The 144,179-nt window shown below is 45.5% G+C and overlaps 6 protein-coding genes and 1 non-coding gene across 13 annotated transcripts in view; 3 read left to right on the plus strand and 4 right to left on the minus strand.

The window, feature by feature from the left end:
• The first annotated feature begins 6,500 nt into the window (after positions 1–6,500).
• On the plus strand, positions 6,501–35,153 carry KHDC4 (KH domain containing 4, pre-mRNA splicing factor). Of its 4 annotated transcripts, none has more exons than XR_008848801.1 (14): positions 6,501–6,658; positions 16,048–16,300; positions 17,694–17,822; positions 17,911–17,990; positions 20,675–20,727; positions 20,838–21,001; positions 23,105–23,316; positions 24,839–24,899; positions 26,835–26,892; positions 28,571–28,830; positions 30,874–31,023; positions 32,533–32,617; positions 33,976–34,064; positions 34,612–34,658. XR_008848801.1 is itself a non-coding variant. In XM_056546044.1 (14 exons), the coding sequence occupies exons 1-14, from the start codon at positions 6,630–6,632 to the stop codon at positions 34,806–34,808; spliced, it is 1,848 nt and encodes a 615-aa protein (XP_056402019.1). In that variant the 5' UTR covers positions 6,501–6,629; the 3' UTR covers positions 34,809–35,153. The 4 variants fall into 4 exon arrangements, 3 of the variants coding, with proteins under 3 accessions (XP_056402019.1, XP_056402018.1, XP_056402020.1); XM_056546044.1 differs by having other exon boundaries at positions 32,505–32,617; positions 34,612–35,153; XM_056546043.1 differs by having other exon boundaries at positions 32,505–32,617; positions 33,976–34,754.
• Positions 23,296–68,019, minus strand: LOC130295366 (uncharacterized). Of its 2 annotated transcripts, none has more exons than XM_056546047.1 (2): positions 66,909–68,019; positions 23,296–23,354 (listed from the first exon to the last, which is right to left on the minus strand). In XM_056546047.1, the coding sequence occupies exons 1-2, from the start codon at positions 67,939–67,941 to the stop codon at positions 23,341–23,343; spliced, it is 1,047 nt and encodes a 348-aa protein (XP_056402022.1). In that variant the 5' UTR covers positions 67,942–68,019; the 3' UTR covers positions 23,296–23,340. The 2 variants fall into 2 exon arrangements, with proteins under 2 accessions (XP_056402022.1, XP_056402021.1); XM_056546046.1 differs by lacking the exon at positions 23,296–23,354 and having other exon boundaries at positions 66,050–67,490; positions 67,587–68,019.
• On the plus strand, positions 25,189–25,318 carry LOC130296126 (small Cajal body-specific RNA 4). The gene has a single exon (XR_008849126.1). It is a non-coding gene; the product is annotated as a small Cajal body-specific RNA 4 (non-coding RNA).
• On the plus strand, positions 44,776–63,483 carry NOP9 (NOP9 nucleolar protein). Of its 2 annotated transcripts, none has more exons than XM_056546041.1 (11): positions 44,776–44,985; positions 46,511–46,790; positions 48,113–48,562; positions 50,272–50,352; positions 50,432–50,573; positions 50,968–51,160; positions 51,435–51,575; positions 52,514–52,633; positions 58,782–59,012; positions 59,231–59,336; positions 60,648–63,483. In XM_056546041.1, exons 2-11 carry the CDS (start codon positions 46,523–46,525, stop codon positions 60,803–60,805), a joined length of 1,890 nt encoding a protein of 629 aa, XP_056402016.1. In that variant the 5' UTR covers positions 44,776–44,985; positions 46,511–46,522; the 3' UTR covers positions 60,806–63,483. The 2 variants fall into 2 exon arrangements, with proteins under 2 accessions (XP_056402016.1, XP_056402017.1); XM_056546042.1 differs by lacking the exon at positions 44,776–44,985 and adding an exon at positions 45,606–45,760.
• On the minus strand, positions 67,974–95,097 carry LOC130294974 (uncharacterized). The gene is made up of 9 exons (XM_056545131.1): positions 94,942–95,097; positions 91,196–91,435; positions 86,255–86,353; positions 78,351–78,689; positions 76,373–76,480; positions 73,658–73,750; positions 69,366–69,446; positions 68,017–68,349; positions 67,974–67,985 (listed from the first exon to the last, which is right to left on the minus strand). Exons 1-9 carry the CDS (start codon positions 95,095–95,097, stop codon positions 67,974–67,976), a joined length of 1,461 nt encoding a protein of 486 aa, XP_056401106.1.
• An 8,374-nt stretch (positions 95,098–103,471) lies between these two features.
• Positions 103,472–132,194, minus strand: LOC130295368 (uncharacterized). Its single transcript, XM_056546048.1, has 9 exons — positions 132,102–132,194; positions 131,992–132,020; positions 124,291–124,458; positions 122,015–122,107; positions 120,365–120,442; positions 111,561–111,668; positions 107,375–107,467; positions 105,282–105,362; positions 103,472–104,119 (listed from the first exon to the last, which is right to left on the minus strand). The coding sequence occupies exons 3-9, from the start codon at positions 124,456–124,458 to the stop codon at positions 103,487–103,489; spliced, it is 1,254 nt and encodes a 417-aa protein (XP_056402023.1). The 5' UTR covers positions 131,992–132,020; positions 132,102–132,194; the 3' UTR covers positions 103,472–103,486.
• A 3,828-nt stretch (positions 132,195–136,022) lies between these two features.
• Positions 136,023–144,179, minus strand: part of COPA (COPI coat complex subunit alpha) — a 60,664-nt gene continuing 52,507 nt past the window's right edge. For both annotated transcript variants that reach the window (XM_056544899.1, XM_056544900.1), the window contains 5 exons: positions 142,688–142,874; positions 142,501–142,611; positions 141,339–141,500; positions 138,284–138,478; positions 136,023–136,303 (listed from right to left, as the gene is read on the minus strand). In XM_056544899.1, coding sequence (XP_056400874.1) covers positions 136,244–136,303; positions 138,284–138,478; positions 141,339–141,500; positions 142,501–142,611; positions 142,688–142,874 — 715 coding nt within the window. In that variant the 3' untranslated portion in view covers positions 136,023–136,243. The remainder of the gene's footprint in view (positions 136,304–138,283; positions 138,479–141,338; positions 141,501–142,500; positions 142,612–142,687; positions 142,875–144,179) is intronic.

Genomic DNA, 144,179 nt, shown 5'->3' on the forward strand with positions numbered 1-144,179 from the left:
GCCCCAAGTAGGGTCGCCACCTTTCTTGCAAAAAAAAAAAAACCCGCCAGTGGTAATTTGCATAATTAATTATACATGCGTGACATAATAGGAAGCTCCGCCCAAGCCCATACACATCGCGTCATGTAATGGCACAGGGGGATCAGAAAGGGATTAAATTGGCACGGGGGTGGGGTGGGTTTTGGATAAGAGGGGGGGCAATTGAAATGCCACTGTGGGATCAGAGGGGGGGGGGATTGAAATGGCACAGGGGGATCAGAGGGGGGGGGGTAACTGAAATGGCACAGGGGGATCATAGGGGGGCAATTGAAATGGCACAGGGGGATCAGAGGGGGGAAATTGAAAGGGCACAGGGGGATCAGAGGGGGTAACTGAGATGGCACAGGGGGATCAGACGGTGGGAAATGAAATGGCACAGTGGGATCAGAGGGGGTAATTGAAAGGGCACAGGGGGATGAGAGGGGGTAATTGAAAGGGCACAGGGGGATCAGAGGGGGGTAATTGAAAGGGCACAGGGGGTTTAGAGGAGGCAATTGAAAGGGCACAGGGGGATCAGAGTAGGGCACTTGAAAGGGCACAGGGGATCAGAGTAGGGCACTTGAAAGGGCACAGGGGATCAGAGGGGGTAATTGAAAGGGCACAGGGGGATCAGAGGGGGGCAATTGAAACAGCACAGGGGGTTTAGAGGGGGGCAATTGAAACGGCACCGGGGGATCAGAGGGGGGCAATTGAAACGGCACAGGGGGATCAGAGGGGGGGGGGTAATTGAAATGGATGTAGGAGATACAAAGGCCTTCAGTCCCGATGTCATCAGCAATAGTCACCAGGGACTGTCTGTGTAATGTGGTCGGCTCCTTTAGGACCATATGTTTCACCTATATGCCTGAATACACACGACCGGTGAATAGATGTGAGAATAAGATGGCAAAGCAAAGCAGAACGGACAAGATTTACATCCTCTACTGAGTGGTGGCGCCGCCTTATGGCAGATAGTGGTCACTGCAGATGGTAGGAAAACAACAACAACAAAAAAGAAAATCTGAGCCTTATAGGGGTGTTTTCCAACCGGGGTGCCTTCAGCTGTTTCAAAACTACAACTCCCAGCATGCCCGGACAGCCTTTGGCTGTCCGGGCATGCTGAGAGTTGTAGTTTTACAACAGCTGGAAGCACCCTGGTTGGGAAATGACGTCAGGTCTATGGCTTGCAATCAGCCTACAAAAAATGGATACTTTTAAAGGGGTACTCCACTGGAAAACATTTTTTTTTTTTTATCAACTGATGTCAGAAAGTTAAACAGATCTGTAAATTACTTTTATTAAAAAAAATCTTAATCCTTCCAGTACTTATCAAGTGCTGTATAATCCACAGGAAGTTCTTTTCTTTTTGAATTTCCTTTCTGTCTCACCACAGTGCTCTCTGCTGACACCTCTGTTCATTTTAGGAACTGTCCAGAGCAGGAGAGGTTTGCTATTGGGATTTTCTCCTGCTCTGGACAGTTCCTGACATGGACAGAGGTGTCAGCAGAGAGCACTGTGGTCAGACAGAAAGGAAATTCAAAAAGAAAAGAACTTCCTGTGGATCATACAGCAGCTGATAAGTACTGGAAGGACTAAGATTTTTTTTTTTTGTATAACTGTTTATTTTAGAAGAATTTTAACAATTTTACAATAACAGCAGAATAGAACACATATCTTGAAGTATGCGAACATCATAGGAAAATATATAAATAAAGTATAAAAACCATAGATAAATAAAAATAAAGGTAGAAAAATCGGTGGAACAGGTTTAGATTTTTTAATAGAAGTAATTTACAAAACTGTTTAACTTTCTGGCACCAGTTGATTTAAAAAAATAAATAAATAAAAATATTTTCCAGCTGAGTACCCCTTTATAGGTGCCAATGTATGTATCAAACTTTATTGACTGTACAGACAACGTGTATCATCCGAAGGGGTGCAAATGGCTGCCAGAATCCTCCCATCGCCCAGAGCCTTCTATAGTTGGAAGAAGTTCTGATTATGGCCCAGAATCAGCCTAAAGAAAATGGATGTTTTAATAGGCGCTAATCGACGATGTACTAAATGTTATTTACTGTAAAGTCAACGTGTTTTGGGGGTCATATCCCTTCTTCATCAGGTCAGGAACAAAAAGGGGATTTGCCCCTTGAAACGCGTTGTCTGTACAGTCAATTTGATGGAACGTCGTTTGGTGCTTTTGAAAGTATCCATTTTTGTTGGGCTGATTCAGGGCCATAGACCGGACTTCTTCCTACGATAAATTCATAAATAAAATACATTTGGCACCAGTCCACCAAAATGTACACAATCAACACATCATCCGCCTGAAGAGAATGGATACTTTATAAAGTTACCAATTGGCGATGTAACAAACTTTGATTACTACACAGACGACGTGTTTCGGGAGGGGCATATCCCCTTCTTGTTCCTGACCTGATGAAGAAGGGATCTGACCCCCAAAACATGTTGTCTGTACAGTAAATAAAGTTTGGTACATCAACAATTAGCGTCTTTGAAAATATCCATTCTGATTCTGGGCCATAATCAGAACTTCTTCCTACGAAAGAAGGCTCTGGGTGATGGGAGGATACTGGCAGCCATTTGCACCCCTTCGGATGATCACTGGCACCCCCTAGATGTCCATACTGTTCCTTTCTTATCTTCACAAATTTATTTGGCGCATGGCATGTGGTAAATTCAGCACAGAATAAACACCATCCAATAATTGCTCTGCACAGGCACTTTTCTATGTGTGGGTTGGAGGGTTGTTTGCGAAAAAATAATAAGCTTTTTTTTTTTTTTTTTTTTTTAAGTCGCACATAGTAAATTCATGGCAACTGCACAAACCAATCCAAAAGGTGCAAACCTTTGACAAAAAAAAAATAGACAAAAAGAACTCTCCAAAAATAATCATAAATTCCTCCATAAAGAATACCAGATAAATAAATATATATATAAATATATATATATATATATATATTTTTTTTTTTGTACAATGGGCATAACCAGCCGGCTCGTGCCGCCATCTTCTCCTCCCTCTCCCGGTCATGGATGGTTTTGCTCGGCATGACTAGGGTCACAGGACCCCCTTTCTCCCTAATAGGAGACGCATTCTCAGGACAGTCGACTACTCTTCATAAATAACTTCGGAGATCTCCTGTGCACGCTGCGCAATATTTTTTTTGCCGTAATCGGCGAAAAGGGCCTTTTTCAGATTACAGATTATAATGCTCTCGTAAAATAAAATACGTCAAAAAAATTTGCGCAGTGTGAATTTAGCCGCAAGGTGCTTCTAATTCTACTAATTGATTTGAACTATTGTGTAACAGCTGCAGCCCATAAAGTGACAACTCACTGCATTGCTGTGGACTGCAGCTGTAGTTTAAACCCTTAAAGGGGTACTCCGCCCCTAGACATCTTATCCTTATCCAAAGGATAGGGGAAAAGATGTCTGATCGTGGGGATCCCGCCGCTGGGGACCCCTGCGATCTCGGCTGTGGCACCCAGACATCCTGTGCAAGGAGCGAACTTCTCTCCGTGCCGGATGACTGGTGATGTGGGGCAGAGGCTTGTGATGTCACGTCACACCCTGCTTGTGACATCACGGCCATGCCCCCTCAATGCAAGTCTATGGGAGGGGGCTTGACGCCCCCTCCCACAGACTTGCATTGAGGGGGCATAGCTGTGACATCACGAGTGGGGCACGGCCGGGATGTCACGAGCCTCCGGCGCTGCACCTGACGCTCTAAACTAACGCCAGGTGCAGCAAGAAGATCGCAAGGGTCTCCAGCAGTGAGACCCCCCCCCCCCAATCAGACACCTTATCCTCTATTCTTTGTATAGGAGATAAGATGTCTAGAGGCGGAGTACCCCTTTAAAGAGTAGGTCAAGACTTGGCCCGACACAATGCCATCACGAGTCGAAATGCCATAGACTTTGGATGGGACTTACAGAATTGTGACTCCTGATGAAGTCAAATGTACTTTATAATGACACTTTTCATTTTACCATAATATGTACAGCGCAACCAATAAAATTATTAATATTGGGGGGGGGGGGGGGTGTAAACAAAAAAAATATATTTATTTTTTTAACTATTGGGGAGGGTATAATTTATAAAGCTTTTGTTATATGGTACTACTTGAAAAATTAACAATAAATATGCCTAAATTCGCTCTATTCAGACCCCTATAACTAACATTTTTCTGTATACAGGGCTGTATGAGGGATCAAATTTTTTTTTGCGCCATGATATGACGTTTTTTTTTATTGGTACCATTTTAATTTAGATGAGAGATTTTGTGTTTTTTAAACAATATGAAAAAAATGCCTATTGCATCGATAAAATTAAAGGTATCTGCAATAGGCAGGCCGTTCTAACTGCTCACCAACTGAATGGACCGACACAATAGGCAGGCTGTACTAACGGATTACCGACTGAATGGACCAACACAATAGGCAGGCTGTACTAACGGATTACCGACTGAATGGACCAACACAATAGGCAGGCTGTACTAACGGATTACCGACTGAATGGACCAACACAATAGGCAGGCTGTACTAACGGATTACCGACTGAATGGACCAACACAATAGGCAGGCTGTACTAACGGATTACCGACTGAATGGACCAACACAATAGGCAGGCTGTACTAACGGATTACCGACTGAATGGACCAACACAATAGGAAGGCTGTACTAACGGATTACCGACTGAATGGACCAACACAATAGGCAGGCTGTACTAACGGATTACCGACTGAATGGACCAACACAAGAGGCAGGCTGTACTAATGGATTACCGACTGAATGAACCAACACAATAGGCAGGCTGTACTAACGGATTACCGACTGAATGGATCAACACAATAGGCAGGCTGTACTAACGGATTACCGACTGAATGGACCAACACAATAGGTAGGCTGTACTAACGGATTACCGACTGAATAGATCAACACAATAGAAAGGCTGTACTAAAGGATTACCGACTGAATGGACCAACACAATAGGCAGGCTGTACTAATGGATTACCGACTGAATGGACCAACACAATAGGCAGGCTGTACTAACGGATTACCGACTGAATGGACCAACACAATAGGCAGGCTGTACTAACGGATTACCGACTGAATGGACCAACACAATAGGCAGGCTGTACTAACGGATTACCGACTGAATGGACCAACACAAGAGGCAGGCTGTACTAACGGATTACCGACTGAATGGATCAACTCAATAGGAAGGCTGTACTAACGGATTACCGACTGAATGGACCAACACAAGAGGCAGGCTGTACTAACGGATTACCGACTGAATGGACCAACACAAGAGGCAGGCTGTACTAACGGATTACCGACTGAATGGATCAACTCAATAGGAAGGCTGTACTAACGGATTACCGACTGAATGGACCAACACAATAGGCAGGCTCTGCTAACGGATTACAGACTGAATGGATCAACACAATAGGGAGGCTGTACTAACAGATTACTAATTGAATTGATCAAGATCACCAATTAAATGGATCACCATATTAGGCAGGCTGTACTAACAGATTACCTGTGCAATGGATTAATGCATTAGGCAGGCTGTACTAACAGATTACCGACCGAATGGATCAACATCACAAATTGAATGGACCAACACAATAGGCAGGCTGTACTAACGGATTACCGACTGAATGGATCAACATCACAAACTGAATGGACCGACACAATAGGCAGGCTGTACTAACGGATTACCGACTGAATGGACCAACACAATAGGCAGGCTGTACTAACGGATTACCGACTGAATGGACCAACACAAGAGGCAGGCTGTACTAACGGATTACTGACTGAATGGACCAACACAAGAGGCAGGCTCTACTAACGGATTACCGACTGAATGGATCAACACAATAGGCAGGCTGTACTAATGGATTACCGACTGAATGGACCAACACAAGAGGCAGGCTCTACTAACGGATTACCGACTGAATGGATCAACACAATAGGCAGGCTGTACTAACAGATTACTAATTGAATTGATCAAGATCACCAATTAAATGGATCACCATATTAGGCAGGCTGTACTAACAGATTACCTGTGCAATGGATTAATGCATTAGGCAGGCTGTACTAACAGATTACCCCCTGAATGGACCAATGCAATAGGCAAACTGTACTAATGGATTACCGATTGAATGGATCAAAACAATACACAGGCTGTACTCACAGATCACCAGCTGAATGGAATAATGCAAACTTTGTCAATAAGAGTAATAATTACAATAACGTTTTGAAAGGAAAAAAAAAGAATAACTTTCCTTCGCAACCGCCAATCAGAATCCGCCTTACATTTCCTGGGCACGCTCTAGAACGTACAATCTGAATTCTGATTGGTTGCTATGGGATGCCGTTTCCCTCCTGCTTAGTAACCAGTCACACGCAGCGCAGACATAGCAACTGACAGGCAGGGCGCGCCCACACGACGTCACCATACTGACGCCGCTCACGTGACTCGAAGGGCGTGACCATTGGCCTGTCAGAGGGCGTGGTCTACCAACTGACGTCCGTGCGTGTTGACGTAGCTGGAAGACGACAAGAAGGCGGAGGATTGTGCGGTCGCCATGTCAGCGATGAGCGCACAGACCGGCGGGTGAGCCTGGCTGGATACTATTCGGGGCAGTAGGGTGCGGGGGTGTCTCGGGGTATTGACAGGCGGCAGTGCGGTGTTACTGCGGGGGAGGCGGGCGGAGCTCTGACCAAGCCTCTGGAGCCGGTACAAGGCCCGAGTGCACGGAGCAGGCCGCCACCCGGAAGTCCGGTGTAATGTAGAGCCGGGGAGGTAATGTAAGCGGAAGGATAGTCAGGGGGGGGGGGGGGGGAACCCTGTATTGGGGGACAGGATAGTGGGGAGCACAGCCCTGTATTGGGGGGGGACAGGATAGTGGGGAGCACAGCCCTGTATTGGGGGGGGGCAGGATAGTGGGGGGCACAGCCCTGTATTGGGGGGGGGGGACAGGATAGTGGGGGGCACAGCCCTGTATTGGGGGGGGCAGGATAGTGGGGGGCACAGCCCTGTATTGGGGGGGGCAGGATAGTGGGGGGCACAGCCCTGTATTGGGGGGGGGGACAGGATAGTGGGGGGCACAGCCCTGTATTGGGGGACAGGATAGTGGGGGGCACAGCCCTGTATTGGGGGACAGGATAGTGGGGGGCACAGCCCTGTATTGGGGGGACAGGATAGTGGGGGTCACAGCCCTGTATTGGGGGACAGGATAGTGGGGGGCACAGCCCTGTATTGGGGGGACAGGATAGTGGGGGGCACAGCCCTGTATTGGGGGGACAGGATAGTGGGGGGGCACAGCCCTGTATTGGGGGGACAGGATAGTGGGGGGGCACAGCCCTGTATTGGGGGGACAGGATAGTGGGGGGCACAGCCCTGTATTGGGGGACAGGATAGTGGGGAGCACAGCCCTGTATTGGGGGGGGCAGGATAGTGGGGGGCACAGCCCTGTATTGGGGGGGGGGACAGGATAGTGGGGGGCACAGCCCTGTATTGGGGGACAGGATAGTGGGGGGCACAGCCCTGTATTGGGGGACAGGATAGTGGGGGGCACAGCCCTGTATTGGGGGGACAGGATAGTGGGGGTCACAGCCCTGTATTGGGGGACAGGATAGTGGGGGGCACAGCCCTGTATTGGGGGGACAGGATAGTGGGGGGCACAGCCCTGTATTGGGGGGACAGGATAGTGGGGGGGCACAGCCCTGTATTGGGGGGACAGGATAGTGGGGGGGCACAGCCCTGTATTGGGGGGACAGGATAGTGGGGGGGCACAGCCCTGTATTGGGGGGACAGGATAGTGGGGGGCACAGCCCTGTATTGGGGGGACAGGATAGTGGGGGGCACAGCCCTGTATTGGGGGACAGGATAGTGGGGGGCACAGCCCTGTATTGGGGGGGCAGGATAGTGGGGGGCACAGCCCTGTATTGGGGGGACAGGATAGTGGGGGGCACAGCCCTGTATTGGGGGGACAGGATAGTGGGGGGCACAGCCCTGTATTGGGGGGACAGGATAGTGGGGGGCACAGCCCTGTATTGGGGGGACAGGATAGTGGGGGGGGGTACAGCCCTGTATTGGGGGGACAGGATAGTGGGGGGGGTACAGCCCTGTATTGGGGGGACAGGATAGTGGGGGGCACAGCCCTGTATTGGGGGGACAGGATAGTGGGGGGGGGGTACAGCCCTGTATTGGGGGGACAGGATAGGGGGGGGGTACAGCCCTGTATTGGGGGGACAGGATAGTGGGGGGGGGGTACAGCCCTGTATTGGGGGGACAGGATAGTGGGGGGGGGGTACAGCCCTGTATTGGGGGGACAGGATAGTGGGGGGGGGGGGTACAGCCCTGTATTGGGGGGACAGGATAGTGGGGGGGGGGTACAGCCCTGTATTGGGGGGACAGGATAGTGGGGGGGGGGTACAGCCCTGTATTGGGGGGACAGGATAGTGGGGGGGGGGGTACAGCCCTGTATTGGGGGGACAGGATAGTGGGGGGGGGGGTACAGCCCTGTATTGGGGGGACAGGATAGTGGGGGGGGTACAGCCCTGTATTGGGGGGACAGGATAGTGGGGGGGGCACAGCCCTGTATTGGGGGGACAGGATAGTGGGGGGGGGGGCACAGCCCTGTATTGGGGGGACAGGATAGTGGGGAGGGGGCACAGCCCTGTATTGGGGGACAGGATAGTGGAGGGGGGGGGCACAGCCCTGTATTGGGGGGACAGGATAGTGGGGGGGGGGGCACAGCCCTGTATTGGGGGGACAGGATAGTGGGGGGGGGGGCACAGCCCTGTATTGGGGGGGACAGGATAGTGGGGGGGGGCACAGCCCTGTATTGGGGGGGACAGGATAGTGGGGGGGGGCACAGCCCTGTATTGGGGGGACAGGATAGTGGGGGGGGGGGGCGCAGCCCTGTATTGGGGGGACAGGATAGAGGGGGGGGGGCGCAGCCCTGTATTGGGGGGACAGGATAGTGGGGAGGGGGCGCATCCCTGTATTGGGGGGACAGGATAGTGGGGAGGGGGCGCAGCCCTGTATTGGGGGGACAGGATAGTGGGGAGGGGGCACAACCCTGTATTGGGGGGACAGGATAGTGGGGAGGGGGCACAACCCTGTATTGGGGGGACAGGATAGTGGGGGGGGCACAGCCCTGTATTGGGGGGACAGGATAGTGGGGGGGGCACAGCCCTGTATTGGGGGGACAGGATAGTGGGGAGGGGGCACAGCCCTGTATTGGGGGGACAGGATAGTGGGGGGGGGGGGGCACAGCCCTGTATTGGGGGGGGGCAGGATAGTGGGGGGGGCACAGCCCTGTATTGGGGGGGGACAGGATAGTGGGGGGGGGGGCACAGCCCTGTATTGGGGGGACAGGATAGTGGGGGGGGGGGGCAGGATAGTGGGGGGGGGGGGCACAGCCCTGTATTGGGGGGACAGGATAGTGGGGAGGGGGCACAGCCCTGTATTGGGGGGACAGGATAGTGGGGAGGGGGCACAGCCCTGTATTGGGGGGACAGGATAGTGGGGAGGGGGCACAGCCCTGTATTGGGGGGACAGGATAGTGGGGAGGGGGCACAGCCCTGTATTGGGGGGACAGGATAGTGGGGAGGGGGCACAGCCCTGTATTGGGGGACAGGATAGTGGGGAGCACAGCCCTGTATTGGGGGGGGCAGGATAGTGGGGGGCACAGCCCTGTATTGGGGGGGGGGACAGGATAGTGGGGGGCACAGCCCTGTATTGGGGGGGGCAGGATAGTGGGGGCACAGCCCTGTATTGGGGGGGGCAGGATAGTGGGGGGCACAGCCCTGTATTGGGGGGGGGGACAGGATAGTGGGGGGCACAGCCCTGTATTGGGGGACAGGATAGTGGGGGGCACAGCCCTGTATTGGGGGACAGGATAGTGGGGGGCACAGCCCTGTATTGGGGGGACAGGATAGTGGGGGTCACAGCCCTGTATTGGGGGACAGGATAGTGGGGGGCACAGCCCTGTATTGGGGGGACAGGATAGTGGGGGGCACAGCCCTGTATTGGGGGGACAGGATAGTGGGGGGGCACAGCCACTGTATTGGGGGGACAGGATAGTGGGGGGGCACAGCCCTGTATTGGGGGGACAGGATAGTGGGGGGCACAGCCCTGTATTGGGGGACAGGATAGTGGGGAGCACAGCCCTGTATTGGGGGGGGCAGGATAGTGGGGGGCACAGCCCTGTATTGGGGGGGGGGACAGGATAGTGGGGGGCACAGCCCTGTATTGGGGGACAGGATAGTGGGGGGCACAGCCCTGTATTGGGGGACAGGATAGTGGGGGGCACAGCCCTGTATTGGGGGGACAGGATAGTGGGGGTCACAGCCCTGTATTGGGGGACAGGATAGTGGGGGGCACAGCCCTGTATTGGGGGGACAGGATAGTGGGGGGCACAGCCCTGTATTGGGGGGACAGGATAGTGGGGGGGCACAGCCCTGTATTGGGGGGACAGGATAGTGGGGGGGCACAGCCCTGTATTGGGGGGACAGGATAGTGGGGGGGCACAGCCCTGTATTGGGGGGACAGGATAGTGGGGGGCACAGCCCTGTATTGGGGGGACAGGATAGTGGGGGGCACAGCCCTGTATTGGGGGACAGGATAGTGGGGGGCACAGCCCTGTATTGGGGGGGCAGGATAGTGGGGGGCACAGCCCTGTATTGGGGGGACAGGATAGTGGGGGGCACAGCCCTGTATTGGGGGGACAGGATAGTGGGGGGCACAGCCCTGTATTGGGGGGACAGGATAGTGGGGGGCACAGCCCTGTATTGGGGGGACAGGATAGTGGGGGGGGGTACAGCCCTGTATTGGGGGGACAGGATAGTGGGGGGGGTACAGCCCTGTATTGGGGGGACAGGATAGTGGGGGGCACAGCCCTGTATTGGGGGGACAGGATAGTGGGGGGGGGGGGTACAGCCCTGTATTGGGGGGACAGGATAGGGGGGGGGTACAGCCCTGTATTGGGGGGACAGGATAGTGGGGGGGGGGGTACAGCCCTGTATTGGGGGGACAGGATAGTGGGGGGGGGGTACAGCCCTGTATTGGGGGGACAGGATAGTGGGGGGGGGGGTACAGCCCTGTATTGGGGGGACAGGATAGTGGGGGGGGGGGTACAGCCCTGTATTGGGGGGACAGGATAGTGGGGGGGGGGTACAGCCCTGTATTGGGGGGACAGGATAGTGGGGGGGGGGTACAGCCCTGTATTGGGGGGACAGGATAGTGGGGGGGGGGTACAGCCCTGTATTGGGGGGACAGGATAGTGGGGGGGGTACAGCCCTGTATTGGGGGGACAGGATAGTGGGGGGGGCACAGCCCTGTATTGGGGGGACAGGATAGTGGGGGGGGGGGCACAGCCCTGTATTGGGGGGACAGGATAGTGGGGAGGGGGCACAGCCCTGTATTGGGGGACAGGATAGTGGAGGGGGGGGGCACAGCCCTGTATTGGGGGGACAGGATAGTGGGGGGGGGGGCACAGCCCTGTATTGGGGGGACAGGATAGTGGGGGGGGGGGCACAGCCCTGTATTGGGGGGGACAGGATAGTGGGGGGGGGCACAGCCCTGTATTGGGGGGGACAGGATAGTGGGGGGGGGCACAGCCCTGTATTGGGGGGACAGGATAGTGGGGGGGGGGGGGCGCAGCCCTGTATTGGGGGGACAGGATAGAGGGGGGGGGGCGCAGCCCTGTATTGGGGGGACAGGATAGTGGGGAGGGGGCGCATCCCTGTATTGGGGGGACAGGATAGTGGGGAGGGGGCGCAGCCCTGTATTGGGGGGACAGGATAGTGGGGAGGGGGCACAACCCTGTATTGGGGGGACAGGATAGTGGGGAGGGGGCACAACCCTGTATTGGGGGGACAGGATAGTGGGGGGGGCACAGCCCTGTATTGGGGGGACAGGATAGTGGGGGGGGCACAGCCCTGTATTGGGGGGACAGGATAGTGGGGAGGGGGCACAGCCCTGTATTGGGGGGACAGGATAGTGGGGGGGGGGGGGGGCACAGCCCTGTATTGGGGGGGGGCAGGATAGTGGGGGGGGCACAGCCCTGTATTGGGGGGGACAGGATAGTGGGGGGGGGGGCACAGCCCTGTATTGGGGGGACAGGATAGTGGGGGGGGGGGGGCAGGATAGTGGGGGGGGGGGGCACAGCCCTGTATTGGGGGGACAGGATAGTGGGGAGGGGGCACAGCCCTGTATTGGGGGGACAGGATAGTGGGGAGGGGGCACAGCCCTGTATTGGGGGGACAGGATAGTGGGGAGGGGGCACAGCCCTGTATTGGGGGGACAGGATAGTGGGGAGGGGGCACAGCCCTGTATTGGGGGGACAGGATAGTGGGGGGGGGGGGTACAGCCCTGTATTGGGGGGACAGGATAGTGGGGAGGGGGCACAGCCCTGTATTGGGGGGACAGGATAGTGGGGAGGGGGCACAGCCCTGTATTGGGGGGGACAGGATAGTGGGGGGGGGGCACAGCCCTGTATTGGGGGACAGGATAGTGGGGGGGCACAGCCCTGTATTGGGGGGGACAGGATAGTGGGGGGAGGGGGGGCACAGCCCTGTATTGGGGGGACAGGATAGTGGGGGGGGGGGCACAGCCCTGTATTGGGGGGACAGGATAGTGGGGGGGGGCACAGCCCTGTATTGGGGGGACAGGATAGTGGGGGGGGCACAGCCCTGTATTGGGGGGGACAGGATAGTGGGGAGGGGGGACAGGATAGTGGGGAGGGGGGACAGGATAGTGGGGGGCACAGCCCTGTATTGGGGGACAGGATAGTGGGGGGCACAGCCCTGTATTGGGGGACAGGATAGTGGGGGGCACAGCCCTGTATTGGGGGACAGGATAGTGGGGGGCACAGCCCTGTATTGGGGGACAGGATAGTGGGGGGCACAGCCCTGTATTGGGGGACAGGATAGTGGGGGGCACAGCCCTGTATTGGGGGACAGGATAGTGGGGGGGCACAGCCCTGTATTGGGGGACAGGATAGTGGGGGGCACAGCCCTGTATTGGGGGACAGGATAGTGGGGGGCACAGCCCTGTATTGGGGGACAGGATAGTGGGGGGCACAGCCCTGTATTGGGGGACAGGATAGTGGGGGGCACAGCCCTGTATAGGGGGACAGGATAGTGGGGGGCACAGCCCTGTATTGGGGGACAGGATAGTGGGGGGGCACAGCCCTGTATTGGGGGAAAGGATAGTGGGGGGGCACAGCCCTGTATTGGGGGACAGGATAGTGGGGGGGGCACAGCCCTGTATTGGGGGACAGGATAGTGGGGGGGCACAGCCCTGTATTGGGGGACAGGATAGTGGGGGGGCACAGCCCTGTATTGGGGGACAGGATAGTGGGGGGGCACAGCCCTGTATTGGGGGACAGGATAGTGGGGGGGCACAGCCCTGTATTGGGGGACAGGATAGTGGGGGGGCACAGCCCTGTATTGGGGGACAGGATAGTGGGGGCACAGCCCTGTATTGGGGGACAGGATAGTGGGGAGGGGGCACAGCCCTGTATTGGGGGACAGGATAGTGGGGAGGGGGCACAGCCCTGTATTGGGGGACAGGATAGTGGGGGCACAGCCCTGTATTGGGGGGCAAGATAGTGGGGAGGGGGCGCAGCCCTGTATTGGGGGGCAAGATAGTGGGGAGGGGGCGCAGCCCTGTATTGGGGGGCAAGATAGTGGGGAGGGGGCGCAGCCCTGTATTGGAGGGCAAGATAGTGGGGAGGGGGCGCAGCCCTGTATTGGGGGGCAAGATAGTGGGGAGGGGGCGCAGCCCTGTATTGGGGGGCAAGATAGTGGGGAGGGGGCGCAGCCCTGTATTGGGGGGCAGGATAGTGGGGAGGGGGCGCAGCCCTGTATTGGGGGGCAGAATAGTGGGGAGGGGGCGCAGCCCTGTATTGGGGGGCAGGTTAGTGGGGAGGGGGCGCAGCCCTGTATTGGGGGGGTAGGATAGTGGGGAGGGGGCGCAGCCCTGTATTGGGGGGCAGGATAGTGGGGAGGGGGCGCAGCCCTGTATTGGGAGGGCAGGATAGTGGGGAGGGGGCGCAGCCCTGTATTGGGGGGGGGCAGGATAGTGGGGAGGGGGCGCAGCCCTGTATTGGGGGGGCAGGATAGTGGGGAGGGGGCGCAGCCCTGTATTGGGGGGGCAGGATAGTGGGGAGGGGGCGCAGCCCTGTATTGGGGGGGCAGGATAGTGGGGAGGGGGGCGCAGCCCTGTATTGGGGGGGGCAGGATAGTGGGGAGGGGGCGCAGCCCTGTATTGGGGGGGGCAGGATAGTGGGGAGGGGGCGCAGCCCTTTATTGGGGGGGGGGGGCAGGATATTGGGGGGGGGGGCAGGATAGTGGGGAGGGGGCGCAGCCCTGTATTGGGGGGGGGGCAGGATAGTGGGAGGGGGCGCAGCCCTGTATTGGGGGGGGGCAGGATAGTGGGAGGGGGCGCAGCCCTGTATTGGGGGGGGGGCAGGATAGTGGGGAGGGGGCGCAGCCCTGTATTGGGGGGGGCAGGATAGTGGGGAGGGGGCGCAGCCCTGTATTGGGGGGGGCAGGATAGTGGGGAGGGGGCGCAGCCCTGTATTGGGGGGGGCAGGATAGTGGGAGGGGGCGCAGCCCTGTTTTGGGGGGGCAGGATAGTGGGGAGGGGGCGCAGCCCTGTATTGGGGGGGGGCAGGATAGTGGGGAGGGGGCGCAGCCCTGTATTGGGGGGGCAGGATAGTGGGGAGGGGGCGCAGCCCTGTATTGGGGGGGGCAGGATAGTGGGGAGGGGGCGCAGCCCTGTATTGGGGGGGGGGGGGCAGGATAGTGGGGAGGGGGCGCAGCCCTGTATTGGGGGGGGGGCAGGATAGTGGGGAGGGGGCGCAGCCCTGTATTGGGGGGGGCAGGATAGTGGGGAGGGGGCGCAGCCCTGTATTGGGGGGGGCAGGATAGTGGGGAGGGGGCGCAGCCCTGTATTGGGGGGGGCAGGATAGTGGGGAGGGGGCGCAGCCCTGTTGGGGGGGGGCAGGATAGTGGGGGGCGCAGCCCTGTTGGAGGGGGTAAGGATAGTGGGGGGCACAGCCCTGTATTGGGGGGGGTCAGGATAGTGGGGGGCACAGCCCTGTATTGGGGGGGGGGGGGGTGTCGGGATAGTGGGGGGCACAGCCCTGTATTGGGGGGGGGGGGGGTCGGGATAGTGGGGGGGCACAGCCCTGTATTGGGGGGGGGGGGGTCGGGATAGTGGGGGGGGCACAGCCCTGTATTGGGGGGGGGGGTCGGGATAGTGGGGGGGCACAGCCCTGTATTGGGGGGGGGTCGGGATAGTGGGGGGGCACAGCCCTGTATTGGGGGGGTCGGGATAGTGGGGGGGCACAGCCCTGTATTGGGGGGGGGGGGGGGGGTCGGGATAGTGGGGGGGGGGGGCACAGCCCTGTATTGTGGGGGGCACAGCCCTTTATTGGGGGGGTCGGGATAGTGGGGGGCACAGCCCTGTATTGGGGGGGTCGGGATAGTGGGGGGCACAGCCCTGTATTGGGGGGGTCGGGATAGTGGGGGGCACAGCCTGGATTGGGGGGGTCGGGATAGTGGGGGGCACAATCTATTGGTGCATAATTTTGGCAGGGGCACTGTATTGGGGCAGAATAGTGGGGGGCACTATATTGGGGCAGAATCGTGGGGGCACATGCATGTATTGGGGCAGAATAGTGGGGGGGGGGGGCACATGGATGTATTGGGGCAGAATAGTGTGGGGGGGGCACATGGATGCACCGTAGACGTCACTGTGTATTGCGGCACGATCATGTATTGGGGGCAGGATAGAAGCAGGCACAGGCATGTGTTGGGGGCAGGATAGTGGGGGGCTTGATCTTGGGGTACAGGTGGTAAGTGATGTGACAATTCGTCATACATGACATTTCTTTGTACTGAATACATAACAGGTGGGGTGTGTCTGCGGATATGGTTGACTTGTCCGGAGATTTTTCATTCCAACAATGTTTCTTTTTTCAGACGGAGAAGCAAATGGGACCAGCCGGGCCCTGTGGCTGCCACCCTGCTCCTGCCCGGGGTGATGCCAGTGATACCAACTGTAGGCACAACCATGTACATGCCGCCTGCAGAGGAGAAGCTGCCGACCAGCACAAGCGAGACAGTCAGTGCACCCTCCGGGGCCCTCGACGCTGCTGCTGCCGTGGCGGCTAAAATCAATGCCATGCTGATGGCCAAGGGGAAGATCAAACCTGCCCAGAACACTCCAGACAAGGTAACGAAGCTCCTGTAGTTGGGGTTTTGGGGTGATGACCCCTTTAATGCACCAGTTCAGTGAAAAGAGCTCTGTTCTTTCTCAAAACTTCCCATTAGAATGGGGGCTACTTTATCATGTACTTCTCCTCCCATGTCTGCCTGGACCCACCTTTTAATGGGCAAATGTGCTTAGGGTACCAAGTCCCCCAAAAGACACCTATATCTCCTGTGCTGCCTTTATAAATGCTGTTGTTTGAAGGCAGTAATTGGATGAGGGGTATTTTGAGGTGTATCGCCAGGGCTACAATGTGACGTTTTGTAGCATTACAAGATAGATTTTAACTATTGAGCTGGAGCTGCAGTCAAAAGTAATACTTAGTTGTATATAGTCTTGTGGACTACAGCTGTCACCCAATAGTTATTATTAGAGATGAGCGAACTTACAGTAAATTCGATTCGTCACGAACTTCTCAGCTCGGCAGTTGATGACTTTTCCTGCATAAATTAGTTCAGCCTTCAGGTGCTCCGGTGGGCTGGAAAAGGTGGATACAGTCCTAGGAAAGAGTCTCCTAGGACTGTATCCCCCTTTTCCAGCCCACTGGAGCACCGGAAAGCTGAACTAATTTATGCAGGAAAAGTCATCAACTGCCGAGCCGAGAAGTTCGTGACGAATCGAATTTACTGTAAGTTCGCTCATCTCTAGTTATTATTAATCTTGTAAGGCTATGTTCACACCCCGGACTGTCCACACGGAAAATCTCTGTGCGGACATTCTGGAGTCTGCGGGCGTCGGCACAATATGCCGGCACTAGGACCCCACAGAAATGTGCCGTCTCATAGATGGCTATGCATTCCGTGCAGCGTCCGCAGAAAGAATGGACACGTTCAATCTTTCTGCGGACACAGAAATTCTGCAGAATCCCATTGAATTCAACAGGACTCGGCTACGGCGGAATTCCAATGCAGCATCCGGCACGGAAATTTTGACACGTGAACATGGCCTCAAGCTACAAAAACTATAAAGCAGTAAGCGGGCTCAGCACTATAGTAACCGCTGGGGTGCTACCAAGTGTATTAATATATACATGCAACAAAAAAGAGATACACAAAAGGGCGAACACCCAAATGTAGAGGAAATATATAACAAGCTTTATCATACAAATTAAACAGACATTTAAAAAGACCCCATAGGGTCATTCCACAACAGGGAGAAGCCCTTAGGGCTTCTCCCTGTTGTGGAATGACCCTATGTGGTCTTTTTAAATGTCTAGTTAGTGTTCTGTATTTGTATAATAAAGCTTGTTATATATTTTCTCGACTCTTGTGTATCTTGTTTCTTTTTTGTTTCAAGCTACAAAAAATCACACTGAATCCTTGGCCTAAACCGGACAATTTCTTATTATCATTCCCAGGTCCCGGTAGCAGGAAAGCCTCCAGCTGCAACCAAAAGCAAAGACGATCTTGTGGTGGCCGAAGTGGAGATCAATGACGTGCCGCTGACCTGCCGGAACCTGCTGACCAGAGGGCAGACACAGGATGAGGTGGGTCATGTTCCATTTCATGTTCAGCACAGACTGAAAGTAATAACAGGAGCCTGTGACCAGTGCAACCATTTCATTGTCCCTGCAGATCAGCCGGCTGAGCGGGGCAGCTGTGTCCACAAGGGGGCGATACATGACCCCGGAGGAAAAAGCCAAAGTGGGGCCTGGGTACGTATGGCTGTTAGAAAGTTTACTTTGGGGCAAACTCCTACATCTGGGCCATAGTCCTATCCTATTAATCTTCCCATCCCTAGCTTGAAGGATTCTGAACTAAAACCCACAGAGTGATGTGGCCCCTTTAATTGTGTGTCGGTCCCCAGCTAATGGACAACACCACAGTGCTATTATTTGACACGTGTTAGAAGGCAGTGGTGTCCAAACTATGGCCCTCCAGATGTTGAAAGACTGTCCAGGCATGCTGAGAGTTGTAGTTTCTCCGCTGCTGGAGACAGTTTGGAAAACACTATGATGGAGATTTATCATGGTTGTCTTTGGAAAGTGAGCTTTGAAGTCATTCTTATTTAAAAAAAAAAAAAAAATAAAAAAAAAATTGTTATGCATGACAGATCTCATACTATACCAAGGGGTTGATAAATTTGGTGTATGTAGGCAAAAAACAATAAATCGCTTCAGAACGGCACTTTGTAACACCACCTTTTCTTGTCTACTCAAGTCATAGTGGAGAAAAAAAATTGTGATATGTATATGTAATGTGTTTTGTTTTTTCCATATTTTTAGTTTATTTCCCAACTATAATTTTTTTTTTCTTTCCACCAGCCCATCTGGGAATGATGGGGGTTGTAGATTCACAGCACCTGAAGGCTCCTTGTTTGGGAAGACACTGCTTTATGCGTGTCCTCCACAGGGGGAGCGCCCAAATTGTAATAACCCATTTTTCATGTTTTTCTCTTCTCTCTTCAGATACATGAATGCGGAGGACTACTACGGATTCGAGGACTATGTTGATGAGCAGCTTTTTTATTTTTTTAATGGTTAAAGAGTTTTTTGGAATTCTAATTTTTTAAAACGTGTTGTTTTCTTTCTTTATTTTTCAGGGTTAGTAGTGGAAGCTGTCTTATAGACGGAATCCATTACTAAGCCGGGGCTTAGCGTTAGTCCCAAAACCAGCTAGCGCTAACCTCCAATTATTACCCCCGTACCCACCACCTCAGGGGTGCCGGAAAGAGCCGGTTCCAACAGGCCCAGAGCATCAAAAATGGCGCTCCTGGGCCTCAGTGGTAACAGGCTGGTGTTATTTAGGCTGGGGAGGGCCAGTTACAATGGTCCTCGCCCACCCTAGTAACATCAGGCTGTTGCTGTTTGACTGGTATTTGGTTGGTATAAATAAAAATATTTAAAAAAATAAAGTGTGGTTCCCTGTATTTTCAGTATCAGCCAGATACCAACCAAATAGCAACAGCCTGACGTTACCAGGGTCGGCGAGGACCATTGTTACTTGCCCTTCCCAGCCTAAATAACGGCAGCCTGTTACCACTGAGGCCCAGGAGCGCCATATTTGATGCTCCCTGCCTTTTGGTACCGGCACCCCTGGGGTGTTGGATACGGACTAGCTGGTTTTGGGGCTAATGTTAAGCCCTGGCTTAGTAATGGACTCCGTCTATAAGACAGCTTCCACTACTAAGCCTGTAAAATAAATAAATAAACAAAAAACACAACACATGTTTTAAAAACTTTTTTAATTCCAAAAAAACACTCCCCCGACAAGCCCTCATTAACCATTTTATTAAGATTTTTTTTTTTTTTAAAAGCTGGTCCTCGTCGTAGTCCACTGAAGTAGTCCTCCACATACACATATCTGAAATGAGAAGAAAAGTAAAACACGAAAAAAAGGTTAGTACATTTTGGGCGGTCTCCCCTGGGGAGAAGGCCCATAAAAAGTGATTCCAAATAGGGAGCCTCCAGATGTTGCCCAACAACCCCCATCATTCCTAGACAGCCTTTGGCCTTCTGGAAATGACGGGAGTTGTAATTTAGCAACAACTGAAGGCTCGCTGTTCTGAAACTACAACCCCCATCGTTCCCAGATATCATTTGCCTGTCTGAAAATTATGGGAGTTGTAGTTTAGCAACAGCTTTTTGCTGTCCCTCGGTGCTGGTACTACTACTTCCCTATGCGGCGGGAGCAGGCTCATGGTTGTGTTTCCCCCTGCGGTGGCTCAACTACAACTCCCAGCATGCCTGGACAGCCAAAGGTGGTCGGGATTTGCTCTGAATAAAAACCCGATCCCCACCGGCATTCTTTCAGATTATATCAAGTACAGTGGGCTGCTATCCATGTGTCTCCAGCGGTTGCAAAACTACTAATCCCAGCATGCCTTGACAACCAAATGCTGTCCAGGCATGCTGGTATTAGTAGTTTGCCACCGCTGGAGACACATAGATTGCAGACCACTGTACTTGAGAGAATCTCATTAAGAATGGCGGCGGGGATCAGGTTTATCCGAGCTGGCTGGGGGTTACAATCTGCATACAGGAGACTGCAGAGCTCGGCCTATCAGGGATGGGCTAATGAATATTAATAAGGGGCGGCTCATCATGCTGGAGCAGGAGGGGACGGGAGGGAGAAAACCTTCCTGGTGCACTGTGGGAGTAGTGACGAGCCTAATATGGCTGCCTAATGCAGCTCTATGGGCTGGAAAGTCACACTAGGTGGGAGAACTACCGAGCTTACAGATGAAAGACAGAAAACGCAAGTATATTGGAAAGTTATGTTTTGTTTCTGCTGTATGGGAAAAGCAATAGTTGTGCGCTGAATATGTCCTTTAAGACCTTTCATCTTCTAACCATTCAAGGCTTTTCTTACTCATTTCACCCTCTCTTCACTCTGGCAGAGATCGGCCGCTCTATCTACATGTTCAGGGTCAGACCAGGGAACTTGTGGACCGTAAGTAGATTGTAATGTAATTGTATTTGGGGAGGGGGCAGTAGGGCACATTTCCTTGTGTGTCATATACCTCAGTGCAGTATATACAAGTTGCTCTTCACCGTCAACAGGTGCAGTGAACCGAATCAAGGAAATAATTACCAATGGAGTAGTGAAAGCAGCCACTGGTTCCAGTCCAACCTTCAATGGCGCCACTGTGACTGTATATCACCAACCAGCCACCGTGACACCGGTAGCGCCTGTGGCACCTCCCAAGCCACCCTTTCAGTCTGGGGTATGTATTGCATAAAACTAATACAACTAAGAGTTTTTTTTTTTTTTTTACTTGAACTGCAATCCATCTTAACTGGCTCCGGAAAGTTATACAGATTTGTAAATTACTTCTATAAAAAAAAATCTTAATCCTTTCAGTACTTAGGAGCTGCTGAAGTTGAGTTGTTCTTTTCTGTCTAAGTCCTCTCTGATGACACCTGTATCGGGAACTGTCCAGAGTAGAAGCAAATCCCCATAGAAAACCTCTTCTACTCTGTGCAGTTCCCGAGACAAGCAGAGATGTCAGCAGAGCGCACTGTTGCCAGACAGAAAAGAACAACTCAACTCCAGCAGCTGATTATAGCCGATTCCATTTATTATCAAACTATAAACCCTCATATCTCAGGAACGGAAGGGTCTTTGTAGAAATGGTAAAAAGATGTGATTAGGGAACTTTTTAAAGGGGTACTGTTGCAAAACTACAACTACCTGGCATGCTGGGAGTTGTAGTTTTGCAACAGCTGGGGGAACCCTGGTTGGGAAACACTGACTTCGAGGCCATTGTATCGTATCTGTCGTGTTGAGACCTGACACAAGGCCGATGTGTTTGGTTCAAGGAGCTTTGATTGGTCTGGACTCAATGCAGTTGTAACAAACCCTCAGCTGGGAGAACTTCAAATGTTGATATGGGGACAAGATGTCTGATCGCGGGGGTCCCGCCGCTGGGACCCCTCGCAATCAGATATCTTTGGATAGAGGATAAAATGTCTAGTAGTGAAGTTTCCCTTTTTAAGCTATTTTATCACAATGTAGTCTGAATTGTTTGTTTGACATTAGCCACAGGTATCCCCCCCCCCCCCCCAACACACTCAAATGTTTCTCTTTAAGCTCAGGTACATAAGAGAAATCATAGTTTAGAAAAACCTCTACAACCCAGTTAACTAGTCGTGGGAGGCCGACATTCCCTGCTGTCCTTGAATGAGGCTTCTCTGCCCAAATGCAGAAAGAGAGACGTATTTCTCAAGGCTGAGCAAGGGCGTGGAGCATTTGCAGGGACCTCCGCCATGACTTCTCAACCGAATCACACTGGATTTTTTTTAAACTGATTCCTCTGAAACACCCAAGCATAAGGCTACGTTCACAAAGCGTCAGCAGAATGTACGCTTGGAAGTGCGCTGTCTCTGTAGACCAGCGTTTCCCAACCACGAGGCCTCCAGATGGTGCAAAACTACAACTTTCAGCATGCCCAGACAGCCAGCGGCTGTCTGGGCATGCTGGGAGTTGTAGTTTTGCAACAGCTGGAGGAAACATTGACCTATGCTATATACTACTATATAGTCCAACATGCTGGGAGTTGTAGTTTTGCAACAGCTGGAGGAAACATTGACCTATACTATATACTACTATATAGTCCAACATGCTGGGAGTTGTAGTTTTGCAACAGCTGGAGGCACCCCTGGTTGGGAAACACGGACCTATACTATATACTACTATATAGTCCAACATGCTGGGAGTTGTAGTCTTGCAACAGCTGGAGGAAACATTGACCTATATACTACTATATAGTCCAACATGCTGGGAGTTGTAGTTCTACAACAGCTGGAGGCACCCTGATTGGGAAACACTGACCTATACTATATTGTCCAACATACTGGGAGTTGTAGTTTTGCAACAGCTGGAGGCACCCCTGGTTGGGAAACACTGACCTATACTACATACTACTATATAGTTCAACATGCTGGGAGTTGTAGTTTTGCAACAGCTGGAGGCACCCCTGGTTGGGAAACACCGACCTATACTATATACTACTATATAGTCCAACATGCTGGAAGTTGTAGTTTTGCAACAGCTGGAGGCACCCCTGGTTGGGAAACGCCACCATAGACAGCAATGCATTTCCGAGTGGGTTCCACACAAAGATTTGACATGGAGGTCTGAATCCGAATTTTTCCTGATTCCGCTCAGAAATTCCGCCTTTGTGAACGAGGCCTAAAGAGTAAATTGTATTGTGTTGGGATCCCAGTCCTTGCACCGGTTTTATGCTGCCTGTGGTTTGGGCAGCGTGAAACGGGTGACAGGTTCCCTTTAACTCCTTAGATCTAAGGTGATTTCTTTTATTTTGCAGTTACATTACGTCCAGGACAAGTTATTTGTGGGGCTGGAGCACGCCGTAATCACTTTCAACGTGAAGGAGAAGGTGGAAGGGCCGGGTTGTTCTTACCTTCAGCACATCCAGATGGAAACTGGAGCTAAAGTGTTCCTCAGAGGAAAAGGTTCGGGTTGCATTGAGCCGGCATCTGGACGGGAAGCCTTTGAGCCCATGTACATCTATATCAGGTTTGTCCGTCTTAAAGGAGAAGTCTACCTTTCTTTACCTACCCACAAAGCAGATAATGTTAATTTTATTTTTCTTAGAAACAGTGGGGGGAGAGATGGTTCTGTTCAGAGCCTGGTTTTATAGGCTGACACGTGGCTTCCTTTTTCCCACACGGCGTATTTGCTGCTGCGTATTTTATTTTCTCTGTTGAAGTCAATGGGTAGGAAAATACGCAGCACCAAATACGCAGCAAAATATGCCACGTGGGAATGCACCCTTAAAGGAGTACTACCCTGAAAAAACTTTTTTTATTTTTATTTTTTTCAAATCAACTGGTGCCAGAAAGTTAAACAGATTTGTTAATTACTTCTATTTAAAAATCTTAATCCTTCTAGTACTTATCAGCTTCTATTTGCTCCACAGAAAGTCATTTTCTTTTTGAATGTCCATTTCTGTCTGACCTCGGTGCTCTCTGCTGACACCTCTGTCCATTTTAGGAACTGTCTGGAGCAGGATAGGTTTACTATGGGGATTTGCTCCCACTCTGGACAGTTCCTAAAATGAACAGAGGGGTCTCCCATAGAGATACACTGAAGGGGCGTGTTGGCCGACACCCCTCCTGCACGGAAGAGCCGGGGCCTCCATACAGGAGATTGCGAGGGGGTCCCAGCATTCGGACCCCCCCTGCGATCAGGCACTTATCCCCTGAACTGAGACTAGGGGATACGTGTCTAGGGCTGCAGATCTCATTTAACTTTATGGCCCATCTGTGAGAAAGTTGACACTATTTACTTAATTTCTATTGTCTTTAATAATGCTTAAAGGGGTACTCCAGGAAAAAACTTGTTTTATATATATCAACTAACTCCAGAAAGGTAAACAGATTTGTAAATTACTTCTATTAAAAAAATCTTAATCCTTCAGTACTTATGAGCTTCTGAAGTTAAGGTTGTTCTTTTCTGTCTAAGTGCTCTCTGATGACACGTGTCTCGGGAACCGCCCAGTTTAGAAGAGGTTTGATATGGGAATTTGCTTCTAAACTGGGCGTTTCCCGAAACACGTGTCATCAGAGAGCACTTAGACAGAAAAGAATAACCTTAACTTCAGAAGCTCATAAGTACTGAAAGGATAAGTTTTTTTTTTTTTTTTAATAGAAGTAATTTACAAATCTGTTTAACTTTCTGGAACCAGTTAATATATATAAAAAAATTTTTTTTTTTCCTGGATAACCCCTTATAAATTTGAAGCATTACATGGAGCACTTTACAGCAACTTCAGCCTATAGGAGGAGTTCCTCTATACTTATAGGTCAGTGTTTTCTGACCAGAGTGCCTCCAGCTGTTGCAAAACTACAACTCCCAGCATGCCCGGACAGCCTTCGGCTGTCCGGGCATGCTGGGAGTTGTAGTTTTGCAACAGCAGCAGGAACCCTGATTCCAAAAAAACACTGGCATAGGGGATAGCTTAAATATTAGATTTATTTGGGTATAATCTGTAAAATTCATAGTCTAAGGATCTTTCCCCTTTTTTTTTCCCTCACAGCCACCCAAAGCCTGAAGGCCTGGCAGCTGCCAAGAAGCTGTGCGAGAATCTCCTACAGACAGTAAGTGTCCAGGCCTCACAGCTAGAGATGAGCGAACTTACAGTAAATTCGATTCGTCACGAACTTCTCGGCTCGGCAGTTGATGACTTATCCTGCGTAAATTAGTTCAGCTTTCCGGTGCTCCGGTGGGCTGGAAAAGGTGGATACAGTCCTAGGAAAGAGTCTCCTAGGACTGTATCCACCTTATCCGGAGCACCGGAAAGCTGAACTAATTTATGCAGGATAAAGTAATCAACTGCCGAGCCGAGAAGTTTGTGACAAATCTACTCATAGCCTTGGTTTTGCCGCCTCTGGAGGGTTAAGAAAGCGGAGTCTGTAAAGGGAGGTTCCGCTGATACCACCCTCCTATAGAAAATGTATGGTAAGAGAGCAGCCGTGCTTCCAGGTGGGGTCAGGGCTGACTGCTCCATACAACATTTATCCAGGTCATGTCAATCATAACCACTACTGCATGTATTAATGCTGCTTTCTCTTTTGCACTTTTGACATTCCCTTTTTTTTTTTCTTTTTTTAACCCCATGACTGAATGTTCCAGAGTTACGTCTTACCTGAAGCTATATTTTGGCCAAGATTGCTTCTCTCCTTTTGCCTTCTATTAGAGATGAGCGAACTTACAGTAAATTCGATTCGTCACGAACTTCTCGGCTCGGCAGTTGATGACTTATCCTGCGTAAATTAGTTCAGCTTTCCGGTGGGCTGGAAAAGGTGGATACAGTCCTAGGAGACTCTTTCCTAGGACTATATCCACCTTTTCCAGCCCACCGGAGCACTGGAAAGCTGAACTAATTTACGCAGGAAAAGTCATAAACTGCCGAGCCGAGAAGTTCGTGACAAATCGAATTTACTGTAAGTTCGCTCATCTCTACCTTCTATCTTCGAAATTCCTGAAATCCTTTTTCAGAAAAAAAATTATTATAAATTGTAGAAAGGGGTGCTCCTGTGGATAACCATTTTTCCTATTAACTGCCTCCAGAAAGTTAAACAGATTTGTAAATTACTTCTATTAAAAAAAATCTTAATCCTTCCAGTACTTATCAGCTGCTGTATGCTCCACAGGAAGTTCTCTTCTTTTTGAATTTCCTTTCTGTCTGACCACAGTGCTCTCTGCTGACACCTCTGTCCATTTTAGGAACTGTCCAGAGCAAGAGAGGTTTTCTATGGGGATTTGCTCCTGCTCTAAACAGTTCCTAAAATGGACAGAGGTGTCAGCAGAGAACACTGTGGTCAAACTGGAAAGAACTACAAAACTTCCACTGGAGCATATAGCAGCTGATAAGTACTGGAAGGATGAAGATTTTTTTTTTTTTTTTTTTTAATAGAAGTAATTTACAAATCTGTAACTTTCTGGCATCGGTTCATTTGACAAAAAAAGTAGTTTTCCACGAGTTCCCTTTAGGGTCTATGTACACGTACAGTATTTCAAGCTGTGTTCAGTTTATATCGAAATCTGCTGCAGAAAATCCTGCCCATCAAATCTGCGCAGAATACTGTCCGTGAGAATACGGTTAAAGGGATAGTCCAAGGCACTGAACTTTTTCAGACACTTATTCTCTATCCCCAGGATAGGGGAGAAGTTGGGTATTTTTGTAAGTTGTGGTGGTTCCACAGTATTTAACGTGAGCCCTGCAGAATGATGGTGGAGATCCCATTACCCCCGGTATAAACAGCCGGAGAGGATGCAGGCGTGCAAGTACCCAATATACCTTGTGTACTAATTCCTCCCTGCTTTCAAGATCTCTGCTTGCTGTTACCACATGAGCTTCACGGCTCCTCTGGTAGTAACTAATGAAGGTTTTCATTCAGTGGAAGCAGAAGTCTTGGGAACCGCGCAATCGATTAGTGTCGGATGTTTACTGAACCCCTCAATGCAATAGAATTTTATTTTGCATAGAATTTTATTTTGAATATAATTTAATTTGTTTTTCTGTCCCTCAGGTTCACACGGAGTATTCCAGGTTTGTCAATCAGATCAGCTCTGCCGCTCCTCTACCCGGTATGTGATCTTAGCTTCTGGAAACCTGACTCCTCTCTGACACGGGTTTAAAGTGCAGTTTCGAAGCCATGATATGAAATGACCCTGGCAGCCTCTACATCTCGCGCCTTTCTATAAATAAGGGGCTGCAGAGCTTTGCGATTTTCTCTGATGGAGTCTACGACATCTCCCAACCAAGGCCTGTGCAGCTGTTGCAAAACTACTAAAGATGAGCGAACTTACAGTGAATTTGATTCGTCACGAACTTCTCGGCTCAGCAGTTGATGACTTATCCTGCATAAATTAGTTCAGCCTTCAGGTGCTCCGGTGGGCTGGAAAAGGTGGATACATTCCTAGGAAAGAGTCTCCTAGGACTGTATCCACCTTTTCCAGCCCACCGGAGGCACCGGAAAGCTGAACTCATTTATGCAGGATGTCATAAACTGCCGAGCTGAGAAGTTCGTGACGAATCGAATTTACTGTAAATTTGCTCATCTCTATTGATGACTTTTCCTTCATAAATTAGTTCAGCCTTCAGGTGCTCCCATGGGCTGGAAAAGGTGGATACAGTCCTAGGAGACTCTTTTCCTAGGACTGTATCCACCTTTTCCTACCCACCAGACCACCGGAAAGCTGAACTAATTTATGCAGGAAAAGTCAGCAAACGCAGAGCTGAGAAGTTCGTGACAAATCGAATTTACTGTAAGTTCGCTCATCTCTAAAAACTACAACTCCCAGCATGCCAGGACAGCCTACGGCTGTCCGGGCATGCTGGGAGTTGTAGTTTTTCAACAGCTGGAGGCACCCCGATTGAGAAACACTGGCTTAGAGGCCATTATATCGTTTACGTTGAATTGAGACCTGACACAAGGCTGATGCTTGCTTCAAGGAGCTTTGAGTGATCTGGACTCAATACAGTTGTAACAAACCCTCAGCTTTGAGAACTACAAATGTTGATATTAAAGGGGCTACTCCGCCCCTAGACATCTTATCCCCTATCCAAAGGATTGGGGGATAAGATGTCTAATCACCGGGGTCTGGTCGCTGCTGCACCCTGCGTTCGTTTAGAGCGTCGGGTGCAGCGCCAGAGGCTTGTGACGTCACAGCCACGCCCCCTCAATGCAAGTCTATGGGTGGAGGCGTGATGAGTCACGCCCCCTCCCATAGACTTGCATTAAGGGGGCGTGGCCATGATGATGCCAGCCTCCGCTCTGCGTCGCCAGTCACTGCGTCCGGCACGGAGCGACGTTTGCACCAGTCAGACGCGTTTCGAGCGTCACCGAGGAGGAACACATGCGCTCGAAATGTGTCTGATGGACTGGTCGGTTTGAAGTGTCAAGTGATCTTCAATAAAGCTATTGTTCCCTAAGTGCTGGATCATCGTCTTCATCTTATCCCCTGTCCTTTTGGATAGGGGCTAAGATGTGTATGGCTGGAATACCCCTTTGAGCTGTTGCAAAACAATAAAAAATATTCTAGACCCCCCCCCCCCCCCCCCTTGGTTGTGCTACTGTATGCCAGGGATGGTTGCCGAGTGCCAAGCATCTTGCTCTGGACAGTCTATTTGGCGGGGATTTCTCCCCATGCAGGTTTAAAATCTTTCAGGCATGAAGCAGTGCGGTCTGTGTACTAAAAGTCATGTATTAATAAACCCATCTTCTGTACAGGGATTGAGGATTTACTTTATTTTATTTTTCAGGGTATGCCCAGCCACCACCAATGAGCGCTGTACCCATCCAACCGCCATACTATGCAACGAACGGCTACCAGACTGGATTTCCTGTGGTGCCACCGATACCACCTCAGCAGCCAGTGCAAGTGCCATATGTAGTTCCTACACCAATGGGCACCCCGGTGCCTCCAGTACCTGCTGTCGTGCCCACCATGCCTGCTCCTGTACCACCTGTACCGACACGATATCCAGTCCCCCAAGTGCAGCCTCCGGTCACCACCATTCCAGTAAGTGACTGTATAACAAGGTGACCTCTTCCTGGATTACTTTAGCAATATTGATGGAACTCTGCCTTTATTGTTCATTGTTTCCCAACCAGGGTGCCTCCAGCTGTTGCAAAACTACAACTCCCAGCATGCCCGGACAGCCGTTGGCTGTCCGGGCATGCTGGGAGTTGTAGTTTTGCAACAGCTGGAGGCACCCTGGTTGGGAAACAGTTAGTTACTCACCTATTAGTACATTGTATTACAGTATTCGGATCATGTGTTTCTGCACTAAACAGTCACCAAGCTTGACTACAAACCTGCCCCTCAACAGATTAAAGGGGTACTCCACTGGAAAACATTTTTTTTTTTTTTTATTTATTTATTTTTTATAAATCAACTGGTGCCAGAAAGTTAAACAGATTTGTAAATTACTTCAATTAAAAAATCTTAATCCTTCCAGTACTTATCAGCTGCTGTTATGATCCACAGGAAGTTATTTTCAGTTTGAATTTCCTTTCTGCCTGACCACAGTGCTCTCTGCTGACACCTCTGTCCAGTTTAGGAACTGTCCAGAGCAGGATAGGTTTTTTTTAATGGGTATTTGCTCCTACTCTGTACAGTTCCTAAAATGGACAGCAAAGAGCACTGTGGTCAAACTGGAAAGAACTACACAACTTCCTCTGGAGCATACAGCAGTTAAGTGCTGAAAGGATATAAGATTGTTTTTTTTTTATCAAAGTACTTTACAAGTCTGTAACTTTCTGGCACAAGTTGATTTAAAAAATTTTTTTTTCAAGTGGAGTACCCCTTTAACTAAGCTCCTATAGTACAGTGGAGCAATACAGAAGAAGTAATGAATGTACACAGTGACCTCACCAGCAGAATAGTGAGTACAGCTCTGGAGTATAATACAGGATATAACTCAGGATCAGTACAGGATCATTAATGTAATGTATGTACACAGTGACCTCACCAGCAGAATAGTGAGTACAGCTCTGGAGTATAATACAGGATATAACACAGGATCAGTACAGGATATGTAATGTATGTACACAGTGATCTCACCAGCAGAATAGTGAGTACAGCTCTGGAGTATAATACAGGATATAACACAGGATCAGTACAGGACAAGTAATGTAATGTATGTACACAGTGACCTCACCAGCAGAATAGTGAGTACAGCTCTGGAGTATAATACAGGTTATAACTCAGGATCAGTACAGGATAAGTAATGTAATGTATGTACACAGTGACCCCCCCAGCAGAATAGTGAGTACAGTTCTGGAGTATAATACAGGATATAACTCAGGATCAGTACAGGATAAGTAATGTAATGTATGTACACGGTGACCTCACCAGCAGAATAGTGAGTACAGCTCTGGAGTATAATACAGGATATAACTCAGGATCAGTACAGGATAAGTAATGTAATATATATACACAGTGACCTCACCAGCAGAATAGTGAGTACAGCTCTGGAGTATAATACAGGATATAACTCAGGATCAGTACAGGATAAGTAATGTAATGTATGTACACAGTGACCTCACCAGCAGAATAGTAAGTGCAGCTGTGGAGTATAATACAGGATATAACTCAGGATCAGTACAGGATAAGTAATGTAATGTATGTACACAGTGACCTCACCAGCAGAATAGTGAGTGCAGCTCTGGTGTATAATACAGGATATAACTCAGGATCAGTACAGGATAAGTAATATATATACACAGTGACCTCACCAGCAGAATAGGGAGTACAGCTCTGCAGTATAATACAGGATATAACTCAGGATCAGTACAGGATGAGTAATGTAATGTGTGTATACAGTGATCTCACCAGCAGAATAGTGAGTGCAGCTCTGGAGTATAATACAGGATATAACTCAGGATCAGTATAGGATAAGTAATGTAATGTACACAGTGATCTCACCAGCAGAATAGTGAGTGCAGCTCTGCTCTGGAGTATAGTACAGGATGCTCGGTTCGTTACTCGTCTCGCACTGAAGTTTTTCATATGTAAATATGTCACATGATGTACATTAAGTGTTTTCTCCTTTTTTATTAGGCTTCTATGGTTAGTCCATATGTTCCAGCGGCTCCTGTTAAACCAGTCACCGCCCCTCAGCTGGTGCCAAGTTTACCACCTCAAGGACAGAAAAGGAGATTTACAGAGGAGTTGCCTGACGAACAAGACTCTGGCCTGCTGGGCTACCAGGTGCTTTAACGCCTCCATATCCATCTATCCTTTTAAAGGGGTTGTCCCGTTTAAGAAAATCCATCCCCTATCCAAAGAATAGCGGCTAAATGTGTGATTGGGGTCCGACCGCTGTTCAGTGCTCTGGATCTCCTCTTGCCCGTTGATATGCCCCCTCCATGCTTTTCCTAAACTGGACTACCCCTTTAACCTTTCACAGCTCAGACCCTTATTTGGAGCACGGCATGATCACTGGTCTTTTTCACTAGTACAACCTCTTATATGAAGTTGATCCAACGTCGGCTGGTCACCTGTGGCGGTCAACCGGTATTGCTGGTGGAAGTTGTGGCCAACCATATGTTTTCCCTATGACAGCTATTTGGATAAGGGAAAATGTATTGGTGGTCAACACATTGGGGTCTACCAGAGCATGTTTCAGAGTGGGACCACCTGCCTACTGTGTCTCAATTCCCTGTTTTTTATTTTTTTTAAAGGGGTACTCCAGTGGAAAATGTTTTTTTTTTTTTTTTTTAAATCAACTGATGCCAGAAAGTTACAGATTTGTAAATTACTTCTGTTAAATCTTTATCCTTCCAGTACTTATTAGCTGCTGTATGCTACAGAGGAAGTTCTTTTCTTTTTGGATTTCATTTTTGTCTTGTCCACAGTGCTCGTTGCTGACACCTGATGCCCGTGTCAGGAATTGTCACAGGAGAAAATCTCCATAGCAAAGCTATGCTGCTCTGGACAGTTCCTGACATGGACAGAGGTGTCAGCAGAGAGCACTGTGGATGAGACAAAAAAGAAATGTAAAAAGAAAAGAATTTCCTCTGCAGCATACAGCTGCTAAAAAGTACTGGACAGGTAAAGATATAAAGATTTTTTTTTAATAGAAGTCATTTACAAATCTGTTTTAACTTTCTGGCATCAGCTGATTTAAAAAAAAAAAAAAAAATTTCACTGGAGTAGCCCTTTAACAAAAATTGCAGTTTTAATATGAGTCGCAAAGTGGCTTTAAAGGGGTACTCCACTGCTCCAGCTTGTAGCAGGTGGCTGGGGTCGTGATGTCACGCCAGGCCTCCTCAATGCATGTCTATGGGAGGGGGCGTGGTGGACGCCACGCCCCCTCCCATAGACTTGCATTGAGGGGGCGTGGCCGTTACGTTACGTCACGACGCCCACACTCGGCGTTCTAAATGCTGAGCAGAGATCGCGGGGGTCTCATCGGCCGGACCCCCACGATCAGACATCTTATACTCTATCCTTTGGATAGGGGATAAGATGTCTAGGAGCGGAGTACCCCTTTTAACAATAAAAAGCATGGGCTGGAGAGTCTCATACTAGTTGTTACAATACAGGGGTAGGTTATTTTCATGGGGGGCTCTTCACTACAGTGCAGGATCTGTTGCCAACCCCCCTATACAGTGATAAATGAGGAGCAGGAGATGGCACCGCGCCTGTAGAATTGCTAATAATGCCACTGTGTATCTTTCTGCTCATAGCATGGACCCATTCATATGACTAATTTAGGTACAGGCTTCCTGGGCCAGAACAAGGTGGAGACTCCAGCCGCTAAACCTGAACCAGCCTCCAGCAAAGAGCGAGAGAGGGACAGGTAAGAACACACAGGCTCTACGTATACACCTGACAAGTCTCCTTTTTATTTTGGCTTTCATTCCTCTGTATTCTTTCCTGTGGTGGGTTATGTCTATTTATGCTGCAGCCACACTATAAAATTACACTCGCCCCACATTTACAAGACTGTTTTCATTCAGGGGCTAAAAACCTGTACAAATAAAGGCTATGGATACCTCTGAAATTTTTTTGCTTTGTTCATATGGTGTGAAGAAACACAAACTTTTTCTCCATAGTTCTTTAACATTCTGCTTAGTTTCTCCTCTATAGCTGTAAATCTTTATTAAACCTTCTGCTTAGTTTCTCCTCTATAGCTGTAAGTCTTTATTAAACATTCTGCTTAGTTTCTCCTCTATAGCTGTAAATCTTAAACCTTCTGCTTAGTTTCTCCTCTATAGCTGTAAGTCTTTATTAAACATTCTGCTTAGTTTCTTCTCTAGCTGTAGGTCTTTATTAAACATTCTGCTTAGTTTCTCCCCTATAACTGTAAGTCTTTATTAAACATTCTGCCTAGTTTCTCCCCTATAGCTGTATAGGCCCTATTCTCTTCTCTATACTTGTACACAGCCCCCTTCCCCCTAAATGTGGAAGTCATAATATGATGAGGCATGTGGGGGGTGCTTCCTATACTAGGGGTTCCAGCTGTTGGATCCCCATTGATCAGAGGTATAGAAAAATTTGGCTAGTTTCTTCCAAAAACAGCCCTGCTCCTATATGTGTGGTTTTACAGCTCCGTTCCACTGGTGTGAGAGGAGCAAAGTTGTAAGATCGGAACACGGGTGTGTTGCTCTTTGGGGGAAAAATTGTTTTTCTATTCCTGGAATAACCCTCTTAAAGGACATCTGCAGTGATCACAACTTATCTCCTATCCACAGGATAGGTGATGGTTTCTGTTCGTGCGGGGTCTGACTGCTGAGACCCCCCCCCTTGCGATCTCCCAAATGGGCCCTGGCGTTGCTGTTCTGTGAGAGCGGCTAATGCGCGTAGAGTCGCCCTCAGTCGACGGTACATCCCCTCCCCATACAGCTCTATGGGAGAGGCCGGGAGACACAAACGCTGCATCCCCACCTCTCCTATCGAACTACATGGAGGAGGCGATACACCTGCACGGGAGAGCCGGGGCCCGGTGCAGGAGATCTTATCCTGTGTTTGTTACAAATTTCCTTTACCATTTATCATGGGTGAGATGTTCTGATCCTGGCATAGTAGGAGTAGTAGTTGTGTGTGACTTTAGTGTCCCGCTAGTAATGTCTTCAGGGGTGATAAGCTTCGCTGTGTTTATACTGTTTTCGGGACTTGTCCATTAATTTTAGCCATTTCCTTGCTCTCCCCTTGCAGGCAGCTGATGCCCCCACCAGGGTTACCAATGTTAACGCAGAAGAGTCCAGAGGAGCGAGGGAGCGCGCGGAGCTGTGACGGTGCAGATGGTGAGTGTTGTGAGCCCAAGAAGCTCTGCTCTGTCTGGTGGGCGCTCATTCTGCCAGCACAGAACCCCCCCCCCCCTTCTCTGCCAAGGTCACTGATCAGCACTCACACCGGAAGCTGCTGCAGGACCCCGCTATTGAGCCGGTCCTGTGTATATGATACTGTCCCCCACCCTGTGAGACCTTTATACAGAGGGTGGGAGACAGCTTGTTACACTCTCTGGTGTCATCTCTAACTGCATATTTTTGTATTTTTTTTGTGTCTCTTTTTTTTTTTTTTTCTTCTCCATTTTCTCTTATCTTCCATGACCGTGGACCGTGTTGCCCGTGCTGCGGTTGACCTGACGCGTGACCTGTCCGGGGGGAACCTTCTTGCCTGTTACATGGTTTCCGACTAATGTATTTATTTCTTATGAATTAACGGATGCGGGTATTTTGTCTCTCGTTCTTTGTTCCTTTTTTATATTTCTTCCCCCCGCCCTCCGATACCTCCTCTGTTTTGTCTCCCCTCCCCCTCTCCCCCCTTGGCTGCTGTTCTTACATTTTTCAGATACCCCCACCAAGAAGCTAAAGACTGACAAAACCTTTGGTCTGGTAGCCTACGCCGGAGACTCTTCCGATGAGGAAGAAGAGCACGGGGGCCACAAGAATTCAGGTTCCTTCTCTCAAGGGTGGAATGTAGGATACCAGTACCCCGCCTCCCAGCAGCGGGCCAAACAACAGATGCCCTTCTGGATGGCACCTTAGAACATTGGTTACATTACAGCCCACAGTGACTTGTAGCAATAATTCGCATGTGCTTACACCACAAACTTGTCAGTGTTTTTTTTATTTTTTATTTTAAATATATATAAATACAAGGAGACTTTATAAGCAGGAGCAGGTAAAGAGATGCAAACGGGATCCATCTTTTCTCCCCATCACTGTCACTTTCTGATTTTTACATCCCATTTGGAAAGCCAAGCTTGTCCTGCCTTGAGGTATTTGGGTTTGCTGGAGCTCGGCCTTTCCCGATTCCCCTCTCGACTTGTACTCTTCCCATCCCCAGCTTAGAGTTACTCCAGTTGAAAACATATTTTATTTTTTTTTTTTTTTTAATCAACTGGTGCCAGAAAGTTAAACAGATTTGTAAATTACTTCTATTAAAAAAAAAAAAATCTTCATCCTTCCAGTACTTATCGGCTGCTGTATACTACAGAGGAAGTTGAGTTGTTCCTTTTCTTTCTGACCACAGTGCTCTCTGCTGACACCTCTGTCCATGTCGTGAACTGTCCAAATCCCCATAGCAAACCTATCCTGCTCTGGACAGTTCCTGACAATGGACAGAGGTGTCAGCAGAGAGCAATGTGGTCAGACAGAAAGAAACTAACTTCCTGTGGAGTATACAGCAGCTGATAAGTACTGGAATGATTAAGATTTATAAATAGAAGTAATTTACAAATCTGTTTAACTTTCTGGCACCAGTTGATTTAAAATAGTTTTCTACTGGAGTACCTCATTAAAGGGGTACTCCCGTGGAAAACATTTATTATTATTATTATTATTATTATTTTTTTTTTTTTTTTAAATCAACTGGTGCCAGAAAGTTAAACAGATTTGTAAATTACTTCTATTAAAAAATCTGCATCCTTCCAGTACTTTTTAGGGGCTGTATGCTAAAGAGAAATCCAAAAAAAGAAATGCATTTCCTCTGATGTCATGACCACAGTGCTCTCTGCTGACCTCTGCTGTCCATTTTAGGAACTGTCCAGAGCAGCATATGTTTGCTATGGGGATTTCTCCTGCTCTGGACAGTTCCTAAAATGGACAGCAGAGGTCAGCAGAGAGCACTGTGGTCATGACATCAGAGGAAATGCATTTCTTTTTTGGATTTCTCTTTAGCATACAGCCCCTAAAAAGTACTGAAAGGATTAAGATTTTTTTAATAGAAGTGATTTACAAAACGGTTTAACTTTCTGGCACCAGGTGATTTAAAAAAAAAAAATAAAATAATAATAATTTCCACGGGAGTACCCCTTTAATGAGGTACTCCAGTAGAAAACTATTTTAAATCAACTGGTGCCAGAAAGTTAAACAGATTTGTAAATTACTTCTATTTATAAATCTTAATCCTTCCAGTACTTATCAGCTGCTGTATACTCCAAGAGTACCCCTTTAACTTATTTATAGTCTGGGTCCCAATATAATTAAATAACTGGAGGTGTTTGGACTCCAGTCTGATCCCCTTAAAGAGGTAAATGATAACTGAATATCTTTGTCTCCCATCCCCCTCCTTTATCGTTTGCTATTGTCTCTAGTCTTCCCATTAGACTTACTTTTTCGGATTATTATAAATCTATGGGCCGGTCTGGTTGCTGTAGTTTAGCTGCACAGATTGTAAAGAAAAATGTAAAAATCTACTTCAATGTAGTAAAAGAAATAAATTGCGAGAAAAGGATAGCATGCTGTAGATTTTATAATTCACAGCGTGCTCATTGTGACGGAAAACTATGGATTTTCTCGAACGTTGCCGTTAGAGATGAGCGAACTTACAGTAAATTCGATTCGTCACGAACTTCTCGGCTCGGCAGTTGATGACTTATCCTGCATAGATCAGTTCAGCTTTCAGGTGCTCCCGTGGGCTGGAAAAGGTGGATACATTCCTAGGAAAGAGTCTCCTAGGACTGTATCCACCTTTTCCAGCCCACCGGAGCACCTGAAAGCTGAACTAATTTATGCAGGAAAAGTCATCAACTGCCGAGCCGAGAAGTTCGTGACGAATCGAATTTACTGTAAGTTCGCTCATCTCTAGTTGCTGTTTTTTTGGGGGAAATTCTCTCCCCACATCTGGACTTATCCTGTGCTGCTGAGGAGCGTAAACATAACATAGCAGCGTTTTCCAACCAGGGTGCCTCCAGCTGTTGCAAAACTACAACTCCCAGCATGCCCGGACAGCCTTCGGCTGTCCGGGCATGCTGGGAGTTGTAGTTTTGCAACAGCTGGGGGCACCCTGGTTGGAAAACGCTGTATTATAGGAATGTTTCTGGGTTTAGGCCATGACAGGTGCTGGTTTACCTGTTGTGCCCAAAGGGATTTCCTTCTGTAGACAACTGCGTTCCTATTAGGGCAATCTTAAAGGGGTACTCCAGTGGAAACCTTTTTTTTTTTTTTTAAATCAACTGGTGCCAGAAAGTTAAACAGATTTGTAAATTACTTCTATTTAAGAAATCTTAATCCTTCCAGTACTTATTAGCTGCTGAATACTACAGAGGAAATTTCTTTTCTTTTTGGAACACAGAGCTCTCTGCTGACATCATGACCACAGTGCTCTCTGCTGACATCTCTGTCCATTTTAGGAACTGTCCAAAGCACCATATGTTTGCTATGGGGATTTTCTCCTACTCCTGGACAGTTCTTAAAATGGACAGAGATGTCAGCAGAGAGCACTGTGTTCCAAAAAAAAATTCCTCTGTAGTATTCAGCAGCTAATAAGTACGGGAAGGATTAAGAATTTTTTTTTTTTAATAGAAGTCCTTTACAAATCTGTTTTAACTTTCTGGCATCAGTTTTTCACCAGAGTATCCCTTTATGGGGGGGGGGGGCTCCTATAAAGCAGAGTGAGGTGTCTGTATGGGGGGGGGGGGGGTCGCTGCCGCAAAGGGGTTTATTATTTATACTTTATGTTGTGTCCTCATCTTTGCTGTAATATTGTGGGGAGTACGAGCTACTCATGGGGTATTCCCATGTCATGTGATGTCTTCTCGCTAGGGTATGTCACTTTAGGATCTGACCTCTGGATTGGTAGTTGTGCCTCGTGTTGGGGATGGGGACACCAACCCACTAATGCATTCACCTAGCACCAGCAGCCTAATGAGTACTAGCTGGGGTGATCAAACACCTGATCCTCAAACAGAAGATTTATGGGTAGGATCGCCACTTTTTGTCATCAGCAGCTCTACCTCCCCACCCCCGCTCTATACGCTTCCTCAATGATTATTAAAACCGTACAGACATCCTCACTGTAATCCCCCCCCTCGCTTGCCCTATGTTATCCCCCAATTGTTTGCATGCCATCACCGTGCCCGCTCCTCTGACATACGCCTGACCTCAGCCGCTGCTGCCGAACTCTTATTATAAACCTCCCAGATCTGTTCTTCTCCCCCCAGGATCCCTCTGCGTCCATCTCCCGCTGTCTGTCAATAACGCTTTGTACCTTTTACATATTTTGCTGTAAATAATGAAGAAAAAAAAAGAATCTTTTATTGTAAATAAATGTATTCCTATTCAAGACTCTTAATGTTTTGTGTGTGTCGCAGGACATGGCTTATATATGGTAAAAGTCTTTACAAGCCAGGGGGGGGGGGGGGGGGGGCCTTCAGCTGTTGCAAAACTACAAAGTCCCAGCTTACTCGGAGTTGTGGTTTTGCAACAGCTGGAGGCACCCTGGTTGGGAAACTGCAATAGAAACGTGGAAGAGACTCAGAACTCTGCAACCGGTGCCGGTAGAACAGTTTTCCCCAACCAGGGGGGTGCCTACAGCTGTTGCAAAAGCACAACTCCCAGTAAGCTGGGACTTGGTAGTTTTGCAACAGCTGGAGGCACTCTGGTTGGGAAACTCTGCAATAGAAACATGGAAAAGACTCTGTTCTACCGGCACCAGTTTTAGAGTTCAGTTTTCCCCAACCAGGGTGCCTACAGCTGTTGCAAAACTACAACTCCCAGCATGCCCGGACAGCCAACGGCTGTCCGGGCATTCTGGGAGTTGTAGTTTTGCAGCAGGTTGGGAAACAATGCAATAGAAACATGGGAAAGCCTCTGAGTTTTGAAACTGGTGTTTAGGCCGTTAATAAAATCTAGGGTTATGCAGCTGCCCAAACTATTTGTCCTCTTTTGTTTTTCATTAACTTTGAAGGGGTTATCGGGGGAATTCAAAAACAAAAAATAAATATAATATATTTTTATTATAATAATTTTTTTTTTTTCAAAAACAGCGCCACCCTCCAGTCCTTAGGTTGTGGGTTGTATTACAACTTGGCTCTATTCACTTCAATGGAACTAAGCTGCAATACCACACACAACCTTGGGGACCTATAACACTGATCTCTTATGCTGATCCCTGTAAAGCCATAGCTTTGCACGGATCAGTGAGATAGGGGCTCGATTGCTCAAGCCTGTAGCTCAGGCTTGGAGCAATCAAACCCCGATCGGACGCCGCAGAGACGGGTAAGGAGACCTCCGCCTGCGTCCCAGCTGATCGGAACATCGCTATTTTATCGCGATGTCCCGATCAGCCCAACTGAGCTGCCGGGAAGCGTTTACTTTCACTTTCAGATGCAGTGGTCAACTTTGACCGCCGCATCTGAAGGGTTAATAGCGCACGGCACAACGATCGGTGCCGCGCGCTGTTAGCCCAGGGTCCCGGCTATGAATAGCACCCGGGACCGACCCGGTGTGATGCAGGGTCACGGCGTGACCCCGTTTTAAACACCAGGTCCGGGCATACAGGTACGCCCTGAGTCTTTAAGGATTGGGAATGCAGGGCGTATGCATACGCCCTGCGTCCTCGAGGTTAAGGGTTGTGATGTGACCGCGTTCACTTTCATTAGGTGCCATGAAGCAGCATGAGCTGCTTACCTTTTGAGTGTCCCTAGTTGCCATGTAGCCCTTGCCTAAGGAGGACCCTGCTGAGAACTAAACCTCTTAACACAGACGTGGACTGTCCATATGCTCTCGGGTACTGCAGCGCAGGCTTAGGTGAGTACTTAGATCCGTATTCTCCCCATATAGTGATGATCCTCTGACCTGTGGCTCTTCAACTGGGCAAAACTACAGCCACATGCTGGGAGATGTAGTTGTGCCTCAGGTTGGGAATGGTGACACCAACCCACTTATGAGTCCTAATGCATTCACCTGGCTAATCTATAGCACCAGCAGCCAAATGAGATGATCAGCTGGAATGATCAAACACCTAATCCTCAGCCAGAGGACTCATGGGTAATGTGGGCTGCATTACACAACCCACATCATTATGCATTTGTTAACTAAAATGGAGAATCTCACACCTGCCACATCAGCAAAAAAAGGTAAGAAAAAGGCATACTCTGCTGGCTTCTAATGGCCTGTGCTGCATTATAGAAGCAAAAAAAATTCCCATAATGCTTTAAGTACTTACAGGGGTACTTCAGTGGAAATTTTTTATCAACTGGTGCCAAAAAGTTAAACAGATCTGTAAATTACTTCTATTAAAAAAAAAATCTTAATCCTTCCAGTATTTATTAGCTGTTGAATACTACAGAGGACATTTTTTTTCTTTTTGGATTTCTTTTTTTTTTTTTGTCTGTCCACAGTGCTCTCTGCTGACACCTCTGTCCATGTCAGGGGGGCGTTTGACATATGCGACAGCCGTGGAGTTGTCCGACTGGACACGAACAGGACGGTCCTGGAGAAGGCGCTCCCAATGGAGGAGGCAAAGATAAACTGCCCAACGTTCTAGGATGTTGATGGTGAGGAGAGCTTCCTGGGAGGACCAACTGTCCTGGACCATCCAATCCCTGAAGACTCCCTTCAGCCCCTCCCACTTCTCTCCAACCGCTGAGGCTGGCATCTGTTGTGATGACCTGCCAGTGGAGGGGCAGAAAAGATCGTCCCTGTCGAAGAGGAGACTGAAGCCACCACAGGAGGGACTGGCGAGTCCTGGGGGGGGAAGAATAATCCTGCGATCAAGGGATAGCGGAGGCTTGTCCCACCAGGACGGAAGAGAGATTTGAAGGGGTCGACAATGAAACTGGGTAAAAGGAACGGCTTCCATGGCCGCCACCATCCGACCTAGGACTTCCATGCACAACCGAATGGAAACTGGAACCAGATGAAGAGTGAGACTGAGCCTCTCTTGATTCTGGGCCCTGGTTGGAGCCTTGACCAGGACGTTGTCCAGGTAGGGGGATCACAGACACACCCCGGGCTTGCAGGATGGCGATCGCTGCCACCAGGATCTTGGTGAAGACCATTGGGGCCGTGCCCAGGCCAAAAGGAAGGGCCACAAACTGAAAATGGCCCTCCAGAACTGTGAAGCGGTGATAGTGCTGATGTGCCAGAAAAATGGGGATGTGAAGGTAAGTGTCTCTGATATCCACAGAGGAAAGAAAAATCCCTTGATCCATTGATGCCACCACAGAATGGAGAGACTCCATACGGAAATGACGCAGGAGTAGGTGACAATTGAGGAGCTTCAGATCCAGGATTGGGTGAATGAAACCCCCTTTTCTTGGGGACGACGAAGAGGTTGGAATAGAACCCCGAAAAACACTCCTTGTGAGGATCTGGGACGATCACTCCCTGAGCAAGAAAAGTCTGTAGAAACTTCCAGCAGGGACGAGCCTTGAAGGAAGGTACCTTCTTATCTTGTGAGGGTGCCGGTCTGGTTGCCTGACCCAAGCCAAAAGGCTGAAAGGTCTACTTCCTGTGGAACGGCGAGACTTGTTCTGTGGCAAAAAGGAGCTCTTACCTCCAGTAGCCTTGGAGATAATCTCATCCAGGCGTTTCCCGAAGAGTCGGATCCCAGAGAAAGGAAGCTCAGTGAGAGATTTCTCTCCATGCGGCGTCCCAGGCCTTGAGCCGCATGGAGTGACGAATCGCCACCAGGTTACCTGTGGCAAAGCCGTACAATGGGCAGATGCAGAGAAGCAGAGCACAAATAGTCTCCAGCACTGGAGATATGAAGTGCAAGATCCGCCAAATCTTCCGAAGGGACCCGGACAAAATGCCCTGGCAGAGCTGAGAAGCCTAGACAGAAAGGCCTTTGGACACCCAAGCAGAAGTGAAGGCAGGAAGCAAAGATGAATCCGCTGCTACAAAGGCGAGTTTGGCCAGATTTTCAATCCTCTTGTCCGCCAGGTCCTTAACAACCAAGGACGTATATTTACGTCCTTGGCCGGCTCCAGCGATATAACGCGGGGTCACGCGGCGACCCCCGCGTTATATTGGGTCGGTCCTGGCATGTATCTGAAGCCGGGACCCGGGGCTAATAGCGCGCAGCAGCGATAGCGGTGCCGCGCGCTATTAACCCTTTTAGACGCGTTTAAAGTTGAATGCCGCGTCTAAAACGAAAGTACAACCTTCCCGGCTTATCGGGACTACCGCAGTGAAAATGTGGTGTCCCCATCAGCTGGGACATGAGCGGAGGTCCTGTTACCTGGCTCCGGCGTGTCCCTTCGGCGATTGATTGCTCCAAGCCTGAGGTGCAGGCTTGAGCAATCGACTTTGGATAACATTGATCAATGCAAAGTTATGGCTTTGCAGTGAACAGTGCTGGCAATCAGTGTGTGCAGTGTTATAGGTCCCTATGGGAGCTATAACACTGCAAAAAAAAAAAAGTTAAGAAAGGTGATTTAACCCTTTCCTTAATAAAAGTTCACATCACCCCCCTTTTCCCATAAAAAAAAACACCATGTAAATAAAAATAAATACAAAGAAGGGGTTGACAGTGCATAACTCGATGCCTGTGCCCCTTCTTTGCAAATGGGGAAACGGTGAGCACTATGCTCCTGAGCCCCCACCTAAAACGAGAGAAATAAAAGGGAGAAAAAAAAATCTATATACATGTCCCTAAACTAAAAAAGAGAGCTCCATACCTGTGTCTGCCTCTTACTGACACTAAACTAAAACTGATAGCTCAGGGTCTGTAGGCGGGATATATTCTGCCAGGATGGGCCGACTTTCTTTTTGTTGCCGCCTAGTGTCAGCAACATATACCCATGGGTTGTGTCCCCCAATGGAGCCGAACAAGAAAATAAAATCTTAATCCTTCCAGTACTTATCAGCTACTATATGCTCCAGAGGAAATTGTGTAGTTCTTTCCTGTCTGACCACAGTGCTCTCTACTGAAACCTCTGTCCATGTCAGGAACTGTCCAGAGCAGCATATGTTTGCTATGGGGATTTGCTCCTGTTCTGGACAATTCCTGACATGGACAGAGGTGACAGCAGAGAGCACTGTGGTCAGACAGGAAAGAACCACACAACTTCCTCTGGAGCATACAGCAGCTGAAATACTGGAAGGATTAATATTTTTTTTCAATAGAAGTAATTTACAAATCTGTTTAACTTTCTGGAGCGAGTTGATATGACATTTTTTTTCCCCCCACCGGAATACCCCTTTAAGGACACAGGATGTACCTGTATGCTCCGGCTCCCTAGAAATTGGCACAATAGGATGTACATACATGTCGAGTTCTGTCTAATCTATGAAGCAAGTGAAGGAGCTGTTCTCGCTTCACAGACTGCTGGTTCGGCTGCTATTAGCAGCTGGAGACCCGCCGGTAATGGACATCAGTGATCATGCTGAGGCTTTGCCATTAGCCCTTCAGATGCAGTGATTAATACTGAAGTATGCAGGGGACATGCATCGGACCACCGTGGTGCAATCGGGGGGATCCAATGAGTCAAAATAAAAAAATTGTTACAAATAGTCCCTTGTAAAAAGAAAAAAAAGTTAAGAGAAGCACCTCCCCTATAAAAATGTACCCTCCTCTTTTTCCTATTTACAAGTAATAAAAAACAAAATAATAAACATATTTGGTACGGCCGCATGCAGAAATGTCCAAGCTATTCACCTCTTCCGAATGCAGGGCGTACAGGTGCGCTTTTGCTGGTTGAGGCTTAAAGGGGTACTCCACTGCCCCTGAACGCGGGCTGCTGGGGTTGTGACGTCATGGCCACGCCTCCTCAATGCAAGTCTATGGGAGGGGGCGTGGCAGCTGCCACGCCCCCTCCCATAGACTTGCATTGAGGGGGCGTGGTGTAACATCACAATGCCTTCACCCAGCATTCGTAACAAAATGTTCTGAACGCTGGGGCAGTGGAGTACTTCTCTAAGGCAACCAGACACTCGCTGCTAATGAGCGGACAATTCCGGCGCTGAAATTGTTCCGTGCAAAGAAGGAACATGTTTGTTCTTTGCGCGGAAGTCCGCGAGCACTGCATAGCCGTCAATGGTGTGACGCCACAGTGCTGTGCGGTCCTACCGCCGCCGCTGGCTGCCAGGCTGAAACTCCGCTCGATAAATTCCGTGAGCGGAGATTCAGTGACATATCCATAGTGTGAACATACCCTTAGAGGTAAGGGTTAGGATTAATGGTTAGGGTTGGGGTAAGGGTTAGTGGTAAGGGTTGGGGTAAAGGTTAGGATTAGGGATAGGGGTTAGGATTAAGGGTAAGAGTTAGGGGTTAGGATTAAGGGTAAGAGTTAGGGGTTAGGATTAGGGGTAAGGGATAGGGGTTAGGATTAGGGGTAAGGGATAGGGGTTAGGATTAGGGGTAAGGGTTTGGATAGGGGTTAGGATTAGGGGTAAGGGTTTGGATTAGGGGTAAGAGATAGGGGTAAGGGTTTGGATTAGGGATTAGGGGTAAGGGATAGGGGTAAAAGGGTTTGGATTAGGGGTAAGGGAGAGGGGTTAGGATTAGGGGTTAGGATTAGGGGTAAGGGTTTGGATTAGGGGTAAGGGAGAGGGGTTTGGATTAGGGGTAAGGGAGAGGGGTTTGGATTAGGGGTAAGGGGGACGGGTTTGGATTAGGGGTAGGGGGGAGGGGTTAGGAGTTAGGGAATCGGCTCAGTTTTAATGTCTGACCAGGTGTAATGCCCTCTTTCTCCGCTGGTGGCGCTGCGGTGAAGCTGAACGTTTTTCTGCTGCAGCCCCCACAGAGTTAACAGGGGATTATTGTCGCGCTCTAATACACCGGTGTGAACAGGGACTGAAAACAACTGTGAAAATGAAAGACAACATGTCGCATGAGGGGACAGACGACGAGGAAGCAGCCGGGGTCAGTGACGTCATCACTCCACGCCTGAAGCCGGCCGTCGTTGATGATGTCATCAGCCTGTGAACTCTCCGCCCACAACGCTGACGTCACCGGGCGCACATGTGGACGGGAACTTGGCAGTGCTGAGAGGTAAGAGGTGTATTCACGTTATTATATTTGACATATAATGCAGCTTCTGGACACCCCTCTGTAGTCAGTTGGTTTGGACCAGAGAAGATAATGCAGCAGTAGCCACCAAACTGTGGACCTCCAGATGTTGCAAAACTACAACTCCCAGCATGCCCGGACAGCCAAGGGCTGTCCGGGCATGCTGGGAGTTGTAGTTTTGCAACATCTGAAGGGCCACAGTTTGGAGACCACTGTTACACTTTATTGAAGTACTAGTAGGTCGTTACCTGTAGCTCCTGGACACCCCTCTGTGTGGTCACTTGGTTTGGTCCACAGAAGTTATTAATTATTGGGGGTACTAGGAGGTCATACCCCTCTGTAGTCAGTTGGTTTGGTCCAGATAAGTTATACAGTATTGGAGTACTAGGAGGTAATTTCTTGTAGCTCCAGGACACCCCTCTGTAGTCAGTTGGTTTGGTCCAGAGAAGTTCTACAGTATTGGAGTACTAGGAAGTCATGACCTGTAGCTCCAGGATACCCCTTTGTAGTCAGTTGGTTTGGTCCAGAGAAGTTCTACTGTATTGGAATACTAGGAGGTCATTTCCTGTAGCTCCAGGATACCCCTCTGTAGTCAGTTGGTTTGGTCCAGAGAAATTATATTGTATAGAAGCACAAGTAGGTCCTTGCCTGTAGCTCCTAGACACCCCTCTTTAGTCAGTTGGTTTGGTCCAGAGAAGTTATACAGTATTGGAGTACAAGGAAGTCATAACCTCCAGGAAAGGAGCATATATAACAGGTAGCCATATTTTTTGGGGTCTACCATGTAGCCACCATACCTACGTTTAAAGGGGTACTCTGGGTAAAGAGGTACTTACAAGATGGTTTGGTCCACAGAAGTTATACAGTAATGGATTAATAGGAGGTACCTAACCTGTAGCTCCCACACCTCCATCTTTAGTCAGTTGGTTTGGTCCAGAGAAGTTATACATTATTGGGAATACTAAGAGGTCATGATCTGCAGCTTCTGGACACCGCTCTGTAGTCAGTTGGTTTGGTCCAGATAAGTTATACAGTATTAGAGTAGTAGGAGGTCATGGCCTGTAGCTCCTGGATACCCCTCTGTAGTCAGTTGGTTTGGTCCAGAGAAGTTATTTAGTATTGGAATATTAGGTTCCGCATATCCAGGGGGGTGCCTACCCATGGCCATCTGCGTCCCAGTCTTATTCTACTATGATGTGGTATGACCCAGTGCTAGGCTCCCCAGCCTCTTCTGAACTACATCTCCCAGCAGGACCTCACAGCCTGCAATACAATAGGGAATTTCACTTTTTTTTAGAGACCCCCTTTAAACCATAGCTGTTCTTCTGCAGGATATTCACTTAGGGAAGTGTATTAGCAAATGTCCAATCTGCATTATGTGTATTAGCGGGATTCGTCCTTTGATAACGCGGGGGGCCCCAGGATGAGATTGGGGTCGTCCTTTGGGTCCTCCTGGAAGCAGGGCTCATGGGACAGTTCCCTACATTGAGTGGCCTTTGTTTTCTAGGGCCTAGAAGTCATGACCATGGGCACGGATAAGAAGAAATTCACAGGAAAGAAAAAACCCCAGCAGGGCCAGAGGAAGCGGGCGTCATCTCCTCCGGGTGAAGACCCACCAAAAAGACAGAAGAAAGCGGATGAGAAAACCACCGCAAAGTCTGCGCCTGACCAGAGCAAGAAAGGTCCCCACGAGAGCCCCCTGCCCCGGCTGGACCCCAAATCTGTGGGTTATTTCCGGCGAGTGGGAGAAACGCTGCAGCAGGACTTTGCATCAGAAGAGGATCGGGGTAAGAGACTGGGGCACAGTGATCAGTGGGGGGGGGGGGATCTACAAATGTAAGGACCCCCCTCCCCATTACCATCTAAGGGAAGCCCCCACTATATGGACATTATAGAGAAATGTCCGGCTGAATATCCCAAGATCCAAAGTTATTCTTTATCCTCAAGATGAGTGATACCTGGCTGATCAGTGGGGCTCCAACTGCTGGGACCCCCACCGATCCTGAGAGCGGAGGTTAGTTGTCCCCTGAACATTAACGAATTGCACATGCGCTGCCAGCACTCCATTCATTCCCTATGGGAACTCCCACCAATCCTCCTGATAAGAGGACAGATGTCCTATAATTGAATGGAGCAGCAGTGCGCATGCGCGGCAAGCATTCCATTCATTTTTTCCTGGAACTCCCACCAAACCTGAGAATGGAGGTCAGTTGTCCCCTGAATGAATGGATTGGCATCGCGCGTGCGCAGCCAGCTCTCTATTTATTCTCTACAGGGAATCCCACCAATCCTGAGAACAGGATTGTCCATTTATTATAAGACATCTTTCCACTGTTCTCAGGTTTGGTGGGAGTTCCCATAGAAAATGGAGTGCTGGCCGCGCATGCGCACTGCTGCTCCATTCATTTATAGGAGATCTGCGCCACCAGCACTCCATTCATTCTCTATGGAAACTTCCACCAATACTGAGAATGGAGGTCTGTTGTTCCCTGAACGAATAGAACGGCATCGCGCGTGCACAGCCTGCACTCTATTTATTCTCTACATGGAGTCCCACCAATCCTGGGAACAGATGTCCTATAAATGAATGGAGGAGCAGTGCGCAGGCGCAACCAGGACTCCAATTGCTATGGAGATTCCCACTGATCCTGAAAAGTTGTCCCATAAATGAATGGAGCAGCAGTGCGCATGCGCCACCAGCTCTCGATTCATTCTCTAAGGGGGCTCCTGAACATTGGGAACCCAAACCTATCCCTAGAATGCAGAACAAGGCTTGGAATAGCCATTGAGAATGAATTGAACTCTGCCCGCGCATGCGCACTGACGGTCCATTCCATTTGGGGACAATTGTGGTTGATGGGGATAACGTCTTCCCAACCAGTGTGCCTCCAGCTGTTGCAAAACTACATCTCCCAGCATGCCCGGACAGCCTTCGGCTGTCCGGGCATGCTGGGAGTTGTAGTTTTGCAACATCGGGAGGCCCACTTTTTGGGAAACACTGCTCTAGAGATATGACTCCCCTAGCATTAGTAATTCCTGGGGGCATCTGAGTTGGACTGTACCATTATGTACAAGGGGTGTGTGTGACATCTCCTCTGCTCCATTTCAGCTCTGTTTGTCCGGAACGTCTTTAATGAGGTGAAGGGGAACGAGCTGGCCCTGGCCGGGGACATGTCCGGCAGTATCGTCCTGCAGAAGCTGATGACCGTGGCAGCATCCGCCCAGCTGTGCCAGGTCCTGGAGGTCCTCAGTAAGAACTGGCAGACTGTATGTTGGCATCGCAGCGCAGCTCATGTGGTCCAGACCGCTCTCCTACAGTACGAACGGCTTCAGAAGGCGACAGATGATGGAGCGGAGGAGGAGGAGGATGATGATGGTGATGAACCCTGCGGCAGCCTAGAGGATCTGATTCTGAGTCTCTGCATGGAAGTGAAGGCCAAGTTCCTGCCCTACAACCAGAACACGCATGGCAGCTTCATCGTAAGGACTTTGTTTCAGGTGCTGAGCGGGACCATCCTCAACCAAGAAGCCTCCAAGAAAGGAGGGCAGGGGTTAACAGGTAGGCATATAAAAGAGATACTCTGGGAAAAGGGGTACTTACAGGATGGTTTGGTCCATAGAAGTTATACAGTATTGGATTAACAGGAGGTCCTAACCTGTAGTTCCCTCCCTCTGTAGTCAGTTGGTTTGGTCCAGAGAAGTTTTACATTATTGGGAATACTAAGAGGTCATTACTTTCAGCTCCTGGACACCCTTTTGTAGTCAGTTGGTTTGGTCCAGAGAAGTTATACAGTATTGGAGTGCTAGAAGGTCATTGCCTTTAGGTCCTGGACACCCCTCTGTAGTCAGTTGGTTTGGTCCAGATGAGTTATACAGTATTGGGAGTTATAGGTGGTCATTACCTGCAGCTCCTGGACACCCCTTTGTAGTCAGTTGGTTTGGTCCAAATAAGTTACACTATATTGGAAGTACTAAGAGGTCATTACCTTCAGCTCCGGGGTACCCCTTTTGTAGTCACTTGGTTTGGTCCAGAGAAGTTATACAGTATTGAAGTACTGGAAGGTCATTACCTTTTAGGTCCTGCACATTCCTCTGTAGTCAGTTGGTTTGTTCCAAAGAAATTATGCATTATTGGAATGGTTTGGTCCAGAGAAGCTCTACTGTATTGGAATACTAGGTCATTACCTTTAGGTCCTCTGTAGCCATGTGGTTTGGTCCAGGAATGTTATACAGCATTGGAATACTAGGAGGTTGTTACAAGTTCTGCATATTCAGGGGAGTGTAAACCCACTGCCGTCTGGGTCCCAGTCCTCCTCTACTATAAAATGGTATGACCCAGTGAGGATTGCCCTGTGGATAGGTGATACGTTTTTCTTTTACCTTGAGTACCCCTTTAAAGGGGCGGCATATGATCAGCAGCACCCAATAATTTTAATATGCCCAATAGTGGTGGTTTTCGGCAAGACATCTTGAAACACAGAGTAGATTAGAAAGTACGGTGATTCATACTCTAGTCACATCCAAAGCTGCATTTAGAATTTCACAGCACTTGGAGACCACTGACTTTCTCAGTTTCTGTTGTTTTGCATTAGTGAAGACATTACGTTACTGTATGTTGAAGCAATGCAGTGAAGACAAGGAGAGTATGTCGATGCAGATTTGTGTGTGAATAAAGTGTGATCTATCCAGTGATGTTTAAATCTAGAGTGTTCCTTTAAATTGGTGTTTCCCAACCAGTTGGCCTCCAGCTGTTGCAAAACCATATTTCCCAGCATGCCCAGACAGCCAAGGCTTAGCTAATGTGATGTGCAGGATTGTATCAGCAATCTGTTAGCCTATCTGCCTCCTCCAGAGGATCTGCACTGTCTGTAAAAGGAAGATTTAGGCTTCCTTCTTGGCAGCAGCAGTTCATTGCTTAGTGTAACCTCTTCCTTGCTGTGCTGCAGTTGTTTCTTGCCTTTTTTTGTCCACATAGCACATTGTAAAGCCAGGGAATTAGTAACCCCCTTCTCCCTCCACATGCCATTTATAGTGGTGTACTGTGTCAGTAGCTCAGCGCAGTCACCAGCGCAATATCACGGCATAGCAGAGAGGAGTATGGGCTGTGCTGTGATTGGACAGACAAGTAAGAGAAAGGAAGTCCAGATGTGAACACTGCTGGCAAACAGGAATGGAGATGAGGAATAGCTGTGCACCATAGAGGAGGCTCAATTTCAGCAGTGAAATGGCATTTAGCCTCCATTTTTTTTTTTTCACTTTCCATCGCAGTAAGTTCCGAATTCGAGGTTCCGCCCAGTTTCATGCAGCAGTTGGAGGATTTGAGCGGGTTGTTCAAGAGTCACATCGGAGGTGAGTTCCTATCGTCCCTTATTAACCCTTTATATATCGCTAAGACATCTGACTGATCCTCACCATTTCCCCTCACCAGTCTTTGCCACCCATAAACTGGCCAGCCTGGGGATGCAGAGCGCTCTACAGGTGCTACACCGGAAGTCGCCGTCCATGTGCAAGACGCTCTGTGATGAGGTCATCAGTTACTTGTCCTCCAGGAACGTCTCAGGTGATGGCAGGTAAGGGACAAGGAGAAGCTTAGAGCCTTAAAGGGGTACTCCACTGCCCAGGGTTCGGAACATTTAGTTCCGAACGCTGGGTGCGCGCTTCGGGACATCACACCACACCCCCTCAATTCAAGTCTATGGGAGGGGGCGTGACAGCCGTCATGCCCCCTTCCATAGACTTGCATTGAGGGGGTGTGGCATGATCTCACAAAGAGCGTGGCCGTGATGTCACGACCCCCGAAGTGCGCACCCAGCGTTCGGAACTAAATGTTCCGAACACTGGGCAGAGTGCCCCTTTAAGTAAATCTAGGGTGCCATTGGTTGTTCTGCCCATGAGGAAGGACGTTGGGACCAGCCCTTGCCCCGACCTATCGGCCCCTATTGACCTTTTTCCCGTTTTTCTCAGCGCCCTCTTGGTTTTCCTGAAGGATGAGACCAGCAGCCGCCTGTTGGAGAAAATTCTGGAAGTCTCCAAGAAGAAACAGCTGCGCCGCCTCTTTGAAGACCACTTTAAAGGCCAGCTTCACGCGCTGTCAGTCCATCCCATCGCCAACTATACGGTGCAGAGGCTTCTCCGTGCCGTCCAGACCAAGAAGCTGGTGAGTAATGCTCCTCCTTCCTTCTGCCATGTCTTGGACACTCCTGGCAGCCATTACTAGACCCTGAAGGACCTACACATTCTCATAATTATTGGGACCTAGGTCCATTCCCAAGTGATGTCGGTCTTCACTGTAGTTCCGAACCAGGAAGCTCTGACTGAACAGAGATGCAGATGTCTCCTACAGAGCAGGGCATGGAACATAGAAAAAAAATGAGATGTTTATGAAACTACTGGGGTCTCCTGAGTGACACCATTATTTGTTGTCTCCCCAGTTCTCAACGCTGTTTGAGGAGTTGTCACCAGCCGTGGAGGACGTTCTGGCCAAAGGTAACATGGGGATCATCACGACCCTGGCCGAGACTTGTAAGAGGCTGGAGAGTCACCAGACCCAGTTGGTCTCCCATCTCATGGAGGTAGGTGGTCCCCACCGCAATTCTGTGTCTCGGTCCCTTTATATATTCCAGTGTTCAATGGGCACTGTCACTTTAAAAAACGTATGCATTTCCTAGTGACATGTAAAAAGTTTTTTAAAGGGGTTCTCCACTGGCCAGCGTTCGGAACATTTAGTTCCGAACGCTGTGGGGGTCGGTCACGCCCCCTCGTGACATCACGGTCTTGTCCCCTCAATGCAAGTCTATGGGAGGGGGCGTGACGGCCGTCACGCCCCCTCCCATAGACTTGCATTGAGAGGGCGTAGCGTGATGTCACGAGGAGTGCGTGGCTGACCCCCACATCGTTCGGAACGAAGTGTTCTGAACGCTGGCCAGGGGAGTACCTTTAATTGGTCGGGGTCTGAGTGTTCAGACCATGACCAATAGCTGGGAGAAGAACGCGCTAAGCGTAAGGCAAACCTACAGTGGTCTATGGGATTGTCTCAGTCAGCCGCCCATCTCTCCCGGCTCCTTCTAACAATTGGTCGGGGTCTGAACACATTCAGACACCAACAGAGCTAAACTTTTTGCTTATCTCTTCAACATGTCAAAAGTTTTCTGAAGCGACAGGTGCCCTTAAAGGGGTACTCCGCCCCTAGACACTTTATTCCCTATCCAAAGGTGGCTTGTGACGTCAAAACCACGCCCCACTCGTGATTTCACGGCCACGCCCCCTCAATGCAAGTCTATGGCCGCCGTGACATCACGAGCGGGGCGGGGCCGTGCCAAGCCTCCGTCCCGCATCACCAGTCATCTGGCACAGAGCGAAGTCCGTTCCGTGCACCGGATGTCTGGGGTGCCGCCGCCGAGATCACGGGGGGTCCCAGTGGCGGGACCCCCGCTATCAGACATCTTATTATTAGGGGATAAGATGTCTAGGGGCGGAGTACCCCTTTAACATATGTTTCTCAACTCCCCAGGCCTTCCACTGCACCTCCCCCAGCTCCCGCCGTGTCGCCTGTGTGCCGCTCCTCCTGTCTCTACTGACCTACGAGACGTACTACAAGATGGAGGAAGAGGAGAATCCTTCTGAGCATAAAGTAAGACCTGACAACCAGAGCTACTCTGAAGAAGTAACCTGTCCCTTCGGGTTTTTAGCACTGTCTTTATTGAGTAGTCAGATCGGGAAACTGAGGGGGAGATTCATTAAAACCTGTGCAGAAGAAAAGTTAAGTAGTTGCCCATAGCAACCAATCAGATCGCTGCTTTCATTTTTCACAGGCCTTTTTGAAAAATAAGAGAAGTGATCTGATTGGTTGCTATGGGCAACTGGGCAACTTTTTCTCTGCACAAGCTTTTTAAGGAATCTTGTACATAGGAGCAGTATTATAGTAGTTATATTCTTGTATATAGGAGCAGTATTATAGTAGTTATATTCTTGTATATAGGAGCAGTATTATAGTAGATATATTCTTGTATATAGGAGCAGTATTATAGTAGTTATATTCTTGTATATAGGAGCAGTATTATAGTAGTTATATTCTTGTATATAGGAGCAGTATTATAGTAGTTATATTCTTGTATATAGGAGCAGTATTATAGTAGTTATATTCTTGTATATAGGAGCAGTATTATAGTAGTTATATTCTTGTACATAGGAGCAGTATTATAGTAGTTATATTCTTGTATATAGGAGGCAGTATTATAGTAGTTATATTCTTGTACATAGGAGCAGTATTATAGTAGTTATATTCTTGTATATAGGAGCAGTATTATAGTAGTTATATTCTTGTATATAGGAGCAGTATTATAGTAGTTATATTCTTGTATATAGGAGCAGTATTATAGTAGATATATTCTTGTATATAGGAGCAGTATTATAGTAGTTATATTCTTGTATATAGGAGCAGTATTATAGTAGTTATATTCTTGTATATAGGAGCAGTATTATAGTAGTTATATTCTTGTATATAGGAGCAGTATTATAGTAGATATATTCTTGTATATAGGAGCAGTATTATAGTAGTTATATTCTTGTATATAGGAGCAGTATTATAGTAGTTATATTCTTGTACATAGGAGCAGTATTATAGTAGTTATATTCTTGTATATAGGAGGCAGTATTATAGTAGTTATATTCTTGTACATAGGAGCAGTATTATAGTAGTTATATTCTTGTACATAGGAGCAGTATTATAGTAGTTATATTCTTGTACATAGGAGCAGTATTATAGTAGTTATATTCTTGTATATAGGAGAAGTATTATAGTAGTTATATTCTTGTATATAGGAGGCAGTATTATAGTGGTTATATTCTTTTATATAGGAGGCAGTATTATAGTAGTTATATTATTGTATATAGGAGGCAGTATTATAGTAGTTATATTATTGTATATAGGAGCAGTATTATAGTAGTTATATTCTTGTATATAGGATCAGTATTATAGTAGTTATATTCTTGTACATAGGAGCAGTATTATAGTAGTTATATTCTTGTATATTGGAGCAGTATTATAGTAGTTATATTCTTGTATATAGGAGCAGTATTATAGTAGTTATATTCTTGTATATAGGATCAGTATTATAGTAGTTATATTCTTGTATATAGGAGCAGTATTATAGTAGTTATATTCTTGTATATTGGAGCAGTATTATAGTAGTTATATTCTTGTATATAGGAGCAGTATTATAGTAGTTATATTCTTGTATATAGGTGCAGTATTATAGTAGTTATATTCTTGTATATAGGAGCAGTATTATAGTAGTTATATTCTTGTATATTGGAGCAGTATTATAGTAGTTATATTCTTGTATATAGGAGCAGTATTATAGTAGTTATATTCTTGTACATAGGAGGCAGTATTATAGTAGTTATATTTTTGTATATAGGAGCAGTATTATAGTAGTTATATTCTTGTATATAGGAGCAGTATTATAGTAGTTATATTATTGTATATAGGAGGCAGTATTATAGTAGTTATATTCTTGTATATAGGAGCAGTATTATAGTAGTTATATTCTTGTATATAGGAGCAGTATTATAGTAGTTATATTCTTGTATATAGGAGCAGTATTATAGTAGTTATATTCTTGTATATAGGGGCAGTATTATAGTAGTTATATTCTTGTATATAGGAGCAGTATTATAGTAGTTATATTCTTGTATATAGGAGGCAGTATTATAGTAGTTATATTCTTGTATATAGGAGGCAGTATTATAGTAGTTATATTCTTGTATATAGGAGCAGTATTATAGTAGTTATATTCCTGTATATAGGAGCAGTATTATAGTAGTTATATTCTTGTATATAGGGGCAGTATTATAGTAGTTATATTCTTGTATATAGGAGCAGTATTATAGTAGATATATTCTTGTATATAGGAGGCAGTATTATAGTAGTTATATTCTTGTATATAGGAGCAGTATTATAGTAGTTATATTCTTGTATATAGGAGGCAGTATTATAGTAGTTATATTCTTGTATATAGGAGCAGTATTATAGTAGTTATATTCTTGTATATAGGAGCAGTATTATAGTAGTTATATTCTTGTATATAGGAGCAGTATTATAGGTTATATTCTTGTATATAGGAGCAGTATTATAGGTTATATTCTTGTATATAGGAGCAGTATTATAGAGGTTATATTCTTGTATATAGGAGCAGTATTATAGTAGTTATATTCTTGTATGTAGGAGCAGTATTATAGTAGTTATATTCTTGTATATAGGAGCAGTATTATAGTAGTTATATTCTTGTATATAGGAGCAGTATTATAGTAGTTATATTCTTGTATATAGGGGGAGTATTATAGTAGTTATATTCTTGTATATAGGAGGCAGTATTATAGTAGTTATATTCTTGTATATAGGAGGCAGTATTATAGGTTATATTCTTGTATATAGAAGCAGTATTATAGTAGTTATATTCTTGTATGTAGGAGCAGTATTATAGTAGTTATATTCTTGTATATAGGAGCAGTATTATAGTAGTTATATTCTTGTATATAGGAGCAGTATTATAGTAGTTATATTCTTGTATATAGGGGGAGTATTATAGTAGTTATATTCTTGTATATAGGAGGCAGTATTATAGGTTATATTCTTGTATATAGGAGCAGTATTATAGTAGTTATATTCTTGTATGTAGGAGCAGTATTATAGTAGTTATATTCTTGTATATAGGAGCAGTATTATAGTAGTTATATTCTTGTATATAGGAGCAGTATTATAGTAGATATATTCTTGTATATAGGAGCAGTATTATAGTAGTTATATTCTTGTATATAGGAGCAGTATTATAGTAGTTATATTCTTGTACATAGGAGCAGTATTATAGTAGTTATATTCTTGTATATAGGAGGCAGTATTATAGTAGTTATATTCTTGTACATAGGAGCAGTATTATAGTAGTTATATTCTTGTATATAGGAGCAGTATTATAGTAGTTATATTCTTGTATATAGGAGCAGTATTATAGTAGTTATATTCTTGTATATAGGAGCAGTATTATAGTAGATATATTCTTGTATATAGGAGCAGTATTATAGTAGTTATATTCTTGTATATAGGAGCAGTATTATAGTAGTTATATTCTTGTATATAGGAGCAGTATTATAGTAGTTATATTCTTGTATATAGGAGCAGTATTATAGTAGTTATATTCTTGTATATAGGAGCAGTATTATAGTAGTTATATTCTTGTACATAGGAGCAGTATTATAGTAGTTATATTCTTGTATATAGGAGGCAGTATTATAGTAGTTATATTCTTGTACATAGGAGCAGTATTATAGTAGTTATATTCTTGTATATAGGAGCAGTATTATAGTAGTTATATTCTTGTATATAGGAGCAGTATTATAGTAGTTATATTCTTGTATATAGGAGCAGTATTATAGTAGATATATTCTTGTATATAGGAGCAGTATTATAGTAGTTATATTCTTGTATATAGGAGCAGTATTATAGTAGTTATATTCTTGTATATAGGAGCAGTATTATAGTAGTTATATTCTTGTATATAGGAGCAGTATTATAGTAGATATATTCTTGTATATAGGAGCAGTATTATAGTAGTTATATTCTTGTATATAGGAGCAGTATTATAGTAGTTATATTCTTGTACATAGGAGCAGTATTATAGTAGTTATATTCTTGTATATAGGAGGCAGTATTATAGTAGTTATATTCTTGTACATAGGAGCAGTATTATAGTAGTTATATTCTTGTACATAGGAGCAGTATTATAGTAGTTATATTCTTGTACATAGGAGCAGTATTATAGTAGTTATATTCTTGTATATAGGAGAAGTATTATAGTAGTTATATTCTTGTATATAGGAGGCAGTATTATAGTGGTTATATTCTTTTATATAGGAGGCAGTATTATAGTAGTTATATTATTGTATATAGGAGGCAGTATTATAGTAGTTATATTATTGTATATAGGAGCAGTATTATAGTAGTTATATTCTTGTATATAGGATCAGTATTATAGTAGTTATATTCTTGTACATAGGAGCAGTATTATAGTAGTTATATTCTTGTATATAGGAGCAGTATTATAGTAGTTATATTCTTGTATATTGGAGCAGTATTATAGTAGTTATATTCTTGTATATAGGAGCAGTATTATAGTAGTTATATTCTTGTATATAGGTGCAGTATTATAGTAGTTATATTCTTGTATATAGGAGCAGTATTATAGTAGTTATATTCTTGTATATTGGAGCAGTATTATAGTAGTTATATTCTTGTATATAGGAGCAGTATTATAGTAGTTATATTCTTGTACATAGGAGGCAGTATTATAGTAGTTATATTTTTGTATATAGGAGCAGTATTATAGTAGTTATATTCTTGTATATAGGAGCAGTATTATAGTAGTTATATTATTGTATATAGGAGGCAGTATTATAGTAGTTATATTCTTGTATATAGGAGCAGTATTATAGTAGTTATATTCTTGTATATAGGAGCAGTATTATAGTAGTTATATTCTTGTATATAGGAGCAGTATTATAGTAGTTATATTCTTGTATATAGGGGCAGTATTATAGTAGTTATATTCTTGTATATAGGAGCAGTATTATAGTAGTTATATTCTTGTATATAGGAGGCAGTATTATAGTAGTTATATTCTTGTATATAGGAGGCAGTATTATAGTAGTTATATTCTTGTATATAGGAGCAGTATTATAGTAGTTATATTCCTGTATATAGGAGCAGTATTATAGTAGTTATATTCTTGTATATAGGGGCAGTATTATAGTAGTTATATTCTTGTATATAGGAGCAGTATTATAGTAGATATATTCTTGTATATAGGAGGCAGTATTATAGTAGTTATATTCTTGTATATAGGAGCAGTATTATAGTAGTTATATTCTTGTATATAGGAGGCAGTATTATAGTAGTTATATTCTTGTATATAGGAGCAGTATTATAGTAGTTATATTCTTGTATATAGGAGCAGTATTATAGTAGTTATATTCTTGTATATAGGAGCAGTATTATAGGTTATATTCTTGTATATAGGAGCAGTATTATAGGTTATATTCTTGTATATAGGAGCAGTATTATAGAGGTTATATTCTTGTATATAGGAGCAGTATTATAGTAGTTATATTCTTGTATGTAGGAGCAGTATTATAGTAGTTATATTCTTGTATATAGGAGCAGTATTATAGTAGTTATATTCTTGTATATAGGAGCAGTATTATAGTAGTTATATTCTTGTATATAGGAGCAGTATTATAGGTTATATTCTTGTATATAGGAGCAGTATTATAGGTTATATTCTTGTATATAGGAGGCAGTATTATAGGTTATATTCTTGTATATAGAAGCAGTATTATAGTAGTTATATTCTTGTATGTAGGAGCAGTATTATAGTAGTTATATTCTTGTATATAGGAGCAGTATTATAGTAGTTATATTCTTGTATATAGGAGCAGTATTATAGTAGTTATATTCTTGTATATAGGGGGAGTATTATAGTAGTTATATTCTTGTATATAGGAGGCAGTATTATAGGTTATATTCTTGTATATAGGAGCAGTATTATAGTAGTTATATTCTTGTATGTAGGAGCAGTATTATAGTAGTTATATTCTTGTATATAGGAGCAGTATTATAGTAGTTATATTCTTCTTGTATATAGGAGCAGTATTATAGTAGTTATATTCCTGTGTATGGGGTCATTATGGAGGATTTCCTTTACGTCTTTTCTTTTCTCCATGTTCAGGATAACCCAGACATAAAGTTGCAGTCCGTTAACTATCACGGCTCGGTATTACTACAGCACCTCCTTCATTTCGAAGATCCGGCTCCGGTATTGCACAGCCTGGGGAGTATGTCGGAAGCTGACCTCCATACTGTGGCTTGTAGCCAGGCTGGGAGCCACATATTTGACGCCCTGCTCAACAGCGCCACAATCACAGAAAAACAGAGGAAAAAAGTTCTGCGGAAGTTAAGGGTAAGGCTATAGTGAAGGAACCAGCGCCCGTTTAGCAGGGTCAGCTCCCAGGTTTCTAAAGTCATGGGGGCTATAGGCCTGGTTCACACTTGGCAGTTTTGTTCTGGCTGATGTCATAGTTGGCGAAACGCCGAATAGGGAAGCGAAATGAACCTTTATGGGTCCCCGTGAATGTCCAAATTGTCCTATATTTTCTAAAAAAAATGTTTCTACCCTAGGCTCACTGCATGGAGTTGGCATGTAACAAGTATGGAAGCCGAGTGCTGGACCGTGTATGGAATGCGTCCACCATGGGAGTGAAAGAGGAGATTGCGCAGAAGCTAGGTAACCATCTAAATACCGGTGAATGAGTCTATACACCAGTGTTTCTCAAGAAGGCTGCCTCCAGCTGTTGAAAAACTACAACTCCCAGCATGCCCGGACAGCCTTCGGCTGTCTGGGCATGCTGGGAGTAGTAGTTTTGCAACAGCTGGAGGCACCCTGCTTAGGTTACACTGAAATACACAATTAAAGGGGTACTCCGGTGGAAACCTTTTATTTATTTATTTATTTATTTATTTATTTATTTATTTTTTAAATCAACTGGTGCCAGAAAGTTACAGATTTGTAAATTACTTCTATTAAAAAATCTTAATCCTTCCAGTACTTATTAGCTGCTGAATACTACATAGGAAATTCTTTGCTTTTTGGAACACAGAGCTCTCTGCTGACATCACGAGCACAGTGCTCTCTGCTGACATCTCTGTCCATTTTAGGAACTGTCCAGAGCAGCATATGTTTTCTATAGGGATTTTCTCCTACTCTGCTGACACCTCTGTCCATTTTAGGAACTGTCCAGAGAGCACTGTGCTCGTGATGTCAGCAGAGACTTCTGTGTTCCAAAAAGAAAAGAATTTCCTCTGTAGTATCCAGCAGCTAATAAGTACTGGAAGGATTAAGATTTTTTAATAGAAGTAATTTACAAATCTGTTTAACTTTCTGGAGCCAGTTGAGATATATATCTCAACTGGCTCCAGAAAGTTAAACAGATTTGTAAATTACTTCTATTAAAAAAATCTTAATCCTTTCAATAATTATCAGCTGCTGAAGTTGAGTTGTTGTTGTCTTCTCTCTGGCAACAATGCTCTCTGCTGACATCTCTGCTTGTCTCGGGAACTGCACAGAGTAGAAGAGGTTTGCTATGGGGATTTGCTTCTAAACTGGGCGTTTCCCGAGACAGGTGTCATCAGAGAGAACTTAGACAGAAAAGAACAACTCAACTTCAGCAGCTCATAAGTACTGAAAGGATTAAGATTTTTTTATAGAAGTAATTTACAAATCTGTTTAACTTTCTGGAGCCAGTTGAGATATATATATATATAAGTTTTTTCCTGGATAACCCCTTTAACTTTCTTGCACCAGTTGATTAAAAAAATAAAAAAAAAAGTTTTCTACCGGAGTACCCCTTTAATCTTCCCTTCTTATTACCAGTCAAAAGACTCTGGGAGTTGCAAAACGACCCTATTGGGCTCAGCATCGCCCGTAACTTTGTCCGGGCATGCTGGGAGTTGTCGTTTTGCAACAGCTGGAGGCACCCTAGTTGGGAAACACTGCAATACACAATTGAATAATTGTATCTTCCCTTCTTATTACCAGTCGAAAGACTCCGGGAGCTGCAGAACGACCCCATTGGGCACCACATCGCCCGTAACTTCGCCCTAACGCACTTTGCGAATCGGCGGAAAGACTGGGAGGAGCACCAGCAGGCGGAGAACAAGCGGCGCAAGATGTTCGCCGACATTCTGGAGGACTAAGGACCTTGTATCTTACCCCCAGGGACTTTACCTGTCTTTGCGTTGGGGCTGCCTCCAGCTCTGCATATCCTGACGCGGACGGTCAAAGCAGTCACAGTGACCTCTAAGGGCCCATTCACACTACGGGACCCCCGCGATCTGAACCTTATCCCTTATCCTTTGGATAGGGGATAAGATGTCTAGGGGCGGAGTACCCCTTTAAGATGACATCTGCATTATGTATTGTTGGGATGGGACCATTCTTTTAAGACAATCGCACTGGCCCCATATCATCTTCATTGTCTGTATATAGGAAGCATTCAGTTGCGTATTAAAATTTAGTTTGTTTTTCTTTTTTTTTTTTTTCATCTTGCATATTGCTATTTTTCTAGTTTAAAGGGGTACTCCGATGGAAAAAATTTTTTTTTTTTAAATCAACTGGTGCCAGAAAGTTAAACATATTTTAATAAACATAATTATTTCTATTTAAAAATCTTAATCCTTCCAGTACATATAAGCAGCTGTATGCTCCAGAGGAAGTTGCGTAGTTCTTTCCAGTCTGACCACAGTGCTCTCTGCTGACACCTCTGTCCGTGTCAGGAACATGTCCAAATCCCCATAGCAAACCTCTCCTTCTCCGGACAGTTCCTGACATGGACAGAGGTGTCAGCAGGGAGCATTGTTGTCAGACTGAAAAGAACTGCACAACTTCTGGTGGAGCATACAGCAGCTTATAAGTACTGGAAGGATGAAAATATAAATATATAAATCTGTATTTGACTTCACCACGGTGGGGTAAGAAGGGTCTTCACGCACGTTTTTTATGGAGACTTATGGTATATTATTATTTTCCCAGGCCGAGGAGGGTCCCAGAAAGGCTAGAAGTAAGAGTAAGGAGTGCGGGTTATGCAGAAGGAAGCATGGTAGTACCTACAGAAAGTCGGGGAGAAGAGGACGACAGAGGAAAAGTCGACCTGTTGCCCATAGCAACCAATCAGATCATTACTTTCATTATTAAAGAGGCCTTTGAAAAATGAAAGAAGCGATCTGATTGGTTGCTATGGGCAACTGTGCCACTCTTCCTCTGCACAGGTTTTCATGAATCTCCTTCATTTACGTAGAACATCCAGGATCTTATTAGAGGAGACATTGGGCTGTCTAGGACTTCCCTTGCAGTGAACGCCAGGGCTGTGCGCATTGGCTGGATTCGTGTGCAGCCCCCCCTGGCATGTACAGTATGGAGACAGTGCACGCACAGAATATCAGTGCCGCGCTGATGCTCCATCTGTACTGTACATGTCTTTTATGTGGTAAGTCTCATTTGAGGTCTTATGTCACTTTTGAAAAATTAGGTGAGGGTGGAAGTCGGCGCCCAGCAGGCATTAGTGACTTCGCGCCTGCTGAGGAGCAAGAGCCGAGCAGCAGAAGATTAGACCTTTATAAGGTAGGAAACAATTATTTTTTAAAGGCGGGGGGGTGTTAGGGATAGATTAGCAATAGGTAGAGACAGAAAAACTTTCAGATCGTGGGAGCTACTCTTTAAAGGGGTACTCCGGTGCTCCAGCGCTCTGAACATTTTGTTCAGAAGGCTCGGAGCTGGAGGCAGTGATCGTGACGTCATGGTCACACCACTCGTGACATCACGCCATGCTCCCTCAATGCAAGTCACGAGCCTCCGGCGCTTTAAACGAAGTGCAGCAGGGAGATCGCGGAGGTCCCCAGCGGCGGGACCCCCTTGGTGAGACATCTTATCCCCTATCCTTTGGGTAGGGGATAAGATGTCTCAGGGCCAGAGTACCCCTTTAAAGGGAGGAACATCTGTAACCTTGATATGACCTACTGACCTATTCAGAAGTTGTCAAACAAATCATGTGACCACAGAGACCAAGCTGTGACATATGTACGTATGTTTTATATGGCAATAAATAGTGTATACACAAATACAATACTAATACAGTACAATGGGGAATTCTGTTGGTCGGTGGCACAAGGTTTAAAAAATACCTGCAGATAACACAGTCACGATTTGCCAAATTTAACCACTATACTCATAAATACATATAGAGTCATTTTGTTGTTGATATTTGAGATACCAGTCGCTGCCAACTTTGCCGTATATGTAATTGACACCACAGAGAATGTGGGAAGTGTATTACTGCACATGTCAATCCTCGACCATGTGACCACGGTGGTGATATTCATCGTTAGAGGGATATATTGTGTGGTCGTATATAAATTATTGCTGGCCATAGACGGCCATGACTGTCACTGGGCTCAGACTCCTCCTCCCACATGCATGTAGAGATAAGTGGCCGCCATGCACCTCGAATGCTGCTTATCACAAAGATTTGGATGGGACAGGATGAAATGTAACCCTTGTGGTGGACTTTATAATGGGCCTATCCCCAAAGGTCTTAGTAGAATCTAATATTTACGGCCATCTTCATGGAATAGGGCTGCTTAGTCTCAGGACACCCTTGGGGAAAAGAATATTACCTCGAGGAACCCCACCAAATAATTTTTTTTTCTAAAGCCCCCCAAAAAAGGCTAAAAACAAGTAATGGACAATATCTATAAGTCAGTATTAGCTACTTAGCACCTGAATAAAACTTCAAAATGGAAGATAATGGATTACCTTTTCAGGGTAGAGTCACACGTATCGGATCCACCGATGACCGACCCTATAGTGTGCCTCCTGCTGTGCCTGTCTGCTCGTAGCGGCAATCTACTGCTTCAAGGAGACGCACATGGACCTGTGAATTGCCGCTCACGCACGCAGTGTACTCACAGTCATCACTCCTGCTCTCGGCCTAGCTCAGGGAACGGGGGAGTGGCCGCGATGACTGTGAGTACACTGCACGTGCGAGCGGCAATTCACAGGTCCATGTGTTTCCGCATGTAGCCATGAATTGCCGCTATGAGCAGACAGGCACAGCAGGAGGCACACTATAGGGTCGGGTGATCGGCAGATCAGTTACGTGTGACCCTACCGGTGTCATACCTAGGCACACTTACCAGCAGTAACCACAGCAAAGCCACCAGCCGGTCTTGGGTAGGTCAATTGTGTCAGAAGACAGCGCCACCCTGAAATGCCTCCCCACTGGCCTTATGATAGTCTTTGACACTTCAGCAGATTTAATCTCCCCTCCCCAGCAGTAATCACTTTCAGCACTTATATTTCACCCTCAAAAAGCAATCATATTCAGGACTCGCATATCATCCCCCCCCAGTAGTAATTGCATTCAGGACTCACATCTCCTCCCCCCATTAGTAATTACATTCAGGACTCACATCTCATGCCCTCAGTAGTAATTGCATTCAGGACTTACATCTCCTACCCCCCCCAAGTAGTAATGACATTCAGGACTCACATCTCATCCCCTCAGTAGTAATTACAGTCAGGACTCACATCTGCTACCCCCCCCCCCCCCCCAGTAGTAATTACATTCAGGACTCACATCTCCTACCCCCCTCAGTAGTAATTACATTCAGGACTCACATCTCATCCCCCCCAGTAGTAATTACTAGAGATGAGCGAACTTACAGTAATTCGTGTTTGCTGACTTTATCCTGCATAATATGAATTCAGGAAGAAAACAGACATGGTGCACATCTACAATCTTGTATAATGATCTGATTGCTTCTCAGCATAATTTCAAAAACTAACAGGTTGTTAGTATATACGTTTTGATCAAAAAGTACAAGCCCACTCGCCACGTCAAGGCCACCTATTTAGAGTGGGTCCCTAACGTCCTTAGCATAAAATGGCGTAGCACTGGGCGGCGACCACCACCGCCGCGACACCAGTGCCCACAGGGGGAATGACCCACTGGCAGAGCGACCCCAGTGCCACTCAAACCAGTCCATGGGTCGCACCTCCCCGCAGACACGGCGCCACGGCAGCAACGGTCGCCGCACAGCACCACACCAGTGTGAACAGGTTGTTACAGCACACTTACCATGCTCTCCCAGTCAAACTGGGAGGCTGCCAGGAAAGAAAAGGCCCATGTGTAGCTAACTACTACTTGGGCTGAGGGGGTGGGGAAGAGTGCAGACAACATGTTCAAACATACTAACAACCTGTTAGTTTTTGAAATTATGCTGAGAAGCAATTTGATCATTGTGCAAGATTGTAGATGTGCGACCATGTCTGTTTTCTACTTGAGTACACATTGTGTTTTCTATCCCCTCTTTTTTTTTTTTTTTTGCTTGAACATGTTGTCTGCACTCTTCCCCACCCCCTCAGCCCAAGTAGTAGTTAGCTACACATGGGCCTTTTCTTTCCTGGCAGCCTCCCAGTTTGACTGGGAGAGCATGGTAAGTGTGCTGTAACATCCTGTTCACACTGGTGTGGTGCTGTGCGGCGTCAGTTGCTGCCGTGGCGCCGTATCTGCGGGGGGGGGGGTGGTGAACCTGGGACCCATGGACTGGATTGAGTGGCGCTGGGGCCGCTCTGCCAGTGGGTCGTTCCCCCTGTGGGCACTGGTGTCGCGGCGGTGGTGGTCGCCGCCCAGTGCTACGCCATTTTATGCTAGGGACCCACTCTAAATAGGTGGCCTTGACGTGGCGAGTGGGCTTTGTACTTTTTGGTCAAAACGTATATACTAACAACCTGTTAGTTTTTGAAATTATGCTGAGAAGCAATTTGATCATTGTGCAAGATTGTAGATGTGCGACCATGTCTGTTTTCTACTTGAGTACACATTGGGGGACATTTCCTAATCTAGTCTATTCTGGGTATGCTTATAGACCAGCCTATGTGGTAGTCTCCTGTCTATTGTGCTCCTAATTTATCAAAGGTCTCACAGCCCTTGATAAATTCTGTGCTCAGACTTCAGGGTCTACAGGTTAAACTGCATTTAGACCTGCTCCAACATGGTCGGACATTTCAGCGTATTTTGGGCAGATGCGACTTGTCGCACAAAAGTCGCACTTGATAAATTCAGCACCAATGCATTTTCCAATGCATTTCCGTCTAAAATAGACTAGCATGCATCATGTTCTAAAAATCCTCTAGAGCAAAAGTCGCAGAAAAGTCGCACGTATTTAGACTGCGACTTTCTGTGCGACAAATTTAGACAGGAAAAACCAGTCTAAATCCTTTGATAAATCTCCCCCATTGTTTATCCTGCATAAATTAGTTCAGCTTTCAGGTGCTCCGGTGGGCTGGAAAAGGTGGATACAGTCCTAGGAGCCTCTCTCCTAGGACTGTATCCACCTTTTCCAGCCCACCGGAGCACCTGAAAGCTGAACTAATTTATGCAGGCTAAAGTCAGCAAACGCTGAGTGGTAAGGTTCGTGACTAATTGAATTACTGTAAGTTCGCTCATCTCTAGTAATTACATTCAGGACTCGTATCTCCCCCCCAAAGTAGTAATTATATTAGACCCCTCATATAAGCCCCTCTTAAGCAGTAATCACTTTCAGGAATCTCAACCACGACACCCTGGTTGAGAATCACTGGTCTAGAATATAGGTGGGCCCCCCTTGTGATTTCTACTGAGAATCCTAAACCTTAGTACCAGGTCAAAGCCCGATATATCATACATATAAATCATGATCAGTAATAAGATCAGCAACAAGATCAGGACTAAAAGCCCCATCAGAATCCTTAAGCTACAATAGGATGTGTTTGCATTAGCTTTGTACTCGTCTGCTCGCTGCTGAGAGACATCACGTGCAATAATATTGGGCCCTTCTTGTGTCTGTGGGGGAGCGCCGTCCTGTACATCACTATCTGATCCTATCTGTGGGGGAGCACCGTCCTGTACATTACTATCTGATCCTATTTGTGGGGGAGCGCCGTCCTGTACATTACTATCTGATCCTATTTGTGGGGGAGCGCCGTCCTGTACATTACTATCTGATCCTATTTGTGGGGGAGCGCCGTCCTGTACATTACTCTCTGATCCTATTTGTGGGGGAGCGCCGTCCTGTACATTACTCTCTGATCCTATTTGTGGGGGAGCGCCGTCCTGTACATTACTCTCTGATCCTATTTGTGGAGGAGCGCCGTCCTGTACATTACTATCTGATCCTATCTGTGGGGGAGCACCGTCCTGTACATTACTATCTGATCCTATTTGTGGGGGAGCACCAACATGTGACTCACTACTACACTCACCTTTCTTAGCATCTGTGTTATCAACGCTGGCAACTTTTTCTTCAACAATTTCCTGTGCACTGGGGATCACATCTTCCTGGGCATCTACACCCTCCTGTGCATCGGAAGCCTTATCTTCCTCGGCACTACTATCTACACTTTCCTGTGTAGTTGGATCCACATCTTCCTGGGCACTACTATCTACACTTTCCTGTGTACCTGGAGCCACATCTTCCTCGGCACTACTATCTACACTTTCCTGTGTAGTTGGATCCACATCTTCCTGGGCACTACTATCTACACTTTCCTGTGTAGTTGGAGCCACATCTTCCTCGGCACTTCTATCTACACTTTCCTGTGTACCTGGAGCCACATCTTCCTGGCCACTACTATCTACACTTTCCTGTGTAGTTGGATCTGTATCTTGCTGGACTCTGCTATCTACACTTTCCTGTGTACCTGGAGCCACATCTTGCTTGGCACTACTATCTACACTTTCCTGTGTAGTTGAATCTGCATCTTGCTGGACACTGCTATCTACACTTTCCTGTGTACTTGGAGCCACATCTTCCTGGGCACTGCTATCTACACTTTCCTGTGTACCTGGAGCCACATCTTGCTTGGCACTACTATCTACACTTTCCTGTGTAGTTGAATCTGCATCTTGCTGGACACTGCTATCTACACTTTCCTGTGTACCTGGAGCCACATCTTGCTTGGCACCACCACCTACAACTTCATGTGCACTGGGCTCCTCAGTGTCCTGGTCACCACCACCTACACTTCCATGTACAGTGACATCTTCCTGGTCACCTCCAACACTTTCCTGTTTGGTAGGAACTTGAACCTCCTGGGCATCACTTTCTACAGTTTCCTGTAAACCAATATATACGTCTTCCTGTTCACTAGAAGCCAAGGCTACACTTTCCTGGGCACCATCTTTCTCCTCCCCAAATTGACGCCTCTGTCTTTTTCTTCTGATCTTTGCTCCATCTTCTGCGCCTCTTCTGCCCGGTACATGTGAAGATCCTGGTACCTGTGCCTCCATATTCATGGGCCTCTGTGATTTAGTGTTGAACTCTCCGGCTAACACACACGCTGTGCCCTCTGTACTTGTGTCAACACTTACCTCAACAACTTTTTTCTTAAGGTGTTGTGAATCCTTCTGTATTCCACTACCATAATGTATTGTCCCTGTATTGATGGACAATGCAGACAATGCTCCCAGCACCACCAACCCGACCCCCATAACATAAAGTCCTTCAGTTGCCTCCAGAGAATTCCCGATGTTTTTGCACTTTTCCTTAATTTGTTCTTGAAAATAATTTCTAAAAATGTCTCTCCTGCTGCTCCGGTCACAGAAGAACCTTGCAGCCAGCTCCGAAATCTCCTGGATAACATCATCTCTTTGGGTTATGGCCTTCCGAAGAATGTCCAACTTTGTTCTCCACTCCCGAAACATCTGCATAATAAAGGTCATTACTAGACGTGACCAGGGCCGACCCAAGACATTGTGCTGCCTGGGTCCAAGAGTGAAATGCACACACACAAACACACAGAAAGGACTATGCCGTTGCATATTAGGGGGCCATAATAAAAAAAACGCAATTCTGGGGTATAGTATTTTTTTTAAAAAAAACTTTTACGCCATTTACCGTACGGGATTAATAATGTTATATTTTAATAGTTTGGACAATTACACATGCGACACTACCTAATATGTTTATTTTTATTATGTTTACATGTTTTCTTTTTATATAGAAAATGGGAAAAGGGTGTGATTTGAACTTTTAATATGGAAGGGGTTAATGGTTTTTTTTTTTTATCCTTTAAAATTATTATTTTTTTTTACACTTTATTAGTCCCCTTAGGGGACTTTTAGGAGAAATCAGTAGATTCCTCATACAGATCAATGACGTTCCATAGAACCTAGTGCAGCCAGGCTCTATCAGATGCAGAGCCGTGGATGGAAAGGAAGGAGAGGTAACCCCTCCATGTACCTCTACAGTGGATTGCGGCGGTCTAAAGGCTTAATAGCCGGCTGAGGTGATACTGAAAACAGCGGAGGGTCACCGGGTATGGAGTGGGCTGACTCGAGCCCATTCCATACACCCCGAGCAGCACCATGATGGACTAGGTCCGTCATGGGTCGCGAAGGGGTCAAAAGTATTCTCGTGGCGGCAATGTGCTGCCCCTGTGAAGGTGTCACCTGGGTCCAGTGGACCCAGCGGACCCATTGTAGGGCCGGCCTTGGAGGTGACCATTAGGGAAGTCCATTTGTAGAGGGGTTTAGGCCTAGGTGTACAGAATGATTCATCTAAGTTTCATTGGCCTTGGTGGATATTTGGGCAAAAGCACTGCTCGCACATTCATGGGTGGCACCAGGTTAGATCAAACTGTGTTAGGAAACCTCCCTGTCACATCCAGAATCCACCTCCGTCTTCTACATCTTCTTTAGTGCATATTTAGGTTACTTACCATCAGATGTTTAGCAAAAGCCATGAAATGGAAGGAAGAGGCCATAGTATGTGTATCTTCATAGTTCTGAAAAAGTTGGACCTACAAAGACAAAACAATTCTACTTATAGCTTGTTATGTCTGAGGAATTGGTTACTTCAAACATTGGCCAACAATGAGGGAGTGTGGGTAGCTCCCAGGTCCATCTAGAACAGGACAAAGTGAAGAGTATGGTGGTCTTTGTTGTTGTCCACTTTATACTGTTGTTTAACCCCTTAAAGGGGTGCTCCGACCCTAGACATTTCATCCCCTATCCAAAGGATAGGGGATAAGATGTCTGATTACGAGGGACCCCTGCGATCTCAGCTGCGGCACCCCCAGACATCCGATGCAAGGTGCAAACTTCACCCCGTGCCGAAAGACTGGCGATGCGGGGCGGAGGCTCGTGACATCACGCCCCCTCCCATACAATTGCATTGTGTATGTAGTCACGCCCCCTCCCATACAATTGCATTGTGTATGTAGTCACGCCCCCTCCCATACAATTGCATTGTGTATGTAGTCACGCCCCCTCCCATACACTTGCATTGTGTATGTAGTCTCGCCCCCTCCCATACACTTTCATTGTGTATGTAGTCTCGCCCCCTCCCATACACTTGCATTGTGGGGGCGCAGCCATGACGTCTTGAGCCTCCGGTGCTTCACCCGACACTCTAAACGAATGCCAGGTGCAGCAAAAATGTTACTTTTTTGGGGTAAACACAGTGCAGTTGTGTTTTTATGCAGTGCACTTGATGGTAAAACACGTTCTCTGTATTCTGTAGGTCACTACAATGACAGGGCTACCAAATATTTCTAGCTTTTGTGTTATTTTACTACTGTAACAAAGTTAAATAGTTATATTCTTAAGGCATTACTGTCGTTTCTAAAAGCTTCTGACGCGTACAAAGTTTTGTTGGGTTGGGGTCTCAGTGCTGAGACCCCCACTGATCTCTAGATGTAGCTTCATTTCCCAACTGGCTCAATCCATGTGATTTCAGGACACTGGCTCCATAGACTTATATTGGAGCCCGTCTCCTGCATTGAGTCGGAGTGGGATGGCTGTATCTAGAGATTGGTGGTGGGCTCAGTTTTTCGTTTTATACATTTTTATGCAGGTGTACAATATAAGATACGGAATAGTTAGACATCACAAAACAAGCAAACAAAAATGGCACACAAAAAGAAAGAATACTACTGTAGAGTAATAATGATCACTATACTCTCAAAAAAAGGCAACTTGACCTTGTTTAAAATCTGGCCTAAATAGTATATACTAAACCATATATCCTCTGCGTGTTGCAGGATCACTGAGGGATTTGGGTGTTTCAGCCAATCAGGATAATTGAGCACTGAGCCAATCAGCTGTGCCACCCTTCACTCACACCTCCCAGAGGTGGGATATTTAAAGGGGTACTCCGGTGAAAACCTTTTTTCTTTTAAATCAACTGGTGCCAGAAAGTTAAACAGATTTGTAAATTACTTCTATTAAAAAATCGTAATCCTTCCTGTACTTATTAGCTGCTGAATACTACAGAGGAAATTCTTTTCTTTTTGGAATTCTCTCTGATGACATCACGAGCACAGTGCTCTTTGCTGATGTCATTATAATAATAATAATAATAATAACTCTTTATTTATTGTTGTCCTTAGTGGGATTTGAACCCAAGGCCCCAGCACTGCAAGGCAGCAGTGCTAACCACTGAGCCACCATGCTGCCCTTAGCATACATCTGCTATGCATGGTTGCTAAAATGGACAGAGACGTTAGCAGAGAGCACTGTGCTCGTGATGTCATCAGTGTTCCAAAAAGAAAGGAACTTCCTCTGTAGTATTCAGCAGCTAATAAGTACTGGAAGGATTAAGATTTTTTAATAGAAGTAATTTACAAATATGTTTAACTTTTTGGCACCAGTTGATTTAAAAGAAAAAAGGTTTTCACCGGAGTATCCCTTTAAAGGGGTATTCCGGCTTTATACATCTTATCCAAAGCATAGGGGATAAGATGTATGACCGCAGGGGTTTCACTGCTGGGGACCCCTGTGATCTCAGTGCAGCCCCAGCATTCTGTGCCGGGCACTGCCTGCGAAACGGGGACGTAGCGCCCACGCCCCCTTGTCACGCCACACATAGACATGGCGTGGTGTGACATCCCTAGGGGTGTGGCAGTGATGTCATGTCCCTGTCTCGGAGGCATCGCCCGGCACAGAATGTCGGGGGCTGCACTGAGAATGCGGGGGTCCGCAGCGGCGGGACCCTGCGATCATACATCTTACCCCCTATCCTTTGGATAAGATGTATAAAGCCGGAATACCCCTTTAAAGTGCTCCATGTCTCAGTCCTATGTCTGTGAGGCTGGGTTCATACTAAGTTTGTAGGGTAGGGGTGCCGGATCCGGTTGGGAGGAGTGAAAACCAGACACTCCCGTACCCCAGCCGCAGAACCCCATTCATTTCAATTACCTGATCTGAGTCAAATGTTTACTCCGGTCGGCTCATTTTTGCCCCATATACGGTTTTCCCACCGGACCTAAAACCGTGGTTTTAGGTCCGGTTAGAGAACTGTGTATGGGGCAAAAATGAGCCGAGCGATGTCAGCATTGGACTCTGGTCGGCATCTGACGACCTCTGTTTCCTAATAAAAACCATCTTGATGATCAAAATGAATTGGGAAAATCAAAGCCATAGACTGATTAACGGTGCTCCCTAAGGGCTCGTTCACACAAGCGGATTTATTTGCGGGTTTCCCTCTGCATGGTGGAAAGGGGGCGGGCTCCCTGCGGCTATCCGCAGCAGGAAAATCCGCCGTGGACCCTATTGACTTTAATGGGGCTTGCAGCGGATTTTCTGCGGTGGAAATTCTACAGCTGAAAATCTGCTGCGGATAGCCTGCCCCCTTTCAAACACGCAGCTGCAAACCCACAAATAAATCTGCTCATGTGAATGAGCCCTTAAAGGAGTACACCGCCCCTAGACATCTTATCCGATCGTGGGGGGCCCACCACAATCCCCCCTGCAGCAGCCCGGAGATACGTTTTCTCCAAGGCTGATGACGGGCGGTGCAGGGGGAGCGGGGCATCCCTTCCAAAGACTTGCATTGAGGGGGCGGATGTGACGTCACGAGGGGGCGGGGCCGTGACATCATGATGCCCCGCTCCCTGCACCCCCCGTCATCAGCCTCGGAGAAAACTTAGCTCCGGGTTGCTGAGGTACTGGGCTACTGCAGGGGAGATTGTGGGGGTCCCCAGCGATCAGACATCTTAACCCCTGTCCTTTGGATAGGGCATAAGAGGTCTAGGGGCGGAGTACCCAGGGGTAAAGTCCTGGGGAAAAAAAGTGTGGGAACTCACCCAAGATTTTCACTTAAAGGGGAACTCTGCCCCTAGACATCTTATCCCTATCATGCCGCCCTCCCATAGACTTGCATTGAGGGGGCATGGCAGTGACGTCAGGAGCCTCTGCCCCCCTTTGCCAGTCATTCGGCACTGAGCAAAGTTCGCTCTGTGCACCGAATGTGTGGGGTGCCGCAGCCGAGATCGTGGGGGTCCCCAGTGGCGGGACCCCTACGATCAGACATCTTATTCCCTAGCCTTTGGATAGGGAATAAGATGTCTAGGGACAGAGTACCCTTTAAGGGTTGGTACTGCAGGACTCCTACGAATAGGAACTGCGTTCCTGCTGTGGAAAACATCACTCTGTTCCCATGAGTTCCTGCAGGACTTGAGCCCTGGGAGTACCCCTTTAAGCGGAGCACGCCATCAGTGTGAACGAGCCCTAAGCTGTATTATGGAGAAAGTGTAATAAATGGGGAGGGGGTGGAAGATGCCATTGGGGATGTAGGGGAGATTTATCAAATCCTGTCCTGAGGAAAAGTTGCTGAGTTGTCCATAGCAACCAATCAGATCGCTTCTTTCATTTTTCAGAGGCCTTTTCAAAAACGAAAGCAGCGATCTGATTGGTTGCTATGGGCAACTCAGCAACTTTTCCTCAGGACAGGATTTGATAAATCTCCCCCGGAGAATCCATATAAGCCCCATAGTCATATCAGGAATAAGAAAAGAGTCAGGCAAAGGATCTGAATAAGGAGACTGGTCAGGCTGGTGTTATCCAGGAGCCAACAGCAACCGAAACATCCCAATAGGGAAGAGAAAAGCTGCGTCCAATACCGGCTTTAGCTAAAGGAGACGGGTATCACTTTGGGAGAGGGAAGGTAAATGTACCTAGAGGCGGTGTCCCGGGGCCCGTGTCCCATCCGGGGTACTGGCTGATTTCTTACCTGCCATTTATATCCAGAGATGGAAAAAGTTTTAAGGCACAGGCCGAAACAGAAGATCCTTCCTGACTGTAAGTGCGTCTTTCCCACCGGCACCTGGTGAGCAGTGATATACATAATAAATACATGTAATGGAGCTATGGAATCAGTGACGGTAACATTGAACACAACATGTCATTGTGGATCGGACTGCCCTGCTTGGGTCCATTAGGAAAGTGCAGGGCCGGCACTGCCTATAGACAAAATAGGCAGCTGCCTAGAGAGCCCTCTTGAAGGGGCGCCGCCCTGTCAGCTGCAATAAAGTTAGCCAGCATTTGAAGCACCCTCCCATCTGATGCACCCGCCCATCTGAAGCACCCGCCCATCTGATGCACCCGCCCATCTGAAGCACCCGCCCATCTGAAGCACCCGCCCATCTGATGCACCCGCCCATCTGAAGCACCCGCCCATCTGAAGCACCCGCCCATCTGATGCACCCGCCCATCTGATGCACCCGCCCATCTGATGCACCCGCCCATCTGAAGCAACCGCCCATCTGATGCACCCGCCCATCTGATGCACCCGCCCATCTGAAGCACCCGCCCATCTGATGCACCCGCCCATCTGACGCACCCGCCCATCTGAAGCACCCGCCCATCTGATGCACCCGCCCATCTGAAGCATCCGCCCATCTGAAGCACCCGCCCATCTGATGCACCCGCCCATCTGATGCACCCGCCCATCTGATGCACTTGCCCATCTGAAGCACCCGCCCATCTGAAGCACCCGCCCATCTGATGCACCCGCCCATCTGAAGCACCCGCCCATCTGATGCACCCGCCCATCTGATGCACCCGCCCATCTGAAGCACCCGCCCATCTGATGCACCCGCCCATCTGAAGCATCCGCCCATCTGAAGCACCCGCCCATCTGAAGCACCCGCCCATCTGATGCACCCGCCCATCTGATGCACTTGCCCATCTGAAGCACCCGCCCATCTGAAGCACCCGCCCATCTGATGCACCCGCCCATCTGATGCACCCGCCCATCTGATGCACCCGCCCATCTGAAGCAACCGCCCATCTGATGCACCCGCCCATCTGATGCACCCGCCCATCTGAAGCACCCGCCCATCTGATGCACCCGCCCATCTGATGCACCCGCCCATCTGAAGCACCCGCCCATCTGATGCACCCGCCCATCTGAAGCATCCGCCCATCTGAAGCACCCGCCCATCTGAAGCACCCGCCCATCTGATGCACCCGCCCATCTGATGCACTTGCCCATCTGAAGCACCCGCCCATCTGAAGCATCCGCCCATCTGAAGCACCCGCCCATCTGATGCACCCGCCCATCTGATGCACCCGCCCATCTGATGCACCCGCCCATCTGAAGCACCCGCCCATCTGATGCACCCGCCCATCTGAAGCATCCGCCCATCTGTTGCACCCGCCCATCTGAAGCACCCGCCCATCTGATGTACCCGCCCATCTGAAGCACCCGCCCATCTGATGTACCCGCCCATCTGAAGCACCCGCCCATCTGAAGCACCCGCCCATCTGAAGCATCCGCCCATCTGAAGCACCCGCCCATCTGATGCACCCGCCCATCTGATGCACCTGTCCATCAAGCAAAACCCTGCCACGCTACCCCCACCCCACCCGTTCTATAATCATCTGCCCTTTTTAGCCTGCTGGAGGAGCGCAGGGCGACTTCCAAGACAGAAAGGGCGATCGCGAAGGTCACATCAGTCCAACATCACGCGCCTCCACACATCGGTAGGAGCGTTCACCTAGGGTAACAAAAATCCGTACACCAGACCTGGGGAAGTGCGAGGCTAAGCTGTGCCCCCTAATATTGTAGGCCCTATAGCAGTATATCATTAGGGTCTCCACCTTTCTTGCCCCCCCCCCCAAAAAAAATACCGGCCATACTAATTTGCATAATTAATTATATATGCATGACATCACAGGATACGCAAATGCGGGATACATTTTGTCCTATTCTGACCCCTATAACTTTTTTATTTCTCCTTATACGGGGCCTGTATGAGGGCTGATTTTTTCGTGCCCCGATCTGTAGTTTTTAACAGAACCATTTTTGTTTTGATGGGACTTTTTGATCGCTTTTTTTTAAATTAAATTTGGGAGTTGTAGTTAGTTACTACAACTCCCAGCATGCCCTGATACAGCCTTTGGCTTAGAAGCTGCCCCAAATGAAAACTACAACTCCCAGCATGTTTGACTATATAGTAGTATATAGTATAGGTCAATGTTTCCCAACCAGGAGGCCTCCAGCTGTTGCAAAACTACAACTCCCAGCATGTTGGACTCTATAGTAGTATATAGTATAGGTCAGTGTTTCCTAATCAGGGGTGCCTCCAGCTGTTGCAAAACTACAACTACTTGCATGTGGGGTATGGAAGGTGACCCCTTCTTTTCGCATGTATAATCTCACTTCCTCAGCTCCACCAGTCCGGAGAAAACTATCTCTAACCCACTAACCAACTACACATGTCCCTGGTTGGTCATTAAGTCATTATCGTCTTTTTTAGAGTTGAAGCTCATTTATCGAAAACTGTCCAAGAGAAACATTGCTGAGTTGCCCATAGCAACCAATCAGATCGCTTCTTTCATTTTGCAGAGGACTTGTTAAAAATGAAAGCAGCGATCTGATTGGTTGCTATGGGCAACTGGACAACTTCTCCTCTGGACGGGTCTTTATATGAATAGTCCTTACCCAGCCGTCGAGGGATTTGTTCCTGTAGAGCGAGTAAGTCTTCTTGGTCCAGCGTATGGCGCTCTTAAGCTCCGTCTTCACATCGAAGTCTTTTACCATCTTCTCAAACTGGAAAGGAATGTATTATAATGTGCATATGGGGCGGTATTATAAATACTATATTCCTGTACATATGGGGCGGTATTATAAATACTATATTCCTGTACATATGGGGCGGTATTATAAATACTATATTCCTGTACATATGGGGCGGTATTATAAATACTATATTCCTGTACATATGGGGCGGTATTATAAATACTATATTCCTGTACATATGGGGCGGTATTATAAATACTATATTCCTGTACATATGGGGCGGTATTATAAATACTATATTCCTGTACATATGGGGCGGTATTATAAATACTATATTCCTGTACATATGGGGCGGTATAATAAATACTATATTCCTGTACATATGGGGCGGTATTATAAATACTATATTCCTGTACATATGGGGCGGTATTAGAAATACTATATTCCTGTACATATGGGGCGGTATTATAAATACTATATTCCTGTACATATGGGGCGGTATTATAAATACTATATTCCTGTACATATGGGGCGGTATTATAAATACTATATTCCTGTACATATGGGGCGGTATTATAAATACTAAATTCCTGTACATATGGGGCGGTATTATAAATACTATATTCCTGTACATATGGGGCGGTATTATAAATACTATATTCCTGTACATATGGGGCGGTATTATAAATACTATATTCCTGTACATATGGGGCAGTATTATAAATACTATATTCCTGTACATATGGGGCAGTATTATAAATACTATATTCCTGTACATATGGGGCAGTATTATAAATACTATATTCCTGTACATATGGGGCAGTATTATAAATACTATATTCCTGTACATATGGGGCGGTATTATAAATACTATATTCCTGTACATATGAGGCGGTATTATAAATACTATATTCCTGTACATATGAGGCGGTATTATAAATACTATATTCCTGTACATATGGGGCAGTATTATAAATACTATATTCCTGTACATATGAGGCGGTATTATAAATACTATATTCCTGTACATATGGGGCAGTATTATAAATACTATATTCCTGTACATATGGGGCGGTATTATAAATACTATATTCCTGTACATATGGGGCGGTATTATAAATACTATATTCCTGTACATATGGGGCGGTATTATAAATACTATATTCCTGTACATATGGAGCAGTATTATAAATACTATATTCCTGTACATATGGGGCGGTATTATAAATACTATATTCCTGTACATATGAGGCGGTATTATAAATACTATATTCCTGTACATATGAGGCGGTATTATAAATACTATATTCCTGTACATATGTGGCGGTATTATAAATACTATATTCCTGTACATATGAGGCGGTATTATAAATACTATATTCCTGTACATATGTGGCGGTATTATAAATACTATATTCCTGTACATATGGGGCGGTATTATAAATACTATATTCCTGTACATATGAGGCGGTATTATAAATACTATATTCCTGTACATATGGGGCGGTATTATAAATACTATATTCCTGTACATATGGGGCGGTATTATAAATACTATATTCCTGTATATATGGGGCAGTATTAGGCTGGTCAATTTGTTGCGTTGCCATGATCGTTCTTCGTCAAGACTCATGCAAGTGAATGGGGTTGTGTTGAGACCCCACAGTTGTATGAAATCCATTGCAATTTGACCACATTCACTTGCATGAGTCTCTCAGCCGCACAATCACGGCAACTCCATGGTGATTTTTGGTCACGCGCCCAGAAAACGTTGTGTAGCCCAAGCCTAATATCAGTCACATGACATTTTGACCACAAGGGCACCATCGTAGTGTGAACCTTCCCTGTAATGACAACTTTACCAGAAATTTTACTTCCAATTTCAATCACAATTTTTTACCTCACGATGTGTCATCACCGGTTCCTTGGGAAGCCGACGGACATCTTCCTCTTCGTCATCAAAGTCCTGGGCTCTTCCATGAGTTGATGCCAATTCAGCGGCCACAAGAGTAACCAGGGCGCCACAAAGCGAACTGCCGATAGGGTCGTACAACCTGCTACACAACGTTTTAATATTATTATTCACGATATTAAGTAGATCTTCGAGATGTTTTTCACGTTGATTCCTGTCTGAGGAGCAGAAGAAATTTCCGGCTGGTTGACAGATCTCCTGGAGGACGTCTACCTCCTCAGTTTCTTGGAGAAACAGTCTCAGATGTTCCATATAGTCCTCAGACACCTGGATGAGAAAATATAGTCTTAAAGGGGTACTCCTGTGGAAAACTTTTTTTTTTTTTTTTTTTTATGAACTGGTGCCAGAAAGTTAAACAGATTTGTAAATGACTTCTATAAAAAAAAAAAAAAAATCTTTACCCGTCCTGTACTTATTAGCAGCTGTATGCTACAGAGGAAATTTTTTTCTTTTTGAATTTCTTTATTGTCTTGTCCACAGTGCTCTCTGCTGACACCTCTGTCCTTGTCAGGAACTGTCTAGAGCAAGGGAAAATCCCCATAGCAAACCTATGCTGCTCTGGACAGTTCCTGACATGGACAGAGGTGTCAGCAGAGAGCACTGTGGACAAGACAAAATAAAAATTCAAAAAGAAAAGAATTTCCTTGGTAGCATACAGCTGCTGAAAAGAACAGGAAGGGTAAAAATTTCTGTTTAAATCTGATTAACTTTCTGGCACCAGTTGACTTATAAAGACCTAAAAAAAAAAAAGGTCACAGAGTACCCCTTTAAGGCTGTGGTCCCACGTACCGCTTTTGCAGCGTATTTCACGCTGTGCAAAATAGTGTGCAGCAGCGGGAAATACGCTGCCTATTCTAAGTGATCATACACACAGGGCTAATCGGTGCCAGCCCTGCATTTTCACTGAAGTTTGGAGGTGGAGCTGCATGTCAGTGTGACTGTGATGGGCAGCTCCATCTCCAAACTTCAGTGGAAAGGCAGGGCTGGTGCCGGCTAGCCCTGTGTGTATGATCACTGAGAATGCGCAGCGTATTTCCCGCTGCTGAACCTGATTTTGCGCAGCGAGAAATACTCTGCAGAAGCGGTACATGGGACCGCAGCCTAAAGGGGTACTACGCCACTAGACATCTTATCCCATATTCAAAGGATAGGGGATAAGATGTCTGATCATGGGGGTCCCGCTGCTGGGGACCCCTGCAATCTCGGCTGTAGCACCCAAGACATCTGGTGCACAGATTGAACTTTGCTCCGTGCCGGATGACTGGCGATGCGAGTGGAGGCTCGTGATGTCACAGCCACGTCCCCTCAATGCAAGTCTATGGGAGGGGGCGTGACTGCCGTCACACCCCCTCCCATAGACTTGCATTGAGGGGGCGTGGCTGTGACATCACAAGCAGGGCGTGACTTTGATTTCACGAGACTCTGGCGCTGCACCCTACACTCTTAACAAAAGCCGGGTGCAGCAGGGAGATCGCACAAGTCCCCAGCGGCGGGACCCCTGCATCAGACATCTTATCCCCTATCCTTTGGATAGGGGATAAGATGTCAAGGGGCGGAGAACCCCTTTAAAAGGGTTATCCAGGAATAGGTAAACAGAGCTAATTTCTTTTAAAAATGCTCCCTGTCTGTCTCCAGGTGTGGTGTGGTTCTGCAGCTCGGTTCCATTGATGTGAATAGAGCCAAGTTTTAATACCACCCCCAACCTGTGGACAACTGTTTATGAAAGAAATTTACTCTGTTTTTCTATTCCTTTCTATTCCCTTTCGATTCCTTTAAGATGATAGAGTGGCTCCAAGTATTTGGATACCTTCCAGTTTTCTGGGAGATGTAGGGGAAACTTAGGTTCCATGGCATGAAGGTTTGCCACCCTAGGCAAAAGCTAATTTTGCTGCCCCCTTGACCCCGCCCATTAGCTCCGCCCTTTGACACACCCCACCTAACTACTTCGGTGACACACTGTAACAAACCTCCTCCTCATGTAATCTCCTTACTACTGGGGTGACACACTATAACAAACCTCCTCCTCATGTAATCTCCTTACTACTGGGGTGACACACTGTAACAAACCTCCTCCTAATGTAATGTCCTTACTACTGGGGTGACACACTATAACAAACCTCCTCCTCATGTAATCTCCTTACTACTGGGGTGACACACTGTAACAAACCTCCTCCTCATGTAATCTCCTTACTACTGGGGTGACACACTGTAACAAACCTCCTCCTCATGTAATCTCCTTACTACTGGGGTGATACACTGTAACAAACCTCCTCCTCATGTAATCTCCTTACTACTGGGGTGACACACTGTAACAAACCACCTCCTCATGTAATCTCCTTACTACTGGGGTGACACACTGTAACAAACCTCCTCCTCATATAATCTCCTTACTACTGGGGTGACACACTATAACAAACCCCCTCCTCATGTAATCTCCTTACTACTGGGGTGACACACTGTAACAAACCTCCTCCTCATGTAATCTCCTTACTACTGGGGTGACACACTGTAACAAACCTCCTCCTCATATAATCTCCTTACTACTGGGGTGACACACTATAACAAACCCCCTCCTCATGTAATCTCCTTACTACTGGGGTGACACACTGTAACAAACCTCCTCCTCATATAATCACCTTACTACTATGGTGACACACTGTAACAAACCCCCTCCTCATGTAATCTCCTTACTACTGGGGTGACACACTGTAACAAACCTCCTCCTCATGTAATCTCCTTACTACTGGGGTGACACACTGTAACAAACCTCCTCCTCATGTAATCTCCTTACTACTGGGGTGACACACTGTAACAAACCTCCTCCTCATGTAATCTCCTTACTACTGGGATGACACACTGTAACAAACCTCCTCCCCATGTAATCTCCTTACTACTGAGGTGACACACTGTAACAAACCTCCGCCTCATGTAATCTCCTTACTACTGGGGTGACACACTGTAACAAACCCACTCCTCATGTAATCTCCTTACTACTGGGGTGACACACTGTAACAAACCTCCTCCTCATGTAATCACCTTACTACTGGGGTGACACACTGTAACAAACCTCCTCCTCATGTAATCTCCTTACTACTGGGGTGACACACTGTAACAAACCTCCTCCTCATGTAATCTCCTTACTACTGGGGTGACACACTGTAACAAACCTCCTCCTCATGTAATCTCCTTACTACTGGGGTGACACACTGTAACAAACCTCCTCCTCATGTAATCTCCTTACTACTGGGGTGACACACTGTAACAAACCTCCTCCTCATGTAATCTCCTTACTACTGGGGTGACACACTGTAACAAACCTCCTCCTCATGTAATCTCCTTACTACTGGGGTGACACACTGTAACAAACCTCCTCCTCATGTAATCTCCTTACTACCGAGGTGACAAACCCCCTCCTCACACGACGGCGGTTAAGGCTGGGTGGGTGCTCCGGATGAGCGGTGGGTGCTTCAGATGCTGGTTACTAACTTTCTTGCAGCAGGCAGAGTGGTGCCCCCATCTAGAGAGCGCTCTAAGCAGTTGCCTATTTTGCCTATAAACAGAACTGGCCCTGCTTGCAGCTATATCCCAAATATGAAATGCCCTTTTGGCACCGCCCCAAAAATTCAGGCTGCGAGAAATTTGATTATATTTAAAGCTCCGGTAACTCCATCTAATCGATTCTCAAATCAAAACCTAATCGTGAAGGCATCTCAAGATGGAATCTTAAAGGGGTACTCCGGTGGAAAAGTTTTAATAGAAGTAATTTACAAATCTGTTTAACTTTCTGACACCAGTTGATAAAAAAAAAAAAGTTTTCCACCGGAGTACCCCTTTAAAGGGGTATTCCGCTGCTAGATATCTTATCCCCTATCCAAAAGATATCTGACCGCGCGGGTCCCCCTGCTGGTCCCTTCCCCCCCTGATGTCCTGCAGCAGTGCCCACGGCGACACGCCCCCTCCCATAGACATGAATGGAGGGGGCGTGGCTTGACATCACGAGGGGGGCATTACCGTGACACCGCAAACATGGCCTCAGGCTCCGATTGTTCTGAACAAACTGTTCGGAATGCTGGAGCGCCGGAGTACCCCTTTAATAAGAGATTTTACTATATAGTCAATGATACTTCCAGCTCAGTACGTACCAGACATGAGACAATGAAGCCAATGAGGTTGTAGTTGAAGGATAATCGTGATATCTCTTCTCGGCTGAGGTGTAGTCTTACCTGCGGAAATGTTATGTTACTTAGGTACATGAAGGGCTCGAAAACTTCCGACATAGAACAAATATATAGATATTATTATAATGATATCTGGGGAAACCTATTGATCATCAGAAGATTAGGATTCTCATCCTTCAAACAGGATAACTGAGCAAAGATATTTAGTGTCCGCACCATTGACTGGAGAAATTACGGGGGTACTCCGCCCCTAGACATCTTATCCTCTATCCCAGTGGTCTCCAACCTGTGGACCTCCAGATGTTGCAAAACTACAACTCCCAGCATGCCCAGACAGCCTATGAATAGTATAGTATATAGCAGTGGTCTTCAACCTGCGGACCTCCAGATGTTGCAAAACTACAACTCCCAGCATGCCCAGACAGCCTATGAATAGTATAGTATATAGCAGTGGTCTCCAACCTGCGGACCTCCAGATGTTGCAAAAAACTACAACTCCCAGCATGCCCGGAAAGCCTATGAATAGTATAGTATGTAGCAGTGGTCTTCAACCTGCGGACCTCCAGCTGTTGCAAAACTACAACTCCCAGCATGCCCAGACAACCTATGAATAGTATAGTATATAGCAGTGGTCTCCAACCTGCGGACCTCCAGCTGTTGCAAAACTACAACTCCCAGCATGCCCAGACAACCTATGAATAGTATAGTATATAGCAGTGGTCTCCAACCTGCGGACCTCCAGCTGTTGCAAAACTACAACTCCCAGCATGCCCGGAAAGCCTATGAATAGTATAGTATATAGCAGTGGTCTTCAACCTGCGGACCTCCAGCTGTTGCAAAACTACAACTCCCAGCATGCCCAGACAGCCTATGAATAGTATAGTATATAGCAGTGGTCTTCAACCTGCGGACCTCCAGATGTTGCAAAACTACAACTCCCAGCATGCCCGGACAGCCTATGAATAGTATAGTATATAGCAGTGGTCATCAACCTGCGGACCTCCAGATGTTGCAAAACTACAACTCCCAGCATGCCCGGAAAGCCTATGAATAGTATAGTATATAGCAGTGGTCTCCAACCTGCGGACCTCCAGATGTTGCAAAAAACTACAACTCCCAGCATGCCCGGACAGCCTATGAATAGTATAGTATATAGCAGTGGTCTCCAACCTGCGGACCTCCAGATGTTGCAAAAAACTACAACTCCCAGCATGCCCAGACAGCCTATGAATAGTATAGTATATAGCAGTGGTCTTCAACCTGCGGACCTCCAGATGTTGCAAAACTACAACTCCCAGCATGCGCAGACAGCCTATGAATAGTATAGTATATAGCAGTGGTCTTCAACCGGCGGACCTCCAGCTGTTGCAAAACTACAACTCCCAGCATGCCCGGACAGCCTATGAATAGTATAGTATATAGCAGTGGTCTTCAACCTGTGGACCTCCAGATGTTGCAAAACTACAACTCCCAGCATGCCCAGACAGCCTATGAATAGTATAGTATATAGCAGTGGTCTTCAACCTGCGGACCTCCAGATGTTGCAAAACTACAACTCCCAGCATGCCCGGACAGCCTATGAATAGTATAGTATATAGCAGTGGTCTTCAACCTGCAGACCTCCAGATGTTGCAAAACTACAACTCCCAGCATGCCCGGACAGCCTATGAATAGTATAGTATATAGCAGTGGTCTTCAACCTGCGGACCTCCAGATGTTGCAAAACTACAACTCCCAGCATGCCCGGACAGCCCATGAATAGTATAGTATATAGCAGTGGTCATCAACCTGCGGACCTCCAGATGTTGCAAAACTACAACTCCCAGCATGCCCGGACAACCTATGAATAGTATAGTATATAGCAGTGGTCTTAAACCGGCGGACCTCCAGATGTTGCAAAACTACAACTCCCAGCATGCCCGGACAGCCAACGGCTGTCCGGGCATGCTGGGAGTTGTAGTTTTGCAACATCTGGAGGTCCGCAGGTTGGAGACCACTCTTCTATCCAAAGGATCTCTTGACATCGGGTGCAGGGAGCGATCTTCGTTCCGTCCCGGATCACTGGTGAATGGAAAATCAGGAAAAGGAGACCTTGATGCCAGGCGCTGTTCCGTGTAGTATTAATAGTACCAATGACGCGTTTCGGAGGAGCACCCTCCTTCCTCAGATTGGCATACATACAAGATAACAAACAGCTTATTTATAGGAAAAATACACGGATACCCATTTCCTGTGTGCGGGGTTGACATAAAAGTTAAAACTCAAACAGTGCAGAAAAAACATGGAGATAAATAATATATATATATATATAATACAATGAAGAATAGTCATTTAATATATACCACATCAATAAAAAAGAAGGAGCTGCAAGGACAAGAGGTCCCAGCATGCCCGTTCACACTGCGAACCGGCAGTGCTGTGTTATAGCGAGGTTCCAGTGGGCCAATCTGAGGAAGGAGGGTGCTCCTCCGAAACGCGTCATTGGTACCATTTAATAAATATACAGTACCTCTTGGTACTATTAATACTACCTACCTCCATTTGTTTCTTTGGGACACTGTATTCCTTCATATACCCCACTTAAGCGCACATTTCATCTTCAATAGGTGAGCGCCCACCCACACGGGTTGGCGACCACTCCCATAAAACCCCCCCTACGGCTATATACCCTGGGGTAATACACGAGGCGCGGTCCCCCTTTTTTCTCCTTTCTTTTTCAGGATCACTGGCGATGCAGGGCGGAGGCTTGTGACATCAGGTCATGTCCCGCTCGTGATGTCATGGCCACGCCCCCTCAATGCAAGTCTATGGGAGGGGGTGTCACGCCCCCTCCCATAGACTTGCATTGAGGGGGCGTGGCTGTGAATTCACGAGAGGGGCGCGGCCATGACGTCATGAGTCTCCGGCACTGCACCCGGTGTCTCCAGCGGCGGGACCCCCGCGATCGGACATCTTATCCCCTATCCTTTGGATAGGGGATAAGATGTCTAGGGGCGGAGTACCCCTTTAAAGGGGTACTACCGTGCGGACAACTTATCGATCGGACAGCATGGAGGAAGGTAGGGACCCTCCGGCTGTCCTGTAAGCTGTTCGGGATGCTGCGATTTCATCGCGGCGATCCCGAACAGCTCCCTGAGTTAACCGGCATTAGTTTACTTTCCCTTTGGACGCGGCGTTTTAACTTTGAACGCCGCGTCTAAAGGGTTAATAGCGCACGGCACCGTGGTCAGTGCCGCACGCTGTTAACCACGGGTCCCGGCCGTTGCCGGGTCCGACCCGCCGTGGCCCCGCGTTATAGAATGGGAGCAGACCCATGATGTCCATGTATGTCATGGGTCAGGAAAGGATTAAAAAAAGAACTTTTCCACCAGAGTACCCCTTTAAAGGGTACTTTCATCTCAGGATGGGCCATAACAAGCTAATCTGTGGGGGGTCCGATTACTGGGTCCCCCATCGATCCAAAGTTCCCAGAATGATTGAAGCACAGTATGTATGCTTGGTCAGCACCCCGGTCATTCTCTATGGGGCTCCCAAAAATGGATGAACTCACCAATTGTCCATCGTTCAGGATCAGTGAGGGTCCCAGTAGATGTACCCCCCCCCTCCCCACGATCAGCTTGTTGGCCCCAATTTGGTATCATTTCATGTATGTACGTGGATAATGCTGACCTCAAAGTCGGACAAAACTGAAAATAGCTTCGTGGAGATTCCGTAGCAGAAAGACTTTCGATGCTGCGCCGTCTTCTTCGTCTCCTGTAAACACAATCAACATGGAAATGATTATTAATTAACTGTGGTAGCTTGGGGGGAGTAGGGCATATGGGGTTTAGCTGTGCGGTTACTAAAGGGTGCTTTCTTAACCCCTTTCTATTCGTGACGCCAGGGTGAGGGCTATTCTCTGTATGCTTGTCCTACCGCCCCCCTTCCCAAAAGCCATAGGGACATCGGAAATAATTGATTGTCCACAACCGGAGATTTGCAAAAACTTGTTGGAACTTTTACTGAAGATTTTAGGCAGTAAAGAACAGGAACAGAGCTTGACAAGTGGTTGGGGCCTCGTGAGTCTATTGAGCATAGGAAGGTGATTGTTGCTCTGTTCCACTGAATTTAGGGGTTTAGATTCGGTCCAGACAGTCCAGATCTGTGTCAATGGCTGGAAGAACTGACCAATCAGAATGGGCATTCACTGGTAAAACCCCTGTATTACTGAAGTGCATGCACTGACTGGTGTCTGATAGCGCCCCCTACAGTACATGGAGGTATTACATGTTCTGTACTCTTTCTGTACACTTTACCTGTATTACTGAAGTGTATGCACTGACTGGTGTCTGGTAGCACCCCCTACAGTACAGGGAGGTATTACATGTTCTGTACTCTTTACCTGTATTACTGAAGTGTATGCACTGACTGGTGTCTGGTAGCGCCCCCTACAGTACAGGGAGGTATTACATGTTCTGTACTCTTTACCTGTATTACTGAAGTGTATGCACTGACTGGTGTCTGGTAGCGCCCCCTACAGTACAGGGAGGTATTACATGTTCTGTACTCTTTACCTGTACCAGGTTTAGCTGCTCCTTTGGACACCATGTAATCACGCTAGCTTTAGTGGGGATTGAGATTTTAACTCACGGTTTAGTTTTGTGCTGAGGCCGGCAGGTTTCTGGCCTAGCGTGTCTTTGTAAGTTGCGCAGATCCGTCCTGCTAGTCCGGCATCCATGAGAGCAGCAACCCAAGAGAGCGATGATTGGCTACAGCTCCCTTATATGGGCAGGGGCTGGACTAGAGCTCACTGGTCCATACAACTGTCAATCTTCTGTACAGAGAGTTATGGGTAATCATGTGACCCAAGGACCTTCAAAAGGTCCTCCAACATACTATAGAGGACTTAACATTGGTGCGACGCCACCAAGGTAAGCATACTATACATTATATTAAATATATACATTTAAACATTACAAAAGAGGCGACTAGGGGCTGTCCCACCTGTGGGACCCTACCTGAACGTAGTAACTCTGACTTTGGGGACCACTATACAAGGTACGGTATGCAATAAGGTACTGGGACACCACATAACCCTATACAGTGATCCCTCAACTTACAATGGCCTCAACATACAATAGTTTCAACATACAATGGTCTTTTCTGGACAATCGTAAGTTGAAACCAGACTCAACATACAATGTTACAGACAGTCCAGATCTGTGTCAATGGCTGGAAGAACTGACCAATCAGAATGGGCATTCACTGGTAAAACCCCTGTATTACTGAAGTGCATGCACTGACTGGTGTCTGATAGCGCCCCCTACAGTACATGGAGGTATTACATGTTCTGTACTCTTTACCTGTATTACTGAAGTGTATGCACTGACTGGTGTCTGGTAGCGCCCCCTACAGTACAGGGAGGTATTACATGTTCTGTACTCTTTACCTGTATTACTGAAGTGCATGCGCTGACTGGTGTCTGATAGCGCCCCCTACAGTACAGGGAGGTATTACATGTTCTGTACACTTTACCTGTATTACTGAAGTGTATGCACTGACTGGTGTCTGGTAGCGCCCCCTACAGTACAGGGAGGTATTACATGTTCTGTACACTTTACCTGTATTACTGAAGTGTATGCACTGACTGGTGTCTGGTAGCACCCCCTACAGTACAGGGAGGTATTACATGTTCTGTACTCTTTACCTGTATTACTGAAGTGTATGCACTGACTGGTGTCTGGTAGCGCCTCCTACAGTACAGGGAGGTATTACATGTTCTGTACTCTTTACCTGTATTACTGAAGTGTATGCACTGACTGGTGTCTGGTAGCGCCCCCTACAGTACAGGGAGGTATTATATGTTCTGTACTCTTTACCTGTATTACTGAAGTGTATGCACTGACTGGTGTCTGGTAGCACCCCCTACAGTACAGGGAGGTATTACATGTTCTGTACTCTTTACCTGTATTACTGAAGTGTATGCACTGACTGGTGTCTGGTAGCGCCTCCTACAGTACAGGGAGGTATTACATGTTCTGTACTCTTTACCTGTATTACTGAAGTGTATGCACTGACTGGTGTCTGGTAGCGCCCCCTACAGTACAGGGAGGTATTATATGTTCTGTACTCTTTACCTGTATTACTGAAGTGTATGCACTGACTGGTGTCTGGTAGCGCCCCCTACAGTACAGGGAGGTATTACATGTTCTGTACTCTTTACCTGTACCAGGTTTAGCTGCTCCTTTGGACACCATGTGAGGGCGACTCCATAACTTTTTTAGGACATTGTGAGTACCCCAAAGAAGCTCCTGTCCTCTACATAGACCAGTGTTTCCCAAGCAGGGTGGCCCCAGCTGTTGCAAAACTACAATTCCCAGCATGCCCGGACAGCCTTTGGCTGTCCGGGCATGCTGGGAGTTGTAGTTTTGCAACAGCTGGAGGCTCCCTGCTTGGAAAACACTGACATAGACAGTGATTACAGCTCCAGCAGATCTTTATTACTTTTATATGTTAGGATTTGCTTTATCTATATTAGTTATTTACTTATTTTTCTTTAATCCTCACTTTTTCCTATTTTTTGGATGACATTTTGGTGCCTTTAGAACCAATTACCAGGTTTCCATAGAGTTCTGGTCTCAACATACAATGGTTTCAACATACAATGGTCGTCCAGGAACCGATTAATATTGTAACTTGAGGGATCACTGTACTGTAATAAACCATTATATATCTGTACAGGGCGGGGGCATAGTTTCTACTAAATGACAATTTGACGTTCGTTTTGTTCCACATGACTGCAGGGACATTAGATGTGAACCCCTTTTCCTTAGAAAACCTCCTCTAAGCAACATCCCCCTTTACCCCACAAAATCCCGGACACATGTTATGGGGAAAAATGGGCCACTCGGCCCATTTCTTTAAGATAACATAATAAATATAACATTATTAACATTGTAAACACTACACCCTGTTCCAAATTATAATGCAAATTATATTTAAGTGTCACGAAGATTAAAGGGCCACTCCGCTGCTCAGCTTTTGGAACAAACTGTTCCGAACGCTGGAGCCGGTAGCTCGTGATGACATAGGACCGCCCCCTCATGGCGTCACGCCCTGCCCCCTCAATGCCAGTCTATGGAAGGGGGCGTGACGGCCGTCACGCCCCCTCCCATAGACTTGCATTGAGGGGGCGGGGTGTGACATCATGAGGGGGCGGGGCTATGGCGTCACAAGCTCCCGGCGCAGGCTCCAGCGTTCGGAACAGTTTGTTCCAAACGCGGAGCAACGGAGTGATAATTATATTGCCAGGTGAGCCCAATATAAGGAAAAAACTACTAAAGGTGGGGGTGTTCCACATTATTAAAGGGGTACTCCCGTGGAAAACGTTATTTATTTATTTTTTTAATCAACTGGTGCCAGAAAGTTGAACAGATTTGTAAATTACTTCTATTAAAAAATCTTAACCCTTCCAGTACTTTTTAGGGGCTGTATACTACAGAGGAAATGGTTTTCTTTTTAGATTCCTCTGATGTCATGACCACAGTGCTCTCTGCTGACCTCTGCTGTCCATTTTAGGAACTGTCCAGAGCAGCATATGTTTGCTATGGGGATTTTCTCCAGCTCTGGACAGTTCCTAAAATGGACAGCAGAGGTCAGCAGAGAGCACTGTGGTCATGACATCAGAGGAATCTAAAAAGAAAACCATTTCCTCTGTAGTATACAGCCCCTAAAAAGTACTGGAAGGATTAAGATTTTTTTAATAGAAGTAATTTACAAATCTGTTTAACTTTCTGGCACCAGTTGATTTAAAAAAAAAAAAAAAAGTTTTCCACAGGAGTACCCCTTTAATCAGACACCATTTTCAATCAGTATGGAGAAGAAAAAGGATCTCTCTGCTGCCGAAAAAGAGTGAAATACTTCAATGCCTTGGACGAGGTATGAAAACATTAGATATTTCACGAAAACTTAAAGGGGTACCCCGCTGAAATTTTTTTTTTTTTCTTAAATCAACTGGTACCAGAAAGTTAAACAGATTTGTAAATGGCTTCTATTTAAAAATCTTAACCCTTCCAGTACTTATCATCTGCTGTATGCCCCACAGGAAGTTCTTTTCTTTTTTGAATTGCCTTTCTGTCTGACCACAGTGCTCTCTGCTGACACACACCTCTGTCCATTTTAGGAACTGTCCAGAGTAGGGGCGAATCCCCGTAGCAAACCTCTCCTGCTCTGGACAGTTCCTAAAATGGACAGAGGTGTCAGCAGAGAGCACTGTGGTCAGGCAGAAAGGAAATTTTTTAAAAGAAAGGAACTTCCTGTGGAGCATACAGCGGCTGATAAGTACTGGAAGGATTAAGATTTTTAAATAGAAGTCATTTACAAATCTGTTTAACTTTCTGGCACCAGTTAATAAAAAATAAATAAATAATTCCAGTCGAGTACCCCTTTGAGCGTGATCATCGCACTATTAAGAGATTTGTGGCTGATTCAGAGCACAGACAGGTTGGAATACCCCTTTAAGTAACATCCGGCCCTTCTAAAATCTTTAGATTTTAATTTCCTTATCAAAGAATTAGATGCCCTCAGAATCCTCACAGCTCCGTCCCAGTCACTAACCCTTAGAGGATCCTTTGTTTCCTTCAAAGATGACTGAACATAGTCTTCAACCCAATCTATAACTTTCTTGGACCACGTCTTGTGGGTGGGATCTGGCGAGTCTTCGATCAGGCAGTCCTTACTTAACTTCTGTCCATCGTCATGTGGTAAAGAGCTGCCACAGACCCTACAGGTCGGGGGTTTTCTTTTGGAAGAACATTCCTTACCCACGTTTTCTTTGCTTTCCATGTCCTTGGCTTCCTAAATGGACATCACAGTTAGTGAGATAAACAATACAAGCTTATAGTCACACTAAGGATATGTCGCGGAATTCATCTCGCGGAGACTCAGCCTGGCAGCCGGCAGTAGGACCCCGCGGTATTGCGCCATCACCGTTGATGGCTATGCAGTGCTCGCGGACTTCCGTGCAAAGAATGAACATGTTCTTTCTCTGCGCGGAACTATTTTAGCGGCGGAAAACTCTCCGCAGTGGGAACGGGTCTCGCGGAAGACCTATGGATGGACCAAATTTAGATTTTGCCATGGGGCATAACTTTCATCATGGTACAGCATAGTAAGATCCTGACCTAGGCCTCCTACAGATCAAAGATGTCTACTAAAGTTTGTATGATATAGAGCAGTGGTCTCAAACTGTGGCCCTCCAGATGTTGCAAAACTTCAACTCCCAGCATGCCCGGACAGCCGTTGGCTGTCCGGGCATGCTGGGAGTTGAAGTTTTGCATCATCTGGAGGGCCACAGTTTGAGATTACTGGTAAGAGATGAGATGAAAGAGAAGCATTGATTTACCTTTTTGGGACAGTGTGGATCCCCTGGAAAGGCAGACAGGCTTTTGACTGTTCGGCATGCTGGGAGTTGAAGTTTTGCTACATCTGGAGGGCCACAGTTTGAGACTACTGGTAAGAGATGAGATGAAAGGGAAGCCTTGATTTACCTTTTTGGGACAGTGTGGATCCTCTGGAGAACGCAGACAGGCTTTTGACTGTCCGGGCATGCTGGGAGTTGAAGTTTTGCTACATCCGGAGGGCCACAGTTTGAGACTACTGGTAAGAGATGAGATGAAAGGGAAGCCTTGATTTACCTTTTTGGGACAGTGTGGATCCTCTGGAGAAGGCAGACAGGCTTTTGACTGTCCGGGCATGCTGGGAGTTGAAGTTTTGCTACATCCGGAGGGCCACAGTTTGAGACTACTGGTAAGAGATGAGATGAAAGGGAAGCCTTGATTTACCTTTTTGGGACAGTGTGGATCCTCTGGAGAAGGCAGACAGGCTTTTGACTGTCCGGGCATGCTGGGAGGTGAAGTTTTGCTACATCCGGAGGGCCACAGTTTGAGACTACTGGTAAGAGATGAGATGAAAGGGAAGCCTTGATTTACCTTTTTGGGACAGTGTGGATCCTCTGGAGAAGGCAGACAGGCTTTTGACTGTCCGGGCATGCTGGGAGTTGAAGTTTTGCTACATCCGGAGGGCCACAGTTTGAGACTACTGGTAAGAGATGAGATGAAAGGGAAGCCTTGATTTACCTTTTTGGGACAGTGTGGATCCTCTGGAGAAGGCAGACAGGCTTTTGACTGTCCGGGCATGCTGGGAGTTGAAGTTTTGCTACATCCGGAGGGCCACAGTTTGAGACTACTGGTAAGAGATGAGATGAAAGGGAAGCCTTGATTTACCTTTTTGGGACAGTGTGGATCCTCTGGAGAAGGCAGACAGGCTTTTGACTGTCCGGGCATGCTGGGAGTTGAAGTTTTGCTACATCCGGAGGGCCACAGTTTGAGACTACTGGTAAGAGATGAGATGAAAGGGAAGCCTTGATTTACCTTTTTGGGACAGTGTGGATCCTCTGGAGAAGGCAGACAGGCTTTTGACTGTCCGGGCATGCTGGGAGTTGAAGTTTTGCTACATCTGGAGGGCCACAGTTTGAGACCACTTATATAGAGGGAGAGTCCCATAGAAAAACAGAAATAGAGCCGTCTCTCATGGCCATGTCCTTGTCACCATTGGAGGTCATGACCACAACCAACCACCATCTCCCACCAAGTGTTGAGGTTTGCCGATCCACAAAGGCAGCAGCAGAGATCACATACGAAAATGTCCCCTGCTCTAAGTCCAGGGCTCAAGTCCTGCAGGAACGCATGGGAACGGAGTTCCTGCACTTTTTCCACAGCAGGTACACTGTTCCCATTAGCAGGACCAACTATTGAGTGGAAATCTTGGGTGAGTTCCCACACTTTTTTTTTACCAGGACTTAACCCCTGTCTAAGTCCATATTTTAGCATTTAAATGGACACTCTCATTAAAAAAATTTTTTGCTATTGCACTCTTTATGGTAAAAACATTTTTTTCTAATGTACTTTGTTTAAAAAAAAAAAATGAAGCTTTCTATGTTTTATTTGTGTTTAAAAAAGCTGCCACTAGGTGTCTCCCTACTTGTCCAGAGCACATTTCCCCCCCATCTCTTGCACAGACTTTGGACTCCTGCTGGCCTGGCAGAAGTCCAAAATCAGAAAAATTCTGTGGGGGTGTGTACAGCCTTAGCCAATCATAGCTCATCTCACACTGAACTGCTCTGGGCTGTGTGTAGCAGAGTGAGGGAGGAAGTTCTCCCCTGTATGGCTTCAGATGATGTCAGGCCTGCTGGGGAACGCCCCCTTCCCTGTCTGTGAATCTGACTGAGACTGAGCAGAAAATACAAAGCAAAATCAAGGTAGAAAACTTAAAAAAATTAAAAAATAAAGGCGGGGGGTGGTTTATCATGATGGGGGCAGTGACCTGGGGGGATTGTAATATTTTACAAGATCATAAGAGGTTTTCTTTAAACCAAGGACATTTTTGGTGTTGGTCCCTATATCTTCCAGACTATACAGACGGCAAATTCTTTTCATAAAACTCTAGCTGGTGTCGCTCCTCTTCTTCTTTTTCGACACACACACCAATCTGCTCAGTTCTGCCGTCTCTGTGATAATGTTCCTACGCAACTAATAACCATGTAGATCTAATTGTAATTATTGTCTTTATGTTGCCATTTTGGAACATTTCCCTAAGCGATAGAAGAGAACAGAGATGTTCACAACACTGACGGGAAACTACCTGACAATGACAAGTTCTATGGCGGAGCCATAAAAAGGGTCGTCTGGTTTACAGAACCCATTGTCACATATCTATTAAAGGGGAACTCCGCCCCTAGACATCCAAAGGATAGAGGATAAGATGTCTGATCGCAGGGGTCCCGCCAATGGGGACCCCCCCCCCCCCCCCGCGATCTCGGCTAGAGCACCCCAGAAATCCAGTGCACGGAGAGACCTCCGTTCCCTGCTGGATGACTGGCGATGCAGGGCGGAGGCTCGTGATGTAATGGCCACGCCCCGCTCATGATGTCACGGCCACGCCCCTCAATGCAAGTCTATGGGAATTCTTTAAAAATCAGACAATGTGATTTTATGTATTTTTTCTCATTCTGTCTCTCATAGTTGAGGTTATAACCTATGATGATAATTACAGCCTCATCTTTATAAGGAGGAGAACGTGCACAATCGGTGGCTGACTAAATACTTTTTCCCCCACTGTAAGGGCGAAGTATCCAGAACTATTAAAGGCCTAATGTGGTATAAGATAATGCTTCATCTGTAGCCTCTAAATATTATATGTGAACCTTCTACATGACAGGACGAGTCTTAGGTTCTATAAAGGAGTTGTCTTCCTTATCTACTACTCCCCAATTTCCTAGTTTTTGCCTGACAGACAATACTTACCCTCCAGGCAGCTGTCTGCAGCACATAGTCCCGGCTCTTCTCATTGGTAACAATGTACAGGGGCCTCTCATCTTTCCTGACAATGTTCTTGGACAACTCTTCAGTCTCCAGTGATCCATCATCCATAAATGTTATCAGCAATCCTTGATGTTCCATAATAAATTACATCTGTATATCCTGGTGAGAACAGACAACTATCTGAACATTCTCCTCACCATTAAAAAAGGCATAGAGCATTTGAATTATCCACATATATATATCAAGGAACATTCTATCCATCCACATCTATCTATCTATCAGTTTCTATTCATCCGCATAGATATCACATCATTCTATTCATCCACATAGACATCACAGCATTCTATTCATCCACATAGATATCACAACATTCTATTCATCCACATAGATATCACAGCATTCTATTCATCCGCATAGACATCACAGCATTCTATTCATCCGCATAGACATCACAGCATTCTATTCATCCACATAGACATCACAGCATTCTATTCATCCACATAGATATCACAACATTCTATTCATCCACACAGACATCACAGCATTCTATTCATCCGCATAGACATCACAGCATTCTATTCATCCGCATAGACATCACAGCATTCTATTCATCCACATAGACATCACAGCATTCTATTCATCCACATAGACATCACAGCATTCTATTCATCCACATAGACATCACAGCATTCTATTCATCCGCATAGACATCACAGCATTCTATTCATCCGCATAGATATCACAGCATTCTATTCATCCGCATATACATCACAGCATTCTATTCATCCGCATAGATATCACAGCATTCTATTCATCCACACAGACATCACAGCATTCTATTCATCCACATAGACATCACAGCATTCTATTCATCCACATAGACATCACAGCATTCTATTCATACACATAGACATCACAGCATTCTATTCATCCGCATAGACATCACATCATTCTAATCATCCGCATAGACATCACATCATTCTTTTCATACACATAGACGTCACAGCATTCTATTCATCCACATAGACATCACAGCATTCTATTCATACATCTAGTCATCACAGCATTCTATTCATCCACATAGACATTGCATCGTTCTATTCATCCGCATAGATATCACAGCATTCTATTCATCCGCATAGATATCACACCATTCTATTCATACATCTAGTCATCACAGCATTCTATTCATCCACATAGACATCGCATCGTTCTATTCATCCACATAGATATCACAGCATTCTATTCATCCGCATAGATAGCACAGCATTCTATTCATCCACATAGACATCACATCATTCTATTCATCCACATAGATAGAGAATTCTATTCATCCACATACACATCACAGCATTCTATTCATCCGCATCGACATCACAGCATTCTATTCATACATCTAGACATCACAGCATTCTATTCATCCACATAGATATCACAGCATTCTATTCATACATATAGATATCACAGCATTCTATTCATATATATATATATAGATATAACAGCATTCTATTCATACATATAGATATCACAGCATTCTGTTCATATATATATATATATATATATATATATATATAGATATCACAGCATTCTATTCATACATATAGATATCACAGCATTCTGTTCATATATATATATATATATATATATATATATATATATAGATATCACAGCATTCTATTCATACATATAGATATCACAGCATTCTATTCATATATATATATATATAGATATCACAGCATTTTATTCATCCACATAGACATCACAGCATTCTATTCATCCGCATAGATATCACAGCATTCTATTCATACATATAGATATCACAGCATTCTATTCATCCACATAGATATCACAGCATTCTATTCATCCACATAGATATCACAGCATTCTATTCATCCACATAGGTATCACAGCATTCTATTCATACATATAGATATCACAGCATTCTATTCATATATATATATATAGATATCACAGCATTTTATTCATCCACATAGACATCACAGCATTCTATTCATCCACATAGACATCACAGCATTCTATTCATCCGCATAGATATCACAGCATTCTATTCATACATATAGATATCACAGCATTCTATTCATCCACATAGATATCACAGCATTCTATTCATCCACATAAAATATAACGGACAGCAGCACTCCAAGACTCCAAGGCTTTTATTCACCCATAAAGTGTATACAGCAGTAACCCATAAAGTGTATACAGCAGCGCTGTATTCACTTGATGGATAAATAATCCAGTTGTTCTTCATTTAATCCTTGGAGTGCTGTTTTTCATTTTTTTGTATTTGATGCTGTCTATTTTGGACCTTGGGTCAGGTCTCTGGATGCTGAGCACCCACATTCTACTACAAGTCCCAGCAGTGTGCTTGTCTTCTACCCAAGGATGTCACAGAATAATCTTATAACTCATGTAGATACCACGAGCATTCTAATACCAGATAGATAGATATGAGATAGATATGAGATAGATAGATAGATAGATAGATATGAGATAGATATGAGATAAATAGATAGATAGATATGAGATAGATAGATAGATATGAGATAGATAGATAGATATGAGATAGATAGATAGATATGAGATGGATAGATATGAGATAGATAGATATGAGATAGATAGATAGATATGAGATAGATAGATATGAGATGGATAGATATGAGATAGATAGATATGAGATAGATAGATAAATATGAGATAGATAGATATGAGATGGATAGATATGAGATAGATAGATATGAGATAGATAGATAAATATGAGATAGATAGATCGCTAATCAAAGTAAACAAAAATCTGCAGCACTCCAAAATAGATGCAAAAGGGGGTGGATTTATTAGCCTGACGGCTATGCCGATTGTTTTTTGTTTGATTGTCTACTTTTGACCCGTTACCTGGGACAATAGACTGCTGCCACCCATCACATATTTCTCTTTCCGGTTGTGCTGCTCCACAGCTACTTTTTGCTGGATGGATAGATAGAAAGATAGATATGAGATAGATAGATAGATATGAGATAGATATGAGACAGATAGATATGAGACAGATAGATATGAGACAGATAGATATGAGACAGATAGATATGAGACAGATAGATATGAGATAGATAGATATGAGATAGATAGATATGAGATAGATAGATATGAGATAGATAGGTATGAGATAGATAGATAGATAGATATGAGATAGATGGACAGATATGAGACAGATATGAGATAGATAGATGATAGATAGATATGAGATAGATATGAGACAGATAGATATGAGATAGATATGAGACAGATAGATATGAGATAGATAGATATGAGATAGATAGATAGATAGATGGATAGATAGATAGATATGAGATGGATAGATATCACAGAATATTCTAATGCTGTGGCCCCTTACATTTTGTCATATAGGTTTAATTTAAAAGAAGCCCCTTTATAGGCATCACTGCATGATATAAGAGGATGCTTAGAGGGGGGGTTCCCCTTTAAAAAAAATATTACATATTTATAAATAGATGAAAAGATATAAAATGTTGGTGTATTAAAAGAGTCTTGTTACTCACAGATCCTTATCCTGCAGGGTGAAGCACCTCGCTCCGCTCACAGCCTTTATACTCCACACACTTTCAGTTTCCCTGGGGCAGAACGTCCACAACCAATAGTCCTGCAGAATAATATCTGCCTGAGAGATGGGCGAAACAGTAAGAGAGCGATCGAGAGAGGGAGCGCTGCTATTCCCCACACTCCACAGGTTTTATGAGAAGTGCACTTGTGCCCAGACTGCAGTTATACACAGGGGCCTAACAAGTCCCATGGGCAAATTCTAGACCTGGGCATTAACCCCAACAGTTACCAAATAATATAAAAGGAGGAATATTATCACCATACATATTACCATCATACTGTTACTGACCAAATCCTGTTTACTGAGACCAATATTACCAATAATTCCAGCATACAAGGAGGAATATTATCACCATACATAGTATCACCATGCTGTTACCGACCAAATCCTGTATACTGAGACCAATATTACCATTAATACCAGTATACAAGAAGGAATATTATCACCATACTGTTACCGACCAAATCCTGTATACTGAGACCAATATTACCAATAATACCAGTATACAAGAAGGAATATTATCACCATACATATAACCATAATATATCATACTGACCAAATCCTGTATAGTAAGACCAATATTACCAATACCAGTAAACAAGGAGGAATATTATCACCATACATATTACCATCATACTGTTACTGACCAAATCCTGTATACTGAGACCAATATTACCAATAATACCAGCATACAAGGAGGAATACTATCACCATACATATTACCATCATACTGTTACTGACCAAATCCTGCTTACTGAGACCAATATTACCAATAATTCCAGCATACAAGGAGGAATATTACCACCATACATATTACCATCATACTGTTACTGACCAAATCCTGTATACTGAAACCAATATTACCAATAATACCAGCATACAAGGAGGAATATTATCACCATACATAGCATCACCATGCTGTTACTGACCAAATCCTGTATACTGAGACCAATATTACTAATAATACCAGCATACAAGGAGGAATATTATCACCATACATATTACCATCATACTGTTACTGACCAAAACCTGCATACTGAGACCAATATTACCAATAATACCAGTATACAAGGAGGAATATTATCACCATACATGATATCACCATACTGTTACTGACCAAATCCTGTATACTGAAACCAATATTACCAATAATACCAGCATACAAGGAGGAATATTATCACCATACATAGCATCACCATACTGTTACTGACCAAATCCTGTATACTGAGACCATTACTACTAATAATACCAGCATACAAGGAGGAATATTATCACCATACATAGCATCACCATACTGTTACTGACCAAATCCTGTATACTAAGACCAATATTACCAATACAAAAATAATGTTCAGCACCTCCAGACAAAATGGAACACATGCAGGGACAAATAATAATGCCACACCATGACCACCAACTAATCACTGACTAATACAGCTATATTGTTACTCAATAAAATATCCACTATGCAAAGACCAATATTACTACATACAATGATCATATAGTGGTAAATATCAGCTGCATTCTATCACTCTGCAGACTGTATCAGTAATTATGGTGCAATTACATCCAGTGACTCACAGGTGACGTCTTCTCTGATCGGAGTCATTCACTTTTCTCTCTCTTCTTTATTCGGCCCACACTGCCATCAAGATTTCTCCCGGCCAAGGCACTAGCACTTATTTTAAAGGGGTATTCCGGGCATAGAAATGAATGGAGGGGGCGTGGCGTGACTTCACATCCCCGTCTCGGAAGCCCGGCGGTTTCCAAAGCTGCAGACGCAGCTACACATAGAATGCGGGCTGCTGCAGGGAGATCGGGGAGATAGGGGATAAGATGTTTTTGCCCGGAATATCCCTTTAATGACCCATCTAGTTTAGTTTTATTAAAGCATACCTGTCAGATCTCCTCCGCCACCCAAAAGAAAAAAAAAACCTGTTTTATGTTGCTTAGTACCTCATCCTGATCATGTACATCTAATTTTTACGTGTCTACGACCTATATTTCTCTCAGAATTACTTTTATTTACTTGCCTTAATTGCTCAGTGAGGTTTCTGTCCATGCTGAGGCATGGGGCGTGTCCCCCTCTTCTCCTCACTGTGATGATTCCTCCCCCACCCCCCTCACTCTGCTCTGACTCAGAGGGCCCATGACCTGCCTGTAGCCCTGTCAATCACTCATGGTGTCCATGACAGGTCGATGACCACTGGACACTGTAGGGTCGGTATGTGTCCTAGGAGGCAGGGGGACCCCAAATGGCCATTTTTTTTTACTGGCTTTTTCAGTATGAAATACTGAAAAATTTCTAATGAAACCAATTGCAAAACATATAGTTTTTGAATGCTTTATATCATACCAAAAGGTATTGTATCTGACAGTGCCCATTTAAGGCCAATGGAGTATGTACCACAGATATGTGGTCCCTTGGAGAGATGTGGCTCAGCCCTGAATGGTCCCCTCCAACCTTAACCATTGGCACATTGAGGATCTGCTTTGTTAGAAAACAATGGAATAGCCAAGACTTGTCCCTGCACTGGAACATGGTTGGGGCATAGTTACCTCCAGGGCTCAAGTCCTGCATGAGCGCTTGGAAATGGAGTTACTGCCCTTTTTCACAACAGGAACACCATTCCCATTAGTAAGAGTCCTGCAGGACCAGCCCTTGAGTGGAAATCTTGGGTGAGGTCCCACACTTTTGGGTGAGGTCCCACCTCAATGGAGGCAAGACATCCAGGCCCTGAGGCAGAAAAGCACGGTGTGGTTTGGAGCTGCTTTGCTGCCTCAGGGCCTGGATCAGTCACCACTCACCAGCACGTCATCTTCAGTGTTCCGACCACCACTCCTCTCCGGTCCCGGGACCTACTGCTATGGCCCATAGGCCATAGCAATAGATCATGACCCTGGACCGGAGGAGTGGTGGTCGGAACACTGGGACAGTAATACATTGTATATGGCTGAAGGCTGTATGTCTGTGGGGGAACTGTACTGTACCTAATGTGGGGGGACTGTACTGCACCCCTAATGTGGGGGAACTGTACTGTACCCCTAATGTGGGGAACTGTACTGTACCCCTAATGTGGGGGAACTGTACTGCACCCCTAATGTGGGGGACCTGTACTGCACCCCTAATGTGGGGGACTGTACTGCACCCCTAATGTGGGGAAACTGTACTGCACCCCTAATGTGGGGGACCTGTACTGCACCCCTAATGTGGGGGAACTGTACTGCACCCCTAATGTGGGGGAACTGTACTGCACCCCTAATGTGGGGGAACTGTACTGCACCCCTAATGTGGGGGAACTGTACTGCACCCCTAATGTGGGGGAACTGTACTGCACCCCTAATGTGGGGGAACTGTACTGCACCCCTAATGTGGGGGAACTGTACTGCACACCTAATGTGGGGGAACTGTACTGCACACCTAATGTGGGGGAACTGTCGGGGGGGCATCATAATGAAGTGCTTCGTCTTCCAGGCAGCCTCAATCTGGCCCTGCAAGTTGGATGTAAGAAACATGACTGTGCTGCTCCATCGACCTTTCGTGAGAACCAACTTATCCCTAATCGTGACCGTGTCCAGTAAAGCTTGCGTATCGTACGGCTGCTCTTATCGTATCTTCACCAGTGATAAGTTTCTTTAAAAAAAGTTGTGTACTTTTTGTCAAAAACCTACATATATGATAACATTGATTATAGTTAAAGGGGTTACCCACTTCGGAGGCATAAAAATAAACAACTTGTTGCACGGACACGTATAGGTATTTATTATGAATGTTGTTTCTTAGTGTTTTTGCTATACAGCAAGAAAATATTAGTTAAAAAGGTTTAAATGCTTAAGGCTATCTGTCCAGTACCTCTATGATGGTGGATACCGCGCATCCAAAACAATTGCACCCAAACCGGCCTAATGGACCAGGAATAGAAGGGAGCTCCATCCCATGCTTTGACTATATTGTGGCATTTACCATTGGCATATGACCCCTCCCCAGAGGAGCTGCTTTGTTAGTAAACAATGGGCACGTTATTAGCCAAGGGGCATGGAACAAGTGCGTCCCTTCTATTCAGGAAAACAAAATCTGGCACCATGAAAGGCCATAGGTATGATGTCTTGGACACAGGATTTTCTTACATATCTACAAAGTTAATAAGCAGATTACAAAGAAGACCGTAAAAACTTGAAAAAGATTATATCTGTTCTGAATACTTTCTACAGACATGGATACAAAGCCTTCTGAGGAGCAGAAAACACTAGGGATGCTGGCCTGCGAGCCATTTGACAACCAAAAGGCCCAATATAATGGCAACAAGAATCGAGCTCACGGATTGTGGTAACCCAGTGGTTACCATGACGATGACCACCAGATGACATATAAGACCAATGAAACTTCTGATGAAGGTTCTGTTCATAGGAGATAAGTCTTGTGTCTTCAGAGCATTGCCCCGAGCCCCTACATTTGGAGGTGGTGCTACTGTAGCAGCCCCTACATCATTAGAATCATCTAGATTAGGACCACCACGGCTACTCTGACTATGAAGACCATCCTCAATTTCCGGAATTTGGGACTTCTTCCTTGAGCATAGTCTCTGGCACCTGGATCAGCATTATTATTGCCTATCTCCTGGACATCAGTATCTAGTGTACGAACACCGGGAGGCTCAGTTGTTTTTGGAGAACCATTGATGCTGTCCTGATCTGTTATTCCTTGGTCATTGGTGCTGCCAATCTTAGATTCAACACTACCTATATCTTTCACATCTGGATGTTTATGAAAACTCTCCTCCGTATTATCATTGCCTATCTCCTGGTCAGCAATATCCAGTGTACTAGCAACAGGAGGCTCAGCTACAGGGTCTGCCGTTTCTGGAGAACCATTCATACTGCCCTGATCTGTTATACCTTGGTCATTGGTGCTGCCAATTTTAGATTCCACACTACCTTTACCTCTGGATGTTTACGAAAATTCTCCTCAGCATTATCATTTCCGATGTCCTGGTCATCGGTATCTAGTGTACTATCACCAGGAGGCTCAGCTACAGGTTCTGCTGTTTTCGGACAGCCGTTGATTCTGCCCTGATCAGTTTCTGGGTCAATGGTGCTGCCAATCTTAGATTCGGCACCACCTAAATCTACGTCATCACTCTTGCCTCCACTCTTTACTCCGCCCCAATCCCCAGGACTGGCGAACAGGTCATATTCACCTCCATCTTCATCTATTGTTTTTATGATCACTTCTTCATCATCATCATCGGGAACGGGTCTGTCTACAATGGACTTGGCTGCGACTGCGGCCAAAATGGACACCAAGATTCCGAAAGCGCATACTACTTCATCGCCCACTAAAAATGCTTCTACACTGGAGAACTTTTCCAACATTTGACTTTGAAACTCCTTCAGGAAGGCCGTCTGCCGCGTCTTGCTGCAGAGGAACCTCACGGCCAAAGAGGACATTTCGGTAATTATCTCCTTCCTTTGGTCTTTATCCTTCAGGAAGACCTCTATCCTGTTCCTCCATGATGAAGTCATCTGTAATATATTAAAGAAACAATAATGGAAAACTGAACAATACCAACATATTCAAAGTCTTCCAATCTTTAAAGGGGTACTCCACTGTTCAGCATTACCTGACAACAGGAGCTCGTGACGTAATAGCCCCGCCCATCATGATGTCACGCCCCATCCCCCTCAATGCAAGTCTATGGGAGGGGGCGTGACAGCGTCACGCCCCCTCCTATAGACTTGCATTGAGGGGGCGGAGCGTGACGGCATGAGGGGGCGGGGCTATGCTATCACAAGCTCCCGGCGCCGGCTCCAGCGTTCGGAACAGTACCCCTTTAAAGGTAGTGTAATCCCATCTCCATTAGGGCACCAAGCTTCCAGAGAAGTCTAGGTTATGGACATCTTTAACCAACATGGAAATGGCTTGGCACCATAGCTCCTTCGTATTGGGAATCAATGGGAGAACCAAATTTGAAACATACCATTTTACAATATTTGGGCACATCCAGTGCTCCATTATGGTAATATAATAAATCCATTTTCCTCAACTACATGGATTGTTTTACGGTGTGTGGCCCTACTGGCTTATTCAGGGCATCCATAAGTTTGGGTTCCATCCATAAGAAGGTTGCAGGAGCACTCTTGGTCAAAAAAATGGAGGCTCTTAGCGCACTTTTTGATCAAAATGTGTCCCCCCATCCACCACGCGGAGGTGGCCTCATATTTGTAAATTACTTCTATTAAAAAATCTTAATCCTTTCAGTACTTATGAGCTGCTGAAGTTGAGTTGTTCTTTTCTGTCTAAGTGCTCTCTGATGACACCTGTCTCGGGAACTGTCCAGAGTGGAAGCAAATCCCCATAGCAAACCTCTTCTACTCTGTGCAGTTCCCGAGACAAGCAGAGATGTCAGCAGAGAGCACTGTTGCCAGACAGAAAAGAACAACTCATCTTCAGCAGCTGATAAATATTGGAAGGATTAAGATTTTTTAATAGAAGTAATTTACAAATCTGTTTAACTTTCTGGAGCCAGTTGATATATATATATATATATATATATATATATATATATATTAAAAAAAAGTTTTTTCCTGGGATACCCCTTTAAATAATTGGGGAATGGCCCATTTATTTTAATATGGGGGGGACAGGGACGTATATGTAAATCATTTGCTGCCCACAATACTTTACCAATAAATGTTCCACAAAAGCAGAAAGGTGGAAGACAGAGACAATGTCGTAGGATTCTTGCAAATTTTGCAGAAATTGTATCTGTAATACAAACATTAAAGAGGCACTGTCATTCGGAAAAACTCTTTATATTTTGTAGTAGTACTGCTGAATATTCAGAATGCAAATTTCTATCGCGAATATTGGCACTTCGTGATTTTGCGAATATTTAGAATATAGTGCTATATATTCGTAATGACGAATATACAGGGTTTTTTTCACATGCAAATTTTTATGCAAATTTTCGCATGGAAAAAAAGTGAATGAACATAGCGAATATGCGAATTTCACGAACATAGGAAAAAATAATCGCCAATATATTCGCGAAATATCGCAAATTCGAATATGGCCCCTGCTGCTCCTCACTACTCAACACTACTATTGATAAGATGACTTTTTTTAAATTACATTTATTTAAAAAAATCAAATGTAAATTTTACTAAAAAACAAAAAATGAAAATAGCCGCCACTAGGGGTCATCTATCTTTATGCAGACAGACTACTCTGTATTTTGCAGCATACTGGATACCGGCCGTAAAGTGTGTTGGTATCCAGTATAGGAGATCACCACTGCACCACTACAGCCTTCAGATGTTCCTAAACTACAACTTCCATGATTGGAGTTGTAGTTTCACTACAGCTGGGAGTACAATCTTTGTAAAACTCTGTGTTAGAGCTGTGTATTCTCCAGCTGTGTGCCTCCAGCTCTTGCAAAACTACAGACAAAGGATGTGTGGGCATGCTGGGAGTTGTAGTTTTGCAACAGCTAAAGGCAACACTGCTCTAACACAGTGCTTTACAAACACTGCGGCTCCAGCTGTTGCAAAACTACAACTCCCAGCATGCTTGAACAGCCAAAGCTTTCTCTGACTCCTGAATGACAAAGAAGCTGATCAGACATTCAGGAGTCTGAGAAAGCGGAGTAACACACAGTGACAGCTATGTTGATTAGCATCCGGCTTTACTAGGAACAGAGAGAAAATGTATGCATAAAAACTACTGTGCAGTGATTTGCAAACAGCTCCCAGACTCAGAGCAGATGAGTCATCACAGTGAGGGAGAGAGATGGACACGCCCCCTCCACAAGGCAAGAACAAAAAGCAAGTTAGCAACATATAAATGCTATTTGTTAGGGATTTATAGGTCCTAGACACATAAAAAATGATATGTACATGATCAGGATTAGGCACTGAGTAACATATCACTTATTTTTGGGGCACTATGAAAGGTACGCTTTAAATAAAGTTTTTAGAGTAATAACCCTTCTTTAACCATGTAAAGAAATGTATTCCCTTTTTTTAAAATCTTGCCTTATGTAAGAAACCAAATGTATAATATAAATAATATATAATTTTATGATAAACATAAAATAATATAATAGACTTTCCATGATGTAAGGTATTTTGGAGCTCTTGTGGCTGTTGAGGGAAGATATTTTCCTACGCACCACTGACTTCCTGGGGAGTTGTGGGGAGTGGCCATACTTTCCCAGACATCTCAGAGGTTTCACACTTTATAGATAACACAAATTAACATAACTAAGTATGAGAAGCAGATTTTTTCAGTGCCAGATCAAAGTTAAAGGGGTATTCCGGACAAAGACATCTTATCCTTTAGATAGGCGATAAGATGTTTGATAGCGGGGGCCCACCACTGGGACCCCCCGTGATCTCTGCGCAGCATTATATGCGGGGCTGCTGCTCCAGTCTCGGAAGCCTCTTTGTTTCCGGGAGTGGAGACATGACGTCACACCACGTCCCCTCCATTCATGTCTATGGGAGGGGGGGGGGGGGGGGGGTGACGGCATAGACATGAATGGAGGGGGTGTGGCATGACATCACAAGGGGGTGTGGTGAAGGTAGAACAGGAAGATACCAAGGAAGATATTTGTGGTATTATGTACTATAGTGGAGTATTTTGCCTATAGGCAGAGCCGGCCCATCCTGAGGGTCAAGAGCCGCCCCAATATTCATGGATGCTACATAGATGATACATTCGTTTCATAGGTTTACTGGAAGGCCAAGCAAAACCTACTGTAGGTCAGGTGATCCTACCTCAGACTCCGCCTCAGAGAGGGAAACCACCTTGTGACATAATCCGAACACAAACGTTTCTCCAGAGGTGACAAGTTTCTTGCCCCCCGACGCCTAGAGAGACAGAAAGAGAAGTATCCATGAGAAGGAAATTCAGATTTTTACGACAGATCAGCCTTTAGGTGGCGCTGTTCTATTGTACTGATCAACGTGTACTATACACTGTACTAGAACCCGCCCCCAAAAACATGTTGTCACAGCTTTTAGAAATAGTGCCCCCCATGTCATTTCATCACCCTCTTGTGCCATTTCATCACCCCTTGTGCCATTTCATCACCCCCTTGTGCCACTTCATCAACCCCCTTGTGCCACTTCATCACCCCCTTGTGCCGTTTCATCACCCCTTGTGCGATTCCATCCCCCTTTTATGCCATATAATCACTCCTTGTGCCATTTCATCACTCCTTGTGCCATTTCATCACCCCCTTGTGCCATTTCATCACCCCCTTGTGCCATTTCATCAACCCCTTGTGCCATTTCATCACCCCACTGTGCCATTTCATCACCCCACTGTGCCATTTCATCACCCTCTTGTGCCATTTCATCACCTTCTTGTGCCATTTCATCACCCCCATATGCCATTTCATCACCCCCTGAGCCATTTCATCACCCCCCTGAGCCATTTTATCACCCTCTTGTGCCATTTCATCACCCCCATGTGCCATTTCATCACCCCCTGTGCCATTTCCTCACCCTCTTGTGACATTTCATCACCCCTTGTGCCATTTCATCGCCCCCTTGTGCCATTTCATCACCTCTTGTGCCATTTCATCACCCCTTGTGACATTTCATCACTCCCTTGTGCCACTTCATCAACCCCCTTGTGCCACTTCATCACCCCCTTGTGCCGTTTCATCACCCCTTGTGCGATTCCATCCCCCTTTTATGCCATATAATCACTCCTTGTGCCATTTCATCACCCCTTGTGCCATTTCATCACCCCCTTGTGCCATTTCATCACCCCCTTGTGCCACTTCATCACCCCCTTGTGCCGTTTCATCACCCCTTGTGCGATTCCATCCCCCTTTTATGCCATATAATCACTCCTTGTGCCATTTCATCACTCCTTGTGCCATTTCATCACCCCCTTGTGCCATTTCATCAACCCCTTGTGCCATTTCATCACCCCACTGTGCCATTTCATCACCCCACTGTGCCATTTCATCACCCTCTTGTGCCATTTCATCACCCGCTTGTGCCATTTCATCACCCTCTTGTGCCATTTCATCACCCCTTGTGCCATTTCATCACCCCCTTGTGCCACTTCATCAACCCCCTTGTGCCGTTTCATCACCCCTTGTGCGATTCCATCCCCCTTTTATGCCATATAATCACTCCTTGTGCCATTTCATCACTCCTTGTGCCATTTCATCACCCCCTTGTGCCATTTCATCACCCCCTTGTGCCATTTCATCAACCCCTTGTGCCATTTCATCAACCCCTTGTGCCATTTCATCACCCCACTGTGCCATTTCATCACCCCACTGTGCCATTTCATCACCCTCTTGTGCCATTTCATCACCCTCTTGTGCCATTTCACAATCAACTGATCAACGTGTACTATACACTGTACTAGAACCCGCCCCCAAAAACATGTTGTCACAGCTTTTAGAAATAGTGCCCCCCATGTCATTTCATCACCCTCTTGTGCCATTTCATCACCCCTTGTGCCATTTCATCACCCCCTTGTGCCACTTCATCAACCCCCTTGTGCCACTTCATCACCCCCTTGTGCCGTTTCATCACCCCTTGTGCGATTCCATCCCCCTTTTATGCCATATAATCACTCCTTGTGCCATTTCATCACTCCTTGTGCCATTTCATCACCCCCTTGTGCCATTTCATCACCCCCTTGTGCCATTTCATCAACCCCTTGTGCCATTTCATCACCCCACTGTGCCATTTCATCACCCCACTGTGCCATTTCATCACCCTCTTGTGCCATTTCATCACCTTCTTGTGCCATTTCATCACCTTCTTGTGCCATTTCATCACCCCCATATGCCATTTCATCACCCCCTGAGCCATTTCATCACCCCCTGAGCCATTTTATCACCCTCTTGTGCCATTTCATCACCCCCATGTGCCATTTCATCACCCCCTGTGCCATTTCCTCACCCTCTTGTGACATTTCATCACCCCTTGTGCCATTTCATCGCCCCCTTGTGCCATTTCATCACCTCTTGTGCCATTTCATCACCCCTTGTGACATTTCATCACTCCCTTGTGCCACTTCATCAACCCCCTTGTGCCGTTTCTTCACCCCTTGTGCGATTCCATCCCCCTTTTATGCCATATAATCACTCCTTGTGCCATTTCATCACCCCTTGTGCCATTTCATCACCCCCTTGTGCCACTTCATCACCCCCTTGTGCCACTTCATCACCCCCTTGTGCCGTTTCATCACCCCTTGTGCGATTCCATCCCCCTTTTATGCCATATAATCACTCCTTGTGCCATTTCATCACTCCTTGTGCCATTTCATCACCCCCTTGTGCCATTTCATCACCCCCTTGTGCCATTTCATCAACCCCTTGTGCCATTTCATCACCCCACTGTGCCATTTCATCACCCCACTGTGCCATTTCATCACCCTCTTGTGCCATTTCATCACCCGCTTGTGCCATTTCATCACCCTCTTGTGCCATTTCATCACCCTCTTGTGCCATTTCATCACCCCTTGTGCCATTTCATCACCCCCTTGTGCCACTTCATCAACCCCCTTGTGCCGTTTCATCACCCCTTGTGCGATTCCATCCCCCTTTTATGCCATATAATCACTCCTTGTGCCATTTCATCACTCCTTGTGCCATTTCATCACCCCCTTGTGCCATTTCATCACCCCCTTGTGCCATTTCATCAACCCCTTGTGCCATTTCATCAACCCCTTGTGCCATTTCATCACCCCACTGTGCCATTTCATCACCCTCTTGTGCCATTTCATCACCCTCTTGTGCCATTTCATCACCCCCTTGTGCCATTTCATCAACCCCTTGTGCCATTTCATCAACCCCTTGTGCCATTTCATCACCCCACTGTGCCATTTCATCACCCCACTGTGCCATTTCATCACCCTCTTGTGCCATTTCATCACCCTCTTGTGCCATTTCATCACCCTCTTGTGCCATTTCATCACCCTCTTGTGCCATTTCATCACCCTCTTGTGCCATTTCATCACCCTCTTGTGCCATTTCATCAACCCCCTTGTGCCATTTCATCACCCCTTGTGCCATTTCATCACCCTCTTGTGCCATTTCATCACCCCCTTGTGCCATTTCATCACCCTCTTGTGCCATTTCATCACCCCCCTTGTGCCATTTCATCAACCCCCTTGTGCCATTTCATCACCCCTTGTGCCATTTCATCACCCCACTGTGCCATGTCATTACCCCATTGTGCAATTATATCACCCCCTTGTGCCATTTCATCACCTTCTTGTGCCATTTCATCACCTTCTTGTGCCATTTCATCACCCTCCTGAGCCATTTCATCACCCCCATATGCCATTTCATCACCCCCTGAGCCATTTCATCACCCCCCTGAGCCATTTTATCACCCTCTTGTGCCATTTCATCACCCCCATGTGCCATTTCATCACCCCCTGTGCCATTTCATCACCCTCTTGTGACATTTCATCACCCCTTGTGCCATTTCATCGCCCCCTTGTGCCATTTCATCACCTCTTGTGCCATTTCATCACCCCTTGTGACATTTCATCACTTCCTTGTGCCATTTCATCACCCTCCTGAGCCATTTCATCACCCCCATGTGCCATTTCATCACCCCTGAGCCATTTCATCACCCCCCTGAGCCATTTTATCACCCTCTTGTGCCATTTCATCACCCCCATGTGCCATTTCATCACCCCCTGTGCCATTTCATCACCCTCTTGTGCCATTTCATCACCCTCTTGTGCCATTTCATCACCCCTTGTGCCATTTCATCACCCCTTGTGCCATTTCATCACCTCTTGTGCCATTTCATCACCCCTTGTGACATTTCATCACTCCCTTGTGCCATTTCATCGCCACACTGTAACATTTCAGAGGAATGCGGGACTGTGTCGCCCATAACAACCTCATTACTACCCGCATCTAAAAGTTTTTTTCACTGGATTCCTGAATAATTTTGAGTAATCTCTACTCACCCAGTTATCTGGACAAGGATTCCTAAATATAATCTGAACCCTCTTTCCTTGGTGTGTAACAGTCAACAGTTCTGCCATTACATCGAAAACCCTGATCAATTCCTGAATCTAGAAAAGAAAGGGCACCAACCATTATTAACACAGAAGGCAGTATTATAGTAGTTATATTCTTGTATATAGGAGGCAGTATTATAGTAGATATATTTTTGTATATAGGGGCAGTATTATAGTAGTTATATTCTTGTATATAGGAGGCAGTATTATAGTAGTTATATTCTTGTATATAGGAGGCAGTATTATAGTAGATATATTCTTGTATATAGGAGCAGTATTATAGTAGTTATATTCTTGTATATAGGAGCAGTATTATAGTAGTTATATTCTTGTATATAGGAGGCAGTATTATAGTAGTTATATTCTTTTATATAGGAGGCAGTATTATAGTAGTTATATTCTTGTATATAGGAGGCAGTATTATAGTAGTTATATTATTGTATATAGGAGCAGTATTATAGTAGTTATATTCTTGTATATAGGAGGCAGTATTATAGTAGTTATATTCTTGTATATAGGAGGTAATATTATAGTAGTTATATTCGTGTATATAGGAGGTAGTATTATAGTAGTTATATTGTTGTACATAGGAGCAGTATTATAGTAGCTATATTCTTGTATATAGGAGCAGTATTATAGTAGTTATATTCTTGTATATAGGAGGCAGTATTATAGTAGTTATATTCTTTTATATAGGAGGCAGTATTATAGTAGTTATATTCTTGTATATAGGAGGCAGTATTATAGTAGTTATATTATTGTATATAGGAGCAGTATTATAGTAGTTATATTCTTGTATATAGGAGGCAGTATTATAGTAGTTATATTCTTGTATATAGGAGGTAATATTATAGTAGTTATATTCGTGTATATAGGAGGTAGTATTATAGTAGTTATATTGTTGTACATAGGAGCAGTATTATAGTAGCTATATTCTTGTATATAGGAGGCAGTATTATAGTAGTTATATTCTTGTATATAGGAGCAGTATTATAGCGGTTATATTCTTGTATATAGGAGCAGTATTATAGTGGTTATATTCTTTTATATAGGAGCAGTATTATAGTGGTTATATTCTTGTATGTAGGAGACAGTATTATAGTAGTTATATTCTTGTATATAAGAGCAGTATTATAGTAGTTATATTCTTGTATATAGGAGCAGTATTATAGCAGTTATATTCTTGTATATAGGAGCAGTATTATAGTAGTTATATTCTTGTATATAGGAGGCAGTATTATAGTAGTTATATTCTTGTATATAGGAGCAGTATTATAGTAGTTATACTCTTGTATATAAGAGCAGTATTATAGTAGTTATATTCTTGTATATAGGAGCAGTATTATAGTAGTTATATTCTTGTATTCAGGGAGCAGTATTATAGTAGTCATATCCTTGTATATAGAAGCAGTATTATAGTAGTTATATTCTTGTATATAGGAGCGGTATTATAGTAGTTATATTCTTGTATATAGGAGCAGTATTATAGTAGTTATATTCTTGTATATAGGAGCGGTATTATAGTAGTTATATTCTTGTATATAGGAGCAGTATTATAGTGGTTATATTCTTGTATATAGGAGCCGTATTATAGTAGTTATATTCTTGTATATAGAAGCAGTATTATAGTAGTTATATTCTTGTATATAGGAGGCAGTATTATAGTAGTTATATTCTTGTATATAGGAGTAGTATTATACTAGTTATATTCTTGTATATAGGAACAGTATTATAGCAGTTATATTCTTGTATATAGGAGGCAGTATTATAGTAGTTATATTCTTTTATATAGGAGGCAGTATTATAGTAGTTATATTCTTGTATATAGGAACAGTATTATAGTAGTTATATTCTTGTATATAGGAGCAGTATTCTAGTAGTTATATTCTTGTATATAGGAGGCAATATTATAGTAGTTATATTCTTGTATATAGGAGCAGTATTATAGTAGTTATATTCTTGTATATAGGAGCAGTATTATAGTAGTTATATTCTTGTATATAGGAGCAGTATTATAGTAGTTATATTCTTGCATATAGGGGGCAGTATTATAGTAGTTAAATTCTTGTATATAGGAGCAGTATTATAGTAGATATATTCTTGTATATAGGAGCAGTATTATAGTAGTTATATTCTTGTATATAGGAGCAGTATTATAGTAGTTATATTCTTGTATATAGGAGCAGTATTATAGTAGTTATATTCTTGTATATAGGAGGCAGTATTATAGTAGTTATATTCTTTTATATAGGAGGCAGTATTATAGTAGTTATATTCTTGTATATAGGAGGCAATATTATAGTAGTTATATTCTTGTATATAGGAGCAGTATTATAGTAGTTCTATTCTTGTACATAGGAGCAGTATTATAGTAGTTATATTTTTGTATATAGGGGCAGTATTATAGTAGTTATATTCTTGTATATAGGAGGCAGTATTATAGTAGTTATATTCTTGTATATCGGAGGCAGTATTATAGTAGATATATTCTTGTATATAGGAGCAGTATTATAGTAGTTATATTCTTGTATATAGGAGCAGTATTATAGTAGTTATATTCTTGTATATAGGAGCAGTATTATAGTAGTTATATTCTTGTATATAGGAGGCAGTATTATAGTAGTTATATTCTTTTATATAGGAGGCAGTATTATAGTAGTTATATTCTTGTATATAGGAGGCAGTATTATAGTAGTTATATTCTTGTATATAGGAGCAGTATTATAGTAGTTATATTCTTGTATATAGGAGGCAGTATTATAGTAGTTATATTCTTGTATATAGGAGCAGTATTATAGTAGTTATATTCTTGTATATAGGAGGTAATATTATAGTAGTTATATTCGTGTATATAGGAGGTAGTATTATAGTAGTTATATTGTTGTACATAGGAGCAGTATTATAGTAGCTATATTCTTGTATATAGGAGGCAGTATTATAGTAGTTATATTCTTGTATATAGGAGCAGTATTATAGCGGTTATATTCTTGTATATAGGAGCAGTATTATAGTGGTTATATTCTTTTATATAGGAGCAGTATTATAGTGGTTATATTCTTGTATGTAGGAGACAGTATTATAGTAGTTATATTCTTGTATATAAGAGCAGTATTATAGTAGTTATATTCTTGTATATAGGAGCAGTATTATAGCAGTTATATTCTTGTATATAGGAGCAGTATTATAGTAATTATATTCTTGTATATAGGAGGCAGTATTATAGTAGTTATATTCTTGTATATAGGAGCAGTATTATAGTAGTTATATTCTTGTATATAAGAGCAGTATTATAGTAGTTATATTCTTGTATATAGGAGCAGTATTATAGTAGTTATATTCCTGTATTCAGGGAGCAGTATTATAGTAGTCATATCCCTGTATATTGAAGCAGTATTATAGTAGTTATATTCTTGTATATAGGAGCGGTATTATAGTAGTTATATTCTTGTATATAGGAGCAGTATTATAGTAGTTATATTCTTGTATATAGGAGCGGTATTATAGTAGTTATATTCTTGTATATAGGAGCAGTATTATAGTGGTTATATTCTTGTATATAGGAGCCGTTGTTACGCCTAGCGCTCCGGGTCCCCGCTCCTCCCCGGAGCGCTCACGGCGCCTTTCTCCCTGCAGCTCCCCGGTCAGCGCTGACCGGGAGCGCTGCCCTGTCATGGCCGTTGGGGATGCGATTCGCACAGCGGGACGCGCCCGCTCGCGAATCGCATCCCAGGTCACTTACCCGTTCCCGTCTCCTGCGGTCATGTGCTGGCGCGCGCGGCTCCGCTCTCTAGGGCGCGCGCGCGCCAGCTCCCTGAGACTTAAAGGGCCAGTGCACCAATGATTGGTGCCTGGCCCAATTAGCTTAATTGGTTCCCATCTGTTTCCTGGCTATATCTAGTCTCTTCCCTTGCACTCCCTTGCCGGATCTTGTTGCCCTAGAGCCTAGTGAAAGCGTTTTTGTGTGTTTATACCCTGTGTACCAGAACTTTGCTATCTCCCCTGACTACGAACCTTGCCGCCTGCCCCCGACCTTCTGCTACGTCCGACTTTGCTTCTGCCTACTCCCTTGTACCTCGCCTATCTTCAGCAGCCAGAGAGGTGAGCCGTTGCTAGTGGATACGACCTGGTCACTACCGCCGCAGCAAGACCATCCCGCTTTGCGGCGGGCTCTGGTGAAAACCTGTAGTGTCTTAGAACCGGTCCACTAGCACGGTCCTCGCTATCCCTCTCTGGCACAGAGGATCCACCTCCTGCCAGCCGGCATCGTGACAGTAGATCCGGCCATGGATCCCGCTGAAGTTCCTCTGCCTGTTGTCGCCGACCTCCCCACACTGGTCGCCCAGCAAGCCCGACAGATTGCCCAACAAGATCACCAGCTGTCGTACTTGACCACCATGACTCAGCAACTCCAGTCGCAGCTACAGCAGATTCAGTCTCAGCTACAGCAGCAGCAACCATCTCCTCCGCCAGCTCCTGCACCTCTTCCGCAGCGAGTGGCCACTCCTAGCCTCCGCCTGTCTTTGCCGGACAAATTTAATGGGGACTCTAAGTTTTGCCGTGGCTTTCTTTCCCAATGTTCCCTGCATCTGGAGATGATGTCGGATCAGTTTCCTACTGAAAGGTCTAAGGTGGCTTTCGTAGTCAGCCTTCTGTCTGGAAAAGCCCTGTCATGGGCCACACCGCTCTGGGACCGTGATGACCCCGTCACTGCCTCTGTACACTCCTTCTTCTCGGAAATTCGAAGTGTCTTTGAGGAACCTGCCCGAGCCTCTTCTGCTGAGACTGCCCTGCTGAACCTGGTCCAGGGTAATTCCTCCGTTGGCGAGTACGCCATACAATTCCGTACCCTTGCTTCTGAAATTTCCTGGAATAATGAGGCCCTCTGCGCGACCTTTAAAAAAGGCCTATCCAGCAACATTAAAGATGTTCTGGCCGCACGAGAGACTCCTGCTAGCCTGCATGAACTCATTCATCTAGCCACTCGCATTGACATGCGTTTTTCTGAGAGGCATCAAGAGCTCCGCCAGGAAAAAGACTTAGATCTCTGGCCACCTCTCCCACAGTCTCCACTGCAATCTGCGCCTAGGCCTCCCGCCGAGGAGGCCATGCAAGTGGATCGGTCTCGCCTGACCCTGGAAGAGAGGAATCGCCGTAAGGAAGAGAATCTTTGTTTGTACTGTGCCAGTACTGAACATTTTCTGGTGGATTGCCCCATCCGTCCTCCACGTCTGGGAAACGCACGCTCGCACTCAGCTCTCGTGGGTGTGGCGTCTCTTGATGCCAAGTCGGCTTCTCCACGTCTCACGGTACCTGTTCGGATTTCCACTTCAGCCAGCTCTCCCCTCTCAGCCGTGGCCTGTCTGGACTCTGGAGCTTCTGGGAATTTTATTCGGGAGTCCTTTGTGAATAAATTCCATATTCCGGTGACCCGTCTTGTCAAGCCACTCCGCATCTCCGCGGTCAACGGAGCCAGGTTGGACTGTACCATACGTTTCCGCACGGAGCCCCTTCTTATGAGCATCGGATCTCATCACGAGAGGATTGAACTTTTGGTCCTCCCCAATTGCACCTCGGAAATTCTCCTTGGACTTCCCTGGCTTCAACTTCATTCCCCAACCCTGGATTGGTCCACTGGGGAGATCAAGAGTTGGGGGTCCTCTTGTGCCAAGAACTGTCTAAAACCGGTTCCCAATAACCCTTGCCGTAACTCTGTGGTTCCTCCTGTATCCGGTCCCCCTAAGGTCATTAAGGACTCTGCCTGCCACAGGAAATGCCCCTCCCCCCCTCCCAGGCAAGCTTCTGTGTCCCCTCATGGCCCTCGTCCTGGTGTCACACTGCCCCGTGCCAGGTCTCGCCCTCTGCCCTCTCTCCCCATTCCTACTCCTGCGGTTCTGCCTGCCGTTGAGGAATCCCTCCTTCCTTTCCCGGTGTCCTCATCCCAGGGGAGGCAGTTACCCGATAAAGAGAAGGGGAGACCTAAGGGGGGGGGGTACTGTTACGCCTAGCGCTCCGGGTCCCCGCTCCTCCCCGGAGCGCTCACGGCGCCTTTCTCCCTGCAGCTCCCCGGTCAGCGCTGACCGGGAGCGCTGCCCTGTCATGGCCGTTGGGGATGCGATTCGCACAGCGGGACGCGCCCGCTCGCGAATCGCATCCCAGGTCACTTACCCGTTCCCGTCTCCTGCGGTCATGTGCTGGCGCGCGCGGCTCCGCTCTCTAGGGCGCGCGCGCGCCAGCTCCCTGAGACTTAAAGGGCCAGTGCACCAATGATTGGTGCCTGGCCCAATTAGCTTAATTGGTTCCCATCTGTTTCCTGGCTATATCTAGTCTCTTCCCTTGCACTCCCTTGCCGGATCTTGTTGCCCTAGAGCCTAGTGAAAGCGTTTTTGTGTGTTTATACCCTGTGTACCAGAACTACTGCTATCTCCCCTGACTACGAACCTTGCCGCCTGCCCCCGACCTTCTGCTACGTCCGACTTTGCTTCTGCCTACTCCCTTGTACCTCGCCTATCTTCAGCAGCCAGAGAGGTGAGCCGTTGCTAGTGGATACGACCTGGTCACTACCGCCGCAGCAAGACCATCCCGCTTTGCGGCGGGCTCTGGTGAAAACCTGTAGTGTCTTAGAACCGGTCCACTAGCACGGTCCTCGCTATCCCTCTCTGGCACAGAGGATCCACCTCCTGCCAGCCGGCATCGTGACAGCCGTATTATAGTAGTTATATTCTTGTATATAGGGGACAGTATTATAGTAGTTATATTCTTGTATATAGGAGGCAGTATTATAGTAGTTATATTTTTGTATATAGGAGTAGTATTATACTAGTTATATTCTTGTATATAGGAACAGTATTATAGCAGTTATATTCTTGTATATAGGAGGCAGTATTATAGTAGTTATATTCTTTTATATAGGAGCAGTATTATAGTAGTTATATTCTTGTATATAGGAACAGTATTATAGTAGTTATATTCTTGTATATAGGAGCAGTATTCTAGTAGTTATATTCTTGTATATAGGAGGCAATATTATAGTAGTTATATTCTTGTATATAGGAGCAGTATTATAGTAGTTATATTCTTGTATATAGGAGCAGTATTATAGTAGTTATATTCTTGTATATAGGAGCAGTATTATAGTAGTTATATTCTTGTATATAGGGGGCAGTATTATAGTAGTTAAATTCTTGTATATAGGAGCAGTATTATAGTAGTTATATTCTTGTATATAGGAGGCAGTATTATAGTAGTTATATTCTTGTATATAGGAGCAGTATTATAGTAGTTATATTCTTGTGTATAGGAGCAGTATTATAGTAGTTATATTCTTGTATATAGGAGGCAGTATTATAGTAGTTATATTCTTGTATATAGGAGCAGTATTATAGTAGTTATATTCTTGTATATAGGGGCAGTATTATAGTAGTTATATTCTTGTATATAGGAGCAGTATTATAGTAGTTATATTCTAGTATATAGAAGCAGTATTATAGTTGTTATATTCTTGTACAGTATTTATAAACCTTTATTTCCTACAGTAACATGTGAACTAGTATTATTACTATTACTGGTCACTCTTTATAGATGGAAGCCATGTTTTAGAAGATAATTCCCAGGTAGACGATGATTCTCACCTGCCCTGTATGATCCTTCTGAGTATTTTCCTTATCACCTTTATAGTCAAAGCTCTTGGTACCACTGACAGAAGTCGCCAGCTCAGCCGCCACCAGGGCCCCAACCACCATGTCTTTCATTTTCTGTTGACCAGGACAAGATACTCGAAGTTTCTCGATCAAGGTCCGGTTCAGATTCTTACAATAGTCACTGACTTGATCGTCTTCGGACCGGCTGAAGAACTGACCGGCTGCCATGCAGAGCTCCCGTACATCGTCCTCACGTCTCCTTGGTTTACCGCAGAGGGATGAGAGACACTCGCGATACTTATCAGTTGTCTGCAGGTTATAAGGGGGGGAAACATCAATCTGATTTGTCTGTCATGCGCAGGAGGCTTTGCCGATTATTGTCCTGTTTTTATAAATTGTATTTTTAATTCCATTTTAGCCTCTATAGTCATACTAAGTGTCGTTAGCCCAGCTAATCAATTTAGCAATTTTACTAGTTTAAAGGGGTACTCCGCCCCTAGAGATCTTACCCCCTATGCAAAAGGGGACCCCCGCGATCTCGGCTGCGGCACCACAGATATCCGGTGTTCATTCCGTGCCGGATGACTGGCGATGCGGGGTGGAGGCTCGTGACGTCGCGGCCACGCCCTCCGCTCGTGATGTCACGGCCACGCCCTCCGCTCGTGATGTCACGGCCACGCCCCCTCAATGCAAGTCTACGGGAGGTGTGGCTGTGACATCACGAGTCTCCAGCGCTGCGTCCGACGCTCTAAACAAATGCCGAGTGCAGCAGGGAGATCAAGAGGGGGGGGGGGGGGGTGCAGCGGTGGGACCCCCACCATCAGACATCTTATCCCCTATCCTTTGGATGAGATGTCTAGGGGCTGAGTACCCCTTTAGGCTGGCTGCTCAAAAAGATCCACCATGGCGGGCTCAGGGGCCTAAATAATTATTGTTACTGCTGATGTTGGTCCCTAGTGACGGGTGTCAGCTGTAGATTGCAGCCACTACCCACCATGTATGAAATGGGATCAGCTCCAGAGCCTACTGCATACACCAGTTCCTGACCTGCCTAATTTATAATGATAAAAGACACTATTACTTGATAGGTTGGTGTACTTCTCATATACTCACCAGACAACTGACAAAACCCGTCAAGTTGTAGTTGGAGGACAGACGGGAGATTTCAGAGGGACTGATCAGCAAGCGGACCTGTAATGGAGCATAGAGGGGGAGTCTGGTGAGAGGAGAGAACCGGTGGTCAGTGCTGGATGTTCAAGGATCTGGGGTAACATTGGAAACCACTCTGGGACCCTGATGCAACCCGGAAATATTCGGATGTTCCAGGAAATAGAGCACTGGTAAAAAGGGGTACTCCACTGGAAAACATTTCTTTTAAATCAACTGGTGCCAGAAAGTTAAACAGATTTGTAAATTACTTCTATTAAAAAAATCCCAATCCTTCCAGTACTTATCAGCTGCTGTGTGCTCCACAGGAAGTTCTTTTCTTTTTGAATTTCCTTTCTGTCTGACCACAAGTGCTCTCTGCTGACACCTCTGTCCATGTCAGGAACTGTCCAGAGCAGGAGAGGTTTGCTATGGGGATTTGCTTCTACTCTGGACAGTTCCTTAAATTGACAGAGGTGTCAGAAGAGAGCACTGTGGTCAGACAGAAAGGAAATTCAAAAAGAAAAGAACTTCCTGTGTATTGTAAGTACTGGAAGGATTGGGATTTTTTAATAGAAGTAATTTACAAATCTGTTTAACTTTCTGGCACCAGTGGATTTTAAAGAAAATGTTTCTAGTGGAGTACCCCTTTAATCCTTCCAGTACTTATCAGCTGCTGTATGCTCCACAGGAAGTTCTTTACTTTTGAATTTCTTTTCTGTCTGAACACGATGCTCTGATCTGAATCAGCCACAAATCTCTTAATCGTGCGATGATCACGCTTAAAGGGGTACTCCACTGGAATTATTATTATTTTTTAATTAACTGGTGCCAGAAAGTTAAACAGATTTGTAAATGACTTCTATTTAAAAATCTTAACCCTTCCAGTACTTCTCAGCCCCTGTATGCTACAGAGGAAGTTCCTTTCTTTTTAAATGTCCCTTTTGTCTGACCACAGTGCTCTCTGCTGACCCCTCTGTCCAAGTCAGGAACTGTCCAGAGCAGGAGAGGTTTGCTATGGGGGATTTGCTCCTACTCTGGACAGTTCCCGACATGGACAGAGGGGTCAGCAGAGAGCACTGTGGTCAGACAGAAAGGAAATTCAAAAAGAAAAGAACTTCCTGGGGAGCAAACAGCAGCTGATAAGTACTGGAAGGATCAAGATTTTTAAATAGAAGCCATTTACAAATCTGTTTAATTTTTTGGCACCAGTTGATTTAAAAAAAAAATGTTTTCTAGCGGAGTACCCCTTTAAGCATGCACACGGCCACTCACTCACAGGATATTTGACCACCCACCGATCAGCTATCTATGCCCTATCTTGTGTGTAGGGGATACCTTTAAGTCTGGGGATACCCCATTTTTGTACTATATTGTCTAGACTCCTACACTTGTTTCGAAGCTATGATCACCTATGGCAGGGTTTCCCAACCGGGGTGCCTTCAGCTGTTGCAAAACTACAACTCCCAGCATGCCCGGACAGCCGTTGGCTGTCCGGGCATGCTGGGAGTTGTAGTTTTGCAACAGCTGGAGGCACCCTGGTTGGGAAACTGTGACCTATGGGAAGCTGCGCTGAGTTGCGCCCATCTGTCTCATGTGGGGGATGTCGGTCCTTACCTCCCACGCAGTCCCAGTTGGGTCAGTTACGGAGAACATCTTGGTGGACACTCCATACTGGAATATACTCTTCTCGTGATGATGGTCACCACCCTGTGTATACAGGAAATAATGGTCATATAGATGTCTTATGGACAGTAATCACAGCCGTTGGCTGTCCGGGCATGCTGGAAGTTGTAGTTTTGCAACAGCTGGAGGCGCCCTGGTTGGTAAACACTGACCTATACTATATACTACTATATAGTCCAACATGCTGGGAGTTGTAGTTTTGCAACAGCTGGAGGCGCCCTGGTTGGTAAACACTGACCTATACTATATACTACTATATAGTCCAACATGCTGGGAGTTGTAGTTTTGCAACAGCTGGAGGCCCCCCTGGTTGGGAAACACTGACCTATACTATATACTACTATATAGTCCAACATGCTGGGAGTTGTAGTTTTGTAACAGCTGGAGGCACCCTGGTTGGGAAACACTGACCTATACTATATACTACTATATAGTCCAACATGCTGGGAGGTGTAGTTTTGCAACAGCTGGAGGCACGCCTGGTTGGGAAACACTGACCTATACTATATACTACTATGTAGTCCAACATGCTGGGAGTTGTAGTTTTGCAACAGCTGGAGGCACCCCTGGTTGGGAAACACTGACCTATACTATATACTACTATGTAGTCCAACATGCTGGGAGTTGTAGTTTTGCAACAGCTGGAGGCACCCCTGATTGGGAAACACTGACCTATACTATATACTACTATATAGTCCAACATGCTGGGAGTTGTAGTTTTGCAACAGCTGGAGGCACCCCTGGTTGGGAAACACTGACCTATACTATATACTACTATATAGTCCAACATGCTGGGAGTTGTAGTTTTGCAACATCTGGAGGTCCGCAGGTTGTAGACCACTGTTAGAGGAAGTTGTACTCACCTGTCCCCGCCGCTCCGGACCGTCAGCGCTGCCCGGGATGTCGCCCTCCATCGCTGTCGCCGCGTCCCCCGGGTGTCCCTGACGCTCCGGCAAGGCCTCTGCTTCCCCGGCATCCTCTCTCTCCGTTGCGACGACGATGGAGAGCGCCAACGATGCAGGGGATCCCGAAGAGGACGCGCCGGAGCCCCGAGGACAGGTAAGTGATCGTCAGCGGAGCACACGGGGCACCGTAAACGGCTATCCGGTGACAGCTGAGCAGTCTGCGCTGCCGGATAGCTGTTTATGCGATGGCCCCGACATACAAAAGCATCGTATGTTGAAATGATCGTATGTCGGGTCACTGTACAAGTCCACGGTTTTTGGTCCGGGAGAAAAAACGCATTGAAACGTATACTCTTATTTTTTTTTTAACATGGGAGTCAATGGGAACCGTACAGACCTGTATGTGCGGACGGTTTCATCCGGTTTTTACCATACGTTTTTTTTACTTTGCTCAGTTTTTTTCTTGGAATTTCAATCAAACAAGTGAAACTTTATTCATAATGGAGTGAAAAGTTAAAAACGTATACGGGTTTTTTTCTTTAAAATCGGATGCAACCGGACATCATTTTTCAAACCGTATACGGATTAAAATTTGTACACACGTTTTGATACAGTTTAGTCCGGTTTTGAGGAATCCGTTTTTTTTCAAATTTTTATATTAAAACCTGATCCGGGAAGTGTATTGCGAAAACGTGGCGTGAACCACGAAGCTATAGTCACCGCTTAGTCTGTCTCCAGTCAAGTCAGTCACTGTCATCTATTGGCAAGTCAGTGTGGCCTGCACTAGATTGTCCGAAAGCACTGCAAGTCCCAGCAAGCCCTTAAGGTCTCTGAGTCACTGGTCACCTCGGGTGGTACTGAGGATAAACCACACCCTGGCGTCACGAATACAAGGGATTAAAGGGGTATTCCACTGCCCCAGTGTGCGAAACATTTTGTTCTGAACGCTGGGTGCGGGCTATTGGGGTCGTGACGTCATGCACACGCCCCCCCCCAAGTGGCGTCACGCCACGCCCCCTCAATGCAAGTCTATGGGAGGGGGCGTGGCAGCCGCCACGCCCCCTCCCATAGACTTGCATTGAGGGGGCATGGCGTGGCGTCACTAGGGGGCGTGTGCATGACGTCACGACCCTCGCTGAATGCACCCAGTGTTCGGAACAAAATGTTCGGGACGCTGGGGCAGTGGAATACCCCTTTAATACCATCTGATACAATAGAGGAAGCTAATTCCCAACTCCCCAGTAGGAGGCAGCGTTTTCATTCCCATCCCTTCCAGCACATGACTTTATCCGGACATCTTACCTCTGTTCTTGGGGTCACCGCCGGATCGTAGAGGAGGTGAAGTTGGGTTTTTTGGTTGGTGACGATGTAGAGGCGACTTTTACTGACTCGGGGGAACTTCAGGGGAACCTTGTGTTGTTTTATGGAGAAATCGTTTTGTAACTCGAATACGGTGACATCGGAGTCCATCTGTAGGACAAGAAGACGGGGAAATGGTGACGACCGACTATGATGTGTGATACAGTCTGCTGATAGGATACGATCATCTACTGTATCTAATCCTTGGATGTGTGATACAGTCTGCTGATGATAGGATACGATCATCTACTGTATCTAATCCTTGGATGTGTGATACAGTCTGCTGATGATAGGATACGATCATCTACTGGATCTAATCCTTGGATGTGTGATACAGTCTGCTGATAGGATACGATCATCTACTGTATCTAATCCTTGGATGTGTGATACAGAGTGCTGATAGGATACGATCATCTACTGTATCTAATCCTTGGATGTGTGATACAGTCTGCTGATAGGATACGATCATCTACTGTATCTAATCCTTGGATGTGTGATACAGTCTGCTGATGATAGGATACGATCATCTACTGTATCTAATCCTTGGATGTGTGATACAGTCTGCTGATAGGATACGATCATCTACTGTATCTAATCCTTGGATGTGTGATACAGTCTGCTGATGATAGGATACGATCATCTACTGTATCTAATCCTTGGATGTGTGATACAGTCTGCTGATAGGATACGATCATCTACTGTATCTAATCCTTGGATGTGTGATACAGTCTGCTGATGATAGGATACGATCATCTACTGTATCTAATCCTTGGATGTGTGATACAGTCTGCTGATGATAGGATACGATCATCTACTGGATCTAATCCTTGGATGTGTGATACAGTCTGCTGATAGGATACGATCATCTACTGTATCTAATCCTTGGATGTGTGATACAGAGTGCTGATAGGATACGATCATCTACTGTATCTAATCCTTGGATGTGTGATACAGTCTGCTGATAGGATACGATCATCTACTGTATCTAATCCTTGGATGTGTGATACAGTCTGCTGATGATAGGATACGATCATCTACTGTATCTAATCCTTGGATGTGTGATACAGTCTGCTGATAGGATACGATCATCTACTGTATCTAATCCTTGGATGTGTGATACAGTCTGCTGATGATAGGATACGATCATCTACTGTATCTAATCCTTGGATGTGTGATACAGTCTGCTGATAGGATACGATCATCTACTGTATCTAATCCTTGGATGTGTGATACAGTCTGCTGATGATAGGATACGATCATCTACTGTATCTAATCCTTGGATGTGTGATACAGTCTGCTGATAGGATACGATCATCTACTGTATCTAATCCTTGGATGTGTGATACAGTCTGCTGATGATAGGATACGATCATCTACTGTATCTAATCCTTGGATGTGTGATACAGTCTGCTGATAGGATACGATCATCTACTGTATCTAATCCTTGGATGTGTGATACAGTCTGCTGATAGGATACGATCATCTACTGTATCTAATCCTTGGATGTGTGATACAGTCTGCTGATAGGATACGATCATCTACTGTATCTAATCCTTGGATGTGTAATACAGAGTGCTGATAGGATACGATCATCTACTGTATCTAATCCTTGGATGTGTGATACAGTCTGCTGATAGGATACGATCATCTACTGTATCTAATCCTTGGATGTGTGATACAGTCTGCTGATAGGATACGATCATCTACTGTATCTAATCCTTGGATGTGTGATACAGTCTGCTGATAGGATACGATCATCTACTGTATCTAATCCTTGGATGTGTGATACAGTCTGCTGATAGGATACGATCATCTACTGGATCTAATCCTTGGATGTGTGATACAGTCTGCTGATAGGATACGATCATCTACTGGATCTAATCCTTGGATGTGTGATACAGTCTGCTGATAGGATACGATCATCTACTGTATCTAATCCTTGGATGTGTGATACAGTCTGCTGATAGGATACGATCATCTACTGTATCTAATCCTTGGATGTGTGATACAGTCTGCTGATAGGATACGATCATCTACTGTATCTAATCCTTGGATGTGTGATACAGTCTGCTGATAGGATCTGATGATCTACTGTATCTAATCCTTGGATGTGTGATACAGTCTGCTGATAGGATACGATCATCTACTGTATCTAATCCTTGGATGTGTGATACAGTCTGCTGATAGGATACGATCATCTACTGTATCTAATCCTTGGATGTGTGATACAGTCTGCTGATAGGATCTGATGATCTACGGTATCTAATCCTTGGATGTGTGATACAGTCTGCTGATAGGATACAATCATCTACTGTATCTAATCCTTGGATGTGTGATACAGTCTGCTGATATGATCTGATGATCTACTGTATCTAATCCTTGGATGTGTGATACTGTCTGCTGATATGATCTGATTATCTACGGTATATAATCCTTGGATTTGTGATAGAGTCTACTGAAATGATCTCATGATCTATGGTATCTAATCCTTAGACGTGTGATACAGTCTGATGATCTACAGTATCTAATCCTTGGATGTGTGGTACAGTCTGCTGATATGATCTGATGATCTACGGTATCTAATCCTTGGATGTGTGATACAGTCTGCTGATATGATCTGATGATCTACAGTATCTAATCCTTGGATGTGTGATACAGTCTACTTATAGGATCTGATGATCTACAGTATCTAATCCTTGGATGTGTGATACAGTCTACTGATATGATCTGATGATCTACAGTATCGAATCCTTGGATGTGTGTTACAGTGTGCTGATATGATCTGATGATCTACAGTATCTAATCCTTGGATGTGAGATACAGTCTACTCATATGATCTGATGATCTACAGTATCTAATCCTTGGATGTGTGATACAGTCTGCTGATATGATCTGATTATCTACAGTATCTAATCCTTGGATGTGTGATACAGTCTACTGATAGGATCTGATGATCTACAGTATCTAATCCTTGGATGTGTGATACAGTCTACTGATATGATCTGATGATCTACAGTATCTAATCCTTGGATGTGTGTTACAGTGTGCTGATATGATCTGATGATCTATGGTATCTAATCCTTGGATGTGAGATACAGTCTACTCATATGATCTGATGATCTACAGTATCTAATCCTTGGATGTGTGATACAGTCTGCTGATAGGATACGATCATCTACTGTATCTAATCCTTGGATGTGTGATACAGTCTGCTGATAGGATACGATCATCTACTGTATCTAATCCTTGGATGTGTGATACAGTCTGCTGATAGGATACAATCATCTACTGTATCTAATCCTTGGATGTGTGCTACAGTCTACTGATAGGATACGATCATCTACTGTATCTAATCCTTGGATGTGTGGTACAGTCTGCTGATATGATCTGATGATCTACTGTATCTAATCCTTGGATGTGTGATACAGTCTGCGGATAGGATCTGATGATCTACTGTATCTAATCCTTGGATGTGTGATACTGTCTGCTGATATGATCTGATTATCTACTGTATCTAATCCTTGGATGTGTGATAGAGTCTACTGATATGATCTCATGATCTATGGTATCTAATCCTTGGATGTGTGATACAGTCTGATGATCTACAGTATCTAATCCTTGGATGTGTGGTACAGTCTGCTGATATGATCTGATGATCTACGGTATCTAATCCTTGGATGTGTGATACAGTCTGCTGATAGGATCTGATGATCTACAGTATCTAATCCTTGGATGTGTGATACAGTCTACTGATATGATCTGATGATCTACAGTATCTAATCCTTGGATGTGTGATACAGTCTACTGATATGATCTGATCATCTACAGATCTGATTGGTTGCTATGGACAACTACTCCACTTTTCCTCTGCACAGGTTTTGATAAATCTCCCCCATTGTTTGGCTATATATACTTATATAAACATATAATATACATCTATATAGCCACACCATGCACATACACACATATATATATATATATATATATATATATATATATATATATATATATATATATCTCCACACAATATATACATGTAATAAACATGTATATAGCCACACAATGCATATACATACATATACTATACACATATATAGCCAAACAATGCACTTATATATACACATATAATACACATATATAGCAGCACAATGCACTTATATATATACATATAATACACATATATAGCCACACAATGCATATACATACATATACTATACACATATATAGCCAAACAATGCACTTATATATATACATATAATACACATATATAGCCACACAATGCATATACATACATATACTATACACATATATAGCCAAACAATGCACTTATATATATACATATAATACACATATATAGCCACACAATGCACATCTGTGGTAACCACGAGTGAAACCCGCGACCGCCACTACGCTGGGGTTAGCTACTTGGTTCTTGGGGGGGGGGTTATGAACCCAGGGTCGGATGGTATTAACCCTTAATGTCACGTGACGCCACTGTAGTCTTGGTATCTCCCGGGGTACTACAGGTCCGGGGAACTCCGTCTCCCCACAGGCTATCAAGGAAAGAATTGACTCCACACTAGGTTGTATGTCCGGGCATGCTGGGAATTGTAGTTTTGCAACATCTGGAGGGCCACAGTTTGAAGACCACTGCTCTAGAGGACCACACAGCTTGCAGTGCCTGGACTTGACATTGCATATATACTTGGCTCTTATGGCCGGACTAGGAGTTTTAGGTCTGCGCTATATTAGGCTTGAGATTAAAGTCACTTACTGAAGTGTCGGTAGATTTGTGGCTTTTTGCTGGAAGATAATGAATTGTCCTTTAGGAATTCTCTGATCAGGGCTGAAGTAAAGGCTGGATATTAGTTGGGGTTACTTCATGTTTTTCTCATCTCTCTCACTCCTCTGCGGATTCTTCACTCTGTACTCTGAACTGTATGAATTGCTTTACTCCTCTCCTCCTCCACACCTACTACTCCTCTCCTCCTCCACACCTACTACTCCTCTCCTCCTCCACACCTACTACTCCTCTCCTCCTCCACACCTACTACTCCTCTCCTCCTCCACACCTACTACTCCTCTCCTCCTCCACACCTACTACTCCTCTCCTCCTCCACACCTACTACTCCTCTCCTCCTCCACACCTACTACTCCTCTCCTCCTCCACACCTACTACTCCTCTCCTCCTCCACACCTACTACTCCTCTCCTCCTCCACACCTACTACTCCTCTCCTCCTCCACACCTACTACTCCTCTCCTCCTCCACACCTACTACTCCTCTCCTCCTCCACACCTACTACTCCTCTCCTCCTCCACACCTACTACTCCTCTCCTCCTCCACACCTACTACTCCTCTCCTCCTCCACACCTACTACTCCTCTCCTCCTCCACACCTACTACTCCTCTCCTCCTCCACACCTACTACTCCTCTCCTCCTCCACACCTACTACTCCTCTCCTCCTCCACACCTACTACTCCTCTCCTCCTCCACACCTACTACTCCTCTCCACCTCTCCTCACAGGAAATGCCACCCCTTATAAGGGAAGGCTAAACTAAAGCCCATTGGCCAGGCAGCTGTGGATCATAGAGTTGTCTGTATCCCCTTTAGGATTTACAATAAAGTTACATACAAGTAATAATATAACATAACACCTTACACAAAAGTTCAGTCTAGCCCTCAGTCCTCCACTCTCACATACCCTGACTGAATATGAGGTTGCTAGGTAACACACTTAAAGCTACAGACACCTAATAACGGATTGCTAAGTTATAACAGTGCAAATACACATTAGAAATGGTTGAGTCCCTGCAGGGGAGCCCCCAGGACACTGGAGGTCTCAATCTGACAGGGCCTACAATACCTTGACACAATGTACCCGTACTGGGACACCACACTTACATGTATATATTTGTGGATATATATGTAATAAACATGTATATAGCCACACAATGCATATACTATACACATATATAGCCAAACAATGCACTTATATAAACATATAATACACATATATAGCCACACAATGCATATACATACATATACTATACAAATATAGAGCCAAACAATGCACTTAGATAAACATATAATACACATATATAGCCACACAATTCACATACATACAATATACATAGCCACACAATGCACTGATATACACATTTAAACGCATATATAGCCGCACAATTGACATACATATAATATGCACATATATAGCCACACAATGCACTTATATATACACATATAAGACACATATATAGCCGCACAATGCACTTATATATACACATATAAGACACATATATAGCCACACAATGCACTTATATATACACATATAAGACACATATATAGCCGCACAATGCACTTATATATATATACACATATAAGACACATATATATAGACGCACAATTGACATACATATACTATACACATATATAACCACACAATGCACTTATATATACACATATAAGACACATATATAGCAGCACAATTGACATACATATAATATGCACATATATAGCCACACAATGCACTTATATATACACATATAAGACACATATATAGCCGCACAATGCACTTATATATATACACATATAAGACACATATATATAGACGCACAATTGACATACATACATACATATACTATACACATATATAACCACACAATGCACTTATATATACACATATAAGACACATATATAGCAGCACAATTGACATACATATAATATGCACATATATAACCACACAATGCACTTATATATACACATATAAGACACATATATAGCAGCACAATGCACTTATATATATACACATATAAGACACATATATATAGACGCACAATTGACATACATACATATACTATACACATATAAGACACATATATAGCAGCACAATTGACATACATATAATATACACATATATAACCACACAATGCACTTATATATATACACATATAAGACACATATATATAGACGCACAATTGACATACATATAATATACACATATATAGCAGCACAATGCACTTATATATACACATATAAGACACATATATAGCAGCACAATTGACATACATATAATATACACATATATAACCACACAATGCACTTATATATACACATATAAGACACATATATATAGCCGCACAATTGACAAACATATAATATACACATATATAACCGCACAATTCACTTATATATACACATATAAGACACATATATAGCAGCACAATGCACTTATATATATATATACACATATAAGACACATATATATATATATATATATATATATATATATTGACGCACAATTGACATACATACATATACTATACACATATATAGCCGCACAATGCACTTATATATATACACATATAAGACACATATATATATATATATAGACGCACAATTGACATACATATAATATACACATATATAACCGCACAATTCACTTATATATACACATATAAGACACATATATAGCAGCACAATTGACATACATATAATATACACATATATAGCCGCACAATGCACTTATATATACACATATAAGACATATATAGCAGCACAATTGACATACATACATATAATATACACATATATAGCCGCACAATTCACTTATACGCCTATGGAGTAAAGTTGCGCTGTACTTACGTCTCCACCCGTTGCTGTCGCTACAAGATCTGAAAAACAAGAAACAAGAAGAACAGGAGTTTGTTTGCCGACAGAATTAGTTTCTCTTTCATTTCTCGCACTTTACACACCTTTAACCTCTTCCCTGCCAAGTGCGGCATGAATAATGACCACATGGAAACAATACAGAGGGAAATTATAAGGAAAACACTTCACATCGACACTTCAGGTCTTTCAGTCTTTGTCAGAAAATACGCAAAAGTTACGCCAAAATACGCCCCAAAAAATCCCCCTTTTTTAATTGATGGCCTATTCTCAGGATAGGCCAGTGGAGACCAAACTGTGGACCTCCAGCTGTTGCAAGACTACAACTCCCAGCATGCCCGGACAGCCGTCGGCTGTCCGGACATGCTGGGAGTTATAGTCTTGCAACAGCTGGAGGTCCACAGTTTGGAGACCACTGGGATAGGCCATCACTATCTGATTGTTCGGGGGCCCACACCTGGCATCCCACCCCAATGTTGGCTGTCCGGGCATGCTGGGAGTTGTAGGTTTAAAACAGCTGGAGGGCCACAGTTTGGAGACCACTGGGTTAGGCCATCAATATCTGATTGGGGTCCCAAACCTGGCTTTTTTGTGCATCATCTTTAGAAGAGGTTTCCTTCCGGGATGACAGTCATCCTGTCCTATTTGAGGCAGAGTCTGGGCCTATGGTCGGAGCGCTGATAGGCTGACCCCCCCCCCAGCCCTTTAACCTCTGCAGCACTCATTTGTCTATTTCCCAAAGACATCCTCTGGCTATGACGCTGAGCACGTGCACTCATCATCTTTGGTCGACCATGGCGAGGACTTGTCCTGTGAAACCGCTGTATGGTCCCATCCTCCATGCTGCAGCTCAGTTTCAGGGTCTTGGCAATCAGCTTATAGCCCTAGGACATCTTTATGTAGAGCGACAATTCTATTTTTCGGATCTGCAGAGAATTCCTTGTCATGAGGTACCATGTTGAACTTCCAGTTTTAGAGAGTGTGAGAGCAATAACAACAAATTTAAAAGGGGTTATCCAGGAAAAAACATTTATTTTTATTTTTATATCAAGTGGTTCCAGAAAGTTAAACAGATTTGTAAATTACTTCTATTAAAAAATCTTAATCCTTTCAATCATTATCTGCTGCTGAAGTTGAGTTGTTCTTTTCTGTCTGGCTACAGTGCTCTCTGCTGACATCTCTGCTTGTCTCGGGAACTGCACAGGTTAGAGTAGAACAGGTTTGCTATGGGGATTTGCTTCTAAACTGGGCAGTTCCCGAGACACGTGTCATCAGAGAGCACTTAGACAGAAAAGAACAAGATTTTTTTTAATAGAAGAAATTTACAAATCTTTCTGGAGCCAGTTGATTTATAAAAAAAAGTTTTTTCCTGGATAAAAATTTTAACTTTTAATTCAGAAGGGAATACCTGAAAGCGTTTTTTTTTTTTTTACACTTTTTTTTGCGAGCTCATTGCTCCTATAGGGACCTATGAGCTTGCAATGGCTGATTGCATACACAGATTGTTGCTTTGCCGTTGCATGGCAACAAACTGTAACTCAAGCATGGAGCAACCAATCAGAGCCGGGATGCCGACGGAAGAAGGTAGGGACCTTCTTCTCTCCGGGTAGCTGATCGGGGCCTCGCGATTTTATCGCAATGACCCCGATCAGCCCGACTGAGCAGCCGGGAAGCATTTACTTTCACTTTTGATGCGGCGCTCAGCTTTGAATGCCGCATTGGAAAGGATAATAGCGCGTGGCCAAACGATCGTGGCCGCGCGCTATTAGCTGCGGGTCCCGGCTGTGAATAGGCGCCGGGACCATCCCGCCGGGACCCTGCGTTATAGACAGGGACCGGACTTAGGACGTACTCATAGGTCCTAAGTCCTTAAGGAGTTAAAGGGGTTATCCAGGAAAAAAACTTTTATTTTTATATATCAACTGGCTCCAGAAAGTTAAACAGATTTGTAAATTACTTCTATTATAAAAAATCTTAATCCTTTCAGTACTTATGAGCTGCTGAAGTTGAGTTGTTCTTTTCTGTCTGAGTGCTCTCTGATGACACGTGTCTCTGGAACCGCCCAGTTTAGAAGCAAATCCCCATAGCAAACCTCTTCCAAACTGGGCGGTTCCCGAGACACGTGTCATCAGAGAGCACTTAGACAGAAAAGAACAACCTTAACTTCAGAAGCTCATAAGTACTGAAAGGATTAAGATTTTTTAACAGAAGTAATTTCCAAATCTGTTTAACTTTCTGGAGCCAATTGAGATATATATATATATATATATATATATATATATGTATATATATATATATATATATATATATATATATATATATATGTTTTTTCCTGGAATACCCCTTTAATGCTGCCATAACAGCAGAGTCCCGTCGCCGATCTTCTGCGCTGCCCACGGCAGTGCCGGAGATCGCTAGGACGTATACATACGTCCAAATGCGTGATCGTGTCTGATGCTTCCACGTATGCATACATCCTATAGCGGGAAGGGGTTAAGACTCTTGGTCTCCATTCAGATGTGGGACCATTATGAATCACATGACATTGGGGGAGGAAAAATGGCTAATTGGGCCCAATTTGTACATTTCCACTTAGGGAAGCCCATTAAAGGGGTACTCCGGTGAAAACCTTTTTTCTTTTAAATCAACTGGTGGCAGAAAGTTAAACATATTTGTAAATTACTTCTATTAAAAAAATCTTAATCCTTCCAGTACTTATTAGCTGCTGAATGCTACAGAGGAAATTCCTTTCTTTTTGGAACACTGATGACATCACGAGCACAGTGCTCTCTGCTGAAATCTCTGTCCATTTTAGTAACCATGCATAGCAGATGTATGCTAAGGGCAGCATGGTGGCTCAGTGGTTAGCACTGCTGCCTTGCAGTGCTGGGGACTTGGGTTCAAATCCCACTAAGGACAACAATAAATAAAGTGTTATTATTATTATAATAACGTCAGCAAAGAGCACTGTGCTCGTAATGTCATCAGAGAGCATTCCAAAAAGAAAAGAATTTCCTCTGTAGTATTCAGCAGCTAATAAGTACAGGAAGGCTTAAGATTTTTTAATAGAAGTAATTTACAAATATGTTTAACTTTCTGCCACCAGTTGATTTAAAAGAAAAAAAGGTTTTCACCGGAGTACCCCTTTAAGGTTTAGAGATTAATGGCTGTGTGTGGAGTTATAATGGTAGAACACAACATTACACACTTAAGAATGAACAAAAATGACCCCCATAACAGTATATTTTATTTATTGGTGGAAAAGTACCCCCATATGCATACACTGGAATGGCTAATGGTTTGTCACATTGGGCCATCATATAGAGTCCAATACTCTATAGCTAAGTGAGGGAAATAGCAAGAGTCTTCATTCACAGTCTGGACAAGTATTTTCCCAACCAGGGTGTCTACTGCTGTTGCAAAACTACAACTCCCAGCATGCCCGGACAGCCAACGGCTGTCCGGGCATGCTGGGAGTTGAAGTTTTGCAACATGTGGAGGGCTACAGTTTGAGACTACTGGTAAGAGATGAAAGGGAAGCTTTGAATTACCTTTTTAGGGACAGTGTGGATCCTCTGGAGAAGGCAGACAGGCTTTTGACTGTCCAGGCATGCTGGGAGTTGAAGTTTTGCAACATGTGGAGGGCTACAGTTTGAGACTACTGGTAAGAGATGAAAGGGAAGCTTTGATTTACCTTTTTAGGGACAGTGTGGATCCTCTGGAGAAGGCAGACAGGCTTTTGACTGTCTGGGCATGCTGGGAGTTGAAGTTTTGCAACATCCGGAGGGCTATCGTTTGAGACCACTGATATAGAGGGAGAGTCCCATAGAAAAACAGAAATAGAGCCGTCTCTCATGGCCATATTCCTTGTCACCATTGGAGGTCATGACCACAACCAACCCCCCCAACCACCATCTGCAACTGCTGGAGGCACCCTGGTTGGGAAAACACTGGTCTAGAGACAGAATTTATAGATAAAATGTTGTTTCACGCACACTACACACAAGAATGTTTAGAATTTTTTATTTTAGATTTTAATTTTATTTATTCCATACACAGAAAGGGGACAATGATTTACTGAATTACAAGTTAGTAAAAGGCGGCCAATACTGTCGCCTTCAAAGCTTAGGGGGAAGCGGGAAGGTGGCGGAGTCGGCGGCGCTGGCTACTTATCAGGGTCATCTAAAAAAACAACAAAAAATAAGGCTGATTTAATGACTGCGAAGTCCTAGCGGAACTGTAGGGGGCTGATCCTCAGGCCGATCACATCTTTCCCAATCTCCGTCACCTGTGAAAATAAGGGGTTAAAGAAATTAGGATTTTTCTTAAAAAGCAGAAGAATCCAGAATTCGTAATTGGCTGTACAGCGCAGCGTGTTCCCCTCTATCCCATGATAAAAGAAGAGACCTGTCTAGTTTAGTTAACCAGAGACCTTAATCCTTCCAGTACTTTTTAGCAGCTGTATGCTACAGGGGAAATTCTTTTCTTTTTGAATTTCTTTTTTGTCTTGTCCACAGTGCTCTCTGCCGACACCTGATGCCCGTATCAGGAACTGTCCAGAGCAGGAGAAAATCCCCATAGCAAACCTATGCTGCTCTGGACAGTTCCTGATAAGGACTGAGGTGTCAGCAGAGAGCACTGTGGATATATATATATAAATAAAAAGTTTTCCACCGGAGTACCCCTTTAAAGGGATTGTCCAAGATTAGAAAAACATTGGTTCTTTCTTGAAAAAAAAAAAGCGCCACTCCTGTCTGCAGGTTGTGTCTGGTATTGCAGTTTGGCTCCATTGAAGTATACGGGGCTAAGCTGCAGTACTACACACGTCCTGTGGATAAAAGTGGCGCTGTTTTCGCAAGGAGGAAGCAGAATTTTTCTAATCCTGGAAAACCCCTTTAAAAGGAGTTGTCAGAGTGCCAGAATGTGGGGTCTCTGACTACTGGGCCCACCCAACTCCACAAAGGGGCGCTCTCCTCAGAGGGCTCCGACCCCCAACCTTTCTAGACAGAATGGTCTCGGCAGTGATAGCCAGATCAGGCAATGTCCCACAGGTGATCAGCTGAGCGGGCAGTCCCCGCAGAGTCCTACTGAGAAGGTGGGGGCCAGAGTGTTCATGGATAAGAGTCGGGCCCTATTCTAGAGATGCCTGGGGGTCCCCAGTGATCAGACACTTATCCCCTATCCCAGTGGTCTTCAACCTGCGGACCTCCAGATGTTGCAAAACTACAACTCCCAGCATGCCCGGACAGCCAACGGCTGTCCGGGCATGCTGGGAGCTGTAGTTTTGAAACATCTGGAGGTCCACCGGTAGAAGACCACTGCCCTATCCTATGGATGGGTGATAAGTTTTAATGCCCTTTAAAGGAGTAGTGCAGCGAAAAATAGCTTATCCCCTGTCAAAAAGATAGGGAATAAGTTATAGATCACGGGGGTCCGAATGCTGGGACCCCCGCGATCTCCTGAATTGGGCCCCAACAGTCTGCCGGAAGCGGCCATTCTGACCCCCTCCATATATCTCTATGGGATACATGGAGGGGGCGTGTCAGACGGCACTCCGTGCGGGGGGACGACATGCCCCCTTCCACCAGATTGCTGGGGCCCCGCTCAGGAGAACACGAGGGGGTCCCCAGCACTCAGACCCCTCTGATCCTATCCTTTAGATAAAAAGAAGTTTATATTCACTACAGAACTCCTTTAAAAGGGCACTCCATCCCCCTTTTAACACATTGAGTGTTATTCTTTATTTCCCCTGCGGGGGCACTGCAGAGAGAACTAAACCCTTGTAGATTGTAGCTGAATGTCTCATCAGTAAGACCCCTTGTGATCAGTTTATGAGCGGCTGATCCCAGTCCAGAGTGAACAATCCATTTAAAGGGGTACTCCGGCGCTAAGACATCTTATCCCCTATCCAAAGATGCCTGATCGCGGGGATCCCGCCGCTGAGGACCCCTGTGATCTTCCATGCCGCACCCAGTTAGAATCAGCCCCCGGTGTGTGCTCGCTCTGGGTCCGATTACTAGCGATCACGGGGACGGAGCATAGCGACGTCACGGCTCCGCCCCCATGTGACATCACGCTCCGCCCCCTCAATGCAAGCCTATGGAGGGGGCGTGACAGCTGTCACACCCCCTCCCATAGGCTTGCATTTAGGGGGCGGAGCATGACATGTGGGCCAGACCCCCGCAATCAGGCATCTTATCCCCTATCCTTTGGATAGGGGATAAGATGTCTTAGCGCCGGAGTACCCCTTTAATACCCCTGTACATACCGTGGTGACCCTGCAGATCTGTCCTTTATACTCCGGGCTGTAACAAGCTCCACTCAGAGGACATTTTTCCACCGGCTTCCCCCTGTATATCGGCCGGTAAGACGCGGCACAGATGTCGAAGGGGTTGTGCATGTCGTAGTTGAGTTGGTAGGCGTCGGTGAGGTTTTTCTCGCACGCGGACAGAATCTTGCGCGTCTGTCATATAACCAGAAAAATACATTAATACATTTTAAAAAAAAACGTAGCTCCTGACCTGTTTAGACAATATTAAAAAGGAGTTATCCAGAAATAGAGAAAAAAAAAAAAAAAGCTTATTCCTTCCAAAAACAGCGCCACCCCTATCCTTAACCCCTTAAGGACCAGGAGATTTTCCATTTTTGTTTTTTCCTCCTCACCTCCTAAAAATCATAACCCTTTCAATTTTGCACCTACAGACTCATATGATGGCTCGTTTTCTTGCGCCACCAATTCTACTTTGTAATGACATCAGTCAGTTTACCAAAAAATCTACAGCCAAACAAAAAAAAATAAAAAATAAAAAATTAAATTATAGGACAGAGTTGAAAAAACAAAACAAAAAAAATAAAAATAAAAAAAAAAACCTCCATGTTGTAAATTTGGGGGCTTCCGTTAGTGCTGGGCGGTATACCGGTATAAACCGGATACCGTTTTTTTTTTTATCCCACGGTATGGATTTTTGCCCATACCGCTATACCGGTAGGGCCCCTCCCCCACCCTCCAGATGAATTGTAGAGCCCAGCGCGGCTAATCCATTTACTGTGTCCCCGCGAGCACGATCAATCCCCACCGCTACTCCCTGTGCCCACTAGCGATGTCAAATGTGCCCCCCGCGCGTGCTACCATCACCGCTAGCGGGGTCCCTGTGCCCACTAGCAGTGTCACAAGAATGCCGAGCGCGGCTCTGTTCCCCGTCCCTGTCAGCTCTTATGGTACGGGAACAGATTTAACAGCCTCGCGCGCAGCTAACGTAGTACTGCGCATGCGCAGGACTACGCAAATAGCGTGGCGCTAACGCTAGGCTCCTAGCGCTGACTACGTTAGCCCTACGCTATTTGCATAGTGCTGGGCGCGAAGCTTTTAAATCTGTTCCCGTACCCTAAGAGCTGACAGGGACGGGGAACAGAGCTACGCTCGGCATTCTTGTGACACCGCTAGTGGGCACAGGGACCCCGCTTGCGGGGTGGGGTGACAGGCGGTAATACCGTGATACCGCGATAGTAAAAAAAAAATACCGTGGTATTAATTTTAGGCCATATCGCCCAGCAAAAGCTTCCGTTTCTACGCAGTGCACTTTTTGGTAAAAATGACACCTTCCCTTTATTCTGTAGGTCCATATGATTGAGTGGCGACCCTACTTATATAGGTTTGATTTCGTCTTACTTCTGTTAAAAAATTATAACTGTTTGCACAAAAGTTTGTAGGATCAAAATAGTCATCTGACCCCTATAAGTGTTTATTTTTCCACATATAGGGCGGTATGAGGGCTTTTTATCGGTACCATTTATGTTTTGATCAGACTTTTTTTTAATACTTTTATGGTATACAAAGTAACCAAAAATACGCAATTTTGGACTTTGGAATTTTTTTTACAAGTACGCCATTGACCGTGCGGTTTAATTATTATATTTTCATAGTTCGGACATTTATGCATGCATGACATTTTTTTTTTTTTTTTTTTTTTTAATGGGACAAGGTAGGTGATTCAAACGTATTAGGGAAGGGGTTAAATCACATAAATTAACTTCATTTTTTTCTTTTAACACTTGTATAGCCCACATAGGGGAATATTACATGCAATCTTCTGATTGCATACACTGATCAATGCTATGCCATAGCATTGATCAGTGTTAGCGCATTGAGCAGTAGATTGTCGATCGGACACAGAGGAGGTAGGTAGGGACCCTCCTTGCGTCCTCTCAGCTGATAGGGACACAGCGGTGGTCCCAATCAGCTACGCTGAGCTGCTGGGAAGGATTTTGTTACATTTTAGACGCGCCAATCAACTTTGATCGCAGCATCTAAGGGGTTAACACCGGCATCGGTTAGGTCCAGTATTAGCCATGGGTCACGGCCGTTGTTAGCCGCCGGGACCGACCCGCTATGATGCGGGGTCAACTCGTGACCCCGTGACATAGCAGGGGAGCGGACTCAGGGCGTACCTGTACGCCCTAAGTCCTTAACAGGATAAAGGAGTAGGATAAGTTATGTTTCACTAAAGAACGCATCTAAAAGGGGTACTCCGCCCCTAGACATCTTATCCCCTATGAAAACTGCAATACCAAATACAACCTGTGTACTGATGTGCCGCTGTTTTTCTCCTAAAGTAGTACTCTGCTGCTCAGCGTTTGGAACAAAGTGTTGCGAACGCTGGAGCTGGGAGCCTGTGACATCATAGCCTCACCCCCTCATGACGTCACAGCCACGCACCCCTCAATGCAAGTCTATGGGAGGGCGCGTGACGGCCGTCAAACCCCCTCCCATAGACTTGCATTGAGAGGGCAGGGTGTGACGTCATGAGGGGGTGAGGGTTATGACGTCATGAGGGGGTGAGGGTTATGACATCATGAGGGGGTGAGGGTTATGACATCATGAGGGGGTGAGGGTTATGACGTCATGAGGGGGTGAGGGTTATGACGTCATGAGGGGGTGAGGGTTATGACGTCACGAGCTCTCGCCACCGACTCCAAACGCTGAGCAGCAGAGTACTACTTTAAGTAATTCATTTAAAAAGTGCACTTGTCGCTTTAAAAAACTTTTCACGTGTCCTAGAGATATGTCAAAGTTTTGTTCACTCTGGGTCTGAGTGTTCAGACCTCGACCAATCGCTAGATAGAGCTGGGAGACAATCCCATAGACTTACAGGGAAAGTTTGTCTCCTCAGCACGCTGTTCTATCGGCTTATTTTAGCGATCTGTCGGGATCAAGACACTCAGACCCTGACCGATCCAAACTCTTGACAGGTCTCCACAACATGTCAAAATATATATATATTTTTTTAAAGTGACAGTGCCCAAATTAAAGACCAATGACTTACCTGCTGCGCCACTTCAGGTTTGGGCCCTAATTCCAGCAGTCGTCTGGCGAAGGAGGCGGCCGTTTTGAAATTCTTCAGCTTGAAGAAGAGGTTCACTGCTGTTCTCAGGACCAAGATCATGTGGACCGGCTGCAGGCTGGAGTGTGTGAAATAGGCCGCCATCTGCAAATGACATCACAATGAATGGGTACATGTGCGGGGATGGTATCTACTGTTGTAGGCGACGGAAAATCGTAGCAAGGCTGTGTCCAAATATCACAAGTTGGAGACTGAAATGAACGGGAGGTGTAAGAAATGCAAAAAAAATGAAGGCCACTAAAAGCCGAGCTGCTCTTTGTAGTGCATCCAGCTTTCACATTCACATAAATCAAGGAAAAAAGACATAGATGTGGTCTAAAACAACCATTTATACCAGTATTTCCCAACCAGGGTGCCTCCAGCTGTTGCAAAACCACAACTCCCAGCATGCCCGGACAGCCGTTAGCTGTCCAGGCATACTGGGAGTTGTAGTCTTGCAACAGCTGGTGGCACCCTGGTTGGAAAATATTGGTATAAATGCTGTCTGGGCATTCTGGGAGTTGTAGTTTTGCAAAAGGTGGAGGCACTATGGTTGGAAAACACCCATATAGACACTGTCTGGGCATGCTGGAGGTTGTAGTTTTGCAACAGCTGGAACTGGAAGCACCCCGGTTGGGAAACACCAGAATAGACGCTGTCAGAGCATACTGGGAGGTTGTAGTTTTGCAACAGCTGGAGGCACCATGGTTGGAAAATATTGGTATAAATGCTGTCTGGGCCTGCTGGGAGATGTAGTCTTGCAACAGCTGGAGGCACCCTGGTTGGAAAACAGCGATATAGACACTGTCTGGGCATGCTGGAGGTTGTAGTTTTGCAACAGCTGGAGGCACCCCGATTGGGAAAGACCGGTATAGACATTATCTGGGTTCAAAAATATCGATATAGACACTATCTGGGTATGTTGGGAGTTGACATTTTGCAACAGTTGGAGAAAGCCTTGTTGGGAAACACTGGTATAGACATTGTCTGGGCATGCTGAGAGTTGTAGTTCTACATATACCGGTACACAGACACTAAAAGGCATTTCAGCCGTATGGTAGATGCCAGCACCAAGCCCATGATACAGCTGTATATTAATGGATACCTCGCATATGCGTTTCTGTTGCTCCAGGGTATCCTTCGGAAGCTTCTTTCGCTCTATTTCCATGGACAATCCCACGATATACTCTCGGCAAATGGTGATCAGCTGCTGGGCCTGCAAAAGAAGGGTTAATTTAAAATTCTGCCTCCATTATCACTGGGTGTCCAGGACGACCCCACACCCCACTTACCTCTGCAATCTCTTGTTTGTTGTCTACGACCAGAAGGGGAACGCTGAGGAGGATCAGGCGGAACTTCTCCACCGCTTCCTCAAATTTTCCGGTGGTGGTCAGCTGGTAGCAAACCTGGAGGCGCTGGATCAGGTCGCTGAGCTTCAGGCCCACCGCGGGGACTCCGTTCTTCGGTCCTGCGTCCTTCCTGGAAAGGCAGAAGAAACAATGGTGAGAGAAAAGTAGTGTGCAAACTACAGCATGCCCCCGATGTCTCAAAACTACAACTCCCAGCATGCCTGATGGCAGCGACGGAGAGCGATGATACCGGGCAGCAGAGACGTTTCTCAGCGATGGGGACACCCCGGGGACAGCGATGAAGGGCGACATCCAGGGCAGCGGCGAGTATTGCCTCCTATACCAGTGGTCTTCAACCTGCGGACCTCCAGATGTTGCAAAACTACAACTCCTGGTATGCTCGGACAGCCAACGGCTGTCCGGGCATGCTGGGAGTTGTAGTTTTGCAACAGCTGGAGGCACCCTGTTTGGGAAACACTGGTGTATAGACGGACAGCCAAAGGCATTGTTTCAGTGTGTAACTCGAATACATTGGAGTCATCTGTACAACAATAAGATGGCGTAAGTCTGACGTGTGATATGGTCTGAGCTACTGTATCTAAGCCTGGGATGTGTGCTATGGTCTGAGCTACTGTATCCAAGCATGGGATGTGTGCTATGGTCTGAGCTACTGTATCTAAGCATGGGATGTGTGCTATGGTCTGAGCTACTGTATCTAAGCCTGGGATGTGTGATATGTTCTGAGCTACTGTATCTAAGCCTGGGATGTGTGATATGTTCTGAGCTACTGTATCTAAGCCTGGGATGTGTGATATGTTCTGAGCTACTGTATCTAAGCCTGGGATGTGTGCTATGGTCTGAGCTACTGTATCTAAGCCTGGGATGTGTGCTATGGTCTGAGCTACTGTATCTAAGCATGGGATGTGTGGTATGGTCTGAGCTACTGTATCTAAGCATGGGATGTGTGCTATGGTCTGAGCTACTGTATCTAAGCCTGGGATGTGTGATATGTTCTGAGCTACTGTATCTAAGCCTGGGATGTGTGCTATGGTCTGAGCTACTGTATCTAAGCATGGGATGTGTGGTATGGTCTGAGCTACTGTATCTAAGCATGGGATGTGTGCTATGGTCTGAGCTACTGTATCTAAGCCTGGGATGTGTGATATGTTCTGAGCTACTGTATCTAAGCCTGGGATGTGTGATATGTTCTGAGCTACTGTATCTAAGCCTGGGATGTGTGATATGTTCTGAGCTACTGTATCTAAGCCTGGGATGTGTGCTATGGTCTGAGCTACTGTATCTAAGCCTGGGATGTGTGCTATGGTCTGAGCTACTGTATCTAAGCATGGGATGTGTGGTATGGTCTGAGCTACTGTATCTAAGCATGGGATGTGTGCTATGGTCTGAGCTACTGTATCTAAGCCTGGGATGTGTG

This window comes from Hyla sarda, chromosome 11 (assembly GCF_029499605.1).
Source record: "Hyla sarda isolate aHylSar1 chromosome 11, aHylSar1.hap1, whole genome shotgun sequence".
Lineage (NCBI taxonomy): Eukaryota > Metazoa > Chordata > Amphibia > Anura > Hylidae > Hyla > Hyla sarda.

Bases quoted from the DNA above. Each gene is read 5' to 3' on its own strand.
- KHDC4 (XM_056546043.1), top strand. From the start codon at position 6,630: ATGTCAGCGATGAGCGCACAGACCGGCGG. The intron at 17,991-20,674 runs GTACGTATGGCT...TCACTCTGGCAG, and splicing joins AAAGCCAAAGTGGGGCCTGG to AGATCGGCCGCTCTATCTAC. The intron at 23,317-24,838 runs GTTTGTCCGTCT...TTTCCCTCACAG, and splicing joins CCCATGTACATCTATATCAG to CCACCCAAAGCCTGAAGGCC.
- NOP9 (XM_056546041.1), top strand. From the start codon at position 46,523: ATGACCATGGGCACGGATAAGAAGAAATTCACAGGAAAGAAAAAACCC. The intron at 48,563-50,271 runs GTAGGCATATAA...TTTCCATCGCAG, and splicing joins AGGAGGGCAGGGGTTAACAG to TAAGTTCCGAATTCGAGGTT. The intron at 50,574-50,967 runs GTAAGGGACAAG...CGTTTTTCTCAG, and splicing joins AACGTCTCAGGTGATGGCAG to CGCCCTCTTGGTTTTCCTGA.
- LOC130295366 (XM_056546046.1), bottom strand. From the start codon at position 67,941: ATGAATATGGAGGCACAGGTACCAGGATCTTCACATGTACCGGGCAGA. The intron at 67,491-67,586 runs GTACACAGGAAA...ATGTGGCTCCAG, and splicing joins CAAGCAAGATGTGGCTCCAG to GTACACAGGAAAGTGTAGAT.
- LOC130294974 (XM_056545131.1), bottom strand. From the start codon at position 95,097: ATGGAACATCAAGGATTGCTGATAACATTTATGGATGATGGATCACTG. The intron at 78,690-86,254 runs GTACATACATGA...TTTCTCATCCAG, and splicing joins TTGAGGTCAGCATTATCCAC to GTGTCTGAGGACTATATGGA. The intron at 76,481-78,350 runs GTAAAAAATTGT...ATTCCTTTCCAG, and splicing joins CGGTGATGACACATCGTGAG to TTTGAGAAGATGGTAAAAGA.
- LOC130295368 (XM_056546048.1), bottom strand. From the start codon at position 124,458: ATGGACTCCGATGTCACCGTATTCGAGTTACAAAACGATTTCTCCATA. The intron at 122,108-124,290 runs GTAAGATGTCCG...CTGTATACACAG, and splicing joins CGGTGACCCCAAGAACAGAG to GGTGGTGACCATCATCACGA. The intron at 120,443-122,014 runs GTAAGGACCGAC...GCTCCATTACAG, and splicing joins CAACTGGGACTGCGTGGGAG to GTCCGCTTGCTGATCAGTCC.